Here is a 111,501-nt window from a genome sequence, read left to right as displayed (position 1 = left end):
TCTGTGGGTGCTCTGGGGCTGGAGCCCCCATGGGGAAAATTTGGTGGGTGCAGAGCACCCACCAGCAGCTCCCAGCCTGGCCCCAACTCACCTCCGCACCGCCTCTGCCTCCTCCCATGAACGCGCCATCCCGCCCTGCTTCTCTGCCCCCTGCCCCCAGCTTTCCACAAATCAGCTGTTCACGTGAGAAGCCAGGGAGGGCTGAGAAGCAGGCAGTGGCTTCACGCTCAGGCCCAGGGAGGCGCAGGCGAGCTGGGGCAGGGAGCGGTTTCCCTGCGTGCCCCCCGGGTTACCTGCTGTGGCGCAGGAGGCCCTCCTTGCGCCCCTCCGCTCCAGCTCACCTCTGCTCCGCCCCCGCCTCCCTGGGTCTGAGCGCGAAGCTGCTGCCTGCTTCTCAGCGCTCCCTGGCTTCCCGCGCGAACAGCTGATTCGCGGGAAGCCAGGGGGGTGGAGAAGCAGAGAGGGGCAGCATGTTCAAGGGCAGAGGTGGAGTGGAGGTGAGCTCGGGGCGGGGAGCTGCCGGTGGGTGCTCTGCACCCACAAATTTTCCCCGTGGGTGTGCCACTTTTGGCTGGTTGTTAAATTTAGAAGCCTTTTTGGAACCTGTTGTCCCGCAAGGGACAACCGGTTCTAAATGGGCTTCTAAATTTAACAACCTGTTCCAGCGAACCAGCTCCAGCTCACCACTTGGTAGGCTTAGCTCGCTGGGGTGGGCCCTGCCCCGCCCCTAGTTCCAGGGCCCCAGGCAGGGCGGGTGGTGCCCACTGTGGGAACTGGCCCTCAGGCCTTCGGACCTGCCTGGACTCTGGGTTGGGTTGGAGCTGGGCAGGTTGGGGCTGGGCAAGGCTAGGGCCTGACTCAGCCTCACAGCCTCTGACTAAGTCTGCTTCCTATCCACGGAATGGGGCTTGTTTTGTTAAAAGTGGCTTTAATGTTCTGGACTCTAAGAGCCGTGGGGTTTGGGGCTTGTTTTATTTGGAAGCTACTTATTTGGGCTTTTTGTAATTGGTGACTTCAACACAAAGTTATGAGGGGGGGTTGGTGATTGACTGACTGATGTCAATGTGCCCCTCATTAGAATTTTAGAATCCTCCTATCCCCACTCCAATTCAATTAAGAAAACACACCCAAATTGGTGAATCTTCTGCCCCGCTTACATGACACATCCTATGTTCCAGTTTTTTGTTTGACCCTGGGATATGTGTCAATAGTTCAGCAAGGGAATGTATCACATTGAGGATGGAAAGAGTGAGGATTTTGAATAATGTAAGTGCACACAAATTTATTATTTTAATATTTTTATGTATAACAATGTTGAATGTAGCAAAACTAGAACTACTAAAAAAATAATAGAATTTGAATAAACACCCCCACTCTCCTCCCTTTGAAATGGGCTTGTTTTGAAAGGTAGTGCCACTTTTTTTTCTCATGAGACTTGTATGACGAAGCAGGACTGTTCTTAATGTTTCCTCTGAATATTGTGGGAGTGCCTCAGTTTCCTCTATGCAGTTCTTAAGTATCTAGGTGGTGGGATAAAGGTGTATGATCGTTGCAGAGCCCTAGAGGGCAGGTGTGTGCAGGGGTCTGGACACAGAGAATGGCTAACACCCTGTTTCCTGGCAACTGATGGCCTGGCCCTTTCCCCCTGCAAGGTGAGAGCTAAAGGGTTGAAGACAAAGAGATCGGGTGACCTCCTGGCCCGGGAAAGGGACAAAGCCCAGAGGAGGAGGGGCTGGAGAGAGTTTTCAGTTTGGGGCTGTCTGGGGACATGGAGTGAAGTGCAGATGTGGTTGTCAGGCTCACTGACCCCCAAAATGGACCCGGCTGAGGGGTCCTGTTCTCTGCACCTACAAGCTCTGTTTTAGACCATGTTCCTGTCCTCTAATAAACCTTCTGTTTTACTGGCTGGCTGAGAGTCGCGTCTGACTGCAAAGTTGCGGGGCAGGACCCTCTGGCTTCTGGGAAACGCAAGGAGGGGCAGAGGATGCTGAATGCTCCGAGGTCAGACCCAAAAAGGTGGAAGCTGTGTGTCCTGAAGACAGTCTGCTCACAGAAAGGAGACTTCCCCAGAGTCCTGACTGGCTTCGTAAGGAACAGTTCCAGAGCATCGCCCGGGGACTCCGTGACAACTGGTGGAAGTGGTGAAATGTACTGCACCCCGTGGATGGCGAGAACAGGACCCCTCAGCCGGGTTCATTTTGGGTGGCCCTGGGAGAGAGAAGCACTTCTGCAGTAACAGGGTTCCCCTGGGGATTGCAGCGAGTGGTCCCAGGGGCGGAGGAGTCTGCAGCTCGACCCTGGCAAAGAGGTGGTGACCTTGAGAAGGGTTGGCACACTAGGGGTTCTCCCTGGAAACCATGGGGAGCTGAGAGCACACAGGTCTCTGAGTCCACAACAACTTGGGAAGAGTGGAGTGATGGCCTGTCACCATCTCCTTAAAAAGGACATTGTAACCCTGTGCAAAAAGAGAGGGTTGCACATTGGAAAGTTCACCAAAGCACAGTTAATCGTGCAGCTGGAGGACGATGACTGCTCTAAGGAACATATTCCTGACCCAAATGGGGCTATAGCAGGATCTGGGAGCAGCTGGAGTGGTAGCCAGGCATTCCCAAGACTCCTGTCACCGACCAGACGGGGGTCTTCACGATCAGGTTCCCCATCGGGGGATCAGAGACAGATGGGATTGGAGCTGAGTCGAGAGAGCAAGAGGACTGTGAGAGACAGCGAGAGTCCAAGAAAGAGCTGCAGAAGCAGCAGCAGCATGAACTGGTGATGGTGGAGCGGTGAGGCTTAGGGGACCTCCCAGGGGTGAGTGGGGATAGACCCCAGGGTGCCAGTTCCGCCGGGAACCTCGAGACTAAATTGCTACCCCTGGTTAAGGGGGGGGAGGATGTAGATGCCCACCTCACTGCCTTTGAGCAGGCTGGTGATTTGAACTAGGGGGACCCTGTGGAAAAGCCCCAGTGTCTACCTCCCTTGCTGGGTCCCAAGGCTGTAGACTCCATCAGCCAGATGGGTGAGGAGGTGGACAGGCTCCCACTCCTGGTCCCAACCTGTATGTCTGAGTAGAGTTTCCTGGGGTCAGGCCTCTCGGACCGCCAGTGGTAGCGGAAGGTGATGGTCAATGGGGAGACATTCCTGGGGTGGCGAGATCCTGGGACAGAGAGAACAGGACTCCTCAGCTGGATCCATTTTGGGGGTCAGTGAGCCTGACAACCACATCTGCACTTCACTCCATGTCCCCAGACAGCCCCAAACTGAAAACTCTCTCCAGCCCCTCCTCCTCTGGGCTTTGTCCCTTTCCCGGGCCAGGAGGTCACCCGATCTCTTTGTCTTCAACCCTTTAGCTCTCACCTTGCAGGGGGAAAGGGCCAGGCCATCAGTTGCCAGGAAACAGGGTGTTAGCCATTCTCTGTGTCCAGACCCCTGCACACACCTGCCCTCTAGGGCTCTGCAACGATCATACACCCTTATCCCACCACCTAGATACTTAAGAACTGCATAGGGGAAACTGAGGCACCCCCACAATATTCAGAGGAAACATTAAGAACAGTCCCGCTTCATCACAACTTGATCCATAGAATGGCTGACACAGGACAGCGGGAGATGCAGGCTCTTAGTGCCTCTCTTGATTGCACCCACCTGGTATCTTCTGCCCGTGTAGATTGATGCCCAACCCTTGCTCCTGTGCACTCCTCCCTTGGCTGTGCATTTGCCCAAACACCCATTCGTTCTGCCAGGGCACAACATGGAGAAAAATAAAATAATCAGATTATTAATAATAATTCCAGTGAAGTAATGTGACTCCTGCTACTGGTCCTCCCAGTGTAGCCTGTCTAAATTGTACTGACTCTGGGGCAGGCTAGGTGTTTGTCTTTTGTATAGGGCCAAGCACTCTGATGGTACTTAACTAATAAATATAAAGTAGTGTAGGAGCAGCACCACCAACTGGATGGCTGCATAAAGTGGGAAGGAGAAAATAACACCTAGCTCTAATACAGCATTTTTCATCAGTAGATCTTCAAGTGGTTTACACAGGAGGTTAGTATCATTATCCGCATTTTACAGATGGGGAAACTGAGGCACAGAAAGGGGCAGTGACTTGCCCTGGGGTACCTGCTAGGCTAGTGGTTGAGTTGGGAATAGAATCTACCTCTTCTGAATTCAGGCCAGTGTGTGATTCACTTGGCCATACTGACACTCTGGAGATAATTTTTTGCATGGCTAACATTTTAACATGTTTTGTTGTATTCGTCAGTCACTCCAAAGTGGGCATTTCTTAAAAACTAAGCAGAAGTGCTTTGAAAACTAACATGCAGCAGCTCACTGTGCACCTAGGTGGCGCCTAACTGCTATGTTAAGAGGTACATTATTGCTTATAGATAGTAGGGCCCTACCAAATTCAGAGTCCATTTTGATCAATTTCACAGTCATAGAGTTTTAAAATTGGTAAACTTCATGTTTTCAGCTGTTTACATCTGAAATTTCACCCCCCACCCTGCCATGCAAGGGAAGGACAAGTCCTGTCTCTCCCCAGCCCCGCAGGGACTCACAGCTAGGAGCTCCCTGGCTAGGACGCTTCCAGGAGCAGGGGGATATCAGACTCGCCTCCCCAAGTCTCCTCCAGAGCCAGGAACCTCCTCGGGTGGAGCTTCCTGCAGCGGGGGCGGCACTTGGATCTGGTCTGATCTCCCGCTGAGAGCCAGAGCGGGGAAGGACAAGTCCTCCTCTCCCTCCCCAGCCCGGCCAGGACTTGCAGCTAGGAGCCCCCTGACTGGGGTGCTCCCAGAAGCAAGGGGGAGATCAGATTTCACAGGGAAGGGCGTATTTCACAGTCCGTGACGCATTTTTCACCTCGGTGAAATTGGTAGAGCCCTACTTATAGATAGCTTCTGTGAGTTGTTACAGGGTGTCATCCTTTCTCTGGTTGTCCTGCAGGTTTTAGTGTGGTTAGGGCAAAGTGACAATTGTCAGGTTTTTGAGCAAATTAGCAAAATAGAGCAAAGATTTTAACCTTGTAGAAGTCCTCCAGCATTTCTGCTTGAGTTTACTGGTTCCTTATTTTTATAGAAGATCATTTTCCGCTTGCTAATGTTCTTTCTTTGAAGAACAAAAGAACAGCCATACTGGGTCAGACCAATGGTCCATCAAGCCCAGTATCCTGTCTTCCGACAGTGGCCAAAGTCAGGTGCTTCAGAGGGAATGAACAGAACAGGCACTCGTCTTCTGATTTATCCCCTGTTGTCTTGTTTATGTTACTTATCACAATTGGTGCCTACAGACCCAGAAGACATCCATAACAAAGAAGTTTATAGTTTGGCTTTTAGAAGAAAAAGTTAAAACAGAAAGAGCAGCCACCAGTTTATTTGCACAAATTCTAAGGGATATGGATTTTGTGTCTGGCTCCTCATTTGTGCTAAGAGCAGTGTTTCAAGGGAGGATGTGGTCAGTTGCGCACGCGCACACTCTCTCTCTCTTTCTCTCTCTATGTGAGTGCGTGCGTGCAGGAACGTATGCCATTCCTGGGAAGTGGTTTTAAATGCTTTTCACAGATCCTACATTTTATTTTTGGTGGGCCCAATCGAAATTATAATTATTTTTTCTTAGCAGTGCAAAGGTAGGCATGAAAAAAAATGAGGAAATTCTGCATTAGATTAACATCCCCGAATACCATTGTTCTTCCTCTTTGAGGGGAAAGCTGCAGGACTGGAATTAATGGGGCGCTCTCTCGGGCAATGGTTGAAGAGGGAATTATGACTCTGATCATATTATTCTTGCTGGGCACTGAAGTCAGTGGAGCTACAGCAATCTATATCAGTTGATGACTCATGCTTCTACATATGTCTTATTTTATGTTGTTAATTTAAAATGAATTTAGTACTGGTGAAAGGTCCTAGATTTAGACCTGGACCTAGAACAAAGTCCCCTATTTCAGTGTGGCAAGCAGCTCTATTCTGTCTGGAAATTTGCATCCACCCTAACTTGAAAGGGTCATCAGTAGGGGTGAGCTTGCCTAGTCTATCATCTTCCCTCTCTTAGCCTTGGTCAACACTACAAGGTTAGATCGAATTTAGCCACATTAGGTTGATTTTGTAAGCAATGCAGCAACACAACCAACTCCATTCCATCGACCTAAAGGGCTCTTAAAATTGACTGCTGTACTCCTCCCCAATGAGGGGAATAGCGCTAAAATTCACCTTCCTGGGTCGAATTTGTGGTACTGTAGATGCAGCACTGTGAAATTCGATGGTATTGGCCTCCGGGAGGTATCCCAGAGTGCTCCAATGTGACCACTCTGGACAGCACTTTCAACTCCGATGCACTAGCCAGGTACACAGGAAAAGCCCTGGGAACTTTTGAATTTCATTTCCTGTTTGGTCAGCGTGGCGAGCTCAGCACCACAGGTGCCCATGCAGTCCCAGAATCGCAAACGAGCTCCAGCATGGAGCGAACGGGATACACTGGATCTGACTGTAGTATGGGGAGAAGAATCTGTGCAGGCAGAACTCCAATCAAAAGGAAGAAATGCTAATATATATGCCAAAATTGCACAGGGCATGGTGGACAAAGGCTACACCAGGGACACACAGCAGTGCCGCGTGAAAGTTAAGGAGCTCAGGCAAGCCTACTACAAGACAAAGGAGGCAAACGGTCACTCCGGGTCAGAGCCCCATACATGCCACTTCTATGATCAGCTGCATGCCATTCTAGGGGGAGACCCTACCAGTACCCCACCACTGTACGTGGACACCTGCAAGGGGGGAGTCTCACGCAATACAGAGGAGGATTTTGTGGATGAGGAGGAGAATGTGCAGCAGGCAAGCGGAGAATCCGTTCTCCCCAGTAGCCAGAACCTTTTTATCAGCCTGGAGCCAATACCCTCCCAAGGTGGGTTCCTGGACCCTGAAGGCGGAGAAGGCGCCTCTGGTGAGTGCACAGTTGTAAGTACGCTACAGGAGGTTAAAGCAATTGTGTTGAATGTTTGATTTGCCCTGAAGAATTGGGATGCATTCGTGGACAATACAGCTACAGGAAAAGTCTGTTAACGTGTCTGAGGATGGAGCAGGAATCATCCAGGGACATCTCCATGAAGCTCTCCTGGAGGTAAAAGCCTTTGCAGACTGTTTCTGGGGAGGGCTGCCTTATTTCATCCTCTACGATATGACGCTTTACCACGCCAAGCCAGTAGCAAGTAGTCTGATATCATTGCAGCACAAAGCATGGCAGTGAATGGTCCTGATTTTTGGTCGCATTCATGCGACATTCAACTTTATCTTTCTGTGTCAGCCTCAGAAGAGTGATATCATTCACGGTCACCTGGTTGAAACAGGTGAATTTTTGTAAGGGAACAGTAAAAGGACCCCGTTCACGCTGGGCTACTTTGCGCTTGGCTAAAAGGGATCATCCCAGAGAATAGCCACGCGGTGGGGGGAGGAGTGTGCTGCACATCCAACCCAAAACCGCAGCCCCTCTTTTTAAACGGCAAACCCAACCGGCACTGCTTGCTATGGGAAAGGAGGGCACTGCAGTTTGAAACCATTCCCACATGTTATGAAGGTGGAAGAAGCCAATCCTACGTACCCTTTGGCTTACCATGGCTGCCTGGAAACCGAATTCTGTTGCCCAGCTGTGTGTGATGTGTCACCATACGGGCAGGCAAAGGACCGTGGCAAAGGACCGTCCTTAAAGCGCTGCCGCAGCAGCACTTTAACGTCGCTGCCCCTTCCCCCCCGACAGCGGCCCTGCTGGTAGGGTCCGTACTGGCAGGGCTGCCGACAGGAGGCAAAAGGGGCAGGGTCATTAAAGCGCTGCTGCAGCAACGCTTTAGGGATGGTCCTCTGCCGTGGCAGCGCTTTGACGTTGCTGCGCCCCCCACCCCGGGCCGCCACCGACGGGGGAGGGGAGGCGGCAACATTAAAGTGCTGCCGCAGCAAAGGACTCTGCAGCGCTTTAACACCCCTGCCCCTTTTGCCCCCCCCTCAGCCGCCAATGGGTGGGGTTCCTTTAAATTGCCACGGGAGCCCCAGGCTGCCTGGCCCATGCTGCGCGGAAGGGCTGGCTGGGGGATGCTGACCCCCCACCCCAGCCCCGCCCCTTCCACCTGAGGCCCGGCCCCGGCCCTGTACTGGTAAGTGTCCTGAGTTACTTTCACCCCTGGTTCCGTCTATCGCCCCACCACAGTTAGGGAACCATATTGCAGAAAACCATCCACTATGACCTGCACAATTCCCAGAGTCACTACCCTTGTGAGCAGAAGGTCACTGATTGCCTTGGCTACTTGGATCACAGCAGGCCCCATGGTAGATTTGCCCACTCCAAATTGATTCCCGACTGCCTGGGAGCAGTCAGGTATTGCAAGCTTCCACAGGGCTATCGCCACTCACTTCTCAACTGTCAGGGCAGCTCTCATCTTGGTATTCCTGCGCTTCAGGGCAGGGGAAAGCAACTCACAAAGTTCCAGGAAAGTGGCCTTATACATGCGAAAGTTTTGCAGCTACTGGGAATTATCCCATACCCACAACACTTTGCGGTCCTACCAGTCTGTGTTTGTTTGCCGGGCCCAGAATCAGCGTTTCACTGTATCAACCTGCCCCACTGCCACCATGATGTCCCAAGTGACACATTCTGTGCTTTCAGGAACATCTGTGTCCATGTCCTCCTCACAATCGTCCTTGTGCTGGCGTCTCCTAGCCAGGTCCTGCACATACTGCAGGATAATGTGTGAGGTGTTTACAATGCTCACAATGACAGCGCTGAGCTGAGCAGGCTCCATGCTTGCCGTGCTATGGTGTCTGCATGGGTAACCTAGGAAAAAAGGCGCAAAATGATTGTTTGCCGTTGCTTTCGAGGAGGGAGGAAGGGAGGGGAGACTGACGACATGTACCCAAAACCACCCATGACAATGTTTTTGCCCCATCAGGCATTGGGAGCTTAACCCAGAATTCCAATGGGCAACGGGGACTGTGGGACAGCTACCCTCAGTGCACCACTCCGTGAGTCGATGCTAGTCACGGTATTGAGGATGCACTCAGCCGACCTACTGCGCTTAGTGGGGACATACAAAATCAACTGTATAAAATCGCTTTCTAAAGATCAACTTCTATAAAATCAACCTAATTTCGTAATGTAGACATGCCCTTACTGAGACAATCAGCACAGGATGGCGGTGACCATTTTTGTCTCCTAGGAATCGATCCGAGCCCTAGCAGCCCAGTTTAGATAGTTTAGCAAACAAGTAATTCCTTACTTGAGTTCTTGCAGCCTTGCTCTACTGGGCTCTGAGAAATAAAATCCAGCACATTTCACAGAAGAGTAAAGACTCTTGGATTAAACCCTCAAGAAAACAACAGGGATTGAAAAGAGCCTGTGTATTGTAACTTGTTCTGAAAACAAATTAAACCAAAGCACATCAAGCACGTATGCAGGATTTTTGGCCCAAGAAATCCTGCTAATGAACAATTTAACATCATGTTGCCCCTCCCAGACAAACACAGGGACGTGTTCAGAGAAGTAGCAGGTCATTTAGGCTGTTGTGCACAAACACATGTGTTTCCTGTGATACTGATTAAGGGAAACCAAAATAATCTGCACATGGGGCGAGCTTTGTGAAACCAAAACTCTGGAAAGCAAGAGGAGGCCTGTGCTGCCTGCACAGTGGCAGGTGGGACTGGGGTCTGGGGGACTGTTTCTGGGGGAGTGGGAGATTGTGACTGTTAACCATGAGCATGCTTAGTTAAAGAATGAGTCTTAGGGACCTAACAGCTCTCCCAACTGGCTGACATGCAGAGATGCCAGCATTTGCAAGCTGCTTCTGGTGTAACTGCTCTTCTTCTCTTGTACAGATAGATTTCATGTAACAAACCTGGAGCTTTCCTAAACATAAGTCCATGTTAGGGATGCAGGGAGAGGGAGCTGACGCCCATGTAACCTGGCTTGCACTAATGAATGTATTGGAAGGATCGAATGACAAAAGATGATATTTTTGCTGCAAATACTGTACAGTAACCTACCCTCCTCAACCCATAGGCTGGATCTTGTTGGGTGGGGGGGAGAAGAGTAAGGCAAACACTGCTTCCGTTAGGCTCATTCCCACATTGGGCTCTGGGTTAGACTTGATTCTAAAAATGTGCCAGGTAAATCTATCTACTACAAAACAGTTAACTCTTCTACCTTCCATTCCAGAGCAGTTTCTACTGCAAGACAAGTATCATTATTTCTATTTCACAGATGAATCTGGCTCACAGACAGATGACATCAGTTACCTGAGGTTAGCTAGCAGGCCAAGGACAGAGCCAAGAGTAGAAACTAGGTCTCCTGACTCCTGTCCTGTCATCTGACCCAAGATATTTCTGGCTCAATATTAACATCTCAATTAGATTAGAGAGAAGGCAGGGATCTATGTGAGACTTCTTGTGCCCCAGACAAAATCTTTGAGGCCAGATGAAGGATCATGAGCAGTGTGGGACTTCCATCCTGTCTTGCCTTATGAGTGATCAAGAGGACAATGCTGCAATCTGATTGGCTTGGTCCTTACAAAGGTAATGAATAGTGTTTCATATTTACTATTTTTCCTTTCAAATGCATGTACCAATAGGAAGTACAAGGCTACACCAGCTCTGGGCTGAAGTAGTACAAATGGGTCAGAACTATAAAGTTCAAGTCCAGAGCCATCTCCCCTCTAGCTCAGGGGTGTTGATGTCTGGTTGGATTCAGCTTTATCATGAGGCAAGTATCCTCAGGCATAACTGGTAACTCCTGCCTTTTCTTCATGAACCAGGTTGTTGGGTTTTTTTATTAAAGTTTTTAGTATACCTAGAACATAACCTGTGTTTAGCTAGACCTGCCTTGCACATGTCTCTGGGATACATTGGGTTGAAATAATCTGTTAATGTCAATGGAGCCCCAATAACGGGGCCCATTCATATACACAGAAACAACAGTGAAGCTGTTAAGTCCAGGAGCAATATAGGTAAAAATATGGAGAGGCTAAAAATGTTTGTGAAGATGGGAGAAGGGATTGCAACAGTGTGTGCACTGGAAGGAGGAGGTTGTATGCAGGGCATAGTACTTTATTTTTTCCCCTGGTAAAACTCCACAATTGTTCTTGCACAGCTCCCTAGAATAGGATGCACTGGGTTAGGTATAGCTGGTGTACCATAGATGCATCTCTTGGGGACTAACAGGTGGGGCATGCTGGTTGCAGAAAACCCTGTCAGAATATCAGGTGCCCCTGACATGGTACAGCCAGGAATAACACGTGCTAAGTATATACCATTGGGATGAAGTAGAAGAGTGAACCACATCCCCAGGGAGCCAGCACATAGTGCTCTACCCTTGCTGTTCACACTAAGGAGAGGGAGATCCAAACAAGACAGTTCAGGTTGTCGTTGGATCAAACGAACAAATCCCATATGAAACAAGTATGTCTAACCATTAACAGGATTCTGTTCAGTTCTCTGTTCTGACCAGAGGGCTAACTGCAAAATGAGATCAACCCAAATAACCCAAAATGTGCTATGGGAAATTTATTAACTCCTTTTCAGCTTAGAAAGCTACTTGTGAAATTCCCACCAGGCACTGTACGTTTAGACACACTGTGGCGTTTAGAGACACTGGCCCAGATCCTCAAAAATATTTAGGCACCTAACTCCCATTGATTTAAATTAAATGGGAGTTTGGTGCCTAAATACCTGTGAGGATGTGGGATATGCTGCCCTTTAGAGTCAACAGGCTTGGGGTAAGCTACAAATGCAGGGTCAAACTCACACATGAACAAATGCTCTCAGCCTTGTTCTTTTCCCCTCTCGCTGGCTTTCTCTGTCGAAGAGCTCCAGTTGGCTGCAGTTTGATGATGCTATCGGTGACCCAGTAATCAGATGTAGCTGTTGGTAATAATGTCAGACAGATCCTACACCGACTACTGAGCAGCCAATTGCATCTAGGTTCTCCTGCTTCTCCATATATCTTCAAGGGAAAGAGATGACTCCAAGTGGGGCTTACTGTTAGCGTACTATCTTCACCCTGTGAAAACAAGACACGGTCCCAGGAGGGTGGTGACCACATGCAAAGCAGGACGCCGGATGAAAAGCAGCTATACAGGCACCTATGTTCCTGAAATGCACCCGTCTCTGTGTAAAAATACCAGTGTTGCAGTGCAAAGAGGTCCGCGTGAAGCCCACACATTCAGGAGTTTCAGATCTCTCTTCTACACGGGGATCAGTCAGGGTCTTGAGAATCCCCAGTTCACACCTACACCTTCCTCCTAATTCGTCACTGCTTTATGCTGCCACCCACATTGTAGCCGCTCTCCTGGCCAAGGAGGACGAGTCAGGCTCTCTTTGGACCCTGTTGACAACTCTTGTTATTGGCCTAGTGGGGAGTGCCTAGCTGAGTCACATGAGCTGCTCCCAGCCTCTCCTGAGAAGGGAGAGACCAAAGCCAGACTTGGCCACCACCCTTTGTTTACCTCAGTGGGCTAAGGAGCGAGGTCTGAATTTCTTGGCTTTGGTAGGTTTTGGGCCAGCCATGTATGTCGACCCTTGGTATTTAATCCTGCGGTAGAACTAACTTACTCCCCTTCTGCCCCAGGAAAAGGGCATAAGTTACTTCGAAGCCATTGCTTTTCAGACTGTGCCACAGCACTTGGGGAAGGTTTGTGTTGCGGGGTTGACATGGTTTTGGGACCAGATTGGGCCACATTATCAAGAAAGAAGGGGAAGGGAAGGACTGGAAAGGGGGGGGCACACAACTGCCAAAGTCCCCAGAGCAATCCTAGCTAACACAGCAAGAATTCCTCTAGGCCTCTGGGGACATGCAGGTCAGCCTGGACAGTCACTGCCCTTCCTTGGATTTTCTAGCAGGGCCCCTTTAAACACAGCCAGGGGTCCCATAAGAGAACCACTGAGAGGAAGCACTAGATCAGCGCGGCCCTCACCATGCCCTCTTGCTGACCAGCCGGCATATTTTGCACACTACTGACTCTCTACAGCCTTCACATAGTAGAGGGTGTTGCCACACCGCACCCTACTCCACCGTTGTGGCAAGCTGGTGCAAACCCAGCAGGAAGTGGGGCCGATGACATGCTCAGCTTGCTTTTTCAGAACTTGCTTTTCTCTTTTAGGACAGAAGTGGCTGAAGACGAGCCACAGAGAAACCTGGGCTGTTCTGCACTGGTTCTTGGCCTCATCAACTTACCTTCGGCTTATCTTTCCCATCAACCCACCCACACCTCCCTGTCTCTCATGGACACCTGCTTTCTCCCACTGCTGCATTTTCTCTTCTTATCAGGTCTCTCACCAGCAGCTGCAGTCATCCCCTGGCTCTCTTTCTTTTGTCATTTTTCTAAGTAACAACAAGAAATCTCTTTTCCAGGCTTAACATACCTCTAATGAGCTGGGATCCTGTGACACTCTCTAGGGAGAAGCTGATTGAACATCCCCAATTGTTCCAGTACCAACTTTAAATTCAGGGCCAGCCCCCTTCCACTTAGAGCAAAGTTGTTCTGTGAAATAAACAAGCCTGAAAACACCTGTGTCTCTCCCAGCCCTCATGCAAAGCTCAGATAAGTAGGAGATGTAACCAGGGATCAGTGTGGGAGGGTACCTGTTCCATGCCCCTGGCATGGTCCTCAGCAGCTGTGCAGCCATATTGCTAATGCCACTGTAGCTGCAGTTGGAGCCCTGTGTGGGGAGTTTATCCCTATGGGTCTGCATTGTGGCATGCTCCTACCCCCCACTCTTCTTCCTGTGCTACTGGAGAGAGAGAGAGGCTCTGGAGTGCATGGGTGAAATGTCCTGCTGTGCAGCCTCTCCAGCCTGGCCACAATGGAGCTAGGGTGGTTCCACTCCCCTGAGGGTCTTCCCCAGCTGCATAGCAGAGGCAGCGTTTAGGAGAGGGACTCACCCGGAGCTGGACGGGGCTCATACTGCACCTGTTTGCACGAGTGCTCAGCTACACATCCTCCCAGGCGATGTGGCTACCCCATCCTTCCTGCCGCACCGAGCCGATGAGTGAAATGTGTACAATCGCTGTGAGAGATGAGCATAAGGTGATCACGCAACTTCCTTCTCTGGGAAAAATAGGGGGTGAAATGCTTTGAATACACAGAGAGTCATACAGAGGTGTGCAGCATTGCTCTAACAGAAAGGCTACAGTGTTCTCCAGCAATACAGCGGAATGCTCCAGCTTACTGCTATGCTTGAGGCATGACTGCAGAGCACTGTAGCATGATTGTTATTGCAGGGATGGTGGCTCATCACTGCAGATCTTTGTGACTTCTGTGCAATAAAAGGGAGATACATATTAACTGAGCACACATGCACTCTCAGATAGGGACAATATAGCATTTAAGGCATTCAGATGGAACCCAAACGCACACTTGGGTACACACATGCACACACAGATTGGGAATGGGAGATCTTATTTTTGCCAAATGTAGAAGCCACTTAGAAATAGTGGATTCTAGATTTACAGTAGAACTCAGGCCTGGCAAAAAGCCATCTCTAAGCTGCTGCTGCTGTTTTTTTTATAGGTTATTCCACAATCACCCTCAAAGCATAGCAAGACTTTCAAACAAGAAACATTTTCCTAGCATAGATTAGAAATACTGCACAAGGATTTCTCCCCCTTTCAGATTAAATTTTCACACAGAAAACAATGGTTTGCAAAATGCAAAACTTTGAAAGATGAACAAATCTGATTTTTAAAAAAGAAATAAAACCTCAAAAACTACTTGTTCCCTTAGCAAGTCACCGGCCCCTCAACCTCCACTTTAGCATGTGCTTAACTGTAAGCACATTAGTACTCCCATTGAAATCAATAGGACTACCAAAGTTCCTTAAAGTTTTGCTCAGTTGGGCTACAGCTCAGTACGGGGGAGCCATTAGCTATTATTAAGAAAATAGCCTTTGAACCTGCACCTTATGGCTCTGATCCAGCAAAGCACTTAAGTGTGTGTTTAGCTTTAAGCAAGTGAGTCCCGTTGTCTTCAAATGGGACTGCTTAAAGTTAAGAATGTGCTTAAGTGATATGCTGGATCGGGGCCCCAGTGCTTAGCACCTTACAGGGTCGTCCCCATGGAGCAATCAGTGCACCGTCAGACGTGGTCACCATACCTTGCCATTTCTCTCAGTGAATCATAAAAAAAAGTTTGCTCTTTTACAAAAGCAGGAACCAAAATGTTTTTTCCAGATGGGGCTCAGCCAGGTGAGGGTTACCCTTTGTCCACCAGACATGCTGCTCCTGGATGCTTTCTTAGAAAATGAAACACATTTTTTCTAATCACGTGTCCCCAGCCCAACTCCAGACGCAGCATTTTTAACAGAAGAAAAAAATTAAACAGAAGTGCAGAAAAAAAAAAAAGGAAGAGACAATAAGGCTTTGTAGAGCTTCATTTTCTTCCCCTGGGCTTACAGCTTCTTCCTCAGAGTAAAATCCAAAGGTAGCAGGGCAGCTGATGAAGTGGGAAAGAGGCCTGGGCACAACCCATGGTCTGAATCCCCAGTTTGGGTCATTATTGTGCTCCCTTCTTCGTGAACCTCTAGCCATCGAAGCTGCTCTCTGTTGAGCCAGGATGGAGGCAGAGATGCTGCCGCTTTTATCAGTACTGCAGCAAGCAGCTTCTGAATTCCCCTTCCCCCAGGATGGCACATTCATACTCTTCTTACTCACCTCCAGCAGGGACAGTCCCTGCGCCACAGGTTTGGGGCAATGACGAGGGCTCCTCTTAGATCAAACAAGAAACTGGGGATTTTTACTGGGTTTTCTCCCCTCCCCCCTCTCTTTCTTCTAATTTTCTGGAAACGAAGCACACTCAGTCTCCAGTTTTTCATGCCATTTGGCGTGTTTCACTGCTTTGTGGGGGCGAGGGCTTGTCTTTTTAGCCCTGACCACTTTCAGATAGGCTGTAGGGACTTTACAGCCTAGTTTGTCTCTTTCCCGACTTCCACTCAGCAAATAAAGGGACTTTCTTCTCCTCTTGCACTGACAGCTGGAATTTCTGATGATCTGGTTTAGTGAAAGCTTCGTGGCCATTTCCCAGTCAGGCTTTTCCCCTGCTCCTCACTGTACCTCGGCTGGGGTGACCAGATGTCCTGATATTAGGGGCTTTGTCTTGTATAGGCAGCTATTACCCCCACCTCCACCCCCAACCCAATTTTGCACACTTGCTATCTGGTCACCCTAACCTTGGCAAATCCATATAAAGGGTAGTTGTTTTCATATAGAGCCTGATCATATCTCCCATGTGCTCTTAGTGAGCAGTTACTCATGGAAGGAACCCTGGGGATTTCAGTGGGTCTACTTGAATGCGTAGCTGCTCATCCAAATGAGTAAAGGATTCCTGCAAACTGGCCCTCAGGCATTACAAATAGTAAATAATAATAATCATTTATTATTAATAGAGGCAGACCTGAGTTCTGTTCCTCGCTCTGCTGTTGGCCTGCTAGGTGACCTTGGGCAAGGCCTCTTTGTACCTCAGTTTCCCTATCTGTAAAATGGGGATAATTATAATCTCTTTTGCCAAGCATTTTGAGATCTAGAGTTGAAAAGTGCATTATTAATTAAGTATAATTATATTTACACGTATTATATATGTGCAAGGGATATCCATGTTATAGTCAATATTTTTCTAAAAGATATGCTGTAGTTCACGTATAGCTAAAGGACCTGAAGCAGAAATTGATACAGGAAAATTCTGTGGCCTGTGTTATTCAGGAGGTCAGACTAGAAGATCACAATGACCCCTTCTGGCCTTAAAAATCTATGACAAAATTGCTGAGTCATGTGATACTTTGTAACTGCACCCTGCATCTTTGACCAGTTTCACCTGCACTTTGCCCACTGGAACCACTTCAAACAGTTGCTAAATGCAAAAATAAAAAAACTTGCCACAAAATCCAGCCCTGGACTGATGTGATGAAGTGGGAATGTTCTGTAATATTTTTATGAAGCCTATATGTGCCTCAGTTTCCCCTAAATGCTGCATTGTTACCAAGTGGGGAAAGGGACTGTTTGCTCTCAGGGCATGCTAGGAGACATGGGTATGGATGTCCCCTAGCTGCCTGGCCTTAGTCGCCATATCAGTGGAGCACCTGAGAAGACAATGACAAACCCAATAACCAGGACATTTGACACTTAGTAACCAATGACCCAGAGGGATATTGATTTTCCTCACCTCTCAGCAGGGAAGCTGAGCAACATCCCCAGCTGGAGAAAAAAGGACAGAGGTGTGAGGTGAGGGATAAGAGTTGGCTGCTGGAAGGAGTCAGGGCTCTCACCGGGAGTCTGACCAAGGAGGGACCAAAGCTAGAACAATGGGGTTCACTACAGCTTGCCTGGGCTCCCCAGAGTGGACTATGCATTAACCTTCATTCCTCTGTGTTAACCTAAGGACTTCCTGTGCTGTGTTCCAGTTCCTAATAAACCTGACTTTTGGCAATGCTATAACGTCACTGCAAATGCTGGGTGAGCTGCATTGATCCCCGCAGAGTGTACAAGAGTCTATTTCTGTTGGACTCACTGAACAGAGCTCACAGTGTGAAGCAGGGACCTGAAGGCCCAGAAGCAAAGTCTAAGGAGGTGGTGAACCAATATGGCCTACCCTGAAGGAAGAGTGAGACCCCTTGGGGGTCTGGCACACTAACAGGGTTCTTCCTAGAGACTGTTCCATAGCTGGGGGTGTAGCACCAATCCTGTAGATCCTTGACAACCAGCGACAGATTTAAAAACTGAATATCTCATGAACAGATCAGGCTGGCAACAGGTGTTTAATCACACTGGAAAGAGACTGGGATCCCCCTTTTAATGTCTAGTCCTGGTAGGTTCCAGCTTATCAGTTCTTAAAATCATGAACCCCAATAGCTATTAGTATAGGTTTGCGCGTGTGCACATTGTGACACGCTGTACCTTGAGGGAACACCCAGCACCCTCCATGTTTATCCTTATAAAACGATTGCACGGTATCCAATGCAAAGTTTGTCTTGTCGGGTGTCTTCAGAAGGCTCATGATGTACTGAGCATTGTTGTTATAGTGATGTTATAGGTTATAATTTCATGTATATAGTTATGAGACTGAAAATGTATCCTCATGGCTTAAAGCAAGCCCAGACAAAAACTCTCCAAGAGCAGAGAGGCAGTTCATCAGGGCAGGTATGGGACAAACCAAGCCCAGCCTCACAGGAACAAAAGACGCTGGCCTAGGCAGCAACAAAAGAATCTGTTAGACTCTTGAGGGAGTCACCCCCCCTTCCTTTGGTCAGTTTGGAACTGCAATGAGGTAATGCTCACCTGACTCTGAAGCGGGGGGCAAAGCCAAGAGGGAAGAAAGGACATGAAAAAAAGGGAAAAACATTTGCCATGCTCTCTCTCTCTCTCTTCCACCTTCATCTACAGACACCACCACCACCAAGCAACTGAAGCACTGATCAAAGGGGAAAGCCTAGCTGAAGAGCAACCAGCCAGCCTGTGGTGAGAAGCTTCTAAGTTTGTAAGGACATTAAAAGTGTTAAGAGCAGCTTAGAATGCATTTTGCTTTTATTTCATTTGACCAAATCTGACTTGTTATGGTTTGACTTAGAATCATTTAGAATCTATCTTTATAGTTAATAAATCTGTTTGTTTATTCTACCTGAAGCAGTGCGTTTGGTTTGAACCATGTCAGAGGCTCCCCTTCGGAGAACAAGCCTGGTACATTTTAATTTCTTTGTTAAATTGACAAACTCGTATAAGCTTGCAGTGTCCAGTGGCCATAAATGGACACTGCAAGACGGAGGTTCCTAGGGTTGTGTCTGGGACCGGAGACATTGGCTAGTATCATTCACTTGCAAGTAGCTGGGAGCAGCTTACATGCCAGAGGCTGTGTATGAACAGCCCAGGAGTGGGGGTCCTCACAGCAGAGCGAGGTAAGTCTGGCTCCCAGAGTCAAGGATTGGAATGGCCTAGCAGATCATCGGTCCGGATAACACCGGAGGGGAGCATTTCCCTCTGTCTCTCATAAACACACACACTCTCTCTCTCACTCACTCACTCATTCTACCTCCTTTACTCTCCTTAAATATTGGTTGGGAATATTTTTTTTCTGGGACATCCAAGTATCTTTGGAGCTTCTTTCCCTGTGGAATCACATTAAAAACCTGATGTTAAATACAGCCCTTTTTTGGCTTGCTGAAAACTAAGTTGGTGAGATGACTGCCTGGCTCCCCAGGTGCTTGGGTAGTGCTAATAATGCAAAGAGCAGATTTCACTTTTTGCAAAGGGTAAATTAATTCTCCTTTCAGTATATGCTAGACACCAGGATTAAAGATAAAGGGCTTAGTTCTCAGTTACTTCATCACTAAGCCTGGGGCTGTCTAACAGAGCAGGCTCCACTATCTGTCATGGAATCATAGAAGATTAGGGTTGGAAGAGACCTCAGGAGGTCATGTAGTCCAACCCCCTGCTCAAAGCAGGACCAACACCACCTAATCATCCCAGCCAGGGCTTTGTCAAGCCGGGCCTTAAAAACTTCTAAGGATGGAGATTCCACCACATCCCTAGGTAAACCATTCCAGTGCTTCACCACCCTCCTAGTGAAATAGTGTTTCCTAATATCCAACCTAGACCGCCTCCACTGCAACTTGAGACCACTGCTCCTTGTTCTGTCATCTGGTACCACTGAGAACAGCCTAGCTCCATCCTCTTTGGAACCCCCCTTCAGGTAGTTGAAGGCTGGTATCAAATCCCCCCTCACTCTTCTCTTCTGCAGACTAAACAAGCCCAGTTCACTCCGCCTCTCCTCATAAGTCATGTGCCCGAGCCTCCTGATCATTTTCATTGCCCTCCGCTGGACTCTCTCCAATTTGTCCACATCTCTTTCTGTAGTGGGGGGCCCAAAACAGGATGCAATAGAATCATAGAATATCAGGGTTGGAAGGGACCTCAGGAGGTCATCTAGTCCAACCCCCTGCTCAAAGCAGGACCAATCCCCAATTAAATCATCCCAGCCAGGGCTTTGTCAAGCCTGACCTTAAAAACTTCTAAGGAAGGAGATTCTATCACCTCCCTAGGTAACACATTCCAGTGTTTCACCACCCTCCTAGTGAAAAAGTTTTTCCTAATATCCAACCTAAACCTCCCCCACTGCAACTTGAGACCATTACTCCTTGTTCTGTCCTCTTCTACCACTGAGAATAGTCTAGAACCATCCTCTCTGGAACCACCTCTCAGGTAGTTGAAAGCAGCTATCAAATCCCCCCTCATTCTTCTCTTCTGCAGACTAAACAATCCCAGTTCCCTCAGCCTCTCCTCATAAGTCATGTGTTCCAGACCCCTAATCATTTTTGTTGCCCTTCACTGGACTCTCTCCAATTTATCCACATCCTTCTTGTAGTGCGGGGCCCAAAACTGGACACAGTACTCCAGATGAGGCCTCACCAATGTCGAATAGAGGGGAACGATCACGTCCCTCAATCTGCTGGCAATGCCCCTACTTATACATCCCAAAATGCCATTGGCCTTCTTGGCAACAAGGGCATGCTGCTGACTCATATCCAGCTTCTCGTCCACTGTCACCTCTAGGTCCTTTTCCGCAGAACTGCTGCCTAGCCATTCGGTCCCTAGTCTGTAGCTGTGCATTGGGTTCTTCCGTCCTAAGTGCAGGACCCTGCACTTATCCTTATTGAACGTCATCAGATTTCTTTTGGCCTAATCCTCCAATTTGTCTAGGTCCCTCTCTATCCTATCCCTGCCCTCCAGCGTATCTACCACTCCTCCCAGTTTAGTATCATCCGCAAATTTGCTGAGAGTGCAATCCACACCATCCTCCAGATCATTTATGAAGATATTGAACAAAACCGGCCCCAGGACCGACCCCTGGGGCACTCCACTTGACACCGGCTGCCAACTAGACATGGAGCCATTGATCACTACCCGTTGAGCCCGACAATCTAGCCAACTTTCTACCCACCTTACAGTGCATTCATCCAGCCCATACTTCTTTAACTTGCTGACAAGAATACTGTGGGAGACCGTGTCAAAAGCTTTGCTAAAGTCAAGAAACAATACATCCACTGCTTTCCCTTCATCCACAGAACCAGTAATCTCATCATAGAAGGCGATTAGATTAGTCAGGCATGACCTACCCTTGGTGAATCCATGCTGACTGTTCCTGATCACTTTCTTCTCATGTAAGTGCTTCAGGATTGATTCTTTGAGGACCTGCTCCATGATTTTTCCAGGGAAGGACCTGCTCCATGATTTTTCCGGGGATACTCCAGATGTGGCCTCACCAGTGCCGAATAGAGAGGAATAATCACTTCCATTGATCTGCTGGCAATGCTCCTACTAATGCAGCCCAATATGCCATTAGCCTTCTTGGGAACAAGGGCACACTGCTGACTCATATCCAGGTTCTCATCCACTGTAATCCCCAGGTCCTTTTCTGCAGAACTGCTCCTTAGCAAGTTGGTCCCCAGCCTGTAGCGGTGCATGGAATTCTTCCTTCCTAAGTGCAGGACTCCTGCACTTGTCCTTGTTGAACCTCATCAGATTTCTTTTGGCCCAATACCCCAATTTGTCCAGGTCCCTCTGGACCCTATTTCTAGCCTCCAGCATACGTACCTCTCCCCACAGCTTAGTGTCATCCACAAACTTGCTGAGGGTGCAATCTATCTCATCGTCCAGATCATTAATAAAGATGTTGAACAAAACCGGTCCCTGGGGCACTCCACTTGATACTGGCTGCCAACTAGACATTGAGCCGTTGATCACTACCCATTGAGCCCGACAATCTAGCCAGTTTTCTATCCACCTTATAGTCCCTTCATCCAATCAATACTTTATTTAACTTGCTGGCAAGAATACTGTGGGAGACCATATCAAAAGCTTGGCTAAAGTCAACCTATATCACATCCACTGCTTTCCTCATATCCACAGAGCCAATTATCTCATCGTAGAAGGCAATCAGGTTGGTCAGGCATGACTTTCCCTTGGCGAATCCATGTTGACTGTTCCTGATCACCTTCCTCTCCTCCAAGTGCTTCAAAATGGTTTCCTTGAGGACCTGCTCCATGATTTTTCCAGGGACTGAGGTGAGGCTGACCGATCTGTAGTTCCCCAGGTTCTCCTTCCCTTTTTTAAAGATGGGCACTATATTTACCTTTTTCCAATCGTCTGGGACCTCCCCCGATGGCCAAGAGTTTTCAAAGATAATGGCCAATGGCTCTGCAGTCACATCAGCCAGTTCCCTCAGCACCCTTGGATGCATTAGATCTGGACCCATGGACTTGTGCATGTCCAGCTTTTCTAAATAGTCCTTAACCTGTTCTTTCACCACTGAGGGCTGCTTACCTACTCCCCATGCTGTGCTGCCCAGTGCAGTAGTCTGGGAGCTGACCTTGTCTGTGAAGACTGAGGCAAAAAAAACATTCAGTACTTCAGCTTTTTCCACATCATCTGTCACTAGGTTGCCTCCCCCATTCATTAAGGGTCCCACACTTTCCCTGACCTTTTTCTTGTTGCTAACATACCTGTAGAAACCCTTCTTGTTACCCTTCATATCCCTTGCTAGCTGCAACTCCAGTTGTGTTCTGGCATTCCTGATTACACCCCTGCATGCTCTAGCAATATTTTTATACTCCTCCCTAGTCATCTGACCAAGTTTTCACTTCTTGTAAGCTTTCTTTTTGTGTTTAAGCTCACTGAAGATTTCACTGTTTAGCCAAGCTGGTGGCCTGCCATATTTGCTATTCTTTCTGCACATCGGGATGGTTTGTTCCTTTGCCCTCAATAAGGCTTCTTTAAAATACAGCCAGCTCTCCTGGACTTCTTTCTCCCTCATATTAGCCTCGCAGAGGATCCTGCCCATCAGCTCCCTAAGGGAGTCAAAGTCTGCTTTTCTGAAGTCCAGAGTCCGTATTTTGCTACTCTCCTTTCTTCCTTTTGTGAGGATCCTGAACTCAACCATCTCATGGTCACTGTCCTGCCATCCCATATTTTTACCAGATTTCCCTGTTACTTTGGGGTACGCTCATTTATTAGGGTTACTCTTCTGGGAGAGGGTGTTCTATAATTCTGTCAATGTACTGCTTGTGTCACTTATGTTCTCATATGGAGCTCTACTTCTCCCTTCTGCAGGTTCCCTCCCAATGGAGCTATCCTGCAGGACCTAGGTTCCCCAGGGCTGGGTTCTTCGAGCCCCAGAATCAGATGAACACAGACATTAACAAAGTGCAGCTGAGAGGACCGGGTTAATCAGCACTCGCAAGCTGACCCCTCATATGCCCCTGGACTCAGCAGACTGGGTCAAGCAGCAGCTCCAAGCTGTCACCCTCAGAGGCCCTTGGACTCAGCAGGTGGGTCGAACAGCACCTCCCAGCTGTCACCCCCGTGTGCCACGGGCACCGCACCGGCATAGGGCACGCCTGAGCAGGCTGGGTCGAGCAGCACTTTCAATCTGCCTCCCTCATATGCCCCTGGACTCAGCAGACTGGGTCAAGCAGCACTTCCAAGCTGCCACCCTCATATGCCCCTGGTCTCAGCACATCCCTATCCCCACTTTCACATTACAATTGTTCTGGTAGTAACCCATTTGATGAGCAAATTCCACAGGGTTTTTGGGCACTACAGGGATCTTAAGCTTAGGTACGAGGAGCATTGCTGCAGAGCGAATGGGGAAGCCAAAAAACACCCACAATGGGGGTGGAGGGGAGGGAGAGACAGAGGCAACCAGCTTAACCATGAAAGTTATTTATTGCCAGGTAATAACCATACAAGGGGAGGCAAACAAACAAAACAGTGATAATATTAAATCTAACTTACATTTGATTATAAAAGTCAGGTTTAGAAAACTATAACCTGATCACACAAGTCAGGGTCAGAAGGCTATACCTAGAGAGAGAGAGAGAGAGCTGGGTTCTTACCACTCCGTGAATCTTGAATCGATCGGGGGTCCCAGGTGGTGCAGAGGGTCCAGAGTGCTGGAGACAGGCAGAGCCTCCAGCATGATCAGTCAGGAGAAGATGAAGTCCCAATGAAACTGATGCAGATTTTGGATCCAGGCATCAGAGCACTTACTTGAGCATGGGCAGAGATTTTTGTAGGGAAAGAACAATGGCTCAAGGGAGAACACTAGATTTGTTTATAGGTAAAGTGATGGTTTAAGGGAGTATACTAAAGGTGTTTTGTTCAGGCTAGACAATAGGAGCTGATCATTCCTGGCTATGGGTGGTGTTTCTTCGAGGGAGCTCACAATGCAATTAGGGAACTTCAGTATTTTGGATACCAATAAAGGGTTTATTACTAGAATTGGTCTGATAACTATTGAGCTGGGTGTGTGCAGGCGTGGGTTCATTAACATCTGGAGCAGAGATCCCCCATCATGCAGTGCTTTCCTGCTTTTCTGGTCCCATAGTTCAGTGCAGTTCTTGCCTTGGAATCTCTGTTCTCCATTCTATATGCTAATGGGGATGCCTCCCTGTCCCATCTCTAATGCAAATGAAGCTAGGGGAGTTTCCTTAATCCTGTCACTCTTGTCCAAGGGGTTTAGGTGTGTCTCTTCTTGCCTTTTCATTGCTTTTTGTAATTCTTTCTTCTGATCAGCTTTGGTTCAAGCAGAGGTTGTTGTGGGGAGGGGGAAGGTCTTTTGTGAGTCAGACAGGCTGGGTACTGCGCCCTGGTTCCCCAAGAACACAGAGCTGATAGATAACAACACAGTCTTGAATTCCTCATTTGTTAATGCCTTTATGTGATGTATTCATGTTATCACCACCATCACAGTCCCATACAGCCTTTTTATCTGCAACACTCTATCAGCCCTTTCTTCAGGGAACAGGAGAGCTCTCATCCTCCTGCGATGCCCTTCTCCCTCTACATTTGCTTCCTGTGCTTTTTTAACTACCACTCCCAGCTGATGGGACAATTAGCTCCTTAGAGCCCCCAATCCACAATCTGGTCAGGTAATTAAGTAGTCCATTCCTCAGTCAAGTTTTCTCTGGGCTGGGGGAACTAACCAGAGCTTAAGTGACCAGAGTGCTGGGACAATTGTTAGCTCTCAGCACTCTGCCAAAAGCAGAGATGGAGGAAGCAAATGGGGATAGCAAAGCTATTTTTGTACTTACTGTATTGTGAAGCTGTGCAGGCTTCTTCCTGGGCCCTGGCATAAATTAGAGTAGCCTCAGGAATTTAAAGATTATTATTTTGTATTGCAGTAGCACATAGGAGCCCCAATCATGGGTCAGGACCCACTGTGTTAGGTGCTGTACAAACACAGAACAAAAAGATAGTCCCTGCCCCCAAAGAGCTTACAATTTAAGTGTATGATGGGAGAAATCAGGTTGATACAATGAAACAGGCCAGAAGAGCACAAGGTAAAGGTGAGAAGAGTATAATTAGTGTAATAAGCACTGGTCACAGAGCACCAGCTGAGTCTTTTGTAGGCATCCTGGCAGAGGTGAGTTTTAAAGAGAGACTTGAAGGAGGAGGATGCAGTGTCATTGTGGATTATTACAGGGAACTACTCCCAGAGATAGGGGGCAGTGTGGGAAAAAGCATCAAGGTGATTGTGGGAAAATTTTACTAATGGGTTGGCAACACTGGAGAGCCATTGATGATCTGCACTCCCATATAAAAGTTATCTGCATTAATCTTACATTTTATGGGACAAGTCCAAATTAATAGGGTCCTTATAAAATAAAGCAAAGCACCACACCATCTTCTCTCCCCAGAATGCATGTCCCATCTTGCTTCTACTGCACAATACACTTCTGTGGGTTAGAAAGTATTTTGTCTTGAGTTTTGTCTTTGTTCTCCACCTATATCATCCTAGGTATCTATCTGCCTGATTCATTCAGAAATGCCACAGATGTGAGAAAAAAAACGAGAAAGGAGAAATTACTGATCCAATTACTGTAGTGATTCAGAAGAAAGCACAGAAAAAGGACATGGCAAGTTTTAGGGGGTTTTAGTAAAAGCTAACACTTGATTAAGTGGCTCATTCAGGGTTCAAGCCAATACTCAAAGAAGTCAGGGAGAGTTCTATTAACTTCATTGGGTGTTGAAGAAGGTCCTGAGGTTAGAACATTGGGTCACAATCAGTGTAGCTCCATTGAAAACACTGAAGCACCTGAAGATCTGGCTTGTTGTATGAAACCTCCTGTGAGTTGGCAGGGAAGATCCCAGTCTGGGGCTGCTGTAGAAGGCTGTAACAATGATAAGTGGGTGTTAGCCAGCATGGTCTGATCTGGGGATCTTTCATGTGGAAGGGGGGAGGTAACCCATATCTGGCAGAGAATATATTTTTGACTTGATTAGGGTGATCTTTATAGAACACTAATGAACTAATGGCATCGTCATCATTATTGTCTTACAGTTTCTTTTTGGTCCCCCATCAGTGTGGGGCATCCATCTGTTGTGTCTTGGATCACTCTGAGGCCAATCAGCCTCACCTCCGTCCCTGAAAATATCATGGAGCAGGTCCTCAAGGAATCAATTTTGAAGCACTTTGAGGAGAGGAAATTGATCAGGAACAGTCAGCATGGATTCACCAAGGGAAAGCCATGCCTGACTAACCTAATTGCCTTCTATGACGAGATAACTGGCTCTGTGGATGAGGGGAAAGCAGTGGATGTATTATTCCTTGACTTTAGCAAAGCTTTTGATACAGTATTCTTGCCAGCAAGTTAAAGAAGTATGGGCTGGATTAATGGACTACAAGGTGGATAAAAAGCTGGCTAGATCGTCCGGCTCAATGGGTAGTGATCAATGGCTCCATGTCTAGTTGGCAGCCAGTATCAAGCGGAGTGCCCCAAGGATCGGTCCTGGGGCTGGTTTTGTTCAATATCTTCATTAATGATCTGGAGGATGGCGTGGATTGCACCCTCAGCAAGTTTGCAGATGACACCAAACTGGGAGGAGTGGTAGATATGCTGGAGGGCAGGGATAGGATACAGAGGGACCTAAACAAATTAGAGGATTGTGCCAAAAGAAATCTGATGAGGTTCAACAAGGACAAGTGCAGAGTCCTGTACTTAGGAAGGAAGAATCCCATGCACTGCTACAGACTAGGGACCGAGTGGCTAGGCAGCAGTTCTGCAGAAAAGGACCTAGGGGTTATGGTGGACGAAAAGCTGGATATGAGTCATCAGTGTGCCCTTATTGCCACAAAGACTAACAGCATTTTGGGCTGTATGAGTGGGAGCATTGCCAGCAGATTGAGGGATGTGATCATTTCCCTCTATTCGGCACTGGTGAGGCCTCATCTGGAGTACTGTGTCCAGTTTTGGGCCCCACACTACAAGAAGGATGTGGAAAAATCGGAAAGAGTCCAGCGTAGGGCAACAAAAATGATTAGGGGGCTGGAGCACATGACTTATGAGGAGAGGCTGAGGAAATTGGGATTATTTAGTCTGCAGAAGTGAAGAATGAGGGGGGATTTGATAGCTACTTTCAACTACCTGAAAGGGGGTTCCAAAAAGGATGGATCTAGACTGTTCTCAGTGGTAGCAGATGACAGAACAAGAAGTAATGGTCTCAAGTTGCAGTGTGAGAGGTTTAGGTTGGATATTAGGGAAAACTTTTTCACTAGGAGGGTGGTGAACCACTGGAATGGGTTACCTAGGGAGGTGGTGGAATCTCCTTCCTCAGAGCTTTTTAAGGTCAGGCTTGACAAAGCCCTGGCTGGGATGATTTAGTTGGGGATTAGGTCCTGCTTTGAGCAGGGGTTTGGACTAGATGACCTCCTGAGGTCCCTTCCAACCCTGATATTCTATGATTCTATGACTAAGATCATAAGCTCTTTGGGGCAGAACCTTCTGTTGTTCTGTATTTGTACAGCACCTAGCATAACGGGGGCCCTGGTTCATGACAGTCCCCTGCTAGGCACTACAGTGATAATTAACAATACTTTCCAGTGGGAAAGGCTCTCCCAGCAAATTTCCTCATGGTATGGTCATGTATCTCAGCTGAAAGAGAACGGGCTCTCTCTCTCTCTCTGAAATCAAAGGAAAGGATTGGGTTTACTTTCTTTATAGTGTAGCACCCCAAATGGATTTACTTTTTATGCCAAAGGAAGAGAGAAAAGAAACAAGAGACAAAACTTTTTTATTAATTTCCAAAATTGAAAACAACTTTTTGGCTAACATCACAAGGGAGAATTCCCTTGTATTGATTCTGTGCTCACTAACTAGTGAGCATCCATTTGCAAAATCTCATTTCTTTCTTTATTGCTCAGCTCAGAATTAGTCAGCAGGATCCAAAAGTGATTCCTCTAAGGTAGGTAGTAAGGGTTAGAGCCTCAGGTAATGTAAATTGGCATATGTCCATTCACGTCAATGAAGCAATGCTGGCATACACCAAGCTGAGGATCTAACCCTCTGTACGATAAACATCAGCTGCATGAATAAAATCCCCCTTTGGACAAGCCTGGGGAGGGGTGGGGGCTGACAAGATCCTTAGTTACATTGTTGGAAGGTATCTGGGTTGAAATGAAGCACGAGGTAGAGACTGGAGCACAGTGGAATAAAGGAAAATGAGTCAGGGCAAAACCTTTGAAGCTTTGCTATTACAGTGCACTCCTTTTATAGGAATCACATCCATCCTGCATGATTTGATTCTTATAAGCAGAGTATTTTAGGTGTAGGAATAATTTTGTCCCAGTGGTTTCAATCACTATATGTGGTTGATTCTTATATCAATGATTCTTATAAACGGAGTGCACTATTACAGTAGCACAATAGCTTGCATCCAATTTCAGGGCCCCATTGTGCTAGGCACTGTTCATAAGCATAATTAGAGACAGGCCCTGACTCAAACTGTTCACAGTCTATACAGACAGAAGGTGGTAGAAAGGGGCAGCCCCTGAGTCACTTACATAGAAGAGATTAGACGTGGTTCACTTTTTTCTGAATAATGTTTACCCTACAAACCCTCTGTGTAACTGAGAACACACTCTGCAGGGAAACGAGCCGGGCTTTCTGTGCATACATGGGTACTGGGGTCTGTGTCTACGGTTAATGTCGCCCTCTTTGACATTGGTGCATGTGACTGTGCTCAGTGAGTGGCACTGACTCAGACAGAAAGCTTCCAGAACATTGTGCTGGGAGCACTGGCACCTCGTTAAAGGCACAGTTTCAATGGGCATCTTTTCAATGTTGTCCCTAAATGTGTTTAATTAAGAGGGCAAAAATCAGGTGAGGGGTATGGAGCCTCTGGCCAGTTCATTCCCCCTTTGCGATCTCCAAGAGATATCGCTGGTGAGCTGGTCGCTGAACACAGCAAGCTGAGCCTGAAAGTGGCCAGGGGAGTGTGAAGAGAAGAGGGGAACTTCCCTCCCCCAGACCAATTGGATGTTCTGGGTCCAGGAGACTCCAGACCCACTGGAACCCTTTCTGCTCACTTGGAACACTGGGCAGGCCCAGTGCTGCAGGACCCCGCAGTGTTGATCACCATCAGAAATTAGTGGTGATGAGCCTGTGTGCACCATCCGCACCCAGATTTCAATCACCCCAAACATTGAGGCTGGAGCAGGGCTTGGTTCGGACCCAGCTTATAGGAGGAGGAAGGCGAGAGAGCAGGAGCTCTACTCCTGTTCAGACAGCAAAGTTCCTCCACTGTCTAGCACTTCCCAGTGAGGCTTGCTTTAAGTGGCTGTGAGTTGCTAGAATTTTCCAGCTCATATAAAATTTGCCAGTTAGGTTGCAAATTCAGGGCTAAATCCCTGGTCCCCGTACTCCCATGAGGAGTCCCATTGATTCCACCCCATCCTGCTACTCAGCTCTGTGCAGGGGCAGAGGTTCAGCTCCAGCACAAGCCAGCACAGTTGAATGAGTCTGGTCTAACTAGCCTCCCATACTAGCCTTCTTTCTGTTGCTTGCCTGCCCAACATCTAGCACAATGGGGCCCTGGTCCTTGGTTGGGCTCCCCAGGCAGTACTGATATACACATAATGGATCTTGGCTAGAGTTGTGCAAAACTACCAGCTCTGCCCCTCTTTAAGGGAATCCATATGTTCCTTGCTGAGGCACCTTCTGTCCAAGGATCTCAAAATGTTTTACAAGCATAGCAGCTAAGGATTAAGATCACCTCAGTGTCACAGATGGGGAAACAGATGAGGCACAGAGATGTTAAGTGACTTGATGAAGGCCAGAAACTGAGTCAGTGGGGAAGGCAGGAACAGCACACTGTTCTCCCAACTCCACAGTCTCTCCCTTAACCACAAGATGACCCCTTCACCCTCCAGCCTTTAGTTGCTATTATTATTATTGTTTTATTTATTTGTGCAGAAGGGCCCCAATCAGAGATCAGGAGTGGAGCTGGGAAAAGTTTTGCAGATTGCATTTTTTTGGCAAATTAACTATTAGTTACAGGGTGAGTGCAACTATTCACAAATCCAAGTCAAATTCAGCCAAGAGTTTCAGCTGAGGGGGAAAAGAAGAAAAAAATCAAAACCTTTTGTTTAGACATTGTCAAAATGATCCGTTTTGACTGTTTGTTACAAAATGATCACTTGTTTTGAAATTCTGCTAGATTTATTTAAAAAGAATAGATAAAAAAACTAAATTAAATGAAAAAAGGGACAAAATGTTTTGGGTCGAACAATTTTTTTCATTGTGGTTGAGAAAAATGAAAACATTTCATGTTGAGTCAAACCCAAACAAATATTTTTCCAGATTTTTCCATTTGATTCTATTTCTGGCTTATCCAACATCACCCAGCAGGCCAGTGGCAAAGTTACTTTCGTGCTCCGTGCCTCAGTTTCCCCATATGTGAAATGGGAATAATGATTCTGCCCGCCTGTGTAAAGTGCTGAGAGATCTATGAATGAAAAGTGCCAGACAGCTGGGTATTATTCTTAGTTGTTAAAAACGCTTTACAAGAGATATAACACAGACAGCCCTCGCCCTGGAGTATATACAGCCTCACCAAGACAGATGCAGAGTTGACAGGATGTGTGGGAATGCCCACTAAATGCTTTTGCCCTAGTCAGATGTTTGCTGCAAAAAATGTTTTTTAAAGAAAGCAAACCCCTTGGACGCAAGGCGAAAAGCTGCTGCAGCTTTTACTTGAACTTGAGGAATTGCTAGTTTTTAATTTCTCGGCTTTGAGCTGTGGGGAGAGTGTTTTCCGCCCAGGTTGTGAGCTTGCTGCTGTGTCAGCCATCCCCTTAGATAACGAGAAGGAAGGAGTGGGCAGTCCCCCAGAGGGCTGGGTTTTTTCACTTGTTAAAGGGGAGAGTCCCTAGAAAATTTTGCATCCGTAGCAGGAGCCCTGCTAGATAGTATCGTTGCTTGGAAGGTTTTCCCCTAAAGTGGTCAAACTCAATGTACTCACAATGGGAGGGAGTTATGCTGGGAAGAGAAGGGGTTCTCTGCCCCTCCTTGCTTCCCGCCCCTTCCCCCCCGAGATGCCTTGGGTGGCTTCTTCACTCCCACAGCGTCAACAGTGGTGCAAAACCACGGAGTGACAGAGCAGCTGGGGTAAATTGACATTGCTGCATTGACTATGGATGGGGCTCTGCCGAGTCACTTAAGCTGAGGATTTGGCCCAGAGCACATCATGATGGGAGCACACAAGGATGGGGGAAGGGAGCCAAATGACATCAAACTGCTCTATATTGCAGAGGACAGGATAGCTGAATGGGGGAAATGGTAAAGCAAGATTGAGCCCTACCCAGCAGTTCCAGAAGCAGCTCAGACCTGGGGAACAATCACAGCAGCACCTGGAGTCTGAAATCCTTGCTCTGATGTCAGCTTTGCTGTTTAATCACTGTGTGGCCTTGGGCAAGTCACTTCCCCACTCCGTGCCTCAGTTTCCCCAGCTGTAAAAGGGGGATAATGCTGCTCTGCCTCTCGAAGGGGCTGCAAGGCTGGAGCCCAAGAGGTGAATTCCCAGGTCTGGTCAGCAGAGGTGGATTAAGGTTTCCTGGGGCCCTGAGCCAGAATAAGTGGAGGGTCCCTCCCAACCCCTTCCACCTGCAGCCCAGCCCCGCCCCTTCTGCCTGCAGCCCTACCAATGGCCCCACCCCTTTCTGCCCCTTCCCCGGGCAGCCCGTGTTCCAGCTAGTGTCCCCCCCCCGCATTCTGCCCCCCTCTGCAGCCCCGCAGCCCCTTTTGCTCCTTTCTGCCTCCCCACGCCGTGGGCCGAGGCAGAAGCTCTGTCCCCACGCCGTGGCCCTGGGGCTGCAGTGTGGAGTGACAGCTCCTCCAGTCCCAGGGCTGCAGCAGTGGTTTGGGTGCTGGGGCTTCCCCCTCCACCCTCTGTACTTCTGCGGGAGACCAGGGCGGGGGCGCTGGGGCTTCTTCCACCCCACCTGCCTGACGCTTCTGCCGGAGAGTGGAAACAGGCACGGGGGCTTCCCCTGCTGGGGACAGGGTTGGGGGTCACTGAGGGGGGCTTCTCCCATCCTGTGGTTTCTGACAGGGAGTGGAGTTGGGGTGCAGGGGCTTCCTCTGCCCTGCCCATCCGGCGGTTTGGACTCCGCGCTTCCGCTGCCTGGTGGCAGATTTTTGCCAGGGCCCCCCAGTTGGCCAGGGTTCCTAGGCACAGGCCCTGTCAGCCCAGTGGCTAATCTACCACTGCTGGTCAGAGACTCATGTTAATTTCCTCCTTCCCCTCTCTCCCTAGATTTCCCTCTTTCTTTCCTTCTTTCAGTTTTTTATTCCCTGCATTTCACTTTTAGAATTTGCATCAGTGCCAAGGAGATTCAAAGGGTGACATGAAGGGGAACAGAAAACGGAAAGAAAGAGGAAGAAAATATTTTCCATTGGGGAAAAGGGCAGGTTCTTGGTGTCTGGTGGGGAGACAAGGGCTGGGCTGGATTCCTGTTCCTTCCACTCAAGGAGCTGGGGCTCAGTGCTGTGAGTGCTGCCATGGGGCTCAGCTCCTGGGAGGAGCTCCATCCAGTGGCTTCTATTGGCTCAGTACCCATGAGCAGGGCCTTAACGAATAAATATGCATGTGACTGAGTATAAAACCCACACCTACCACGGACTGTGGGATAAATGCTCTCCCTGGCTCCCAGGGTCCCCAGGGCCAGCCAAGCTGTGATTGACACAGGACCTGAGGGACAAAGGTATCTCTCAGGGCTGCTCTAATTTATTCTGGGGTGGGGGGAGGTGGGTGGTAAGTGGTAAGTGAGCCCTGAGTGTTGGATCTATCCAGTGGGGACATTGTGTGCACCTCGATGCCATTGCCAGGACATGGAGTGTGTAAGTGTGAGCCAGTGTACCCCACAACTGGGCTCCAATCCAGGAAGAGCCTGCACTCCTGTCATGGAGGACAAGCTCGGTGGCCCTAAGAGGAACAGCACAGGAGAGGTCAGCTCCCCCCCACACTGCTCGCCAGAGATTCCCAGCCTGGCTTCTGTGTGTGGCATTTTTCAGAACTAAGCCTGTAGCACTGGTGATCATTAGAGGACAATGAGATATCTTTCTATGAGGGAGAAGAAAGCAGAGATCTGTCCTGATTAAATCTGTTGTGCCTTTGTGAATACAAATTCCCCCTGTGGCAGGCTAGCCCCTTGTGGGGCACCCTCCAGTGTCAGGCTGCAGCACAACAGATAGGCCTGCCTCAGTTTTCCCTTTCTTCCACCCACAAATGGACCATATCTCTCAGTATCTGACACAAAGCCCGCCTCCGGCCTTAATTTATTCAACTACACCAGAGCAGTGATTCCCAAAAACCCTTGTAGTAAAACCATTCTCCATTTCCCATCATAAACATACCAAGATGCAACAGGTTTTCCATTCCCCTCTCTGGGGAGATCACCTGACGTCACCTACCCAAGAGTCAATTGCAGCATTGTGTTCCCAGATCCTTTTCCTCCTCATGCAGGGCCCCACTCTCGAGGCTTCCCTGCCTGAGGGATCAGTCTCACAACTCCTTTACTACACAGTCCCCAAGTCAGGTTTCCTGCAAGAGGGCTCCCCACAGCATTCCCCTCCCCACACCTCCTTGCCTGTGCATCCTACCCTGGCTCAGGGATCCACCCTTCAGCAGCCATCCTCTTGCTTCCAGGCTCGGCTTCCCTTGACCAAGATGGCTCTTCCCCTTTTCCTGGGGGCTGCTCATCAGCTCCCCCAGCTGTAGCCAGTTCTCACCAATACTCCCGTTCCAGCTCTTGTGGGAACTCAGCTCTCTCTACTGGGTCTCCTACTGCTTTCTCCCAAGCAACTGCTGCCAGCTCTTCCTTGCTGCATCCTGTCTCTGAGTCTCAGACACCTCCTCCTTCTGGTTCCTCTCATGCTCTGACTCACCCCAGCAATAGATGCTGGAACGAGGGATGCGGGGGGTGCTGCAGCACCCCTGGCTTGAAGTGGTTTCCATTATATACAGGGTTTACAGTTTGGTTCAATGGTTCTCAGTACCCCCACTATCAAAATTGTTCCAGCACACATTTTGGTTCAATGGTTCTCAGCACCCACACTATCAAAATTGTTCCAGTAACCATGACCCGAGCTCCTTCCCTCTAGGTCCCAGGTGGCCTCTCTTAAGCCTAACTGGGGTTCAGCTGAGCAGTCACGGTGCACTGGCCTCTTCCCTGCAGTCCCCCCACTCTCTTAGGTGCCTCAAGGAGCAGCCAAGGAGTTGTTCACCTTGCATGTGCATTACTTCAGAGAAGAGGCTTCCTGGGAATGACTCATGGAGCATTTCCCACATCACCTCATTTGCATAGCAGAGGACAAAGCAAGGCAGGACCCTCACTCCTCTTCTTCCTGCCTTTTTATTATTTGTTTACAGAGAGAAAAAAATCAATGAACTCAGAGTGGGGGGAGAATTTTCTGGTCCTTAAAAACGAGAAAGAAAAATGTGAACTTAAAAATAGTGAAAGATTTGCATTTGCATAAAACATTTTGGTGAATCATTTCTGAGCTGCTCTCCTAGACTCAGAGAGAGGAAGGTTGTTTGCTTTTGCCATGCAGAAGGTCACTAGGCATTGTGGTATGGGGTGTTTCCAACTCTCTTTCATTCTGTCACTCCATTTGGGTCCAGCCAAGTGGGTGTGTTCATAATGGATTCCCCATTGGGGGTGATTTTAAAGAAAGTGTGTGGTGGAATGGAAGTGTTTAAAGAGGGGTGGCATACACGTAGGAGACATTTGTGGATCGTCTTGTGGTCCTCTGTAAGACACAGAAAAGGGATTTCCCTTGAGCCTGTAATTGGGGTGGATGTGGTATGAGGCTAATCCACGTGATTTTTGCCCATGTTGGTATGTAGGATAGTCCATAGCACAGGGGTGGCCAACCTGAGCCCGAGAAGGAGCCAGAATTTACCAATGTACATTGCCAAAGAGCCACAGTAATACGTCAGCAGCCCCCCATCAGCTCCCCTCCTCCCGCTCCCAGTGCCTCCCGCCCACTGGCAGCCCTGCCGATCAGCGCCTCCACCTCCCTCCCCGCACCTCCCAATCAGCTGTTTTGTGGGGTGCTAGAGGCTTGGAGGGGGAGGAGCGAGGGCATAGCGGGCTCAGGGGAAGGGGCAGGAAGGGGTGGAGTGGGGGCAGAGCCTGTGGCAGAGCCAGGGGTTGAGCAGTGAGCACCCCCCTGGCACATTGGAAAGTTGGCCCCTGTAGCTCCAGCCCTGGAGTCGGTGCCTATACAAGGAACCGCATATTAACTTCTGCAGAGCCACATGTGGCTCCGGAGCCACAGGTTGGCCACCCCTGCTATAGCAGTTCAGACTATGTAGACCAGCATCCAACCTGGCTAATGCTCCAGAGGAAAGTGGAAAATAAATCCAGAGTGTACTTACTCAATAGTGCAGCCTTGTTCCATGGACAGAAATGTCCTTTATGGTGATTAGCTGATGCCCAAAAACGTGAAGTTTGATTAGCCTTGTATTAGTATGTACAACCCTCTGTGTAGGGCCTGGTCCTGCTCCCACAAAAAGCAAAACTCCTGTTGTCTTCAGGCCCGGGCTCACTATTATCAGGCATAAACAAAGCACATTGTACTGGGAAGCGATTTTTATTCAGGATATTGCCAGACAGAGTTGATACCCAGATCTTGGCACATGCGCACCGGCACACACACACCTTGGCATCAAGAGGTATCAAGGTTAAACTTCTCATAGGCTCATAGACTCATAGATATTAAGGTCAGAAGGGACCATTATGATCATCTAGTCTGACCTCCTGCACTGTGCAGGCCACAGAATCTCACCCACCCATTCCTGCAATAAACCTCTCACCTATGTCTGAGCTATTGAAGTCCTCAAATCGTGGTTTAAAGACTTCAAGGTGCAGAGAATCCTCCAGCAAGTGACACGTGCCCCATGCTGCAGGGGAAAGAGAAAAAACCCCAGGGCCTCTTCCAATCTGCCCTGGAGGAAAATTCCTTCCCGACCCCAAATATGGCGATCAGCTAACCCTGAGCATGTGGGCAAGTTTTACCAACCAGATACCCAGGAAAGAATTCTCTGTAGTAACTCAGATCCCACCACATCTAACATCCCATCACAGGCCATTGGGCCTATTTACCATGAATAGTTAAAGATCAATTAATTGCCAAAATCATGTTATCCCATCATACCATCTCCTCCATAAATTTATCGAGTTTAATCTTGAAGCCAGATAGGTCTTTTGCCCCCACTGCTTCCCTTCGAAGGCTATTCCAGAACTTCACTCCTCTGATGGTTAGAAACCTTTGTCGAATTTCAAGTCTAAACTTCCCGATGGCCAGTTTATATCCATTTGTTCTTGTGTCCACATTGGTACTGAGCTTAAATAATTCCTCTCCCTCTCTGGTATTTATCCCTCTGAGATATTTATAGAGAGCAATCATATCTCCCCTCAACCTTCTTTTAGTTAGGCTAAACAAGCCAAGCTCCTTGAGTCTCCTTTCATAAGACAGGTTTTCCATTCCTCGGATCATCCGAGTAGCCCTTCTCTGTACCTGTTCCAGTTTGAATTCATCCTTCTTAAACATGGGAGACCAGAACTGCACACAGTATTCCAGGTGAGGTCTCACCAGTGCCTTGTATAACGGTACTAACACCTCCTTATCTCTACTGGAAATACCTCGCCTGATGCATCCCAAGATGGCATTAGCTTTTTTCGGGGCCATATCACATTGGCGGCTCATAGTCATCCTGTGGTCAACCAATACTCCAAGGTCCTTCTCCTCCTTCGTTACTTCTAATTGATGCGTCCCCAGCTTATAACTAAAATTCTTGTTATTAATCCCTAAATGCATGACCTTATACTTTTCACTATTAAATTTCATCCTATTACTATTACTCCAGTTTACAAGGTCATCCAGATCGTCCTGTATGATATCCTGGTCCTTCTCTAAATTGGCAATACCTCCCAGCTTTGTATCATCCGCAAACTTTATTAGCACACTCCCACTTTTTGTGCCAAGGTCAGTAATAAAAAGATTAAATAAGATTGGTCCCAAAACCGATCCCTGAGGAACTCCACTGGTAACCTCCCTCCAGCCTGACAGTTCACCTTTCAGTAGGACCCGTTGTAGTCTCCCCTTTAACCAATTCCTTATCCACCTTTCAATTTTCATATTGATCCCCATCTTTTCCAATTTAACTCCTCATGTGGCCACCGTATCAAATCCCTTACTGAAATCTAGGTAAATGAGATCCACTGCATTTCCTTTGTCTAAAAAAATCTGTTACTTTCTCAAAGAAGGAGATCAGGTTGGTTTGGTACAATCTACCTTTTGTAAAACCATGTTGTATTTTGTGCCATTTACCATTGACCTCAATGTCCTTAACTACTTTCTCCTTCAACATTTTTTCCAAGACCTCGCATACTACAGTTGCCAAACTAACAGGCCTGTAGTTACCTGGATCACTTTTTTTCTCCTTTCTTAAAAATAGGAACAATGTTAGCAATTCTCCAGTGAAACGGTACAACGCCTGAGTTTACAGATTCATTAAAAATTCTTGCGAATGGGCTTGCAATTTCATGTGCCAATTCCTTTAATATTCTTGGATGAAGATTATCTGGGCCCCCCGATTTAGTCCCATTAAGCTGTTCGAGTTTCGCTTCTACCTCAGATATGGTAATATCTACCTCCAGTTGTCCCATTCCCATTTATCATGCTACCATTATCCCTAAGATCCTCATTAAAGACTGAGGCAAGGCATTGGATCAAACTGGTGTGGGATCGCTGAGAATCAAACAAGATTCAGTCATCAAAAGTCACAGATGATCTGGGATTTTAGATACCCCAACTTTCACCCACTCCCTCACACACTGGTGGCAGCTGTTGCTATGAACAAAGGATTTCCCCGATAAGCAGTGGGGTTGGTCTCCATGGCCCAGTCATTGTTTTGCTTCCCTATTGGAACAGCAGCTGTTGGAATGAGAGACCTGTAACTGTTGTGTATAAGCTACTCAACAGTCATCTGATGGCAATGACTAGTCTGGAAGTGTTTGGATCTGGAGCTTTGCTTTGGGTCCATCTTTAGTGTGGTTACACTGTATGATGTCAGCATGTGAGGCTATGTTGATCACTAGAGCTAGACAGCCCTGCCTATCTGCAATAAGCCATATGTATCAATACCATAAGAGTGATGTTGGGAATACACTGTCCCCTGAATCTGCACTTCATGAACTTGCAGAGGCTGCAGAACCAGAACTTGGCTTTGAGTCCAAATTTCCTTCTTGGCCCCTGAATCTATAACGGGCTGGACCCAAGCCCTGGATTGGAACAGTTTTCATATCTAGATGGAATCATAATTTTGCAGCTCAGGCTAGTCTCTGCATCCTGGCTGCTTATTGCTATGAGAGAGTAAAGCACCTTGCTCTCTGTGGACTGTGAGAGACTGAACTTGACCCAAGCCTTGCTTTTTTCTTTTGCAGCTGAGAGAGAAGGCGGGAGTAGGCAGAGACTACACCTAAATTCCCCTGGCCAACAAACCCCTCCCTTTCACAACTCACTCCAAGATTTTGACTCAGTGGATGCCTCGGAATACAAATAAACACCCTGCACCTGGAGTGCTGCAGACCAGGAAAAGTTTAAGCTTTGCTTGGCCTCCCTTTTCCCTTTGTTTTTTCCTCTCATCCTGTTGCTACTACCCAGAAGGGAGATCCCGTCACTTACGCATGTTCCCCTCTGCACTGCTCCGGTCACAATGACTCCGTCTCCTGATGTCCTCAGAAACCTTTCCAGAGGTTTGACTGAGCCAGTGGGTGCCGGCTTCCCCTCATTTTTTCCTGTGGATTAAAGCTGCTGGATGGAAGATAAATCTTTTTCTTGTCAGAAATTTATTTTTTTAATCAGAAACTCTTCTGCCTCTCCAGTATGAGGGGCACCATGCCGGGAGGAGTCCTGTGCTGCTTTCTGCTGGGTTGTTTCTTTCAGGAGAGCTTTGGAATCACCAGAAGATACTACATTGGTGCCGTGGAGACGTACTGGGACTATGTGCACAGCAGCCTGCTCTCTGTGCTGCAGGCACCAGCTGGGTAAGGCCATTTGTACTGTAAATGTTCCGACTGTCATGTAATGTCCGTAGGGAGCTCTCATCTTGGCTTTGAGGAAGGTGGCATCCTGCATCACAGAGGTGATGGTGGCCCCCAGGGAAATATGGCAACTATAAAATATGTGTGTAAATGCAGCTGTATGTACATGAGTGTGTGTGCATCTGTTTGTGGGGGTATATCTGTTTGAATGTGCATGAGTGCATCCGTGCGTGTGTGATTTAATCTGAGTGTGTGCATGTGTGTGAGGGCATATTTGTGTGTGCGCATCATATTGTCTGTATGTGTGTATACATGTGGACACACAAAATCTGATTCTCCCAATGCCTTGCACATTACATCATCACTGGTGTCTATGCAAAGTGGATGTAGAATGCTCCCAGCAGTGCAGGTGAGTGGAGAATTTTGATTTACTAGAATCCTCACACCTTCTTTGCACTCCACTTTCACAGGTGTAAATCATTGAACGTGGTTCAAGGCAGGGAGAATCAGGCCCACAAACTCACTCTCGCACACACTCAGACATACACATACATTCATCCAGGCACACACACAGTGTAATTAGACACATGGGTTAATTCTGCACATGTAGCCAGCGAGAACTGCTTTGATGTTGGAGTTTTAGGTTGCGGTCATGTAGAGTAATTATTATTAACTATGACTTGTCCTATGCATTTTTCCATCCCAAATCTAGTTCATTTATTTGTGACTGAGACCTTGTATGATAAGATAAGAATTGCTTCTCCGGCTGGTACCAGATGAGTAACCCTTCCCTCACCCTACCCTAAGTAGGGTTCTGATTTGCTTTTTGATGAGTTAATAGCTGTGGACTGTGCTTTCCATGTCCCAAAGGTTACAAATGATATCGTCGTGACACCTTTAGGTAAGGTTGGCCAACACTTCCCATTAGAACTGTTTTCAGTTGCTTATAATTTTGCCAAACTGTAACTGTTTGGGCTGAAGTTTTCCATGCTTGGTGTCTGCCTCAAGTGGAATATTTTTAAACATTTCAGCAGAAGTGGTTTGGTCATTTCCAAGAATGAGATTAGGGGAAAATATGTTGTTTTGTCCATGTGAATGAATAGATTGTAAGAATTTTTTTGAGAAGTTCTAACACCCAGGTACTTTGCAGCAGGACAGGACATTTGGCGGGGGAGTTGCCCTGAACTCAGGGATGTGCCTTTTTGCCTTTCCTGGGAAAATCTGTCCAAATTTGGCCAAGTCTGAGTCTTTGAAAAATTGCAGTTTTCACATGTTCTGTAGAGATTTGTTAGACTTTGACAGCTAAATTATCCGATGATGCCATCTGCACTGAGCACGTTCCAACCCCTCACAACTCCTACGTGTGACTGGACTGCATATGCGCCATCCCCCTCAGAGCGACTGAGCATGCTGCATCTGGGGGCTGCAGGACTCTCCCCGCAATTGCTGTGCCAGGTGGGCCTGGTACCAGGCACCACAGCTGTGAGCAGGGAGGCTGTGCCTCCTGTTGCCTCAGTGTTCCCCCCGCTGGCGCCCAGGCAGCATGGAGGAGGGAGTGGCCTGAATGCAGAGGGCTGAGGAATTGGGGTGGAGAATGGGGGAACACAGGAAGGGGGGATTACAGGAGCCAGAAAGTGGGGAGAAGTAGTGGAAGACAGGAACAGGGGAGGGGGATTGGATTGGATAGGAGCAGAGAGAGGGGTGGGGGCAAGGAAGATAGGAGCAGATGGGGGTGTGGAGGATAGGGGGCAGAAGAGTCTCCCATCACTAAAGCACACTCCCTCCAGAACCTGGAATTGAACCCAGGAGACCTAAATCTCTCCAGTCCTCCGCTGTTAGCAGATGTCTGTAAAACCCACTGGCAGAGTGTGTCTCGTCCCCCTCTGATGCCTGGTCCACATACTTAGCCTGCTATTACTGTCAATTACTCTACTAGCTCAAGTAGCAGAGGTCTGTGCCAAGGAGCTAAAGGTCCGAACTCTGCGGCTGACCCAAACTGGGGGTCAATACGCTTTCAAGCTGTTTGCACAGTTTCTTTTAAATTGGGTCCTTCCTGCAATTTAAGCCCACTGCTTCTTGTCCTATCCTTAGAAGTTAACTACAACAATTTTACTCCCTCCTCCTTGTGACAACCTTTTATGTACTTGAAAACTGTTATCATGTCCCCTCTCAGTCTTCTCTTCTCCAGACTGGAAATGCTTGCACTGCTGCTATCTTGTTCTGTGGATTCAGGAGACAGTCACTCATCAGTAGAGCTCGGGGAAATTTTTCAGACGTATAGTTCATTGAATGTGTCTATAATCCCGGCCCTTCCCAGTTTTCTGTGTCACTCAGTCCCCCTTCATTTCCCCTTTAGGAAAAATTAAGCCAGCTAATGTTATTACAAATGAAGTATTAGTCATAAGGGAGAGAAATCTCTTCCATTTCTTCAAGGGGAAAAATAGCAACTGGCTTGTGTTCCAAAGAAAACACCCTGCAGCAATCAGCGAAAGCATTCATTACTGGAAATGGTCTGTGTGCTGAGACTGATAAGGCATCCTCTACAATCCCTGGAGAAATTCAAAGCTTTGTTATCCTGAGAAACTTACTGGATTTCTCCTGTATAATGAGTTTGTTAAGCAGCTTAAAAAAAATCAATAGTAGGTCTAGGTGGTGCAGTCAGTGTGCTAAATCATTAAAGCTGCCTTCCATCTCACAATGAGATCGCATCTCATTGCTAAGTGACCAGGGTGCAAATCCTAGTTCGGGTATAAATTAAATGAATTTCAGGACCTCACTCTAATCCCTAAGCAGAGTTCAAAAATCTATCCTGATCTCCCTGCCAGAGAGGACGAGAGCAGGAATACTGTACTGCCAAGGCACTGGACACAGGGCATGGCTATCTGGGGTGCCAAAGACTGCAATAACAGGGTGCTGCAGGTCAGAAATGACGTGCATCATTAACAGACTTCTATATCTGAATACTCAGCATCTAATCTCCCTCTCCTGAGCAAGCTCATTGGGAAGCTCGCCAAAGCTCACCTCCCCATGAGAAGGTCTGACACTTTGCAACCAGTAGAGGGCAGACAACCACATACATGTGTTTTGGCAAAGTTCACCGTGTGGAACCGGCAACGAAAAATTCTGTGCCTGACAGCCCCTGATTGCAAATCAACCTGTTTCTGTGCATATACTGGCCACAGGGGCTGCAGCTCCATGGCTTAGCATGTGGGGTTTGCAAGGGCTGCAGTATAACAAGGCTTGAAAGAAGTTGATCTTTCAAAAAATAATTTTGACAAATAATATCAATGTTTATTTTTATGCATTTTTTCTATTTTTATCTATTTACATTTTCACAGGAAATTATGGGGTGAGAGTCTGGCAATAATTATTTACTGATGGTAGATGTTGAGAATAAAAAATGTTAAAGCTTTATAAATGTTAGAACACAAATTGTCAACATCACATGTCAAAATATACAAAGTAAATAGCCTTAAATGAAACTCTAATAAGTTCTCAAACAGCATTTTTTTTACTTTGCTTATATGTACATTTTGATTATTATCAATGGAAATATTTTGGCGTTGGTTTGTGTGAGTACGTTGACATTGACATTTACTGACATTTACAGATAAAAATCTAATCCTTCCAACCCTAATTATAACCCAGTGGTAAATTCCCAGTCAAACTCATGGCACTGTACAAACATAGGAAGACAAGGGCTCTGTCCCCACAACCCTATAGTCTAATGCATGAAGGAAATCCATGATTTTAATCCACATGTCAGTCATTGTGAGGTTCTTTCTCTTTGGATGAATAAGGTACTTATGAAAAGCATTCCACAGCTGAGCAGGTGCATTATGAACTTTACTTTTCTGTAAAGTAGGAGAGACTGGCTCCTACAGATAAAAGGGTGCTAGATTAGATGGGCTAGGTGCTCTGAGCTGGTACAGTATATCTGATGTGCCTGCAGTTGAAAAGAGGTAAACATAAATGTCTGAGGAAATTGGGTCCTTGTATTATGCAGGATAAAAGACCATATAGAGGATATGTTTCTTATCAAACTCTTACCACCTCAGATAGATAGATTCACATGTTCACAATCAATCGATCAATCATACTCATCAGTGGATCTTGTCAGCATGTGTGTATTGTATAAAGTGGTAAGAAGTCTCATTATGATGCATCTTAATCCAGAATGACACATCATGTTATGTTATTACAGATAACTTAGTAATAACAGTTTAAAAACTCATGCAGCGGGTATTAGGAAATTTACAGGGTGTATTAGGTTTCAGAGTAACAGTCGTGTTAGTCTGTATTCGCAAAAAGAAAAGGAGTACTTGTGGCACCTTAGAGACTAACTAATTTATTTGAGCATAAGCTTTCGTGAGCTACAGCTCACTTCATCGGATGCATACTGTGGAAAGTACAGAAGATCTTTTTATACATGTATTAGGGCAGGTATTGACTAGAACCGACACAAGGGTGTGATATTTTGGGGATGAGGGAGGAAAGGGGTATTTGTAAACACCTTATAGATGGATCTGTACAACCAGTGCTAATTTTTTCCTTCTTTAATGCAGAGATTCAGGGGTCCAAGGTCAAAAGTCACCTATGTCTGGCATTTCCACTCAGTACAAGAAGGCGGTGTTTGTGGAATATACTGATTCCTCGTTCACGCAAACTAAGCCCAAACCAGCCTGGATGGGTAAAGAGAATGATTGCTATCTATAGTCTAATGGTCAATAGCTTGAAATACATCTAATGGTCTTTATTTATACTAGATTGTATGGTGAGGAGAGTGGTACAGAGACCTAGACAGATATAGTTTTAACTGGGGATATACTATATCATATACTACAATGATGAAGATAGATAGATAGATAGATAGATAGATCACCTTTCATCCCAAAGAATCCCAAAGCCCCTTACAAATTATACGTAGTGATCACTTCACACACCATCAAAATGCAACCATCTCTGTTGCAAAATATAGTAATGACTTGCAATGCACTGCAGCATTAGTTTTGCAACATACCAGCAAGTCCCCGTGATGAGGCAATGGGGAAGAAATTACCCAGGGAACCAAGCTACCATCTGAACAACACAAACCTGGTACAAGGAGATGCAGTATCTTCTCAACTCAATTTTTCTTGGTCCAAGTCAACATTTCTACTGTTTTATTCCTGTATAGTAACATTTCTGAACTATCACAACTTTCAGTTCCTTAAAAAGAAACAATTATTTTAAACCTTAAGATGTTTATTTCTTAGTGGAAGAATGCATTTCTTCCTCTCCAACTGATCTGGTTTTTGCTCATCCTTAGCATGATGGACAAGCTTGGCAAGAAATCTATTCACATGCCATGTCTCGCTGGGTGCAGTGTTACTATAACTGTGTTGATCACCCACTTTGTCTCCCTCGTATCTTGCTGGAGTCTTTTGGGGTCTTTTTTGACACAGTATAGGTTGAAGTCAGTGACATGTAGCCTCTAAGGTTATTAAAAGTGCTCAGTAAATTGAAGCATCTACAAGCATATTGCTAAATTATATTCCCTTTACAGCGGTGCTGATATTGCTGTTATTTTAAAGAGTGTTTTTTCTTTAAAAAAAACCCTTCAATGTTTATTTTCAGATAATTTTTTTCTAGCTCCAGAGGACAAGTGGGACCTTGTTTCCTTTGGACTTGGGGGTCAAATCTTCAAAAAGCTCCAGCCCCATTTTCAGAACTGAGTTAAGCACTTAGGAGTCTAAGGGTCTGTGCAAACTGCAATCAGAGGTGCGACTGCAGTACGGGTAGGCATATCCAAACTAGCTTTGGTCTAGCTAGCTCGGACACCAATAGCAGTGAAGCCGCATCTGTGCGGGCTGTAAAAGCCATCCTGCAACCCTGGGTATGTATTAGGCAACTAGTTGGTACTGCTGCAGCATCACTGCTGTTGGCATCCAAGCTGGCTCGATTACAGCTAGCTCAGGTATGTCTACACATGCTGCAATCACACATCCAATTGCAGTGTAGATAGACCCTAAGCCTGATTGAAAGTCTATGGGACTTAGGCTCCTAAGTCAGGTGCTTTTGAAAATTTTACCCTGCGTCTGAGCTTTATATGCTTTTTAAGGGCACAACTCCTTCAATTCCCTCTCAGAGCCACAAGGATCACCCTGAATTTGCTTTTAATTTCTCCAGTCTCCATAAACACCTCAGGATGCTGTGACATGTGCTCTGGCTCCGGAAGGCTGCACATGGCTTCCTGCCAGTGTCCTCCCCCTCACACCACCTTAGTAACTAGGGAAGATTTATACCACATCATCCTAACTGACCCCTGCCTGTTGGGACAGTTTGGCCTGGGACCTGCAGAGTAACTCACATTCTGCTCGTGACATGTTCATTCATAAACTCATGAGTACTAGCCGGGATTGCCTGGCTTTGCTTCAACAGCACGTTACGCCATTGTAGTAGCATCATAGAGTCCAAGACCAGAAGGGACTACCAGATCATCTAGTCTGACCTCCTGCATAGCTCAGGCCACCATCCACCCAGTACCCACACACTACACAGAATGTCCATCCAAACAATGTACAGAACCGGAGGCTGCAGGAGGGTAGCCTGTTCAATTCTGCCTGGAGAGCTCTGATGACTCCATGATGCCTCCATGATAAGATTATGATGGGTTGCATGTGATAGTAGGGACTGGACTTGTTGATTCAAGCAGTCCCTTCTCCAGTCCTAAGTTTCTAGGCCTCCCAGCGTGATGCCCCCACACCTCTGGCTATTTCTCCAGTTATCAAGTACCACACACTCCTGGGCCTCTATTGTCCCTCTCCAGGATATGATCTACTCCCCTTGTGTCTCTGTTTTTAGCTCAGCTGCTTGTGTATACAGCACTTACCCTGCAGTGTTCTTGCTCTTTCAGGTCTCCTGGGCCCCACCATCCGAGCCGAAGTCTATGACATGGTGGTTGTTACCTTTAAGAATCTGGCTTCCCGCCCTTTCAGCCTCCATGCTGTGGGTGTGACATACTGGAAAGCATCAGAGGGTAGGTCTGTCCTCTTATCTCTGGCTTTGTAACAGCTCTCACAGTGCTTGTTTGCAGGAGGGCAGAGATGTGGGAGCAGGGAGCTGAAGAATATTGTGCTGCATTCAGAGCTAAATGGAAAAGCAACCTCTTTGCCCAGGTTTTCCCGTCATAAACCTCATTCTCATGGGTGCATTAAAAAAACAACAACAAAACCCCACCTTACCACCCAGCCAGATTCCTGGTGGCAGGGAAGAGGGAAAGAGAGAGAGCATTGTCATATTTTTAACTTCTGGTGGGTGTTCAGAGACCACGGTGATTAGGACCATAGGCAGGTGGGTTGGGTAGATATATGGATAGGTGATTGGATGGTTAAGGGAAATTATCACAGGATTTCTAGTGCACCAGTCTGAAATCAGCAAATGTCAAACAGAAACTGTCCATCCAGTAACAAGCTGGTTTAAACTAAACAAGTATTCAGATAATGAACTAACCCATTACTTGGCTATTTAACACTGATCTTCTGTTTGCACTAAAACTAGCTGTCAGACAGAGGTATCAGATAGTAACCAGCTGAATCTGGAGAGAGGCACAGAGAATGAGATGAGCTGCGGGCTGCCCAGACTGTTTTTAAGAATGATAATAATAAAACAAAGGGCAGTTGTGTGGTGACAGGTCATTGGTGCAGTGGAGATGAGGTCATCAGTGATGAGTGGGCTGCTCTTTTGGCTTTAGGGGCAGGGTATAAGGATGAAACCAGCCAGGCTGAGAAAGAAGATGACGAGGTGGATCCTGGTAAGACCCACACATATGTCTGGGAAATCCTAGAAGACCAAGGACCAACAGAGTCTGACGCGTCATGTCTGACCTACTCCTACTTCTCTTACACTGACAGCGTGAAGGACATCAACTCTGGCTTGATCGGAGCCCTGCTTGTCTGCAGGCCAGGTGAGGGGCATGGGGAATCGGAAAAGTAAGTGGGTGGTTTAATCCAATCAACCGTTTAGTATTTGGTCATGACTGAAAAGAAAACTGGAATCTTCCTTAAATTGGGTATGAAGCAAAGGCAGGACCCCTGGGAGAAACAGCATCTGTTGTGGACTGACAGATTTTCTGGTTGACACATTTTCCAAAGGGTGCCTTTATCCATTCCCAATCCAGAAAGTTAACATATTTTCGAGTGCCATGCTGGAAATAACTTGGTCATCTGTTTCCCTCAAAGAATTTCTTGTATTTCCCAGAGATTCCTAAGCAGTTACTGAGGCAATGGTATCAGGGTGTGAATGTTTGTCCACCTTTTTAGATGCTTTCACCTATGCCATGATTATTCAGTGTAAGTCTAGGTATTTTTTCACACAGATAAGTTGATTTTGGAAGACCAAATACAGATGGGGCCATGCCAGCATGGATTTAAAGATCATACACAGATGATGTAGGATGTGTAGTACCAAGCCAAATTTAGGATACTCTTGCCTATTCTATGCATGATCCTTTTGCCAGAATGGAGATTGACTAAAACTTGGTTCCCAGTAGTACCTGAAGTGCATAGGAGCAAAAAGTGATGCCAACATAGCACAGATCTAGATAAGATGGGCTGTTTCAGGTGATTAAATAAAATCCTGTATGGTACAAGAGGAAGTCAGGATAGGACATATTGAACTATCCCTTCAGTACCTAGTCCAGGGAGCCTTCGTGACAGCCTTTGCTTTTCCCCTAGGAGCCTTTCTCCTTAGGATCACCAGGCCACAGCACTGGCTCTTCAGATAAGGGGACTTCCTTATCACTCCATGCACTGGACAAAGACCATGAGCAATGGCAGGCAAGAATTAGGCTCCCTCCTGAGTACCCCTCCCAGATCAGCCATGACAGCACAAACCCATGCAAGCCCTGGCAATGGCTTCGCTACCTCCAAGAGGTTGAACAAAAGGTCTCCAGGGGAAGAGCGAGATACAACACCACCCTTGCTGTTTCTTTAACAGTAGCGTCATCTCTTTCTCTCCTCTTGCTTGTAGGAGCCCTGACCAAAGACGGAACCCAGGGCACATTGCAAGAATTCGTGCTGCTCTTCTCGGTGATTGATGAAGGTAAGTACATGGTACGAGGGTGGCCAGATCCTGTATCCTGGCTTAGGGTAGTCAGATTCTGCTGGTTGGGAGAATTTGTGCCACATCTGGAATATTACAAACAAAGCCAGCATGGCCGAACGCACCTTAGCGTAGCTGGAGTTCACGGTCTGGGTGTTTCCTTCTTTGATGTATTTATTTGCTTTTAGGCTGGCAGAAGGTGCTGGATGGGCGGCCCTGGAGAACAAAGTCTCTTTTTTTGATTGGCTGCAGAGCTGCCTCCTGAGCTGAGTCTGAACACACTGGGTGTGTTGACACTGCAATCGGAGGTGTAACTGCAGCACATGGGATAAACCAGAGCTAGCTTTGATCTAATAAGCAATGAATCCACAGCAGCACAGGCTTGCTGCTTGAGCACGTACCCAGGGTCCTGAGTGAGGTTGTACAGCCCAAGCTGCTACCCTGGCAGTTGTGGATTCACTGCTATTTTTACCCGAGCTAGTTAGACCAAAGCTAGTGTGGGTCTGTATCCCTACGCTGCAGTCCCACCTCTGACTGCAGTCTAAACTCCCCACTCTGCCAGAGGGGTGAGACACCAGGACTGGTATTTGAAATCTGGTCTCCTGCATCACAGCTCTGGAAGATAACCTCCACCTGGCCATAAGGTTCAGTGTACTGGGCCACTGGTTTTATTCTCAGAGCTGGACCCTCATGACTCTAAATCACTTGAAGATGTCCAGGTGCAAAGAATTTTTGCCAGCCCCCGCATTCCCCCTAGCATATGGAAAAAACAGCCTTCAGACAACAGGGCAGTCAAACCCATAGCGGAAATCTAGATTGTGATGAGCTTTACTGGTGCTGAGCGACCTCAACTCCTGTTGATTTCAGTGGGAATAGAGAGTACTTAGCACTTTGCAATGAAAACTGAGCACCTCTCAGGATCAGCCCCTTACTACCCCAGGCACCCCCGTATCTATCTAATCTAATCTATCTATCTATCTATCTATCTATCTATCCCCATACAACCCCTCTATGTATGTATGGATGGATGGATGGATGGATCTATCTATCACCATACACACCCACATATCTAATCTAATCTAATCTAATCTAATCTAATCTAATCTAATCTATCTATCTAGCTATCTAGCTATCCCCATGCACCCCCTCTATGTATGCCTGTATGTATCTATCCCCATATACCCCCTCTATCTATCTATGCTAGCTAGCTAGCTAGTGCCATACTCCCTTGTGATAAATGAAGTGTGGGGGGGCTCCCTTTTATGGACCCAGCCAACCAGTTAGCTATAAAATCCCTCTCGGTTGCCGTTCTCTACTTGCTTTACCTGTAAAGGATTAAAAGTCTCACTGCGATGCATAGGTAAAAAGAAGTGAGTGGGCACCTGGCCAAAAGAGCCAATGGGAAGGCTAGAACTTTTTAAAATTGAAACAAGACTCCCCTTTTATCTCTCTGTTGTTGTTCTTGGGGAGAAGCAGAGAGGGAGCAGTGATGCTGTAAGAAGCTTTGGGCCAGGTATGAAAAATCATCAGTATCATACCTAGAAACTACTCATCTAAAACCCCAGATATGTAAGTAGATTAGGAAGTGTCTAGAAAGACGGGATTAGGTTTATCCCTTTTATTTTCTATGGCTTGTGGATTCCTCTGTGCTAACCCCACGTGTTTTTGTTTTGCTTGTAACCTTTAAGCTGGACCTCAAGAGAGCTATTTTTAATGCTTAATTCTTGTATTTGCTCTTTTTAAATCTAGCAATAGCTGGAGCTTTCAGATGTATTTTCTTTCTTTCTTTTTTAATAAAATTTACCTTTTTTAAGAACAGGTTTAGAGTTCTGTGTCTTAAGAGGTTTGTGCACATGTTGTTGTTTTTTATTAGCTGGTGGCAACAGCTGATTTTCTTTGTTTTCTTCCTCAGCTCTTCCCTGGAGGAGGGTCTGAAAGGGCTTGAGGGTACCCCACAGGAAGGAATTCCCAAGTGCGCCTTCCTGGTTTATCAGAGTGGTTTTGCACTTGGGTGGTTTACCAATCCAAGGTCAGAAAAAAGCTGTAACCTTGGCAGTTTAATACAAGCCTGGAGTGGCAAGTATTAATTTTTAGGGTCCTTGTGGGCCCCCACCTTCTGCACTTGAAGTGCCAGAGTGGGGAATCAGCCTTGACAATCCTATCGAATTGAATCTAGCTATCTATCTAGTGCCATACCCCCCCGCCCCCATACACTGCCTCTATGTAATCTAAGTATCTCGCTATCTCAGGGAATTGGAATCCACACATCATCACAGTGTCCAAGTGCTAAGGCCCTGACCCAGCAAAGCACTTTGGTACACACTTAACTTTAACTTGTCCCGCTGACATCACATGCTGCAAGTCATGCATGTCCTTGAGTTGCTTTGCTGCATCAAGGCCTCACTGATTAGCACCCAGAACAACAGTGTGTAGGTGCTGTGCTGCAGTCACTCCAAATATACTGAAGGCAGAGCTCTGAAGGAGCCCTGTCCTTCACAGAAACACGCTGGACCCAGCACATCCAGTCAGACAGGATAAATCAATCAGAATAAAAAAATAGTGTTTGACCAGCAGCTTGATTGTGACCTGGAAAGGCCTGGCCGCATGACCTGGTGCCCCCAGTTTAGGAGAATGAACAGTTGAGGGACTGAGCGCCAGCGTGAGGGGCTCTCACCCGAGAGCACACTGCTGCCCACTCCAGGATTCCAAGGCTCTCGCAGTAGATCACACACCATGAATTGCATTTGGCTAAAAACTCTCCAGCTGAACTTCTTTGTCTCTCTCCCCAGGGAAGAGCTGGTACCCAGAGCCCAACCACACAGGAACTCCTCGGTCCTTGGCTCAGCTGCATGCTATCAACGGCTATATCAACGGCTCTCTGCCCGGTACTGGATGCTGAGGAGTGGGGGAAGTGAAAGGAGGATGAGGGAGAAGGAGGGTCTGGGAGCAGTGCAGGAGGGAGATTGCTTAGAGTGGCACAACAGGATTATAGGGTCACCTGAAGAGAAGGGATATTTAGACTGGAAGCCAGGAAAAAATTCCTGAGGGTGAGACTAGAGGGAATGATAGCTCAGTGGTTTGAGCATTGGCCTGCTAAACCCAGGATTGTGAGTTCAATCCTTAAGGGCGCCATTTAGGATCAGGGCAAAAATTGGGGATTGGCTCTGCTTTGAGCAGGAGGTTGGACTAGATGACCTCCTGAGGTCCCTTCCAACCCTGATATTCTGTGATCTGCGAGGCTGTGGATTAGCCTCCCTAGGGATCCCTTTGTCTGTCTTATTTACCCTGGGAGCTCTTCAGGGCAGGGACTGTCTCCTACTAGAGTTTGCACTGAGTGTAGCACACTGGGCCCTGCTTGTAGTCTTTCCGTACTATACTAATGAACGGGTGGCAGTCTCAGCGATGGGGATCTCTAACACTAGAGTAAAGGAAGCACTGAGGAAATATAGCAGGGGACAATCCAGCACTGACCAGGGATGGAGTAGACAACACAGCAATATTTTATCTCGATTCCATCTTGAAGGGCCCAGTCACACTCCCATGGTAGTTAGCGGCAAAGTGCCCAGGTGTCTTTACCGATGCAGAGTCAAGAATTGTACCCCAAAAGTCTGCCTGAAGAAAAAGCAGGGGGAGAAGTGAAGAGGAACAACAACTGTTTCCAGATGGAGAGTCCTTTCCATCCCTAATTCCTACGGGCCAGAACTTGAAGTCCCTAACCAGGGCCTGAGCCCATCTCCCATTAAAGTCAATGGCAAAACTCCCATTCACTTCAGGATTGGTCCCTCTTTTTTTGCTCAGTCCTTGCTCCCCTGGGCCAGATTCTGAGAGGTGTTGAGCATCTGCAATTCATAGAATCATAGAATACCAGGGATGGAAAGGACCTCAGGAGGTCATCTAATCCAACCCCCTGCTCAAAGCAGGACTAATCCCCAATTTTTGGCCCAGGTCCCTAAATGGCCCCCTCAAGGATTGAACTCACAACCCTGGATTTAGCAGGCTCAAACCACTGAGCTATCCCTCCCCCCCGGTATCCTGTCTCCAACAGTGACCAGTACCAGCTGCTTCAAAAAAATGGTGGCCGGCAATGTATGAGCTGACCTCTGTGTGATTGCAAGGGTGGTCAGCAGGAGGGAGGAGTCAAGGAACAGCCACTTTATGTGGTATGTTCCCCTTGCTGGACAATGTGCCATATGATGCAAAATGGATCATAAGCAGGGCCCCATACATTTCATGATTGCAGAGTCTTCCCTTTGCTGGATAACTGCTCCAGAATGCAAAATTTCTTTAAAAGCAAAAGTTTATAGATTTTCAGGTCAGAAAGGACCATTATGATCATCTAGTCTGACCTCCTGCATAAGACCCAACAGAAGTCAGAGACCCTGGCACAACAGGTTTCCAGAGCTTAGCACCTGTCAGGGGTTGGCCCATTGGTGTCTCTGGGTGGACTGGAGGCTATAACTGTGTGATTCTATGAGCTGTTCTCTCATTGGTGCATTTCCCCTCCCTTCCTGGCAGATCTCCAATTGTGCCAGAAAAGACCAGTCTATTGGCACGTCATTGGGCTGGGTACTGCCCCGGAAGTGCACTCTATTTTCTTTGAGGGCCACACATTCTTGGTGAGGAGCCACCGGCATACAACCTTAGAAATCTCACCGGCCACCTTTCTCACCGCTCAGACCATGCCCACCACCAGCGGCAGGTTCCTAATGTTTTGTCAAATCCCGGCCCACCAGCAAGGTAACATCCACCAGCCATCAGACTGGGAGGGATCAGGAGAGAGAGGATGGGCTGGAATCAGAGATGTGTGAGGTGACAAGACTCACAGCTCCCTCATGCTCAGTTAGACTCGCCTAGACCCAGTCACACCCCCTCTATTGATCTGCAAGGGGGTATAAGGTTGATGTAATTGGCACACTGAGGAGCTGAAAGTGGGAGTGGGGCTATTTAACTTACACCTTTTCGTAGGCACCAACTCTGTGGGTGCTCTGGGGCTGGAGCACCCACGGAAAAAAGAAAATGGGTGCTCAGCTAGGGTGACCAGACAGCAAATGTGAAAAATCGGGACAGGGGTTGGGGGGTAATAGAAGCCTATATAAGAAAAAGACCCAAAAATCGGGACCGTCCCTATAAAATCAGGACATCTGGTCACCCTATGCTCAGCACCCGCCAGCAGCCCTGCCGATCAGCTCTTCTCCCTCTCCCCAGTGCCTCCTGCCCGCCGAGGATCAGCTGTTCAGCGGCATGCAGGAGGCGTTGGGGAGGAGGGGAAAAAGTGGGGGCAGGAAGAGGCGGGGCGGAACGGGGGGGAAGAGGCGGGGTGGGGGCAGGGCTTGGGGGAAGAGGTGGAGTGGGGGCTAGGCCTGGAGTGGAGCAGGGTTGAGCACCCTCTAGGAACTCAGGAAGTCGGTGCCTCTGCACCTTCTTACCCCTGCCTACTGCTTTTCTTGCTACCATCCTCTCTTCCAACCATTAGACTTGTGAGATTTGCCATCTTCGACTCCTTTAGGCCTGCGGGAAACTCAGAACTTCTGCTGTTGGTTACAAATTGATGAGTGGATGTGTAAGTCAGGAAATAAGCACATCTTAGAAGTCTAATGGGCTGTAAAATTAAAGCAGTGTCCTCTCCCTTACACTGGATAAATCAGGAGTAATTCCATGAATGCCAGTGGTATTATACCAGTATAATACAGGTGTAAGAGGGAGGAGAATTACTGAGGCCCACTTGGAATTATTTAGCGTCATCTCTGAATTTGGTCCAGAATCTGTCCCAGGTTTGTTTTTTCCTGTGTTATTTCAAGAAGCAAAAAGAACAACACAAATTTCTCCAGAAGTCTGCAGCAATTAATTGGAAGCTAACCCAGGCCTCAATGTAGAGTGTGTGTTATAGAGCTCCTTAAATGATCATTGGTATAATTAATTCTGTCTTTGCAGACGTAGTGGCTGTAATGCCTCTCCCATCTGGCTGCACTGGAGTCTGTTGGCTGTACATTTGTCTTATGTCATCTACGGATACATACGTATAAATCCCTGCCCTCCTCTACTAACCTATCTAATTCCTCTCCTAATCACTATCCTCATCTGTCTCTCCACATCAACCTACTTACCAAGACAGATATAATAGGTCTAGATAGCTGTATGTCCATCTGATGTAGAGGCAGGTAAACCGGGGATACTAGTGAAACAATATCCAGAGCTGTGAGTGAGTGAGACAGACAGACAGACATTGATGTTTCTGCCTGGCCCATTTGAATCCAGCTGGCATGGAAGCATACATCAGTGTGGAAGTCTGCCTGGAAGACCCCAAGATGAAGATGAGGCTGGCCATAGATGCACCAGAGGAAGACTATTATGATGACAGCTATGATCTGGACAACACAGTGATTATGTTTGATGAGAGTGACTCTTCCCCCTCGATTGGCGCACGTGCTTTCGCCAAGCAGGAACCTGTGACCTGGATCCATTACATTGCAGCTGAGGAGGTGGATTGGGACTATGCTCCAATAATGCCCACTTATTTGGACAGGTGAGAGCATGTTAGCATGGCCAGGGAATGGGGCGAGTACAGGCTTGGCCAGCTGTTCCCTTTTCCCCCCTCTGAGTTTTCTTTCTCTTTCTCAAACCACCATGAAGCCTCAACCAGACCCTTTCCAATAGCCGCTTACTTCTTCCTCATTAGGCTCAGGACAAGAAGAGAGTGGGCTAAGTTCTTCTCTTAGGTATACCCGCCCAACCTCAGGGGAGTGAGAGCTGAGTTTGGCCCTTATATTTAAGCCATATTCCTTGCTGCTGGCAGATGGTAGGCTGAGCCATACAAGTCACCAAAGCCATAATGTGGTTTACTTTCTGCCCATGGAACCTGATCTAAAGGGAACTGTTGTCATTAAGAATCCTATCTGAGGGTGTATTATATTAGACAATACCATCAACATCATGGCAAAAAGGACTACCCCAGAATAAAGGCTGGGTGAGCAATCTAATATAGCCCGAGGCAGCATGCACAGTACCGGAGCATGGGGCTCCGTTTGGTCCCTTGCCAAAGGCTGGGAAGGGTGTGGAAACGACACAGTCAGCTCCTGGGAGAAAGGGAATTGTTTGATCTACTGTACCAGTAGTCACTAGCTTTCCACGAGCCACTTACCAGTAGCACAGGTAGAGTTCTGGAGGGAACTGTGAGGTACAAGTCCTCCGAACAGAGGGTTCTGTAGTTGGTGCTGAAATACCCAGCTCACCTTGCCCTCTTAAACTGTGAGGGTGCCACGGTGAGCCATGTGTGCTCCTGTGCTACCACTCTGCTGGTTTCAGTGGAGATACACCAGGGATCCCTTTGGCCCTATATTTTTGCAGATGAGAGATGTGATTGCATTGTCCTGAGAGGATGGATCTGTACCAGATACAAGACAAGATTAGCCCCTAATGATGCTCCACTTCCTTCTGGGTAGCAGTAATCTGAGAATTCTATCATAGCAGTGTCTTACTCAGCACTGCCTGGTAGTGACAGTTGTCACCATTCATCCCACTCGCTCTACTCACGCAAGCTTGCTTGGGTATTAAGCAGGGTCACAGGGTTTTGCTTTCCCATGGAGAGTCTCAGCCCAGCCCCCAAAAGACAAGTATCAACCTCTCAAAACTCACTTTCCCAGTTAGCACTGACTGGGCCCCTTGTCTGCAGGGAAGCCGAGGGCTGAATGGGCTAATAGAGGGGGTCCTTCCAGATCAGGGTCAAGGCTTGCTGTCAGAGCAGTAAGAGGTTGCTGCCTTGGCCAAACAAAGTAGTTACTCGGTCATGTGATTTTGGCACATCTGGCAGTGTACCAGACCAGATATATATAATATATATATATTAATTAGCCCCTTGTATATTGGTCAACACTGTCCTACAACTCCATCTGGTGTAGGCTTCCTCTCTTATAGAAGTGATAGCCTGCATTTGAATCCAGTCTTAGGGTTGTGGAAAAGTTGTATTTTGTTGCATTGTTTTTCAGGGCAGGGACTTCCTTTTCATCCTGTTTCTGTACAATGCCTAGCACAATGTGGCCCTGATCCATGATTGGGGCCTGTGTGCACTACCGTGATAACAAATTTATTATTATACAATTATTAATAATAATAATGATGGTGATAATAGTAAAAAATCAGCTCCTGTGCCCACCCCTGGCAATTCTGCCTGGGCTCACTCAGTTCTCCTTTCCCTCTCTCCCCTGTAGAAGTTACACAAGTCAGTTTCTGGAAGCTGGTCCTCAGCGAATTGGTTCAAAGTATAAGAAGGTGATGTTTGTGGAATATGGGGATGGGACCTTTAAGAACCGCAAGGTATCAGATCAACGTGACACAGGACTTCTGGGACCTGTCCTTAAAGGAGAAGTTGGGGATCAATTTACGGTAAGAAAAAGAGAGAGACGGCTTTCTGGTAAGAGGGATGGGAAGGGTAAACTCTGAAGATTCATTACTGTTCTTCTTCCTGGTTCCCTATTCATGCCTATGGTCCAACACAGATTCTGTACTGAGTCCCTTGTAGTGGCTAGAGTCCACCAGAGAGGAGGACTTTCCTTCAGTTGCTACTGAAATCTAGAGGTAAAAGCCTCATTGACTTCAGTGGAAATATACGTGGGATGGATTTGGCCCAACGCTCTTGACTTGTCTTTAATGCAATCAGCTGTGCTTAGTAATTGTCCTAACCCATACATGGTACATGCCTCCCAACAGTTCACTTCCTTCCTTCAGTCTTCTCCAGCTATGTGTGGATTGCATGGGTAATTTAGGATGTACAGTACCTGGGGGAGGCTGCTTTATATGCACAGCCTATCTCACTGTACCCTTTTATTATCCAGCTGCTTGACTTGTTTATCATTAGCAAGAGGCAGAGTGGGTTTCTGGTGAGAACAGGTTATGAGTCAGCGGATTCTAGTTCTAGTCTCTTTGATTTGCTGTGTAGCTGACCGCAAGGAACTGAGGCCAAAGACTTCAAACTCGGGTGGCACATATCTCCATATTTATTTGATTGGGCAGATGTTCAGAAACGCCACACATCCATTTGAGGTGGATGGCAGTTGTGGGTGCTCAGCACCTCTGTGAATCAGGCCACTTACTCAAGTCTCTTATGAATTCAGTGTCCAATTATGGGCACCCATGTTTTAAAAAATCAGTCTCAGCCACTCTGGGGCTCACTTTTCCCATCTGTAAAATGGGTCTAAATAATATTTACCTTCCCTCTAATAATTCTGCCATTTCCATGCTCTTCCACGGATGGACTGAAACTGGGACCTCAAAGAAAGTCAGGATCATAGAGTTTAAGGCCAGAAGAGACCCACTGGATCATCTAGTCTGACCTTCAGCCATCAGAGGCCACCAGCACCACCCAGCGCTCCTACACTAAACCCGACAACTGAAATGAGACCAAAGTATCACAGCCCACAGGAGACTAGACTGTTATGTGCCACAGACAGAGAACAGGAGGGACTGAGGTGCACCAGTGCCCGAGGCCCCCTGCAATAGCAAGGCAAAGTGTGCCTAAGACCAATCCAGAAAAGATGGAGACAATGCTGAAGATCATAGAATCATAGAGTATTAGGGTTGGAAGAGACCTCAGGAGGTCATCTAGTCCAATCCCCTGCTCAAAGCAGGACCGACACGAACTAAATCATCCCAGCCAAGGCTTTGTCAAGCCAGGCCTTAAAAACCTGTAAGGATGGAGATTCCACCTCCTCCCTAGGTAACCCATTCCAGTGCTTCACCACCCTCCTAGTGAAATAGTGTTTCCTAATATCCAACCTAGACCTCCCCCACTGCAACTTGAGACCATTGCTTCTTGTTCTGTCACCTGCCACCACTGAGAACAGCCTAGCTCCATCCTCTTTGGAACCCCCCTTCAGGTAATTGAAGGCTGCTATGAAATCCCCCCTCACTCTTCTCTTCTGCAGACTAAACAAGCCCAGTTCATAGAATCATAGAATCATAGAATATCAGGGTTGAAAGGGACCTCAGGAGGTCATCTAGTCCAACCCCCTTCTCAAAGCAGGACTGATCCCCGACTAAATCATCCCAGCCAGGGCTTTGTCAAGCCTGACCTTAAAAACTTCTAGGGAAGGAGATTCCACCACCTCCCTAGGTAACGCATTCCAGTGTTTCACCACCCTCATAGTGAAAAAGTTATTCCTAATATCCAACCTAAATCTCCCCCACTGCAACTTGAGACCATTACTCCTTGTTCTGTCATCTGCTACCACTGAGAACAGTCTAGAGCTATCCTCTTTGGAACCCCCTTTCAGGTAGTTGAAAGCAGCTATCAAATCCCCCCTCATTCTTCTCTTCTGAAGACTAAACATCCCCAGTTCCCTCAGCCTCTCCTCATAAGTCATGTGTTCCAGTCCCCTAATCATTATTGTTGCCCTCCGCTGGACTCTTTCCAATTTTTCCACATCCTTCTTGTAGTGTGGGGCCCAAAACTGGACACAGTACTCCAGATGAGGCCTCACCAATGTCGAATAGAGGGGAACGATCACGTCCCTCGATCTGCTGGGAATGCCCCTACTTATACATCCCAAAATGCCATTGGCCTTCTTGGCAACAAGGGCACACTGTTGACTCATATCCAACTTCTCGTCCACTGTAACCCCTAGGTCCTTTTCTGCAGAACTGCTGCTTAGCCATTCAGTCCCTAGTCTGTAGTGGTGCATTGGATTCTTCCGTCCTAAGTGCAGAACTTTGCACTTGTCCTTGTTGAACCTCATCAGATTTCTTTTGGCCCAATCCTCTAATTTGTCTAGGTCCCTCTGTATCCTATCCCTACCCTCCAGCGTATCTACCACTCCTCCCAGTTTAGTGTCATCTGCAAACTTGCTGAGGGTGAAATCCACACCATCCTCCAGATCATTTATGAAGATATTGAACAAAACCGGCCCCACGACCGACCCCTGGGGCACTCCACTTGATAACGGCTGCCAACTAGACATGAGCCATTGATCACTACCCGTTGGGCCAGACAATCTAGCCAGCTTTCTATCCACCTTATAGTCCATTCATCCAGCCCATACTTCTTTAACTTGCTGGCAAGAATACTGTGGGAGACCTGTCAAAAGCTTTGCTAAAGTCAAGGAACAACACGTCCACTGCTTTCCCTTCATCCACAGAGCCAGTTATCTCGTCATAGAAGGCAATTATAGTCCATTCATTATAGTCCACATTATAGTCCATTCATCCAATCCATACTTTTTTAACTTGCTGGCAAGAATACTGTGGGAGACCATATCAAAATCTTGGCTAAAGTCAAGCTATATCACATCCACTGCTTTTCTCATATCCACAGAGCCAGTTATCTCATCATAGAAGGCAATCAGGTTGGTCAGGCATGGCTTTCCCTTGGTGAATCCATGCTGACTGTTCCTGATCACTTTCCTCTCCTCTAAGTGCTTCAGAATTGATTCCTTGAGGACCTGCTCCATGATTTTTCCAGGGACTGAGGTGAGGCTGACTGGCCTGTAGTTCCCAGGATCCTCCTTCTTCCCTTTTTTAAAGATGGGCACTACATTAGCCTTTTTCCAGACATCTGGGACCTCCCCCGATCGCCATGAGTTTTCAAAGATAATGGCCAATGGCTCTGCAATCACATCCGCCAACTCCTTTAGCACTCTCGGATGCAAAGCATCCGGCCCCGTGGACTTGTGCTCGTCCAGCTTTTCTAAATAGTCCCGAACCACTTCTTTCTCCCCAGAGGGCTGGTCACCTCCTCCCCATGCTGTGCTGCCCTGTGCAGTAGTCTGGGAGCTGACCTTGTTCGTGAAGACAGAGGCAAAGAAAGCACTGAGTACATTAGCTTTTTCCACATCCTCTGTCACGAGGTTGCCTCCCTCATTCAGGAAGGGGCCCACACTTTCCTTGACTTTCTTCTTGTTGCTAACATACCTGAAGAAACCCTTCTTGTTACTCTTAACATCTCTTGCTAGCTGCAACTCCAGGTGTGATTTGGCCTTCCTGATTTCACTCCTGCAAGCCCGAGCAATATCTTTATACTCATTCCTGGTCATTTGTCCAATCTTCCACTTCTTGTCAGCTTCTTTTTTGTGTTTAAGATCAGCAAGGATTTCACTGTTAAGCCAAGCTGATCGCCTGCCATATTTACTATTCTTTCTACACGTCGGGATGGTTTGTCCCTGTAACCTCAATAAGGATTCTTTAAAATACAGCCAGCTCTCCTGGACTCCTTTCCCCCTCATCTTATTCTCCCAGGGGATCTTGCCCATCAGTTCCCTGAGGGAGTCAAAGTCTGCTTTTCTGAAGTCCAGGGTCTGTATTCTGCTGCTCTCCTTTCTTCCTTGTGTTAGGATCCTGAACTCGACCATCTCATGGTCACTGCGTCCCAGGTTCCCATCCACTTTTGCTTCCCCTACTAATTCTTCCCAGTTTGTGAGCAGCAGGTCAAGAAGAGCTCTGCCCCTAGTTGGTTCCTCCAGCACTTGCACCAGGAAATTGTCCCCTACATTTTCCAAAAACTTCCTGGATTGCCTGTGCACCGCTGTATTGCTCTCCCAGCAGATATCAGGGTGATTGAAGTCTCCCATGAGAACCAGGGCCTGCGATCTAGTAACTTCTGCGAGTTGCCGGAAAAAGCCTCGTCCACCTCATCCCCCTGGTCTGGTGATCTATAGTAGACTCCCACCATGACATCACCCTTGTTGCTCACACGTCTAAACTTAATCCAGAGACTCTCAGGTTTTTCTGCAGTTTCATACTTGAGCTCTGAGCAGTCATACTGCTCCCTTACATACAATGCAACTCCCCCACCTTTTCTGCCCTGCCTGTCCTTCCTGAACAGTTTATATCCATCCATGACAGTACTCCAGTCATGTGAGTTATCCCACCAAGTCTCTGTTATTCCAATCACATCATAATTCCTTGACTGTGCCAGGACTTCCAGTTCTCCCTGCTTGTTTCCCAGGCTTCGTGCATTTGTATATAGGCACTTGAGGTAACCTGCTGATCGCCCCTCTTTCTCAGAATGAGGCAGGAGCCCTCCCCTCTCACGCGCTCCTGCCTCCTCCCTGTATCCCACTTCCCCACTTACCGCAGAGCTTTGGTCTCCTTCCCCCGGTGAACCTAGTTTAAAGCCCTCCTCACTAGGTTAGCCAGCCTGCTTGCAAAGATGCTCTTCCCTCTCTTCGTTAGGTGGAGCCCGTCTCTGCCTAGCACTCCTTCTTGGAACACCATCCCATGGTCAAAGAATCCAAAGCCTTCTCTCCAACACCACCTGCGGAGCCATTCGTTGACTTCCACGATTCGCCGGTCTCTACCCAGGCCTTTTCCTTCCACGGGGAGGATGGACGAGAATACCACTTGCACCTCAAACTCCTTTATCCTTCTTCCCAGAGCCACATAGTCCACAGTGATCCACTCAAAGTCATTCTTGGCAGTATCATTGGTGCCCATGTGAAGAAGCAGGAAGGGGTAGCGATCTGAGGGTTTGATGAGTCTCGGCAGTCTCTCCGTCACATCGCCAATCTTAGCTCCTGGCAAGCAGCAGACTTCTCGGTTTTCCCGATCGGGGCGGCAGATAGATGACTCAGTCACCCTGAGGAGAGAGTCCCCGACCACCACCACCCGCCTCCTTCTCTTGGGAGCGGTGGTCGTGGAACCCCCAACCCTAGGATAGTGCATCTCATGCCTTCCAATCGGCGGAGTCTCTTTCTGCTCCCTTCCCTCAGACGTATCATCTGATCCACTCTCCGCATTAGTACCTGTGGAGAGAACATGAAAACGGTTACTTACCTGTATCTGCCCTACTGGTACATGGACGTTCCCCTTTTTTCTTCTGGAGGTCACATGATGCCAAATTTCTTCACCATTCTTCTGTCCCCGATGTGCAGCCTGCTCTGAATCTTCAGAACCTTGTGCCCGTAGAAGCCTATCCTGACATCCGTCCAGGAAATCTTCAGTTTCTCTTATGCACCACAGGGTCGATACCTGTTGCTCCAGACCTTGAACCTTCTCTTCCAGTATGGAGACCAGCTTGCACTTTGTACAGACAAAGTCACTTCTGTCCTGTGGAAGAAAGACAAACATAGCACATCCAGTGCAGGTCACAACAGCTGAACACCCCCCATCTATATTACCTTCCTTCTACGAGCTTCCTAAGGAGTTGTAGTAATTACTCAGAGAATCCGACAAGATGTAAGCCTCAGTGGGCTCTCCCCAGGCGAACTCCCAGGCAAACTCCTTTTGTTAGCTGCTCTGCTGTTCGCTGCTCAGCTGGTTCGCAACTGACTGGCTTTTTATGCAGTCAGGCCCACTTAAGGCTCACCTGGAACAAAGCACACCCAGTTCCCGCCCTTTTCAAACAACCAATCAAGCACACAGCACACAGTCACACTGTCCTCACAACAAACACTCAGATACTCACCAACACAGCCTCCTTAATGCAGCCCTTAGCGTACCTCCTCTCAGGCAGATCCCAGGCAAACTCCTTTTGTTAGCTGTTAGTTCCCTCAGCCTCTCCTCGTAAGTCATGTGCCCCAGCCCCCTGATCATTTTCATTGCCCTTCACTGGTCTCTCTCCAATTTGTCCACATCCTTTCTGTAGTGGGGGGACCAAAACTGGACACAATACTTGAGGTGTGGCCTCACCAGTGCCGAATAGAGGGGAATAATCACTTCCCTCGATCTGCTGGCAATGCTCCTACTAATACAGCCCAATATGCCATTGGCCTTCTTGGCAACAAGGGCACACCGCTGACTTATTTCCAGCTTCTCATCCACTATAATCCCCAGGTCCTTTTCTGCAGAACTGCTGCTTAGCCAGTAGCCTGTAGCAGTGAATGGGATTCTTCCTTCCTAAGTGCAGAACTCTGCATTTGTCCTTGTTGAACCTCATCAGATTTCTTTTGGCGCAATCCTCCAATTTGTCTAGGTCACTCTGGACCCTATCCCAACACTCCAGCATATCTACCTCTCCCTCCAGCTTAGTGTCATTTGCGAACCTGCTGACGGTGCAATTAATCCCATCATCCAGATCATTAATAAAGATGTTGAACAAAACCGGCCCCAGGACCAACCCCTGGGGCATTCCACTTGATACCGGCAGCGAGCTAGACATTGAGCCGTTGATCACTACCCATTGAGCCTGACAATCTAGCCAGCTTTCTATCCACATTATAGTCCATTCATCCAATCCATACTTTTTTAACTTGCTGGCAAGAATACTGTGGGAGACCATATCAAAATCTTGGCTAAAGTCAAGCTATATCACATCCACTGCTTTTCTCATATCCACAGAGCCAGTTATCTCATCATAGAAGGCAATCAGGTTGGTCAGGCATGACTTTCCCTTGGTGAATCCATGTTGATTGTTCCTGATCACCTTCCTGTCCTCCAAGTGCTTCAAAATGGATTCCTTGAGGACCTGCTCCATGATTTTGCCGGGGACTGAAGCGACGCTGACTGATCTGTAGTTCCCCGGGTTCTCTTTTTTCTCTTTTTAAAATATGGGCACTATATTTGCCTTTTTCCAATCGTCCGGCACCTCCCCTGATCGCCACGAATTTTCAGAGATAGTGGCCAATGGCTCTGCAATCACATCAGCCAACTCCCTCTGCACCCTTGGATGCATTAGATCTGGACCCATGGACTTGTGCAAGTCCAGCTTTTCTAAATAGTCCTTAACCTGTTCTTTCACCACTGAGGGCTGCTCACCTACTCCACATGCTGTGTTGCCCAGTGCAGCAGTCTGGGAACTGCCTTGTCTGTGAAGACGGAGGCAAAAAAGTCATTGAGTACTTCAGCTTTTTCCACATCATCTGTCACTATGTTGCCTCCCCCACTCAGTAAGGGTCTCACACTTTCCCTGACCTTCTTCTTGTTGCTAACATACCTGTAGAAACCCTTCTTGTTACCCTTCACATCCCTTGCTAGCTGCAACTCCAGTTGTACCTTGGCCTTCCTGATTACACCCCTGCATGCTCGAGCAATATTTTTATACTCTTCCTTAGTCATCTGTCCAAATTTCCACTTCTTGTAAGCTTCCTTTTTGAGTTTAAGCTCACCGAAGATTTCACTGTTAAGCCAATCTGGTCTCCTGCCATATTTCCTATTCTTTCTGCACATCAGGATGGTTTGTTCCTGCATCCTCAATAAGGCTTCTTTAAAATACAGCGAGCTCTCCTGGGCTCCTTGCCTCCTCATATTAGCCTCGCAGGGGATCCTGCCCATCAGCTCCCTAAGGGAGTCAAAGTCTGCTTTTCTGAAGTCCAGAGTCCGTATTTTGCTACTCTCCTTTCTTCCATTTTTCAGGATCCTGAACTCAACCATCTCATGGTCACTGCTGCCTAGGTTGCCACCCACTTCTACTTCCCCTACCAATTCTTCCCTGTTTGTAAGCAGCAGGTCAAGAGGAGCACAGTGTGACGTTGCACCCCATAATGCTTTGTAGAAATATGCTTATGAATGTAAATATAACATAACTGGAATATGTTTTATGCTACGTATGCCATGTAACATATCTCTGCAAAGGTTATGATCTACTGAATATATTCATCCTATTTGTATGTATGTATCATTTTTGTATTCAAAGTTATGAATATTAGCTGTGTACTGTGTACTTGTTTGTTTGTTTTAAGTAGCCTCAGTGAAGCATTTGCTCAGCTTCTTGAGTAAGTGCCCAATCAAGAAACACTTAACCTGACAATAGACTTTGATAGATGCCAATCCACATCTGAGCTTTCCTGGGAACATTCCTGTAGAGAACTATGTCATGCATGGACATGTGACTTGCCCAGGTGACTCCAAAATTCCATTTTGTAGAGGGGATTCTACACAGGGGGAGGGAGGGGGTTCCACCCACAAGAGAGAAACTATATAAAGCCCTGGGAGACCCCTCCATTTTGTCTTCAGCTGGCTCAAGAGATAGCCTCTCCACCCCCAAAGGATACCTGAAAGAAACTGGAACAAAGGACAGTAACCACAGGGGTGTGAGTGATTGCTGGACCCAGAGTAGAAGGAGACTAGTCTGTAAATGAAGCTTATTGGAACATCTCTGAGGGTGAGATTTCATCTGTAATCACTTTCTTACTGTATTAGGCTTAGACTTGTGTGTTTTATTTTATTTTGTTTGGTAATTCATTTTGTTCTGTCTGTTATTACTTGGAACCACTTAAATCCTGCTTTTTGTATTTAATAAAATCATTTTTAACTTATTAATTAACCCACAGTATGTATTAATACCTGGGGGGGGGCAAACAGCTGTGCATATCTCTCTATCAGTGTTACAGAGGGCAAACAATGTATGAGTTTACCCTGTATAAGCTTTATACAGGATAAAACGGATTTATTTGGAGTTTGGACCCCATTGGGAGTTGGGTATCTGAGTGCTGGAGACAGGAGCACTTCTTAAGCTATTTTTAGTTAAGCCTGCAGCTTTTGGGGGACGTAGTTCAGACCTGGGTCTGTGTTTGTAGCAGGCTAGCATGTCTAGCTCAAGCCAGGCAGGGCACTGAAGTCCCAAGCTGGCAGGGAAAACAGGCTCAGAAGTAGGCTAAGCACATCAGGTGGCAGTCCCAAAGGGATTTCTGTGATACAACCCGTCACACACGGCCCCTAGTCGGTTCCTCCAGCACTTGTACCAGGAAGTTGTCCCCAGCACTCTCCAAAAATTTCCTGGATTGTCTGTGCACTGCTGTATTGTTCTCCCAGCAGATGTCAGGGTGATTGAAGTCCCCCATTAGAACCAGAGCCTGTGAATGACCACAAGGAAAGCTTTGAAGACACAGGGCTATAGAGGGCTAAGTGTTATTGTTGTGTGTTGTCATTTCAGATTGTGTTCAAGAATCTAGCAAGTCGGCCTTACAACATCTACCCTCATGGGCTCACCAGCATAAGTTCCTATCACCCAGTGAAGTCTTCTGAAGGTGAGATTGGCTGAGGAAGGACACTGGAATTTAGCAGAGCTGTTGGCAAAGATCACATACCTCAGAACAGGAGAGTTTTGTGAAGCCCGCAGTAAATGGGTTGTTTTACCTATTCGAAGTACTTGGGTACTTATGTCCTCTCAGACTGCATTAACTCTTGGGGAGAGACCCCTCTGCACTGTGGAACCCTCTCTTTCAGGGAGGTTTTGAGGACAGGGGCTGACAGGAGAGGTCCTGTTGATCAGGGAACTGAGGGTCAGCCAAAGGGGTCCAGGAGGCAGTGTGGAGTCCTCCCTCATGCAGATAGCTCTGGCCTCTCTAGGGCCCCCAAGATCTGAGAAGATCTGCATGTTCTGGAGTCCAGATCTCCTGCTGCTTCCACTGAGAGGCCAACCCTGCCCCACAACGGCAGAATTCAGAGGAGGCTGTACAAAGGGAACCTCATGGGGTTTTCTTGCCTCTGCAGAGGTTCTGCAATGTACGATCACTCTATGGTCTCATGTTCCCTCATGATGCTTCCAGACAACAGAACCGATCCCTCTGCTGCTGTTCTTCATCAGTAACAGAGGAATCACCAAGCCTCAGACGTCCTTGTCTTTACACAGGATTTCTTTAGCATATCAGATCATCCAAGTCAGTATCCCCCTCTGGCTGTGGCCAGCAATGCTTCGTAGGAAGGAAATACCCACTGCTATAATGCACCTTCTAGTGAGCGATGCCGTATACGTGCACTGGGGGAATTCGTTCCCATCCCATGCACAGTGATCAGCATATGCCTTGTATATTTCACTTTCGCCTCATTCCCTGGGCCTTTCGTACTGACCAGCCCTTCCAAAAACCTTCCTGGAACCACACAGCTATAAAATGGGGTTTAAATGGTAGCTTAAAGCAAAGTCAACTAAATAAACTTGTGTAGTTCTAAAAGTGTTTTGAATGATCAATTGGCATTTATCACAACATTCCTTAACATAAAACACTGCTCTATTAGCAGTGGTGTAGTAAGGTAGTGACATGGCTGTCAGCTGCAGTGTTTTGAGCCATTGCTGTAGGATAATGCAATATTTTTATTATATAATCAATGCCTAGCTCTTTTCAGCAGCAGATCTCAAAGCATTTCACAGTTTTTAATGTATTTAGCCGCACACAGCTGTGTGAGGCAGGGCCATGCTATTATCCCCATTGTACTCATGGGAAACTGAGGCACTGAGCAACTTGCCCCAGGTCACGCAGGAAATATGTGGCAAAATTGAACCAAGGTCTCCCAAGCCCTTGGCTAGTGCCCTAGCTGCTGGACCATCTGACTGGGGACAATGATAATCACTAATCCTCCTCCTCCTGCCATTTTACTTAATACAACCACCCAGTTATGCCACCTTCCCAGTGACCAGTACTAAAATCAACAGGACTGCTTCGCAGTCAGATGCTGCTCAGTGGATTGGAATCTTATCTCATTTATACCAGTGTAAATCAGGAGTAATTGCATTGAAGTCAGCAGAGTAACACTGTTGTAAAGTTAGTGTGAGGGTGGCAGAATCAGGCCCTTTATCGCATCAGTGAAATTCTCCCTGGGCAGGAATCCTCCATTCTGATGCTGCCAGGATGGGAGAGCTGGGCACACAAGCGCTCTCCTGCTCTGCTTTAATTTGGCGTTTCCCTCTGGTTCAACTTATCCTCCTGGTACTGCTTCTTGTTTTCCTCTGTACAGTTGCTAGGTTACCACCTGGCCTTCCAACCACTGCTGGGCTGCTGCCTGGTGGGAATCTTTGGGAGACACTGTTACTTAGGAACCATCCTGATTCTTGGGTGGGCATCATGCAGCTTCTGTCTCCCTTCCTCTTTCTTCCTTAAGGATTAAAACTATCTAGGGCAACAATCGCAGTGCATGAACAAGCTCCTCTGCTGCTGCTTCTAGCTGGGATGGGAACCTCCAAGAAGAGGAGAGGAACCAGTGGCTTCAGGTTTCATAAAACTAGATCAGATTTGCAAGCCCCCCCTTTTTCCCCCCTATTATTTAATTTAAGCTAGTGCCTTCCTCCAGGACAGCTAGGTTCTGTTCCCGGCTCAGCCACTGACTCACTGCGTGACTGTTGGCAAGTCACGTCCATGCTTGGTGGCTCCGTTTCCCCAGCTATAAATTTGGCAGAACACTCACCTATCTTTGTGGATCTCTGCCTAACGATTGTTGTGCCATAATTTAAGGGTGATCAATTAAATCCAAGTTTTTCTAGCAAGTTGGGCTCTTAATTAGGAGTGGATGAGCCCCCTTCAGAAGCATACTGGGCATAAGCAATTGCCCTAAGGAGGTATCATCACGGTATTTATTTGATGTTAGCATTTTCTGTCTTCTAGCCAAACTTCTTTTCTCACAGTTATTCTGTATTTGTTTGTCATTCTGCCCTTCTCTTCATGCTATCTATTCCCTTGCCATTTCACCTATAATCCCCACTCAGCAAGACACAACCCAGATAAATTTGAGTTCAGATCAGACTCAGCCCATGATATTCATAAGTGGTTTCAAAATTAGGCACAAACCTTCCCTTTCATCCCTGGCTCTGTTTGGCTCAGGCAAGTACTAGCACCTCCAGTGAAGTCTCCATACCTTCCCGCCATACTGTACAGGCCTTTTGGGTTTGCAAATGTGGTCCTGATTCAGGAAAGCACCTAAGCGTGTGCTGAACTTTAAGTGCCCTTCCTGAAGGGGAATGCTTTGTTGGCTCATGGCCTTGGGCTGAAAGTGTTGTGGGATCAGGCTTTCTCATGAGATTTCAGGAGCTCTGATTGGGGTTGGGCCAGCAGTCCCCACAAAAGAAGCCCCAATCATGGAATCTAAGCACTGTTGCTTCTGGACCTAGATGCTTGTCCTTGACCTTCTGTTGCTTCTACAGGATGCTTGTATGATCTTGATTCCTACTTGACCCATTCAATCCCTTCCTTCCTTCAGCCCATTTTATAAGTAGGATTACCCCCTCCACCTAATGAATGCTAATGAATTGCTTTTGGGGGTTGTCTGTTATCAGATAAAGATGTGAAGGATATACCTATTGAGCCTGGCCAGTCATTCAAGTACAGCTGGAAAGTGACGACTGAGGATGGGCCAACTGGCTCAGATCCTCGTTGCCTGACCCATTTCTACTACAGCTCCATCAACCCAGTCCGAGACATGGCCTCAGGGCTCATCGGTCCCCTCTTGATCTGCTCTAAAGAATCGATGGATCAGAGAGGGAATCAGGTGAGCTCTTCCCTTTCAGCGTAACCACCTGCCATTGCGGAGGTGGAGGTGTGGCCAAAGTGTGCTGGAGTCCCATTCCTTGTCTGTCTGAGCTGCAGGACAGAGCCATTGCAGTGCGACATAGTGACACTGCACCACAGCTTCCCAACATTTGAATTTTCCCATGGTGATAATGCATCATTGCTTGCTAATTTTTCATCCTTAGGGACAGATCCCAAAGCCCTTATGTAGGCAAATCTCCCATTGGCTCACGTGGGAGGTTTGCTTGGTTAAAGGGCTGCAGAATTTAGTCTTTACTTTCCATGACACCAATATTAATCGGAACTGACAAAACACGTGTCTGTCCCCTGGATTTCAGTGTAGACATATGGTTACCTGCTCTGAACAGCTGGTTCTGCTGTCAGGTGCCTGGTCATATATCCATATGATGGGTAACTTACATTACTAAGGGATGCCCTTATATTTGAGATCAGAGCTGAGGTTACAGAAACGCAGCAGCTGGGTTATATGAAATGATTCATATTGTAACTCACACCTATGCTCTCCTGCCACTGAAGGATCTCAGTGATTCTGGAATAATAATCATAATAATCCCTAGCTCTTTTCATCCATAGATCTCAAAGCACTTTACAAAGGAGTCATGATCATTATCCCCGTTGCACAGATGGGGAAAGTGAGACACAGGGAGGGGAAGTGACTTGCCCAAGGTCACCCAGCAGGCCAGTGGCAGAGCTGGGAAAAGAACCCAGATCTCCTAAATTGCAGTCTAGTGCTCTGTCCACTAGACTGCACTGCCTGAGAGGAAACAGCCTCATAAGTGCATAGGTCACTAACATATCCATGGCACCAGGTGCATAGTAGTGTAACAGCAACATTAAGAGCGAGGGAGTGTGTTATAAAGCATGACCACCCCATAGCACTCCCTTTTGCCCAAGCATGGCACTGCCAGCACTCGCTGCCTCAGTTTCCTTCCCTGAGGTGGATCTCCTCAGCTCTCCAACATAGGTCTATGCTGGAGATGTGGCTTGGCCCTCCAGCCGTGTCACAATGAACATGACCCCTTCCGGGGTAACAACAATCCAGCTAAAAGTCCCAACAAACAAAAAGGTTCTTCTGCCCTCCATGGGAGTCTTTTTAGCCTACCCTTTGCGTCCTGGTCCCAGCCCCTTTCTGGGTTATTTTGGTGTCTTCCCTGCTCCAACAGAGGGCACTCGGTCCCAGGCTGGTGCCCCTGGAGAACCTGGCCTTCTGCAAACCCTGGCTCATGGCCATACCACTCCCTGGGATTGCACATCCCAGACTGAGCTCTGTCAACCCTTTGATGAGGCCCACTGTCACCTGGCCCCCTGAGTCCTGCCCCCTCAGGCTGGGAAGCAGCAAATCCCTTATCGCACAGGTGGGGCTGGCCCCATCTCCCCAGAGTATCACATACCCTGTTCATGAGACAGAGGATTTGTTTTTGTTCTGGTTCTGTCTCTGTGGCCCTGAGCAAGGGCCCAGTCCTACAGAGTGCTGACCCCTTCAATGTCCTTTTAAGACACTGGGAGTTAAAATTAATGAGCTCTGACAACAAAATCTATTGACGTTTTCTTAAATCCCCAATACATATGGTCAGTGACAGGGCTTTTGGCTACTGCCAGGGTTGCATTGGTGTCAGTGAAGGTAGAATTTGGCCCCAAAGGTTCAGATGTTTGCTTTGGATGAGCATCTAGCACATGTCTGCTCCTCCAGAGCCCACTCCTGGGCAAGGAGACTTGCAAGAACAAGCTTTCACTGTGCATTTCCAGTGCTTCTCTTTGGGTTGAGGCATGAGTTGTCCTTTCTGCAAAGAGCTTCTCCCAACCCTGATTGTAACATGAACACAAAGCAGCATCATGCTCAGCCTGGCTACTGTGGCTCACTCTGGAATCTACCATCTCTGAACTCACCTAATATAGCTGCTGCCTACATACCGTGAGGCTCTAGGTTGGAGTTTGGCAGCAGCCATATGCCGGATACATGCACGCACAGGACGTGCAGCCACAGGACTCCGCTAGCTGGCTGAGAGCGCTGTCATGCCCACTGGCTGAGGCAGCGAGGGGGCAGGCCAGAGCTGGAGTCAAATGTGTGCATGGTGATGGGGTAGCGGCAGGTCAGACTGCATCAGAGGCAGCCAGGACAATGGTCAGAGCTTTCTGGGGGTCAGTAGGCGAAAGAGCCAAGCCCCAGCGCTGGGTCAGTGGGTTGGGGAGATGAGGTCAGGCAAGGCAACAAGGCAGGGTTGCGTGAGGCAGCAACCAGCAGACAATGGTATGTTGCTCAGACAGCTTCCTCTTCCTGTTGGGGCCTTTCTATAGTCCAGGTACCCAGTGAGAGTGCTCCTGTCCCTCCAATCAGGGGCCCGTAGGCCTTTAGCAATCAGGCTGTTGGTCAGGGAAGGGATTAAATGCATTGCTGGGCACAACAGCTAAGGCTGCCACCTGGTGGGCCTGGGTGCAGTACCAACATCCTGCCCAGTCTTGGGTGGTAGTTGGCAGGCACACTGTGACCTCTGAGTATAAGTTTATGTTCTGGCCAGAGCCATCCCAGATTATGAATAACCCCCTTCCTCTGTGATTCCCAGATGATGTCAGATGAGACGAGGTTTGTGCTGTTTTCGGTCTTTGATGAAAACCACAGCTGGTACCTGGCAGAAAATATACAGCAGTTCTGCACAGATGCAGCTACGGTGAACCCCCAGGATCCTGAATTCTATGCTTCAAATGTTATGCACAGTGAGTATCCCAGGGTGGGAGCTGTAAGTGAAGGACTGAAGGAAAAAACAGGATTATCCATACATAAGGACCTATCTGATTTATTGGCTCAGCACAGTTATGGTAGATCAGTGTTAGCTGATACTAGCTAGCAATGAATGACCTGATCTTGGGTTCTTTCTTGATTGTAAGCTGGTCATGACTGTCGTGATCTGGGCTCCTTCTGGAGCGGGAATGTGATCAACACCTGCTTGTTGTCAGGGAATGAACTGAAGTCTTAACTGTATTGTCACACCCAACTAAAATATAAAAGGTTAGCCGTCATGTGAGACCAAAGCACTGATAAAACTTCTCACACCCCATGCCTCTTCCAGGTATTAATGGGTACGTCTTTGACAACCTGCACCTGAAACTTTGCCTGCATCAAGTGGTGTACTGGTATGTCTTAAGTGTCGGTGCCCAGACAGACTTCCTGTCTGTTTTCTTCTCTGGAAACACCTTCAAACACAACATGGTCTTTAAGGACACACTCACCCTCTTTCCACTTTCTGGAGAAACCGTCTTCATGAGCATGGAAAAGCCAGGTTAGTAACTTTAGTTGTTTTATAAATTACTTTGCCCAGCTGCTGTTTAGTATATGTTGACAAAGACAGGTAAGCATGTTCCATTAGGAGCATTTTACGTGCATGACTGTAGGGATCAGCTAGAAAAATAACCAGCTTTATTAAGAGAAAAAGAGATAAATGAATCAAAACTCAACTGAAACTGCATGAGCAAGTAAATGGCAATTCCAGGTGCATCTGGTTCCTCACCCCCACTCACACTCCCCCTGCAACAGAGCTCTCCAGCTAGCTATCAAGTTACATCATCAGAACAAACTCTTACGGTGTGGCTATCTTACAGAAGTTTGCCACGTTTGAACATGGTTGTGAAGAATCAGCCTTGCTGGCCTGATGCTGACCATGACCTGGTGCCCAGTGTATAGATGAAGAAAAATCATATTCAGTATTGTGTGCTACCCACAGTCAAATCCTACACATTATAGATTCAGAGAAGGACCTCATCTCCAGTCTGTGAAACCTTTCTTGGGTGTGACCTGTTCCAGAGAAACAAGAGAGCAGAGCTGAGAAATACAAGACACGTTCACATTTTGTGCCTATTTTGGACACTAACGAATGATGTGAAGAATGCTGAGATATGTAATGTTATTGTGAAGTTACCCCTATAAAAACTCTAAATTTAAAAAATAGTTAAACTTTTAAACTTTTTTTTTTTTTAACAAGGAACTCAGAGTAATTCCCAAAGTATTTTATTCAGGTGCCAGAGGCAGAAGCTGATTGGTCATTCCCAAAAGACTTTAAAAAAGCCACAGTCTCTCTTTTGGCCACTCTGATTCCCCCCTTATGGAATGCAACAAGCACCCTTGTCAAGTTATTGACTTGAACTGGGACCATATAGAACATGGTTGCAACCCAGCTCCTGTAGTGGCACCAAATCTTATATAAAGGGGGTCAAATGAGGTGTCTAAGACAAGGTTATGGTTTGCTGGTTATGATTATGCTGTCTATGTGTGTATCATTTTTGTAGTTAAAGTTATGAATATCGGCGCTATACTGTCTGTATTTCAAACTTGTGCTATGCTCCTGGGTGACACCCCAGATAAGTTGGTGTCAGCTCTGCCTAGCCTGCTTGATGTCCCATTAAGGACCATCAGCTATACAAGTGACCCATTGAGAGAAGGCAGACACGCCTTGCGACTCAGCAAGGTATGCAGGGACATGCCTATGGAGAGAACTCTGAGGTTTTTCCAGGCCATGTCATGGACAGCTTGTCTTTGGAACAAAGAAAGAAAGACCACATGGCAAGAGAATATAAAAAGCTGCTGCAGCTCCTCCATCTTGTCTTCAGTCCTGCTTCATACCTCTGGAGGAACTTTACTACACTGAAGCTTTGAACCAAGGACTGAAAGACCCATCCAAGCTGTGGATGTTTTCCAGAGACTTGATTTGAACCTGCAGGTTATTCCATCACTGCTGCAAGCCTGAACCAAAAACTTTGCCATTACTGTATGTAGTTGATTCCATTTAACCAATTCTTGCTCTCATCTATATCTTTTTCCTTTTATAAATAAACCTTTAGATTTTAGTTTCTAAAGGATTGGCAACAGCATGATTTGTGAGTAAGATCTGATTTGCATATTGATCTGGGTCAGGGGCTTGATCCTTTGGGATCAAGAGAACCTTTTTTCTTTTACTGGGGTATTGGTTTTCATAACCATTTGTCCCCATAACAAGTGGTACTGGTGGTGATACTGGGAAACTGGAGTGTTTAAGGGAATTGCTTGTGACACTTGTGGTTAGCCAGTGGGGTAAAACCAAAGCCTTCTCTGTTTGGCTGGTTTGGTTTGCCTTGGTGTGCATAGAAACCCCAGCCTTGGACTGTAACTGCCCTGCTTTAAGCAATTTGTTCTGAATTAGCACTCTCAGTTGGGTCCCACCAGAACCAGCATCATTACAACCCTTAATTTGCCATCACTACTCCCTGAGCTGCAAAACTAGACTGTTCCACTCCTACAGAATCCCATGTGGGATGGGTGATGGGACGCAGAGCCTTCTGCCTCAAGGGGTCTGGTTTGACAAGGTAAATACTGTTACCATCTGTCAGGGTTCCCTCCCCACTCTGAACTCTAGGGTACAGATGTGGGGACCTGCATGAAAGATCCCCTAAGCTTATTTCTACCAGCTTAGGTTAAAAACTTCCCCAAGGCACAATTTGTTCCCTGTCCTTAGACGGTATTGCTGCTACTACCAAGTGAGTTAGACAAAGATTCAGGAAAAGGACCGCTTGGAGTTCCTGCTTCCCCAAAATATCCCCCCCCCCCCAAGCCCCTTCACCCCCTTTCCTGGGGAGGCTTGAGAATAATATACCAACCAAATAGGTAAACAAGGTGAGCACAGAGCAGACCCTTGGGTTTTTAGGACACTAAAAACCAATCAGGTTCTTTAAAAAAGAGAACTTTTTTCTTTATAATAAAGTAAAAGAAGCACCTCTGTAAAATCAGGATGGAAGGTAATTTTACAGGGTAATTAGATTTAAAACACAGGGGATTCCCCTCTAGGCAAAACTTTAAAGTTACAAAAAACAGGAATAAACCTCCCTGTTAGCATAGGGAAAATTCACAAGCTAAACCAAAAGATAATCTAATGCATTTCCTCGCTATTACGTACAATTTTGTAATCTTAGATGCTTATTTCAGGTAGGGTTTTAGGAGATGTTTTTTTCATGCCCTGGTTCTGCTCCGTCCTGGAGAGAGCAACAAAGAGAGCCCAACAAAACCTCACCCCACAGATTTGAAAGGCTCTTCTTCCCTTATTGGTCCGGTACCAACCAGGTTATTTGAGCTTAATCATAGAATATCAGGGTTGGAAGGGACCTCAGGAGGTCAGCTAGTCCAACCCCCTGCTCAAAGCAGGACCAATCCCCAATTTTGCCCCAGATCCCTAAATGGCCCCCTCAAGGATTGAACTCACAACCCTGGCTGTAGCAGGCCAATGCTCAAACCACTGAGCTACCCCTCCCCTTACAGGTGGAGGAAGGATTTTATGCTACCCTTAGCTGTATGTTTATGACACCATCTAATGGTGATCTGCTGTCCTATGTGAAGTGCCCAGATGGCTTCAGTCCCATTTCTAGTGGCAATAAAAAGCTACCCTCAGCACTAGCCTCCTTGGTGGCCATCTGAGCACAGAGACAAATGACTCAGGCCTTGATCCACGAGGGAGGAGCTCTTTCTGTGCACAGCCTCATTGACTTCCCTGGGACTATGCAAGGGTGTAAGAATCCGCCCGCATAGACCTGGCAAGATCAGGGCCTAAATGAGCTGGAAAGAATGAACATACCTTTCCCTTCTAGGGGCGCCTCTCTGGGATACATTGACAAGGACAGTGTGGAAGAAGCATATGCTGCCTCTGCCTAAACTGTATCTTGTCTATAATAAATACAGGCCTTCAATTCCCAGGGCTGTCAATCTGGCACCTTTCACCCCCATCAAATGTACTTAAAACTGTATTAAAAATGGTTTAAAAAATACATCTGGACTGAGTCATGGTAGACAAGGTTTCACCGTCAGGGGGTGCTGTTTCTATTCAATAATTTGTTTGTTTCTTGTCAAAGTGATCTGCACATTATTCTTTTTAAAATTAGGCTTGTGCCTTCCCCCCCCCCCCCTTATCATTTATAGAGAAGGCCTTGAAGTTTTTAAAGTCAGCTATGGTTTCTGCTGGTTTTGCAAGGCCAGCATCATTAACTGTTTCACTGCTGATCGTTTTAGCAGAATTTCAGCTTTTCTGTAGTTGTGGGCAGAGCCTAGGTAGATTACCACCACATTTTTACCGGTATGAGTCATGCCATTGCATGACACTGCAGGGAGATCAGCCCAGCATAGCACATGTCCACAGATTTAAATTTTAAAAGGCTGCACGAATGTTGGGTGCTGCCTTTTAAAAACTCAGAACAAATCTTACTGACAATATGTCTGGCTGGAGAACAGACTATATTTTAGTGCCCAGTTGAGATTTTAAGTGTTTTTGTTCTGTTATAATGCATGCAAATCTTTCCATATACGCTCTGTCAAGTTTGTTCCAGCCTCCCAACCCAGTTCCCAAATGATAGTGAATCCCAACGTGCTGGGCCTGTGGCTTTCTGCTGGTGTCAAGAAAATCACTCAAAGCAAGGGATGGAAACACTGCTGGGGACAGTTCTGTGGAATGAGCCTAATTCTGTCTGGTGCATCTCGGCGCTGCAGTCCAGTTTCCTCCATATACACTGACAGATGAAATGTATCTGCTGAGCTGTTAAAATAGAAGTCACTGAACAGCTTGAATGTAGTAACTATAATCCCCATCATGGATCATGGCTGAGATTGCCAAAGCCACACCAAGGTTCCATTGGAATGAATGCCAATCCAGTGTCCACATCCTGTAGGCAACTAGCCAGATCTCAGCCCACATATTTAACTCAATCGTTTAATCTCAGAATTTACCTGCTGGCCTTTCTTCATCCTCATCCCTAACCTGCCTGTCACACTCACTGGGTCAGACACTCCCAGCGGAGTCTAGTCACAGAGTTTTATGGGAGTTGGGTTAGGCCTGTTATGATGCTAGTGTGCTGTGCAATCAATGACAGCTGCCCTTGAGCTTTTTCCTGTTTCTGATTTGAAACAGCCACATGGGCACTGGCAACTCAGAGTTGTGCTTGTGGCTTTAACCCTTGGCCCTTCGTCCACCCTGGGGAGAGTAAGAAAGTGGCATAACTGTATTTATGTAAGTGAATTTAGAACGAGTGAATGGCACCAGCCTATTTGGTGACCAGGATGAGCACAGCCCCTGAAAGCAAGAGAAGGCCCTGTCCTCTCTAGTGAAGGGGGGAGGGGGAACCCAGAAATCAACAGTTCATGGGGAGAATTATCTAAACCTAGATTATTGTTGTTATATCCAGTCTTGACAGTTCAGAGTTGACCAGGCAGGAATGAGCTGGTCAGAGCAGAGGGGTGGGAAGAGGGGCGTTGTGATAGAGGGGCTTTGATGTCTTTTACTTTGAGCAGGAGAGAAATGGTGACTGGGACTCAAGAGATCAGCATGTGCAGAAGACATTCTGCACCATAGATTCAAAGGCCCTCCTGCAGAACATAGGCCAGAGAACTGCCACATAATATTCCTGTTTGAACTAGAGCAGATCTTTTAGAAAAACTGACCGTCTTGATTTAAAAATTGCCAGTGATGGAGAATCCACTGCCACCCATGGACAACAAACCAAGTATTGGCTCTTCTGAGATTTGTGAACTCAGATGACTGGATTCAAAATCCAGAATGGTGACCATTATACCATAGAACCAGTATAGCGTATCTGACAGCACCAACCAAACCTTTGATGGGTTGATTCTGGAATCCCACTGGCACTTACATGTAAAGTTGCAGCCATTTTATTGGCCACTTCATAGCTACTCTCCACTGAAGCCATTGTGGGGACATACCAGGTAAAGGTGATGGTACCAGGGATGCATTCAATTCATTAGGTGTGTTAGGGAGCATTAAAGCAGTTAAAAATCCTTGCCAGGGATAATTCTAAACACTGCCAGAAATGTTGCAGCACATGGAGACATGCATGACAGGTGGACCCAGTGTGTGATAGATTTCAGTGGGAGTGGAAACAAGAATGTCATTGGCTTATGTCAGAAGCATTCCTAAAATACAGAACTTGCTAATGAGGGAGCACCAGCTGGGTGATAACTCTTGAAATTTCCTGGTATGTTGAACTAATGCTGTTCTTTTGTCCTTTTCTGGGATAGGCGTATGGATGCTGGCATGCCTGAATCCTGACTTCAGAGACAGAGGAATGTGGGCAAAGTTCACAGTCTCTGAATGTAACACTGATCCAGAACTGTATTCCTATGGGGAAGATTATGATTTGATACCGGAATACTTGACAAATGAGGCCAATGGCCTTCAACCTAGGGGCTTCCCCAAGAATAAGAGATGGCGCAGGCTGTGTCTGAGGAAGCATCATAATGTCACCTCTCCCAAAAAGGAAACAGAGACGCTTAACCCGCAGCTAACACTCTGCTTGAGAAAATCCAGCCAGCCCCTCAAATTCAATAACAGGCTTCAAAACAGCAGGAATAATTCCATGGACCCCTCTTCCAACAGCACATCAGTGCTGTCCGATCTACATGGCCTTTCACTATCTTCTCAAACAGAGTCTAACTTTGAGCCAGTATCTTATGAGTCCTTCTCAGAAGAGGCAGGTTTGTCAGAAATGATCAGCCCTGACCAAGAATTTGGACACCCGTCTCCTGAAGGAAACTCAACAAGCTTAAGTGACATAGTCCATTATAACACACGCTCAGCCAGCGCTGCAGCAGCTGGCTCATATCCAGGAGGAGATGCTTTCTTCTTTGGAAAGCGTAGACCAATTCAAGCTGTAGAGATGGTTAAAGAGAATTTAGAGCTGCACAAGTCAGTGGACAATGTAATGTTCCAACCAACTGCTCCATTAGCCAACTTAGAAAAATTTCTTAAAGGGAATGTTACTTGGGCACAATTAAAAGAGTCAGCACGTGTGATGGGCCATCAGGAACCTTCCTTTAATGCTGAAGAAACTGGTCTTCAAGGGAATGATAGTTCACTGCAACTGAATGACTCAAAACATGATTCTAGGTTTCAAGAAAGGATTCCATTAGATGAAGAAATGCCTCTAGAATTGAATATTACATCTTTAAAGCCACACATACCACTGAATGATACAATAACTACAGATAACACTTTCCTTAAAGGGAATAGTACATCAGCATCATTAGACAAGTCAGCAGATAACACAAGTATACGTGTCATCACCTATGTGAACAGTGGGAAAACATTTCTTAAAAGCAATGGTGCACCGATTAGGTTAGAAAATGACACCAGGCTTCAAGAAGAGGCTTCGCTGGGCTTTTATGAAACTTCTCAAGAAGGAAAGTTAAATAGCCCAGCACATGATACCATGCTTCAAGAGAACACATCCACTACAAATGGAGACGTATTCTTTGAAAAGACTGTAGAGAAGTCTTCAAATGATACAGGAATTCAAAGGACCCCTGCACCACATCAGGAAGATCTTCTCCTTGGTAGGACTAACATATCGCTGTTAGATATCAATGATACAGCAGATCTGAGGCTTGCAGGAAACCATCCGTTGGACCATGAGACAAGGAGTGTTACACCACTAGGACAGGATAAATCTGGTGATGGCCTGGGTCTTTCAAATGTAGAACATTCCTTGTCTGCAGAAAGTAGCATCAGGCTAGCCCCAGATAAACTTACCAATGGTACAAGGCTTCTAGAAACAACATTTCTGGGCCGCAATGACATTTTTGCCACCAGCTATGTTACTACACAAGAAAGCGATGAATTAATATTGGGGGAAAAGTTTCAAGAAGCTACAGAAAACGAAGAAATGTCTGAAATGGAGAACGTTGACTTACTCAAATTAAATGTTATGGCCAACGAGAGGAAGCTCGAAAAGGCCCCTTTACAAAGCAGCAAGGACACATTTCTGAAACACAAGGTTACTGTGCTAAGTTTAGATGGGCCAACAAATGAAGACAACAGCTTATTAGATAATGAGGAAATTTATCTCAACGGTAAAGTGCCTCCAGCAGAGCTAGTGGACTTGATAAATGGTACACATCTCCTGGAGGCCAATTCATCAGACAAAGAAGGAACACTCCATAAAAGTAAGAGAATGGAGCTGGACTCGGACAGCCAGACCCCTGGAAAGCTAGTGCAAAGGACAGCTTTCAAGCCCTGTGATCAAAACTCTCAGGGATGCAGCACTCATGTAAAAAAGAGGTCCCTGGAATCACATGGAACTTCACTGGAAGAAACACAGGTGCAGCAAGGACTGGAGGATAAAGCCAGAGCATTGAAGGGAAGGCAGAGCTCTGGTAAACATACAGAAGGAACTGGAGATGTGCTCAGAGGCACTATCAAGATAATCTACAATGACAGAGCAAACCACCTTGCTGCTAGGCCACTCTTGGTAGACACAACAGCAAGAGATCATGGAGCAACTGGCACTGATAACCCCACAGGATACATCAGGGGTGTGTCAGCTTCTCTTCCATCAAGCCCTAGCCAGGCGGATGCACTATCATACTCTGCCAGCAGTCATGAGCCACCAGCAGTAGAGGGACACTATGACAACCAAGGTGAAAGTGATACAGCTCAGAGAGGAGGTAACTCCTTTCTGAAGGTGGAAGAGTCAGAGGAGGAGAAAACTAGTACTACCTCTGCCTATTCAAGTGAGAAAACTACCAAAGAGGAACAGGAGGTAGGAACTGAGGCAGACACAAAGCCCACTGCATCAGCAGCAGAGCGAACAACAAGTATGGTCCCCATCTCAACACAGGTTGTGGGGCAAGTGAGTGGAATTAAGACACCTGCAGTAACTGCAATGCAGCGTAAAAGGGGTGTTGATTGGGAGGCACATTTGAGCTTGCAGCCCAAGGGAAATGTGACAGATGGGGAAGTGAGCACCTTGGACCAGCTGGAGCTGAAGGAAATGTGGATCTTCAGTAAACTGCAGCAGGATATTGAATCTATTGCTGTTAAGGACCAAGTATTAGGAACTGAATCTAGGGATTTTCCAGCAAGCAAAGAGGTCTCAGAGATCCTGACAAAACGGGCCTCCAAAGAAAACTATCCACTTCCCCAAGATGGCGTGGCTCTCAACCAGACTCTTAAAGGGGACCAATGGAAGCTGAAGCACAGCCAGCAAGAAAATCAAGTGTTTAAAGAAGAAGATGCCATTCCCCTCTCAGGTAGTAAAATACAGACACCAGAATGGAAGGAGGTGGTGCAGGGGGTAGATGGGACACAGAGCAGCAGGGAAAGCACCAGCAAAGCAAAGAACAGGAGCTCCTCTCCTGGATCCGAGGAATATTTTGACACCTCTGGAGAACCCAATGCCCTAAACAACATGGTCAAGTCCAACATCTCAATGCCCCAGAAGGAAAAATCAGACTATGACGACTACAGCAAACCCGAGAGACACATAGAATTTGACATCTATGGGGAGGAGAACCAAGATCTGCGCACCTTCACTGGGAGGGTCCAGCAGTATTTCATTGCAGCTGTCGAGGTGCTGTGGGAATATGAGAGCCAGAGACCCCAACACTTTCTAAAATTGAAGTAAGTTTTACCAGACACATCCTTCCCCTTGCACGAGACATCTTTCCCACCCTACTGATTGCTTTCCCTTCTATAGAGCAGCATGGATAAACAGACAAGGCTTAGATCAGTGGTTCTCAAACTTTTGTACTGGTGACCCCTTTCACATAGCAAGCCTCTGAGTGTGACCCCCCCTTATAAATTAAAAACACTTTTTAATATATTTAACACCATTATAAATGCTGGAGGCAAAGCGGGGTTTGGGAGGGAGGCCGATAGCTTGTGACCCCCCATGTAATAAGCTTGAGACCTCCTGAGGGGTCCCTACCCCCAGTTTGAGAACCACGGGCTTAGATCCATCCAGGGTACAGGCCCCACCATGAGAAAGACATTGAGTTCCAGCCCAGCCTGTCCTACTTACAGCGCTCCACCCCAGTAGAGTCTTGTCTTCCTCTTGAGTCCTTGATCTTCCTTCGAAGTGTAGCAGCCCAGCTGGCAGCAGTCAACTGAGCTGTGCCCTGCTACTCCACTTTGTTGAGGAGTTCAGGTCCTCCCTAGCTTGATCTCAAAGATTCTGGCTCTAATGTGTCCTCCCAGTGGTTTGCGGTATCAGTTTGCCTTACCAGGTGAGGGGCAGGAGTTGGAGCCACAGACTTAGTCATTGGCTTCCTATAGACCTGGCAGTGCTAAGGAGATGTAGGAGAGGAATGACCAACATCTTGGTCTGTGGTTAGTCCCCTACTTGACAGTTTGTCCACACTGCTGGGGGACTCCAAAGGGAGCATCCTCCGTGAAGCGCTGTGTGGCTGCTGAGCTGGCCACAGCCATGTCCAAAACAATCAACTCAGAGGAGGAGCCAGCGAGATGAAGATAGGGGCACTCTCAGATACCTCCTCTGCTCTCAGTCTGAGTGCTACCCCACTTGGATTGGTCTCCAGCATGGCTATGAGCACTAAACACTAAGAATCTAGAGAGGGTCCAAGACAGCAAAGGCTGGAGCTTCTGTAAGTACCTGGCTGTACCTCAGCCCCTGGGCTTCTGAATGGGGTCCAGTCAAAGAAGAACTGCACCAGAGAGACTATGCCAACATGTAGAGCTCCGTGCTGATACAATTTGTATCCGCAAAACAGTCCGTGGATATAAAGCGGATATCCACAGATTTGCAGGGCTCTACCAATATGTCTTGGCAGCTACATAGACCTCTCTGTCACAGTCAGCTCATGCTTTGCGTCTTGAAGGCCAGTCGGAGCCCTTTGGTGGCTCCTGGCTTGGCTCTACATTCAGACTCTCTGCCTGAGCAGGTATGTAGCTTGAGGTCACGATGCCAACCGAGGTGCTGATTTGGGGCGTTAGCAGAGGGACTAGAGCTGTGATGGGAGTTGGGGTGATGAGAGGCATTAGAGCCCAGACTCCAATGTCCATGCCTCAAGCCTTCCACTCAGTGAGCATGGCTGGTGCCTTCCCACAGGATGTGGTCCTTTCTTGTTCTTGCAGAGGCCCAAGTAGGGGCTGGAGGAAGCCCTTCCAGCCATACAAGAAAGTGGTTTTCCGAGGGTACCTGGACAACTCTTTCACCCAGCCGCTGGCGCGTGGGGAGCTGGACGAACACTTGGGAATCCTAGGGCCATACATCAGGGCGGAAGTTGATGATGTTATAATGGTGAGTCAGACTGAAAAGGAAAATCCCCATTTCCTTAAAAGGAGTTAGGACGTTCCCAGTGCAAAGCTGCCCCTCTAGTTCTAGGTGGGTCTTCCTGCTACCTCTTGTGCTGGGACCCGTTAGCACTAAAGGCCTGTCTTATACCATAGGCTGCAGTTAGAAAACTGTCAACTAAGGGCCATGGCTGAGATCTGTCACATTCACTTTACTCCCTTGTGGTTCCTTGGGTATGTTGTCTCTCATTGCACTGACAATGCAAGGATATTCTGTGGGGAATTATTATTTATGCTAACACCATCCCAGCTCCCTAAGGTGTTCAGGCACCTAACTCCCATTGATCAGCACCTAGATAGCTGTGAGGAGCTGGGCTGTGGTACCTAGAGGCCCCCGCTGAGATCAGGGCCCCTTTGTGCTGCTGAGAGCGAGAGATGGTCCCTGCTCCAAAGAGCTCACAATGCACATAGACAAAGGCTGAGAGGGGAAACTGAGGTACAGAGCAGGGAAGTGGCTCAGCCAAGATCATTTAGCAGGTCCAAGTCACAGATGAGGGTCTCCTCATCACAAAAGCAGTCTCTGTAGAAACACCACATGGCACTTCTGGGAAAGAGCCTCTGAAAAGGCAGAAGGAGGTGGGAAGGGAAGAAAGCTAACTGGGATTCAGAATGGCTCCCAAGGGAGACACACGAGTCCCCAAGTTCAATCAGGCTCTGATTCATCCTCCCTAAAGAGCAGGGGACCAAACTGAGGAACTGTGTATAAACTCAGGCCTTATAGAATCATAGATTATCAGGGTTGGAAGGGACCTCAGGAGGTCATCTAGTCCAAATCCCTGCTCAAAGCAGGGCCAATCCACAATTTTTGCCCCAGATCCCTAAATGGCCCATTCAAGGACTGAGCTCACAACCCTTAGCAGGCCAATGCTCAAACCACTAAGCTATCCCTCCCCCGCATGGCAAACTGCATCGGTTTAATAGATTGCTAAACTTTTCTATTTAGTGCAGACTCCTGTGTGGACACTCTTATTTTGGTTTGAGAGGGGCCTGTTTCAGTTTAGCATCTCTTTGTCCCAACTGGACTCAAGCTAAAACCAAATAACAGCATCCACAAAAGAGTTTGAAACTGGATCAGCTTCAGTTCACACCTTAGGCTAAACAGTGCAATTTGCTCATGCAGACAAGGCCTCTTTTCCCACACAGCTCCAGCTGAGCTGGGTGATAGTGTGAGTTTGGCTGGGCAGTGTGCACAGCTGGGACTCAGGCTGGGGTCCATTCTTGCTGACTGGCTGAAACTGAGTCCAAAGACACACCCCAGTCCAGTGTGGATTGGACCTGTACTCATCATATGTATCAAGGAAGAGGGAAATTCTTAGCATATGTAACCCTTCTGCCAGGTGGAGCCAGCAGCAACAAGTGCCAGGTTCAGTATCTAGGGGTTCCTCTTCAACAATACAACAAAGAACCATCTCGAGCCCCCACCCGTTTCCTGGGACAATTACACAACACCCCCTGGGCACCTTTAAGAGGAAATACTTCCTGTCTCATAAGCACAGACTCGGAGTGTAGCAAAAACTTTTAATAAAAGGAGGGAAGTAACTCAGCCTTAATTTGGGAAAACCCCACAACTAGGGTTCATAAACATAAACCATGAGCAAAAGACCCACCTCCAAGTAAGTTGGGCAGTGTCCTTTTCCCCTCAGGTTCTCAAGTCCAGCAACCCAAAAGTCCCTTTAACATGCTCGTCCCTTCTCTGCACCCCACTCAAGTTGCTGTCTTTTGGCCAGTGCAGCCTCAGAGTTCAGAGGTTCATCTGCAGAGTTTACCTCCCACCCTGGGTGGAAGGGGGGATAAGGAGGCACCTTACACGCTCCGCTGCTCAGGCACTCGCTTGTCACCCTGCTAGCCAATTGCCACACCTCTCTGCAGGGCTTTGCTCTGGTCCTCTCTGCCAGCCGCACTACTGGCTGCTTTCCATGCCTCTCCACCAGCCACCCAGCTGGCCACTCACCAAGATATCTTCAGGGCCCACCACTTAACACAGCTCTCAGTGATTTCAGCTGTTAGCAGGAGGGCATCACTGCTGGTGCACACTGGGCAGTCTTTTGCAATAGAGACACTGTCCCAAAGTAGGTCTAATACTTAGACCTAGGTATCAGTAATTTCAGCTCTGTAGCACATAATAAAACTCTCAACTGAGTCTAAATTAGCTCTTTTATTATACCAGGGAGAAAAAAAGGGTCAAGTCGTGCTGAGGACCTTTAAACAAGACCCACACCACCAAATACAAGTACCTCTCACCACCCTTTCTCAACTCCTTGGGCTTTGGAACCCATGTTCCCTGCCTAGCAAGTGCCGTTGAGTTGAGAGTGAGTCCTTTATTACTCCTGCCCCAATAACAAGGAGACTGGGGATCCGACACCAGCCACAAGTGATCATTTGGACAAGCAATCATAGAAGATTAGGGTTGGAAGAGACCTCAGGAGGTCATCTAGTTCATGATCACATCATGCTGAGCACCTAGGCAGGGTGGGTGTGTCCATGCAAATGAGATCAGCTCCTGAAGTCCTTTTCCACAGCTCACCACTAAATGTCAGGGGAGAGTTCATTCAGACTCTGTTTACACATACAATAGGGGGTGGCACAACCCTGAACTGGGGAGGAAGAAAAGACCAGATAATATGGACTCAGAAGGCTGGAGCTGGGGGAAAAGGCAATGGCAAGGACTGGCCTGTGTTTGACTGACACTGTGGAGAAAACACACATCTTGCCCATAAAAACACATGTACCTTTCCCAGCAACTCCAGTGAGGGATGCACAAGCAGAACTGACGCTAGGATCTGTCTCACTGAGCTTCACTAAAGAACAACAGCAGGAAGGGTATCGGGCATAGCCAGTGCCCCACCCAGGGAAGGAGTGTAGGCAGGGCCCCAGCTCCAAGTTTTCCCCCCACAAGGAATGTAACCCTTCTCTTTGCTTCTTTCCCTCCACGGTGCAGGTTAGCTTCAAGAACCTAGCTTCCCGGCCTTACTCCTTCCATTCCAACCTCCTGCCCTACCAAGGAGGCCTGGGGGAAAACAGCACACCCAGCCAGGAAGCGGTGCAGCCTGGCGAGCTCCGCGAGTACTCCTGGAAGGTGCTGCCCCAGATGGCACCCACTGTCAATGAGTTTGACTGCAAGGCTTGGGCTTACTTCTCCAGCGTTAACCTGGTAGGTGGGAACCATTTATGAGAAACCTGTTGGTCTCTCTGCTAGCCATCTCTGCCCTCAGCTGCCCCTCAACCAGAATCCCAGCTCCCCTGTTCCATGCAGACCCAATGGGATTGGTGCCTGGGACACTACTGCATAGGATATTTCTGTGACACATTGATGGGGGCTTTCATCAGGCCATTTGTGAATGGGTCCGAGAGTGTATAGAAATAGAAATGTAGGGATGGAAGGGACCTCGACAGGTCATCAAGTCCAGGCCCCTGTAGGACCAAGGAACTCTAGACCAGGTGTTAGTTCAACCTGGTCTTAAAGACCTCCAGTGATGGGGATCCCACAACCTCCCATGGGGGCCTGTTCCAGAGCTTAATCACCCTGAGAGTTAGAAAGCTTTTCCTACCACCTGGATAAGTCACATTTCACAGGCCAGATCCTCAGCCCCTCTCTGGCTGCTTGTGGGACCCAGAGGTACAAAACTCCCCCTGCCTTGGTGATGCCTTAGGCAGTGCAGAGCCACTCAGGGGGGATGTCTGGGGCATCCTTATGCCCTGGCAGTCCTTGATGTGACTGGCCCCATGCAGGCTATGGATAGAGCAGCCATCAGACTTAAAATTCTGGTCCTTCTCAGCCACAGACTGACTAATGCTCACAACATCCTGTACCGTTGTCCAAAGTGTTTCAGGTGGGGCAACTGAGGCACAGCACGATTAAGTGACTTGCCCGAGGTCAGGCACTGCGTCAGCAGCAGAGCTGGGAAGGGAACCCAGCGAGTCAGAACTACAAATCAAATCAGAGCAATTCTAAGTGTGCATTCCTCCCCCATGTCAGATTGGGATCAGAGAGGAAGGGGGCTTCTGCCCCCTTCTGAAACCCAGCATGCCTCTCCAACTCCCAGCACCAGTGCCAGGCTCTGCACACACCTTGCTCCTCTCATTTTTGGCTTTTCAGCTGGGAGCTGGGAGCATTCATAGCCAAGGCCTCTTCCCCTGTCTGTCTAATCTGAGGCCACACATGCTGCTGGAGTTGTGGTTGGCACTCACAGGGCGGTGCTGGAGTCTGACAGGCACAGAGAGAGCTGCCCTGGGACGAAGCACATGCTTCCAAAGTCCTGCCTGACGGTGGTTAATGTTGTTCTGAGTAGCCACATTGTGGCATTTTGGATGGGGTGGAAGTTAGGAGTGGACTCTACATTCCCATTACACTCTGGTTATTTTCCCCTCCTAGGAGAAGGATCTGCACTCTGGCCTGGTTGGGCCACTGCTTATCTGCCGCCCCGGCATCTTGAGCCCTGCCTTCGGGAGACAGCTGGCGGTGCAGGAGTTCTCTCTGCTCTTCACTATCTTTGATGAGACCAAAAGCTGGTACCTCGCCGAGAACATGGAGAGGAACTGCCCACCCCTCTGCCAGATCCAGCCAGACGATCCTGATTTTAGAAGAAGCAGCTACTTCCCTGGTAAGAGCTCCAGCTCCTCTCCCCTCCCTACCCAGCCATCCCACATAGAAGGGAAACTCTGTAGGGTCTGCTGTTAGAGCAGAGCTTCAGATCAAGGGCTTCAGAATCCCCTTCCTTGCCCATCCCCTGGGTAACAGCAAGAGTGACCTCAGCCCACTCCAGCGTGGCTACTGCTATCTGCAGACTTTGAACCTCTTCCCTGCCACAGCACGTCCCAAGTGTGCTCTTCTCCTCCAGCTATCAACGGCTACGTGATGGACGCACTGCCTGGGCTGGTGATGGCTCAGCACCAAAGGGTGCGATGGTACCTGCTGAATGTGGGCGGCACTGAGGACATCCACTCAGTCTATTTTCATGGGCAACTGTTTGCCATTAGGACGAACCATGAGTATCGAATGGGAGTCTACAACCTCTATCCCGGTAAGAGTTGACCCAGGTGCTGGGAGCTAACCTGTCTCCTGGAGAGGACTGATGCAGGAGAAGCAGGCATGCCAGCAGCCTAGCTCCAAAGAGTGCCCACCTAGCTTAATGCAGCTGATGCACTCTGATTAGGGTGGACATGGCACCAACCTGACATCAAGGGGTAGCTAAATAGACGAGTGCCTCTCAGCCTGAGAAATAGGCCCTGGACCAACACTGCCTCAAATATTTGGATCCAAATGGCCATTAGCTAGTGACGCCTTACTGGCTTTGAAGAGTCTTGTTCTGTTTGTCCAGCACTTCACACAATGAGCTCCTTGTCCGTGACTAGGGCTCCTAGGAATGAGTGGTGGAAGTGTCCTAAAAGTGGGGCGGGCCACAGGTCCCCAAACCATGGCCCCATCCCAGAGCTGCACTACCCCCAGGCCCAGCCCCTGCACCGGCCCTTCCCACCCGAAGCTCTGCCCTTGCACCACCCATTCCCCCCGAAGCCCCACCCTCACACAGTCCCTTCTCCATGAGCCCCTGCCCTCACACTGCCCCCGCCCCTGCACTGCCTCTTCCCCCAAGACCCTAGCCCACACTCACTCCTCTCCACCACCTTGCCCCTGTTGCTCAGCTCTATGGCTGGTAAAAAGTGATGGGGCCATGGCCCCCTGGCTCTCCCATTCCAGTGCCCCTGCTTCTAAGTGCAATGTAATACAAACAATTCATATTTTTGTTAATTATTATTATCAAATTCAAGTGCATTTATTGGGCCAAACTCATTCCTGTCTAACGGTACTGGCTTTGATGAAGTTACACCAGGGAACAATTTGACCCAGTCAGTGTGCTGTTAAGGCTCAGGAAGCAGCCTGGCACCCATACCCACCTTGGGCAGTACTTTACTCTGTGAGTAGTCCAGTGCAATTGGCATCATGGCAGCACAATCTGCCCTCAGCATGAGTGAAGCAGGAGTGGGTGTAGCCACCACAGGCTTCTCTTTTAGCCGCTAGAAATAAATAATCCTTTGTTCTGCCCTCCCTCCCCTTCTTCTCACCCAGGTGTCTTTGGAACGGTGGAAATGCGCCCCTCCCACCCGGGGATCTGGCGGGTGGAGTGCGAGGTTGGAGAGCACCAGCAGGCTGGAATGAGCGCCCTGTTCCTTGTGTATGACCCGAGTGAGTGACTCTTCTCCTTGTTCTACAGTTGCCTTCACTGACTCTTCATTCACCTCCCGAGAATTTCATGTTAGACAGCAGGGGGGAGCATTGTCACAGGTGCAGAAGTACCCGCCTAAGGCACTCTGGAGAACAGGGCTCAGGCTCCTCCGGTCACTTAGGTGCTTTTGAAAATTTTACCCTCATTGCCCTCAAACTTGGACACGCCGGTTTTCACCCTCAGTCAGCTCTGGGCGAATGAGAGTTACAGCGCTGAACAATCGAACCACCTGACCAAGCCTACGGAAGAGACAGCAGGATAGCTAACTGCCATCATTCACACCTGCAGTGAATTACACCCCCATCTAAGAGGGGGCATGTGACTGTGGGTGCAAAACTGGAGGCCGGCTTGAACCACCTTGAAAAATTTGCCCCCAGCAGCCTGATTTTCAAACCCTAAGATGCTATGGGCCACGCACAAAAATGTGCATACTCTTATCACCACGCCTGCATGCGCCCACCCAGCTGGCTAACAGAATAGGGAAATACCCATTTGTAGATCGGTAAACTGAGGCACAAAGAGGCAACGTGACTCGCCAAGGGTCACAGAGGCTGGCCACAGGTGGTCATGTTCAGCAACACTCTTTACCATGTAAAGTGGTGCAAAATCTGTTGGGAATTGCAGTAAAATCTTTGCCAGCTCAAGAGAGTAAATCAGTTTCCACCTCATTTTAAATACTAGTTTCAAAACAGAAGGAAAGGATTGATTTGTTATACTTAAGAGAATCATAGAATCACAAGGGTCATCTAGTCTAACCCTCTGCCAAGATGTAGGATAGTTGGCTTTACATAGTAAAGGTCTTTTTCCTCTTCTTAAAGGAGCATTAAATGTGAGCCAGAAAAGCTTTGTTTAAAGATAAATTAAAAAGCCGCTTAAGATTCAAAATCCACTTGTTACTAGAAAGGGCTTGACGTGAAAAGACAGTGTCAAGTACTATGATTTTTTAAGAGTCTAAGTTATAATGGAAATAAATAGCCCAGTGCTCCACAGATCAGCAAAGGGACTTTAAAAAATAGGAGGTGTCAGCCAAGATGTTCTTAGAAACATGAAGATTTGTGTTTAAAAGACACTGCCTAGCAACAAACAGGCCTCGGAGCCAGACATCAGTACACAGAAGAGACATTTGTCAACACAGCTGTCACACCAGTGACCCAAAGAGAGGAGATGTCTCAGAGGACTCTCTGAGAGGCGGCTATGCATTGTAATATATACCATCCCGGATTGGCTTATAAACCAATAATAAAAGCTGATATCACCCGCAAGGGTCAAAATTAGGAACAAGGGTCTGTAAGGGCAGATTTAAAAATTTGCAAAGAATTTTTTAAAATGCTAGAAAATCAACTCCTGCCTTACTTACATGCCAGGACCTGAGTTCAGGCTTTTTGAGTCCTCCTGTGATAGCTGTAGCAGTTAGGGTCACTAACAGCTAAGGCTGGATGGAGGTGTTCTCTCATTTTGCAGCTCTTGCTATATTTAGAACTGTCCCTACGGTGCTAGCAAAAAAACAGGGTTCATGGTTCTATCTCCCCTTTAAAGCGAGTTTAAGATCTCTGACACTATGTTTAAATTCAACACCTGTCAAAACTTCCAGGAGAGACTTGTCATGTCACTGCACTGTGATGCCTCTTGACATCTGCACTGCACAGTGACTATTAACACAATTGATCTGCAGCATCGCATCGTCACATGGCGACATTGTAGCACAATGAAGTGGCATTGGCTCTAAGGATATTGCCATCCTGGGATGCTTTCAATACCCTTGCTGCGCAGGGTGGTAGGTCACAGATAGCAGGACCTGGTCAGAACTGAGATGGGGGGGGAACTTGGCCATTTGAATTCTCCAGTGTTGGCACAAGCCATTGTCTGTCTTGGTTCATGTGGGTCCCCACATCCTGAGTTTCAATTTGGAATCCAGGTTTCAGTGAATCAAGAAGTTCAATGATGCTCAACTGAATCTGCCAAGTTGGCCTGGTTCCTAGTTGAAACTACTAGGTATCATGTGATTTACTCTCCAGATCTTGAACGGCCCACCCCCAAAGCCTAGCAGTGGCTAGAAACTTGGCCCAGGTTCACACGAAGCCTCACAGAACTTGGTGCACCTTTCAGCAAGCCTGGCCTGACCTCTGGGTTGGTAACAAGCCCACACTTGTCCTGGGTTGTGAGTTTGTTCTGAAAGGCTGGCCCAGCACTAACTGAGCGCCCTTATGGCAGGTGATGTCACCTGAGTACAATGGCCACCAGTCCCAGGGAAGGCTCCAAGGCAGTGCTGCGTGGGCTCCCTGGCTGCTGTGCCAAACCAGACTTGGGAACCTAACTCAGCGTCCAAGACTGAAGGCTCACCTAGGCCTTAGCTTCAAAGGCCAAATGAAATAGCCCATAAATCTTCTTTCCTCTCTCTTCCCCTTTGTTGCAGAGTGCCAGAACCCCCTTGGCCTAGCTTCCGGGAATATTGCGGATGCTCAGATCACAGCTTCAGGGCAGTATGGTGAGTGCTGGACTTTTTGGCCTTGTGACCAGGAAGAAGGTCAAGTTTTCATCAGGCTTAGCCAACACATGCTGGCAAGGCCTGACCCACTTAATCAACTTTCCTAGTCGAGACAAAGCCTTTTTTATGGAGTCGTTCCTGCTTCCCGCCGGATACCATCCCGGCATTGAAGGAGTTGTGGAGGGAGCAGACGGGCTGGCAAAGGCCATACCATTGGCTCTGAGGGCCCAGCTCTAGAATGCCTTCTTCCCTGGGCCCATTCAACTGGGTTTCAAACCCTTTCTTGATTCCTAGAGGCCTCAACATGCTGCATTGCTTTGCCTTGGTGATTTTATCCCTTGCCTTCTATGCCTGGGATGATTCCATTGTAACCACAGTTAGATGAGGCGTCTGCAATAGACTGGTGCCTTAAAACATCCTTGCTGTTTAGTTCACTACTTCATCTCAAGTTCAGCTCTCCCTGCCTGCGGTGGCCAGCGAACACCTCTTCTGTCAGCTGAGAGCAACCTCTTCCAGCCCCCAGAGGAGTCCAGTGGGAATCCATTTTTTAGCCATTGTTATAGCAGAAGTGTGGCCAAGATGCTTGTTTCTCTACACAAGAAGATATGGCCCCTTACAGTCCAGACAGCATGTGATACAGGGGGAGACCCTGTCCCTTGGCAGGATGGTGACCACTGTTAAAGAGAGGGTAAACGGGAGAAGTAGGTCTCTGTCACACAAGAATGCCTGAGTGGGGTTACCCAGACTCTGTGTTTCTCTGTCTTTTTAATCTGAGCCCAGATTTTACCAGCGCAGAGCTCTCTGATACCTGCACTTCCCATCTGACAGTGAACCAGGTCTGAACAGTGAGGGGCAGGCAGACAGGCCCACTGAGGGATGTGCTCTGACTCTGCTGCTGGTGCTGTAGTCATCACACCTGTCTGTCCATGTCAGTGAGTGAACTCACCCAATGGCTTCCCCATCTCTCTTGCGTTCTTCCACAGGTCAATGGGCACCTAGGCTGGCCCGGTTAGATCATTCTGGGTCTGTCAATGCTTGGAGCACTGACAGCGGCAACTCCTGGATTCAGGTAGGTTTCACTTATGGAGGAAGGAGACATTGTTAAGTGAAATTAATAGTAGCCTCTGATGCCTGCAGGCACCAGCCATTTGCGCTGTGGATGAGCTACAGAAAGAGCCAGTGAGCAATTCAGTCTGGGCAAGCCCTCAGTTTCTCCACCACCACATCTACAGTGCCCTCAGGCTATTCAGGCCATTGCCAGACTGGGATGTTTCACCCCCCCTCCAAACTCCCTACACACACACACGCACAAGCACACCCCTCCAAACCCCCTACACGCACAGACACACATACACACTCACTCACCCCTCCAAACCCCCTACACACACACACACGCCCCTCCAAACCCCTACACACATACACACAAACGCCCCTTCCAAGCCCCCTCCACACATACACACACATGCACGCACCCCTCCGAACATCCTACACACACACACGCACACGCACGCACCCCTACAAACCCCCTACACACATGGATATACACCCATCCCTCCAAACCCCCTCCACACACACACACACACACACACATGCCCCCTCCACACATACATACACATGCATGCACACCTCCAAACCCCCTACACACACACACACAAACATGCACCCCTCTAACCCCCTACACACACACACACACACACACACCCCTCCAAACCCCCTACACACATGCATATACATCCATCTGTCCAAACCCCCTCCACACACACACACATGCCCCCTCCACACATACACACACATGCACGCACCCCTCCAAATCCCCTACACACACACACCCCGCTCCAAACCCCCTCCACACATACACGCCCACATGCACCCCTCCAAACCCCCTACACACACACACCCACACCCCTCCAAACCCCCTACACACACACACGCACACCCCTCCAAACCCCCTACACACACACACACGCACACTTTTCCCTGCAGGTTCAGGTTACCCTTTTCCCCACTTGTCCCCTCCTGCCAGACTCTGTGCCCCCATTCTGACCTCAATGTCTGGTGCCGCATGTTCTGCACCCTCTGGAGCTAACCTCAGTGCCCCCAGACGGGTCTGCTGCTGGAGTGAGAAATAGCACATTACTCCCAGTGCCGCAGAAAGCTCCCCTCCCCCTGCCTGCCCCTTCCCTGCACCTTGTGCCTAGCATCTCACCCGCAGGCTGGTGAAGTCAGTAGTATCTGCCGCCCTCGGATGGAGAAAACAAGAATATTTCATGTTGCACAGAGAGAAAAATAGCAGATTCCCTTTTGGTGAGAAGTTTCCTATTAATGAACAGAACAGATGAGCTGCCCTCCATGTTTATTTTTAATGTGGATTTTCCTGCATTGATGTAACACGCATAACAGTGGTTAAGTGGTGCACTGTAACATTGCAACCCTCAAAGTGGATTCTCAGCTCAAACTGCTGTGTGTGAGGATGCTAGCCCTAAGAATGGGAGCAATCCCCCAGCTTTAATAGTTAAAATCTTGACAAGTATTGTAGCCACCCTTGCTTTAGTCAGCACTAATCATCCCCGATTCACATAAACACCAGATCAACCCTCACATGTAAACAGGAATCATAGAATATCGGGGTCAGAAGGTCATCTAGTCCAACCCCCTGCTTAAAGCAGGACTAATCCCCAATTTTTGGCCCAGGTCCCTAAATGGCCCCCTCAAGGATTGAGCTCACAACCCTGGATTTAGCAGGCTAATGTTCAAACCACTGAGCTATCCCTCCCCCTGGTATCCTGTCTCCAACAGTGACCAGTACCAGCTGCTTCATAGGAAGGTGCAAAATCCCCTACCAGACAGCTTTGGAATAACCTAGCCATAAGGGAAGAATCTTCCTGACCCTTATCAGTTAGGGGTTGACTTGTGCCCTGAAGTCTCAAAGTTGATATTCCTTATACTATTTTATCCCATCTAATATATCTTTGGGTATTCTTATTATTAATATAAATGTCTAATCCTTTTATCAATCCTGCTACACACTTGGACTCCATCGTATCTTGTGGCAATGAGTTCCAAAGGTTAATGATCGACTGTTTCCTTTTACCAGTGTTAAATTCATCCCTTTTCAATTGCATTGAGTGCCCAAAACTATGCTGTGAAAATGTGAAGGGAAATGTAAACCCACAAAAGTCACCGTCATGTTAAGATAATTATAACAAAGCAAATAAAACTGTAATGTGCCAGCACAGTGTCTGTGATAATCTCCTGACAATACACACACAATAATAATACTCTTATAGCATGCTCCATCCAAGGATCTCAGAATGCTTCAGAAATAATCATTCAACCTTTTAGCAACCCTGTATATTATCCCAATTGTATGGATGGGGAAACCGAGGCTTGAAGTGACTTGCCTATGGTTACTCGCAGGTTTGGTAGAGCATGAGTCCTGAGTCGCTACCCTGTTTTTTTAAACCCAAAGACCATGTCCCCTCCCTTTGAGGCTCCTCTTTCCCCAAAAGCGGTAGTAATCTTTGGTCCATTCAACCCATACTGGTGGGTGTGATTTTCCTAATGCTGGTTAATATCCGTGCTGGCTGTGAGAGACTGGGGCCACTGGGGCTGCAGGTGCGTGTAGAGAGGTAGATTGGCACATTTCTTAGGGGCTGTCAGTGCCATTGCAGAAGGTTGTTTTGGTTTGAGTAGCAGAGGGGAAGATGATGAGAGGGTGGACTGAGGTCTCCCAGTGGCCCCTGCAATCACTGATGGTGTGGGATACCCCAGCCTGGTCCTGACAAATTATCCTTGCTCAATGAGCCAGGGTTCTGCAACACCCTCCCCAGATATATCAGGGAGGGAAGCTCCTCCCCAACCCCAAACCTGGGAGGAGTCAAACCCGGTGTGCAAGTCGCACTATCGTTGGGAGTGGATACCAAATGGCAATCATCCTATGGGAAAAGAATCTCTATATTCCCTCGGTAGGTGGATCTGCTGCGTCCCATGATCCTTCATGGCATAAAGACCCAGGGGGCCCGGCAAAAGTTCTCCAGCCTCTACATCTCCCAGTTTATCATCTTCTATGGTCTTGATGGGGAGAGGTGGAAGAGATACAAGGGGAATGCCACCAGCTCCCAGATGGTGAGTAAAGGAGAGAGGATAGGATCTGAAAAGGATGCTGCATCTTTGTAGAACTGACTGATAGGCCAGGATGTGATGAAGGCAGGCATCCTGTCTTCTGCAGCGGCCGGAACCCCTTTCAATTCATATAATAATACAATGTTGTCTCAGGGGGTAAATATCTTCCTAATCCCAGCAGGTGATACATTTCTACCCTGAAGCATGAGGATTCATTGCTCCAGTAATTGCATCCTAGTTCATGTCATGGCAGATGTTTTTGTCCATATAAGTGTCTGACCATTTGTAAACCTACTCTTCAGTGACATCATGTGGCAGTGAGTTCCAGAGGTTAATTTTGGGTTGTGTATAATAGTATTTATTAGTATCCATTTGAATGGTGTTTCATATTTATTTCATTGAGCCCTTATTCTTGTGTTATGAAGCTGGTAAGGTTAATAAGTGCCAGACTGAAGTGACCATCTCCTTGCCACTCATTATTGGTAATGGTCTCAAGTTGCAGTGGGGGAGGTTTAGGTTGGATATTAGGAAAAACTTTTTCACTAGGAGGGTGGTGAAGCACTGGAATGCGTTACCTAGCGAGGTGGTGGAATCTCCTTCCTTTGGGGTTTTTAAGGTCAGACTTGACAAAGCCCTGGCTGGGATGATTTAGTTGGGGATTGGTCCTGCTTTGAGCAGGGGGTTGGACTAGATGACCTCCTGAGGTCCCTTCCAACCCTGATATTCTATGATGCTATGATTATTTTGTAGACCTCTGTCCTCTTCCTTCCGCAAGCGCTGGAGAAACAGGGCCCCATCTGTTCCCTTCCTGCAGGTGTTCTTTGGGAATGTGGATGCAACAGGGGTGAAAGATAATCGTTTCAACCCCCCAATCATAGCCCGGTATATCCGCCTCCACCCCACACACTACAGCATTCGGACCACTCTGCGCATGGAACTCATTGGCTGTGATCTGAACAGTAAGTCCCACCATGAGGCCCTCTGCTCCTGGCTCCTCCTCATGCCCTCTAAAATCTAACACTGGAGCAGAGGGGGACAGGGGCCTGCACCTGTGAGGCGCTAAACTCTCAACTCCCGCTGATTTCAGTTAGAGACGAGGGTGCTCAGGGCCTGGCAGGGTTAGACCATGTTGGTGGTGGGGCTGGCACCAGACACACCAAGATTAGCTGCAGGGGACAGGAAGAGGGAGTGACATCTGGTAGGTAAGTGATGCTTGAAAATCTCCTTATTGGCTGATGGCTATGGCGATCCTGGGAAGAGCGCAGAGCTAGCTCTCGGTGCTGACACTGCAGCTGTGGGTGGGTGTGTTAGCCACGCTGAGAGTGCCCTCCTAGAAAGAGTGTCTGATCCTCACCTGTTTTAAGGAACCATGTTTGCTTTTGGTTTTTAGTCAGCTGCCATTTCAGTCTAGGGGAGTGATGGGGAGCAGGTGAGCAGATGGAGTCCCCCCCTCCCACACACACTGGGGCTGGATATGTGGAGGCACGTTGGGGAGTGAAGGACATTTCCCCCTGACAGGTTTCAGAGTGGTAGCCATGTTAGTCTGTATCAACAAAAAGAACAAGGAGTACCCTCTAAGGTGCCACAAGTACTCCTTGTTCTATTTCCTCCTGAGTGACTCAAGGAGAACAGACCCCCCCTCCCTCCCGGCGAGAGCAGGCTGGAGGGAGCAGGAGCTGCTTTGGGTATTGGGTGTGTGTCCCATGCACAGGACTGTTCTGGAGACATGGGAGCTGGGCTGGCAGGGAATTGCAGAAGCTAAAATATAGCCAGGTAAGGTACGTGCACAGCAGGACTGTGACAGGTGGTCTTGATGTGATAACAGATGCTGCCTCCTATATGTTGGCCAGTAGGCCACCAAATGGGAGTATGGGCAACCAGAAGGCATCTTGGTTTCTATTGCTTCAACTCTCTTCCAGGCTGCTCCATGCCCTTAGGAATGGAGAACAAAGGTATCTCCAACCAGCAGATCTCCGCCTCCTCCTACAGTGAGAACATGTTCTCCAGCTGGGCTCCCTCCCAAGCCCGACTTAACCTGCAGGAGAGGACTAATGCCTGGAAGCCAAAGGTAACCACGGGGTGTGCCCCACTTTTAAATGGGGGTTTCCCAGCCCGCAGGAGCACTGAGCTAGTGACAGAGCACTGGCTCGCCACACTCCCCACCTCTCCTGACAGGAGTCCCTGTGGAGAATGGTAGAGGAGCAGTAGCTGTGGGTCAATCATAGCTGCTCCAGTCTGAGCAGGAGGTGCTGTATGGCAGGGTGCAGGAGGTCTGGCTGTGGGTCAGATCATAACTACTCCAGTTCTGGCCTCTCCAAGCAGGATGCGCTATAGAGATGAGAGTAGGAACAGTGAGTGCACTTAGCATGAGCTGTGATCCCTGGCCTGATGTTCAGAAATGTTGAGCACTCACCATTCCTTCCCACTGACATTAGTGGGACCTGCAGGGGCTCAGCCGCTCTGAGAGTGAGGCCAGTTCAGTTCAAAGTCTCTTTGGATCTAGCAGCTCCTTGTAGAACATTAAGGCCCCATCCACAATACAAGTAAACTGTGACTGCGACACTCTTGTCTGCCATGCTTACAACACACCAGGCTGAGTTGTGTCCACACAGCAGCCTTTTTCGCAACACACATGTGTCTCCAATGGGTTTGTGTATCTGCACCGATCATGCTCCTTGCCATGTTTGTATCAGGGCACTGTGGGAAAATCAGGGTAGCTATCCCACTGTGCCTCAGCGGAGCACATGAAGCAATGCATTTTGGGATGCCCTACTGCAAAGAGTCTGGGAAGGAGGGCTGGCCAACCTGGTGACACAGATGCTGTCAGGAGATCCTACCCATACGAGGAAATAAGTGTCCTCATTTGGTTCCAGGAGCATGCTATGTGCCAGTCTAGCAGGGCAACACCTGGTTAGCTGAGATTGTTCCGAAGTTTTATCACCAACCATGTCCAGAGATGGTTACCAACTTGGTTCAAGGTTACGGCATAGAAAGGGTTTTGGCCTGTCTGCTCCCTGGAGCTGAAGATATTCTGAGAGTAGTGGGAGGGACTGGACATGGCTAAGTAAAAGTTCTGACATGTTGAGAGCTGAGGGGACCATTTGCACTGTGTCTGGTGGGTATTTCTGAAGGGGACATGAAGGCTGGTGTGTCATTCCCCAGGTGAACAGCCCCAATGAGTGGCTGCAGGTGGACTTTGAGAAGATCATGAGAGTCACTGGAATTGTAACCCAGGGCGCCAAATTCATCTTCAGTAAAATGTTCGTGAAGGAGTTTGCTGTCTCCAGCAGTCAGGACGGCTCGCGTTGGACTCCAGTTCTCCAGGATGGTGAGGAGAAGGTAAACAGATCCAGGCTGGTGCCTGGGATACCAGAGAAAGCCCAAGGGATCACAGACACTTGTACTTAGGGTTGTCCTTAGGCATACCCAGCTATGCTGCGTAGGACATCCAAAAATATGGGGCACCCCTGGGTTTTAGTGTCCACCCACTACCTCTTCCTATCCCTGTTCTGACCCTTCCTGCAGGCTCTGACCACAGCTGGCTGCTGCAGCCTGGTGAATCTTCCTCTGGAGGGGATCTAGTACTTAAAAGTGAAAAAGATCAGGCTTGACAAAGCCCTGGCTGGGATGATTTAGTTGGGGATCGGTCCTGCTTTGAGCAGGGGGTTGGACTACATGACCTCCTGAGGTCCCTTCCAAACCTGATATTCTATGATTCTATGAAAAGCCTTCCAGCCTGCCAGACCTATTAGGACAACACTGAATCTGTTAAAGAGCCATTCAAGTGGTAATGAAGCAATTTAACAGGCATTTGCCAAACCCCAGGTATATACTGTCAATTTCTGAATTTTACTGACAAAAACAGTTGTGCATTACTGTAATATTTACCAGAACATGTTAGTCTACAGGACCTTAGTTTAAAATTTGCTTTAAAAATATTTCATTAGTGTGTTGCTGAAGATTATAAAATCACATCTCTAAAAAATCCTTGCACATATTTTTAGATGCACAATCTGGTATTCATCTTTAGCCTTAAATGCTTGGATCTTCAGGCATATAATTTTTTAAATAAATCCTTCAAAAGACCACCTTTTCTAAAATATATATGCAAGCCCTAGCTGCCATCGGGCATAGGGCACCAGTTTAATAATACTGCATAGAGCCCCATAAATCCTAAGGATGGCCCTGCTGGCTCACACTTGGAGAGGGACTTGCAACCCCTCTGTATCCTTTATTTAACCAACAGCAACTCCTGGGGCTTTTGTCATGGGCAACTCAAGGACCACTTGGCAGTGATGTGCTGCCAGGGTTGTGATGGTGTCTCTTTGGATGGAGCAATTAGTCAGTGTTTGGGGCCTTGCAGGGTTTTTTCTGCTAGGATGAGAAGTTGGTGCTAGGAGTCAGGTCTGTTCTTGGTGCAATCCTGTTTATCTACCAAGAACGCACACACAGTCCTGGTTCTCTCAAAAGGTAGAAAGAAACAACAGCAGGCAGTTTCTTGGCTGTAAAATTCCCATGTCTGCCCCTCCAGTAGGGGGTCACTCACTCATTCCTGAATACTGGACATTCCAGTACTTCTGGGAATGGCGTGACCCTGCCCCTGCCAGCATGACCCTACCCGCACTGGTCGGACCTTGGACGCACAGTGCACACAAGGTCATGCTGCATGGGGCAGCGGGGGACAGGCCATTGTTAAGAGCACACTGCTCTTCAGAAGGGCTTCCCTCATCCGAACAAAACCATGTCCGTTTTTTTCTGTGCAGAAGTGGGACATACCCTAGAAAAGCAGGACTGCCTGGTTTAATACTGGACAGCTGGGTTCTTATCCTCCAGTGAGCTCAGCTTCCTCTCAGGATCACACTCACAGCTTCTCCAGTCATCCTGCTGGCTTTCTTCCGCTAACACACACAGGCTTCCAAACCAGTCTCCTAGCCCCTGAGTTTGTACTCAGCCCACTGAACTGCCAAGTACTTTGGGCAAGCCCTCCATTGTCTCTGCTGCATAAAGGGTGTTCTTTGCTCCTTCCACTGAGCCTAAAAAAGAGCGCTTGGGACAACCATTGGCTTTACCAGGATCTGTATTTGCTTTGGATCAGACTCATTAGTCAGAGCCATCAGTAGCTTTCAGCCCCCCTCAGCCAGCTGTAAACCCCTATTCCAGGGTAAGGGCTGGTCTACACTAGAAAATTAGTCAAACGTTGCTCAGGGGTGTGAAAAATCCTTGAGTGACCAGTTAAGCCAATCTAAAAGTCCCTTTGTAGACAGCGCTAAGGCTTGTCTACACTACAAATTTATGTCGACCTAAGAGCAAGTCTACATTACAAATTTACATTGGCGCAGCTCCAGCCTGTCTGGTGAAGATGTTCTAAGCCGATGGGATAGAGCTCTCCTGTCAGCTTAATAACTCCACCTCCGTGAAAGGTGGTCACTGTGTCGGCAGGAGAAGCTCTCCCCTTGACATAGCCCTGTCTACACAGGTTGGTAGAACTACGTCGCTCAGGGCGGGTGTATTTTTCACGTAGTTATATTGAAGTAAGTATGTAGTGCAGGGGTAAAAGTAAGTCTAGGGACTTATCGGTACGGGGCTCGGGCCGGCTCTGGCCCCTGGAAGGGGCAGGGCCTCAGGCGGAAGGGGCGGGACTGGGGGCTCAGAGCCAGCCCCAAGCCACCCTGTACCAGTAAGTGCCTCCTTCCCCCTCCCCTCCCCCCGCCGGGGTAACAGCAGCAGCCGGGGGCTCTGGCAACGGTTTAAAGGGCCCAGGGCGGTAGCAGCGACCGAGCCCTGGGCCCTTTAAATCGTCCCCAGAGCCCCACCACCGCTTCTCCAGGGCTCCGGCAGCAGGGCTCCGGGGACAGGGCTCCAGCCGCCACTACTGCCCCGGGCCCTTCAAATCGTCCCCAGAGCCTGCTACTGCCCCAGGCCCTTTAAATCGCCGCCCCAGCCCCGCCGCCACTACCCCAAGGCTCTGGCAGCAATTTAAAGGCCCAGGGGCTCCAGCCGCTGCTGAGAGCTGCAGGCCCTTTAAATTGCGCCTGGGGAAGCCGATCCACCCCGGTTCGGTGCACCAGCTCTTGCTGGTAGGCCGTACCAGGGCGTACTGGCTTACTTGCACCTCTGATGTAGTGTAGACCAAGCCTTAGTTATGTACCAAGTAATTGCACAGTAATTAAATCACTTTTGCTCCTTGTGTTGGCGGTGCATGTCCTCCCCAGGAGCGGTTGTACCAATTGTACTGTCAGTGTGGGGCATTGTGGGATGGCTTCTGAAAGCCAGTAACAGTCAATGTAAGCTCCACACTGACCTGTGTCAACCTAACTACATCAACATTGACTCTACGCCTCTCACGGAGTCAGTGTAATGGGGCAGTTCCATCAATGGGAGCAAAATTTTAGTGTAGACGCTTAGAGTTAGGTCAAGCTGCCTTGTGTGTGTCAACCTAACTCTGTAGTGTAGACCAGGCCTAAATCAATGGATGAATTCTTCCGTCGACCTAGGTACAGCCTCTCAGGGAGGTGGATTTACTGCAGTGATTGGAGAGCCCCTCCCGTCAGTGAAGGTGCTGCTACACTGATGCACTATGGTGCTTTAAAGGGCAGACATAGCCTGAGTGTGCTGCAGGGTTCTATGGGACTAAGGTAATTCATCTGCTCTACCATTGAAACAAAACTGTCTTCTCAGGGCACTAGCCAAGGAGAGGTGCAGCAGCCCCACTTGGCAAACAAACATTTCTTGAGTTGCACTCGCTAGGAGTGCCTGGGGTGGTTCCTGCATGTGGATAGCATAGCACAGTGCTGCTGGAGGCAGAGGGAGGATAGCCTTGTTGCAGGGCTGGGCATATTTTTCCCCATTTGAAAATACCTCACCCAAACCAAAACTTTTCCATTTGTTCCAAAGATTTTCTAACCCTTTAAAAATAAAATTGAAGCAAAATTTGAAACAAAAAGTCATTTTGAATCGAACAATTTTTTTTCTTGACCAGAACAATTCAGAGAATTTGACACAAATGCATGAGTATTGAGGTGAGAGAGTTTTGTCCAAAAAATTTCACCCAGCTGTAAGGTATGGTTTCCTGCCATTGTGCCCATTGGTGCTTGCTCCAGGATGAAGCCTTGCAATGGCACAGAATTCCATCAGCCCTGCTTGTAACTGCATCAGCCCTTGTGCCACCTGGTCCGTCAGAAAGCAAAGTACAGGGACTTGTTGAAAACACGCATCACCTACAAATTAGAAACCTGCAGGCCAGAATAAGGGGCTTTGTAAAATACTGACTGTGCAATGGCCCTGGGGGATGGGGATAATGGAGGAGAACTGATTACCGTGTGTACTGCAGCAGCTGGGAGATGGGAAGAACTCATGATACAGCAACAGTCTATCAGTATGTGTATTCCCTCTGTGTCTAAGAATCATAGAATCATAGACCCAGAGGGTTAGAAGGGACTGCAGAGGCCATCTGATCTAACCCCCTACCACGATGCAGGATTTGTTGTGTCTGACCCATTCAAGACTATCCAGCCTTCTTTTGAAAACCTCCAGTGAAAGAGCTTCCACAACCTCCCGAGGAGTCTGTTCCATTGTCCTACTGTTCTTACAGCTAGGAAGTTTCTCCTGAGACTTAATCTAAATCTGCTATGCTGTAGTTTGAACCCGTTGCCTCTTGTCCTGCCCTCTGTGGCAAGAGAGAACAAATTTTCTCCATCTTTGTAATGGCAGCTTTCAAATATTTGAAGACCGCAATCACTTCCCCCCCGCAATCTCTTCTCTTCCAGACTAAACATATGCAGTTCCCGCAGCCTGTGCTCATACAGCTTACATTCCATCCCTTTGATTATCTTTGTCGCTCACCTCTGGATCCCCTCCAGTTTCACTAAATCCTTTCTATACATTTCAGAGCAGCAGCCGTGTTAGTCTGTATTCGCAAAAAGAAAAGGAGGACTTGTGGCACCTTAGGGACTAACAAATTTATTTGAGCATAAGTAGCTCACAAAAGCTTATGTTCAAATAAATGTGTTAGTCTCTAAGGTGCCACAAGTATTCCTTTTCTTTCTATACATTGGTGACCAAAACTGGACACAGTACTCCAGCTGAGGCCTAACCAGCGCCGAGTAGAGCGGTACTGTCATCTCCCGTGACTTGCATGCTATGCCTCTGTTAATGCAACCTAAAATTGCATTTGCTTTTTTTGCAACAGCATCGCATTGCTGACTTATGTTGAGGTTGTGATACATCACAGCTCCCAGATCTTTCTCAGCAGTGCTGCTGCCAAGCCAGTTATCCACCATTCTGTATCTGTACATTTGGCTTTTCTTCCCTAAGTGCAGCACCTTCCATTTGTCTTTGTTGAATTTCATTTTGTTGTCTATAGCCCAGTTCTCCAATTTATCAAGATCCCGCTGAATTTTAGCTCTATCCTCAAAAGTGTTGGCACCCGCCCCCCAGCTTTGAGTCATCTGCACATTTCATCAGTATGCTCTCCATACCTACATCCAAGTCGTTAATAAAGATGTTAAACACCACCCCATACACTGCCTCCCCATATAGTAGACCTGGGCTGTAACAGAATGATAGAGAAAGCCTATTAGAGCAATTAGCTGTCTGCACCCAAGCCAGTGCAGAATTGATTCCTCTAGTTTATTCTCCAGATCTTTGTCCTGTTTATTTTTAAATTTCCCAAGTGATGAAGCTTCTACCTCTTTCCTTGGGAATCTCTGCTGCAATCTGATAGACCCTGTTGTTTAGAACCCTCCCCCTCCGCTGTGATCTTTCTTCCCACTCCTCCCAGGTATATCCTCTGCTTGCACCACCTGAAATAATTCCCCTCCTGTGCCCTTCAGATACAGGGATCGCCTTCTTTAGCATTGTCCTACCCTCAGCTGAGTGAGATTCCCGCCTAGAGTAACTCCACTGACATCCAGGGGCTGGTTCCTGGGATGAATCTCTGAATCTTTCCCCACTGGGGGAGTGAGCAGCCCTGACATGGCAGAGCAGAGAAAGTGCCAACTATTTCTTCTCCTTTCAGATCTTCAAGGGCAACCAAAATCACTTCAGCACCGTGGTGAACTCCCTGGATCCTCCTCTCTTTGCCCGGTATCTAAGGATACACCCCCGCCGGTGGCAAAACCACATTGCCCTGAGGATGGAGTTCTTAGGCTGCGATGCCCAGCAAACATACTGATGGGCTGATAGCTTTGGATTAAAGGACCTAGCTTTGGCTGGACACTGAACCATCACCAAGCCTGGAGCGATCCAAAGAGGAAGATCTTCCAAAGCCCATATGAAGGGCTACATTCACTGCAGGTCTAAGCAGAAGCAGCACTATTCACTTCCGTGGAGTTTATGCATTTACACTAGCTGGGTTGGGAATGTGGCACAGAGCACTCCAAGTGGTCGGAAGAAAGGGGCCTGCAAAGGTTTATGGGTCGCCTGCCCTTCCCCTGTCTTTCTCTTTCTCATATACTGTGTGCCATATAATCGGAACATAGCACTAAATAATTAAACAGTAATTTTCCAGCAAACATCTGCCGCCATCCCCCACCCCTGTCTTCCCCAGCTCAGCCAGCCTTGAAATCCCCATGGGGCTTAGAGTCAGCATTCATAGCAGCTAATAATTAATTAGCCGCTGAGATCTGCTTCGTTATTTTCCATAAACTCTCAGTGACCTGGCCCTGGCCATGGCCCCAGCACAAGTGATGGAGGGTGTGGTCTGGAGGGAGAGATAAGAACGTCGCCCAAGGGCCACGTTTTGCAGTCAGCTGGGGTTCAGCACACCCAGTGGCCCCTGCCAGAGTCCAGGCTGGGGCTGTGCTAGCTTGGCGCAATGCCTGAAGCCAGCAGCCATGCAGCCTGACTCAGGGCTGTGGGATTTGCCCCACATGCCCTTTTGTTTCCCTTCCTTTGCTGAGTCAATAGTGCTCCTGCACTGTCATGGCCCAGTGCCACCATTCTGTCTTCAGCAAGTTGCTTTCTTGTTGGCAGTCATCTCCTGGGGCTTTTCTCCCTTTCTGTGCTCTCGGTAGCCTGCTATGGGACTTTGGCCCTTCATGCCGACACCACGTAGAGTGCAGCCCAGGCAGGCTCTCAGGTTGTCACAAACAAGGATACTTCCTGTCGCACACACATACCCACCCCCGCCCAGAGGCTCCGTCAGGCCAGGGGCCATTGGAGGTTGGGGACATTTTACAGTAAGGCCATCTAGCCCAGATTGCTTCTTCACACTGAGCCCCGTACGTTAGGGGAATCTGGAGTGGGAGCTGGATTTGACTGTTATGCTCTTTCTCTGCTTTGGCTGAACCCAGTGGCTGCTTTCCCATTAACTTTAGGTAGACTGGGCCTGGATCCAAACCGCGGGACTTGGGCCCATCTCGGCTTATGCTAGTGTCTGCTGCCAGCATATTAGAAACAACAATGCTTGGAGCTCTATGATTAAACTAGACTGCCAGGCTGTGATCCAGTCCCTTTCCCAGGCTGCACTATAGACACTGGCCACACACTGTGTAGAATCCAAACTCGCCGCCTCCTGAGAATTGGCTTTATTAACAAGGCCACAATAAGATAATGTTCAGCTCAAACCTTCTCCCCTGGCTTGGCTGCTCCTAAGGCTCCTCCTTCTTGACTACTCAGCCTATACCCCAGATCCTTGGTCCCCAGAGGGCCCGTCCTACCTCCCTTATAGCCAAGTGGGGTAATGAGTTACCTGCCTTGGGGACTCAGCAGAACACAATTAACCCTTTCCCAGCAGGGTCACCAGGGTGGAGTATTTCAGTCAAACACTGCGAGCCTGTGACAGGCACAGAGACGGACTGACCCCACCTCTGGAGCACAGCCAGTCAAAGAGCAGGCACGGACCCCTCAGTATTATGGTCCTGGTGTGGGTTCCGGTGTTTTCAGATGGGTGCCCACCTACAATGACCTTTTCACTTCTTCCCCCGGCACATTTTTTGGGGGTTTTACAACTACCAAATCCCCAAACTGTGCAGACATTGTTTAAATTGAACTGAACAAAAATAAAATCGATCTTACTGATGTAATCCTAATAAAGTCCAGATTCCAGCCAGATGGCACTGTGCTTGCTTTCAGGGTTTGCGACCAATCCAAGCACTCGCTACTGGAAGCCAATGCCAGCAATGCAGACCACATAAAAGCTCTCACCCCCGAGTAAAGTTTAGCAGCAAAATATTTTTAAAAAGAAAAGGAGTACTTGTGGCACCTTAGAGACTAACCAGTTTATTTGAGCATAAGCTTTCGTGAGCTATAGCTCACTTCATCGAATGCATAAAGTGGAAAATACAGTGAGGAGATTTATATACACACAGACCATGCAAAAATGGATGTTTACCATACACATTGTAAGGAGAGTGATCACTTAAGATGAGCTATTACCAGCAGGAGAGTGGGGTGGGGGGAGAGAAAACCTTTTGAAGTGATAATCAAGGTGGGCCATTTCCAGCACATTTCCAGAAGTTAACAAGAACGTCTGAGGAACAGTGGGGGGGGGAGGGGTGTGTGGCGGGGGAAGGAATAAACAAGGGGAAATAGTTTTACTTTGTATAATGACTCAACCACTCCCAGTCTCTATTCAAGCCTAAGTTAATTGTATCCAATTTGCAAATTGATTCCAATTCAGCAGTCTCTCGTTGGAGTCTGTTTTCAAAGTTGTTTTGTTGAAGAATAGTCACTTTTAGATCAGAAATCGAGTGACCAGAGAGATTGAAGTGTTCTCCGACTGGTTTATGAATGTTATAATTCTTGACGTCTGATTTGTGTCCATTTATTCTTTTACGTAGAGACTGTCCAGTTTGACCAACGTACATGGCAGAGGGGCATTGCTGGCACATGATGGCATATATCACATTGGTAGATGTGCAGGTGAACGAGCCTCTGATAGTGTGGCTGATGCGATTAGGCCCTATGATGGTGTCCCCTGAATAGATATGTGGGCACAGTTGGCAACGGGCTTTGTTGCAAGGATAGGTTCCTGGGTTAGTGGTTCTGTTGTGTGGTATGTGATTGCTGGTGAGTATTTGCTTCAGGTTGGGGGGCTGTCTGTAGGCAAGGACTGGCCTGTCTCCCAAGATTTGTGAGAGTGATGGGTCATCCTTCAGGATAGGTTGTAGATCCTTGATAATGCGTTGGAGAGGTTTTAGTTGGGGGCTGAAGGTGACGGCTAGTGGCGTTCTGTTATTTTCTTTGTTGGGCCTGTCCTGTAGTAGGTGGCTTCTGGGTACTCTTCTGGCTCTGTCAATCTGTTTCTTCACTTCAGCAGGTGGGTATTGTACTTGTAAGAATGCTTGATAGAGATCTTGTAGGTGTTTGTCTCTGTCTGAGGGGTTGGAGCAAATGCGGTTGTATCGTAGAGCTTGGCTGTAGACAATGGATCGTGTGGTGTGGTCTGGGTGAAAGCTGGAGGCATGTAGGTAGGAATAACGGTCAGTAGGTTTCCGGTATAGGGTGGTGTTTATGTGACCATCGCTTATTAGCACTGTAGCGTCCAGGAAGTGGATCTCTTGTGTGGACTGGACCAGGCTGAGGTTGATGGTGGGATGGAAATTGTTGAAATCATGGTGGAATTCCTCAAGGGCTTTTTTCCATGGGTCCAGATGATGAAGATGTCATCAATATAGCGCAAGTAGAGTAGGGGCATTAGGGGATGAGAGCTGAGAAAGCGTTGTTCTAAGTCAGCCATAAAAATGTTGGCATACTGTGGGGCCATGCGGGTACCCATAGCAGTGCCACTGATTTGAAGGTATACATTGACCCCAAATGTGAAATAGTTATGGGTGAGGACAAAGTCACAAAGTTCAGCCACCAGGTTAGCCGTGACATTATCGGGGATAGTGTTCCTGACGGCTTGTAGTCCATCTTTGTGTGGAATGTTGGTGTAGAGGGCTTCTACATCCATAGTGGCCAGGATGGTGTTTTCAGGAAGATCACCGATGGATTGTAGTTTCCTCAGGAAGTCAGTGGTGTCTCAAAGATAGCTGGGAGTGCTGGTAGCGTAGGGCCTGAGGAGGGAGTCTACATAGCCAGAGAATCCTGTTGTCAGGGTGCCAATGCCTGAGATGATGGGGCGCCCAGGATTTCCAGGTTTATGGATCTTGGGTAGCAGATAGAATACCCCAGGTCGGGGTTCCTGTGGTGTGTCTGTGCAGATTTGTTCTTGTGCTTTTTCAGGGAGTTTCTTGAGCAAATGCTGTAGTTTCTTTTTGTAACCCTCAGTGGGATCAGAGGGTAATGGCTTGTAGAAAGTGGTGTTGGAGAGCTGCCGAGCAGCCTCTTGTTCATATTCCAACCTATTCATGATGACAACAGCACCTCCTTTGTCAGCCTTTTTGATTATGATGTCAGAGTTGTTTCTGAGGCTGTGGATGGCATTGTGTTCTGCACGGCTGAGGTTATGGGGCAAGTGATGCTGCTTTTCCACAATTTCAGCCCATGCACGTCCGCGGAAGCAGTCTATGTAGAAGTCCAGTCTGCTGTTTTGACCTTCAGGAGGAGTCCACCTAGAATCCTTCTTTTTGTAGTGCTGGTAGGAAGGTCTCTGTGGATTAGTATGTTGTTCAGAGGTGTGTTGGAAATATTCCTTGAGTCAGAGACGTCGAAAATAGGATTCTAGGTCACCACAGAACTGTATCATGTTCGTGGGGGTGGAGGGGCAGAAGGAGAGGCCCCGAGATAGGACAGATTCTTCTGCTGGGCTAAGAGTATAGTTGGAAAGATTAACATTATTGCTAGGTGGGTTAAGGGAACCATTGCTGTGGCATGTAGTAGTTTAGATAATTTAGTGTCCTTTTTCTTTTGTAGAGAAGCAAAGTTTGTGTTGTAAATGGCTTGTCTAGTTTTAGTAAAGTCCAGCCACGAGGAAGTTTGTGTGGAAGATTGGTTTTTTATGAGAGTATCCAGTTTTGAGAGCTCATTCTTAATCTTTCCCTGTTTGCTGTAGAGGATGTTGATCATGTGGTTCCGCAGTTTCTTTGAGAGCGTGTGGCACAAGCTGTCAGCATAGTCTGTGTGGTATGTAGATTGTAATGGATTTTTTACCTTCAGTACTTTTTTACCTACAGGACAGGCCCAACAAAGAAAATAACAGAACGCCACTAGCCGTCACCTTCAGCCCCCAACTAAAACCTCTCCAACGCATTATCAAGGATCTACAACCTATCCTGAAGGATGACCCATCACTCTCACAAATCTTGGGAGACAGGCCAGTCCTTGCCTACAGACAGCCCCCCAACCTGAAGCAAATACTCACCAGCAACCACATACCACACAACAGAACCACTAACCCAGGAACCTATCCTTGCAACAAAGCCCGTTGCCAACCGTGCCCACATATCTATTCAGGGGACACCATCATAGGGCCTAATCGCATCAGCCACACTATCAGAGGCTCGTTCACCTGCACATCTACCAATGTGATATATGCCATCATGTGCCAGCAATGCCCCTCTGCCATGTACGTTGGTCAAACTGGACAGTCTCTACGTAAAAGAATAAATGGACACAAATCAGATGTCAAGAATTATAACATTCATAAACCAGTCGGAGAACACTTCAATCTCTCTGGTCACTCGATTTCTGATCTAAAAGTGACTATTCTTCAACAAAACAACTTTGAAAACAGACTCCAACGAGAGACTGCTGAATTGGAATCAATTTGCAAATTGGATACAATTAACTTAGGCTTGAATAGAGACTGGGAGTGGTTGAGTCATTATACAAAGTAAAACTATTTCCCCTTGTTTATTCCTTCCCCCTCCACACACCCCTCCCCCCCGCCACTGTTCCTCAGACGTTCTTGTTAACTTCTGGAAATGTGCTGGAAATGGCCCACCTTGATTATCACTTCAAAAGGTTTTCTCTCCCCCCACCCCACTCTCCTGCTGGTAATAGCTCATCTTAAGTGATCACTCTCCTTACAATGTGTATGGTAAACATCCATTTT

General features: G+C 47.8%; 1 protein-coding gene across 2 annotated transcripts; it reads left to right on the top strand.

Annotated features, from left to right (window-relative positions):
• The first annotated feature begins 39,022 nt into the window (after positions 1-39,022).
• F8 (coagulation factor VIII) lies at positions 39,023-107,791 on the top strand. 2 transcript variants are annotated; one of them, XM_074964291.1, is made up of 26 exons: positions 39,023-39,391; positions 43,954-44,078; positions 46,284-46,406; positions 47,121-47,333; positions 48,398-48,469; positions 51,259-51,354; positions 52,985-53,206; positions 54,725-54,992; positions 56,674-56,848; positions 66,264-66,357; positions 69,375-69,586; positions 72,189-72,339; positions 72,693-72,902; positions 78,665-82,043; positions 83,517-83,682; positions 86,674-86,886; positions 88,108-88,336; positions 88,574-88,756; positions 89,800-89,916; positions 92,370-92,441; positions 93,425-93,510; positions 96,411-96,566; positions 97,378-97,522; positions 98,483-98,631; positions 99,726-99,902; positions 105,580-107,791. In XM_074964291.1, the coding sequence occupies exons 1-26, from the start codon at positions 39,231-39,233 to the stop codon at positions 105,733-105,735; spliced, it is 7,350 nt and encodes a 2,449-aa protein (XP_074820392.1). In that variant the 5' UTR covers positions 39,023-39,230; the 3' UTR covers positions 105,736-107,791. The 2 variants fall into 2 exon arrangements, with proteins under 2 accessions (XP_074820392.1, XP_074820393.1); XM_074964292.1 differs by lacking the exon at positions 52,985-53,206.
• The last annotated feature ends 3,710 nt before the right edge of the window (positions 107,792-111,501 follow it).

The sequence above is a fragment of the Natator depressus genome, chromosome 9 (assembly GCF_965152275.1).
Source record: "Natator depressus isolate rNatDep1 chromosome 9, rNatDep2.hap1, whole genome shotgun sequence".
Lineage (NCBI taxonomy): Eukaryota > Metazoa > Chordata > Testudines > Cheloniidae > Natator > Natator depressus.
Note: the sequence above shows the minus strand (reverse complement) of the source record. Positions and strands in the feature narration are given on the sequence as shown.

Excerpts from the sequence above, each read along its gene's own strand:
- F8 (XM_074964291.1), top strand. The coding sequence starts at position 39,231 with ATGAGGGGCACCATGCCGGGAGGAGTCCTGTGCTGCTTTCTGCTGGGT. Across the intron at positions 47,334-48,397 it reads CCTGCTTGTCTGCAGGCCAG|GAGCCCTGACCAAAGACGGA; the intron begins GTGAGGGGCATG and ends TCTTGCTTGTAG. Across the intron at positions 98,632-99,725 it reads CTAATGCCTGGAAGCCAAAG|GTGAACAGCCCCAATGAGTG; the intron begins GTAACCACGGGG and ends GTCATTCCCCAG.